General features: G+C 43.0%; 2 protein-coding genes and 1 long non-coding RNA gene across 7 annotated transcripts; 2 read left to right on the forward strand and 1 right to left on the reverse strand.

The window, feature by feature from the left end:
• The first annotated feature begins 4,691 nt into the window (after positions 1-4,691).
• Cyfip1 (cytoplasmic FMR1 interacting protein 1) lies at positions 4,692-89,436 on the forward strand. 3 transcript variants are annotated; one of them, XM_004661941.2, is made up of 31 exons: positions 4,692-4,808; positions 29,646-29,768; positions 29,845-29,934; positions 31,093-31,170; positions 31,317-31,418; positions 32,439-32,620; positions 36,810-36,906; positions 36,996-37,124; positions 38,781-38,885; positions 44,822-44,913; positions 46,831-46,948; positions 49,679-49,801; positions 50,534-50,659; positions 53,631-53,797; positions 56,082-56,229; positions 57,308-57,455; positions 59,597-59,753; positions 61,135-61,231; positions 63,887-63,963; positions 64,070-64,178; positions 67,632-67,751; positions 70,624-70,823; positions 75,597-75,684; positions 76,604-76,747; positions 79,405-79,495; positions 81,729-81,859; positions 83,523-83,595; positions 84,348-84,442; positions 85,290-85,528; positions 85,995-86,142; positions 88,800-89,436. In XM_004661941.2, exons 2-31 carry the CDS (start codon positions 29,652-29,654, stop codon positions 88,962-88,964), a joined length of 3,756 nt encoding a protein of 1,251 aa, XP_004661998.1. In that variant the 5' UTR covers positions 4,692-4,808; positions 29,646-29,651; the 3' UTR covers positions 88,965-89,436. The 3 variants fall into 3 exon arrangements, with proteins under 3 accessions (XP_004661998.1, XP_004661997.1, XP_045000931.1); XM_004661940.3 differs by lacking the exon at positions 57,308-57,455 and adding an exon at positions 57,722-57,875; XM_045144996.1 differs by lacking the exons at positions 4,692-4,808; positions 29,646-29,768; positions 29,845-29,934; ... (10 more) ...; positions 53,631-53,797; positions 56,082-56,229 and adding an exon at positions 57,722-57,875 and having other exon boundaries at positions 57,338-57,455.
• Positions 89,437-89,993: 557 nt separating this feature from the next.
• Positions 89,994-115,635, reverse strand: Nipa2 (NIPA magnesium transporter 2). 3 transcript variants are annotated; one of them, XM_045144997.1, is made up of 7 exons: positions 115,406-115,635; positions 114,681-114,800; positions 104,523-104,754; positions 103,020-103,076; positions 98,115-98,205; positions 95,488-95,648; positions 89,994-92,279 (listed from the first exon to the last, which is right to left on the reverse strand). In XM_045144997.1, exons 3-7 carry the CDS (start codon positions 104,659-104,661, stop codon positions 91,645-91,647), a joined length of 1,083 nt encoding a protein of 360 aa, XP_045000932.1. In that variant the 5' UTR covers positions 104,662-104,754; positions 114,681-114,800; positions 115,406-115,635; the 3' UTR covers positions 89,994-91,644. The 3 variants fall into 3 exon arrangements, with proteins under 3 accessions (XP_045000932.1, XP_045000933.1, XP_045000934.1); XM_045144998.1 differs by lacking the exon at positions 115,406-115,635 and adding an exon at positions 115,168-115,298; XM_045144999.1 differs by lacking the exons at positions 114,681-114,800; positions 115,406-115,635 and adding an exon at positions 113,550-113,621.
• A 151-nt stretch (positions 115,636-115,786) lies between these two features.
• Positions 115,787-116,542, forward strand: LOC123459508. Its single transcript, XR_006636297.1, has 2 exons — positions 115,787-115,888; positions 115,983-116,542. It is a non-coding gene; the product is annotated as an uncharacterized LOC123459508 (long non-coding RNA).
• The last annotated feature ends 8,423 nt before the right edge of the window (positions 116,543-124,965 follow it).

The following is a 124,965-nucleotide window of genomic DNA, read 5'->3' on the forward strand; positions in this document are numbered from 1 at the left end:
TGTGATAGAGATGTCTCATTTACTGCTGAACATGCAACTGTCAATTCTAAGTACTTTGAATTTTTTTTTTTGCAGGTTTTTTTTTTTTTTATGAGGGAGAGAACTGGTGTGTCAGGGCCTCCAGCCACTGTGATTGAACTAGAGATGTGTTTTCCACCTTGTGTGTCTGGCTTATGTGGGATCTGGAGAGTGGAACATGGGTTCTTAGGCTTCACAGGCAAGTGCCTTAACCACTAAGTCATCTCTCCAGCCATACTCTGATGAATTTTGAGTGTCCTCAGTAGTCAGTACCATCTGAACAAAGGGACTTCTCTAACCCAAACTGAGAGCAGCTCCAATATTTGTGCATAGACATAAATATTTAGAGGGCAACTTGGTGGGCATAACATATCCATTTAGTCAAACAACAGTTGTAGCTTTCCCCATAGGGCTTATGACCTTCCTAGTCATAGGCTCTTGACTAGGTTTCCAGTATGAGGCATGAATTCCCTCCCATGGAACAGACATCAGATCCAATCAGAGAGCAGTTTGTTACCCCTATAACCGACATGCCACTATTGCACTAGTGGACACATCTTGCCTGGCTGGCCAGTGGTATAGTTTTCAGGGTATACTATTGGTTAAACCAGTGATGACTTTTTCCCCCCCTGCATAGCAGCCTGTGTAGCACTTTCCAGCACTATGACAGCTAGTCAGCAGGAAAGAGGCTTCTAGCTCAGCTTCAGCTTGAGTTCTCAATTTCCTTACAACCATATCATATGGTGTCTTCAGCTGTAGGGTTGAGGTGGTTTGATTCAGTTGTCCCCCATAAACTTAAGTGTTCTGAATGCTAGGTTCCCAGCTGATAGAGATTTGGGAACCAAAGCCTCCTGGAGGTAGTGTATTTGGGGGGGGGGGGCACTAATGGGTATTAGCCAGTTTCCCCTTGCCAGTGTTGGGCACACTCTTCTGTTGCTATTGTCCACCTTATGTTGGTCAGGGGGTGATGTCCACCCTCTGCTCATGCCATCATTTCCGTTATCATTGAGATTCTCCTCGAGTCTATAAGCCAAAATAAATCCTTTTTTTCCCCAAAAGCTGCTCTTAGGCAGGTGATTTCTGCCAGCAATGTGAACTTGACTGCAACAAGGTTTCCTACTATTTAGTTCTGGTGGGCAGCCAAGAGCATTGGCAATAGGGGCCTCCCTGACCAACATCTCAGTGTAAAGTATCCTATCCCTTGACATGGTGATCTTCCTTATAACAATCTATGGCTTCTAGCTACAGCATTATCCAACCCCACAGGGTATTTTTTTAAATTTATTTATTTATTTGAGAGCGACAGACACAGAGAGAAAGACAGATAGAGGGAGAGGGAGAGAATGGGTGCGCCAGGGCTTCCAGCCTCTGCAAACAAACTCCAGACACGTGCACCCCCTTGTGCATCTGGCTAACATGGGACCTGGGGAACCGAGCCTCAAACCGGGGTCCTTAGGCTTCACAGGCAAGCTCTTAACCGCTAAGCCATCTCTCCAGCCTGGTATTTTATTATATTTTATTTTATTTATAGATTTGCAAGCAGAGACAGAGACTGGGCTATACCAGGGCCCCCAGCCACTGCAAGCAAACTCCAGATGCATGCACCACTTTGCTCATCTGGCTTTATGTGGGTACTGGGGAATCAAACCCAGGTTATTAGGCTTTACAAGCCAGCACCATAACTGCTGACCCATCTCTCCAGCCCTCCCCATCCCTCACACAGTATTTATGCCTAAACTCTCCCTATTTATTTGAAAGCAGAGAAAGAGAATGAGGATGGGGGTGTTGGGCATATCAGGGGGCTCTTGTCACTGCAAACTCCAGGTGCATATGCCACTTTGTGCATCTGGCTTTACATTGAGTACTGGGGAAGCAAACACAGGCCATCAGGCTTTGCAAGCAAGTGCCTTTAACCATTAAGCCATCTCTCCAGTCACCCTTTAACACTTTTTTAAAATTTTCACTTATTTGAGAGAGAAAGGAAGAGAATGGGCGCACCAGGGCCTCTAGCCCCGAAACAAACTCCAGACACATTCACCACCTTGTGCATCTGGCTTATGTGGGTCCTGGGGAATTGAACCGAGGTCCTTTGGCTTTGCAGGCAAATGTCTGATCTGCTAAGCCATCTCTCCAGCCTTTAAAAATATTTTTTTATTATTTGAGGGATACAGTGAGGCAGAGCTAGAGAGAGAATGGCCATGCCAGGGCCTCCTGCCACTGCACATGAACCCCAGATGCATGCACGACTTTGTGCATCTGGCTTTGCGTGGGTACTGGAGAACTGAACCCAGATCATCAAGCTTTGTAAGCAAGTGCTTTTAACCACTGAGCCTTCTCTCCAGCTCTCCCCTGCCTTAAAAAAAATTATATTTATAGTGTGTGTGTATGTGAGTGTGTTTTCAAGGTAGGATCTCACTCTAGTTCAGGCTGACCTGGAACTCACTGTGTACTTCCAGGCTGGCCTCAAACTCACAGCGATGCTCTTACCTCTCTCTTCCTTCCTGGAGGAGAGTCAGCCAAAGATGACCACCAAGCGTTCCACAAGCTGGAGGCAGTTTGAGGGCTGAAGAGGTGGCTTAGTGGTTAAGGTGCTTGTCTGCAAAGCCTAAGGACCCAGGTTCAATTCCCAGTGCCCATATAAACCAGATGCTCATGGTGACACATGCATCTGGAGTTCGTTTGCAGTGGCTAGAGGTCCTGGCATCCCTGTTCTCTTTCTCTTGCTCAAATAACAAACCAGGAATGCTGAATCTGCTAGAGGGAGGCATGGGAAATACAGTGCAAGATACAGGCATAGGTGAGAACTTTCTGAAAAGGACTCCAATAGCACAGCAAGTTGCCCCAAGAATTAACAAATGGGACTACATGAAATTATAAAGTGTCTGTACAGCATAGCAAGCTACCAGCAAAGCAAACAGACAGAACAGACAGCCTACAGAATGGGAGAAACTGAAAACAAATGCTGGTAAGGTTGTGGGAAAAAAAAAGGAACCTTTAGGGCTGGAGAGATGGCTTAGCGGTTAAGCGCTTGCCTGTGAAGCCTAAGGACCCCAGTTCGAGGCTCGGTTCCCCAGGTCCCACGTTAGCCAGATGCACAAGGGGGCGCATGCGTCTGGAGTTCGTTTGCAGAGGCTGGAAGCCCTGGCGCGCCCATTCTCTCTCTCGCCCTCTATCTCTTTCTCTCTGTCTGTTGCTCTCAAATAAATAAATAAATAATTAAAAAAAAAAAAGGAACCTTTATTCTCTGCTGGTGGGAGTGTGAACCAGTAAAGGCATTACTGAATCAGAATGGAGGGTTCTCAAAATCTTAGAACTACCTATATGACCCAGCAATACCATTATCCTACAACAGAGATACTTGTACACCCATGTTTACTCACAGCAGCAAAAAAATGGAGACATCCTACATGCCCATCACCTGGTGAACTGATAATGAAAATGTGGTATAATAGAATATATAGAAACAATTGTAAAGACATATGAATTTATGAAATTTTCAAGAAAATGGATGGATCTGGTTATATTAAACAAGGTGATTCAAGTTCAGAAAGACAAAAAATTGTCTTCTATGTGGATCCTACACATATGGGAATAATGTTGGCAAAGCTAAGCAACTAGAAAGGAGACCGAAGGTAAGAGGAGGTGCTGGGAGAGGAAGGCAAAAGGACACCTGACAAGAAAGCTAACAGGGTACTGCGGGGAGGGTGGAAAATGGTGGAGAATGGGTTGGAGATGAAGGAGCGAGGACCACCTAAAACGAATTCTCTTTGAAAAATATGTTTAATATTGCTGTACATGCTAATTAAAGTTTTTTTAGATAAACGGATAAAGGATGGTCAAAGACCTTTCGAATATCTTAAAGTTCAGCCCTGAGCAGAGAAAAACAGAAATCTCCTTATTGAAATGTTCAGGAATTTCACATTAATCTTTATTTTTCCCAAAGGTCAGCAGGTGGGTAATTGATACTGTTGTGGCTTTTGTAAAATTACTGCTCCTTTGAGAGTGGGAGTCGAAGCTGTCAAAGCTGGCACGTGCTAAAAGCCTTTCTGAGGTGGACGTTAGATCAAGCCCAACCTCAGCTACACAGCGAGTTCCAGGCTTGCCTGGGGTACATAAGACCCCGTCTTCAAAACAAAAATAAGAAAGGAACCTAGGTGGGGGAGAAGAGACTCAAGAATAGGAGGAGGTGGGCTGGGAAATCGGAGCAAGCTTCCGCTAAGCAAGCCTGGGACGAAGTTGGTGGCGTCCCGCGTGACCACATGCCACTTCAGCCGCCCCTCGCTCTCAGAAGTTAAGTCAGGTTTTCTTTTGTCCCGCAAGTCGGATCGTGCGCTCGCCGAGGCTCAGAGCGAGGAGGGCCCGGTGCGGACGCGGTGCCTTCAGGCCCGGCTGGGTGCGCGGGTAGGTGCCGGAGACCCCGGCCTCCCGCCCGCAGCGCAGGGGCGCGGCTCCTTGGTTCCCCGCCGAAGCCGGGACGCTCCGAGGGAGCGCGGGGCGCACGCTCCGGCCCCTGGCCGCCGGGGGTCTCCGGGGAGACCGGTCCCGCCGGCAGCGCTCGGGCGGCTCCGGGACGGCGGGGGACGCTGCAGCCACCCACCGCCCGGCCGCGGCCCGGCGCCGGGGGAGGAGCGCCAGGAGGAAGGGGCCGAGCCGGGAGAGCACCCGCCCCGGAGGAAGGGGAGGAGGCCGGGGTTTCCTGCGCATTCCCGGCCCGCCCAAGTGACTCACGGGCGCAGGAAAACTCCCAGGGCCCGCCCGGGACCACCGAGCCGCCGCCGCCGCGGACGCAGGTAAGGGGCGCTGCGCCGCCGCCCGCGCGCCGCCTCGGCGGGGTCCGGGCCGCTCCTCCGCGGCCGGCCGGGGTGGGGGCGCGTCCCGCCGAGCTGCGGCCTGCCCCGCCCGCGCGGCCTCCGGGATGGCCCTCCGCGCCCCGGCCCCGCACGCCCGCCCGGGCCGCGCCGACCCCCCGCGGCTCCGCCGGCCTCCCCGGGACCCCCGTCCCGCCCGCGCTTTCCGCACGAGGCCGGGCCCCGCGGGGGGCTCCGCTGCTGCTCGGCGGGTTATTGTTGGAAAGTAACGCGCCCGGAGCCCGCGTCGCCGCGTGCTGCCCCCTAAGGAAAGGACGGAGGTCGCGGCCGAGCCTGCCCGGTCCCCGGTTCTCGGAGAGGCGGATTTGGGGCTTTGTTAAGGCGCGGGATTGTTAGGTGAGCCGCGCCGCGCATCCACACCGAATTGCAGCTTCTAAGCCTGGCGTGCTTGTGGGTGTGAGAAGAGCTGGAGCGTGGTAAGTCGGCACGGTAGAGACAGTCACAGCCGAGTAAAATCTCCTGGAGTACTGAGACTTTGGCGTGTGTATTTTCTACTAACAGGAGCACTTGCTGCCGGGCACAGCCACAGTGCCTTGCTGTGTGGGCAGCCCAGCGGTATGTCTTGGTTGTCTTTTAACATATTGGCTGAGATGATTTGTGATCGAAACAGCAGTGATGCCCGGTACTCCAGCGGGCACTGACTTGTCTCTCCGTACTGCACGCGCCAACTTAGGGATTTTGCTAAGTCCCGGCCACGTTCATTAGCTGGAACAGCTCATAAAATACCAAGTGGCCGGTGTGCAGGAACAACCTGCCACCCTTCATCCCTGATGGTTTTCCATGTAAAACCTAGACCTATCTTTTTGTGTGTGTGTGTGTGTGTGTGTGCCACTACATATGCATTGGGTGAATTCAGTGGGAGCGTTGTGGGATTCTCTGTCATCTTCCCCTAACAGCATCCTCACTATCAGAGGCAAAATGCTGCAGTTATGAAAACATTTCTTCTATCAATATATTTATGCGTTTGTGTGCTGGCAAGTCATTCAAAGGAAATATAATGTAAGTGTTTGTGTGTGTGTTTAAAGGAATGTATGTTTCTTTTTAACTTTACATATAGCAGTTCTGTTCCCCTCACCGTGCTCTTGTAGTCAGGCTCTTCCTATCCTGAACTCCTGGCATTCACTGATGTGTTCAGAGAGCACTGTTTTGATTTTTCCAGAAGATCAGTTGCAGTCCTTGGGACAGTTGGTTAAAGAGCTTGGTATATGCAGTATATTAGAGAGTCCCCTTGTTCTTTTTATTGAGAGTATAATGTAATCATGTGCCAGTTAACTACAGTGATTTTTGAACTAAATGTGTAGCTTGGTAATTTCCTCACTGTGCGTCACAGAGTGCTCACACAAGCTCACACGGGTATGCACATTATTAGGTGATGCAGTGCTAGAAGACCATGGTCACTGAGTGAGACATTGTTCTACAGTACATGTCTGTATTCAGAGTATGATTGTGTTGTGATTTATGTAATCGGCCTCCCATTGACCTTATTGGTTTTATTTATTTATTTGTGAGAGAGAGAGAAAAAGAGAAAGATGCATCAGGACTTCTTGCTGCTACAAACAAACTGCAGACTCATGTGCTGCTACTCTTTGTGCATCTGGCTTTATGTGGGTATGGGGGAATCGAACCTGGCTGTGAGGCTTTGCAAGCAAGTGTCTTTAACTGCTGAGCCATGTCTGCGGCCCGACATTATTGTTTTATATATTTATTTAGTTTAGCATTTTTAAATTTTTATTTATTTATTTATTTGAGAGCGACAGACAGATTAAGAGGCAGAGAGAGAGAGATTGAGAATCGGTGCACCAGGGCTTCCAGCCACTGCAAACGAACTCCAGACACGTGCTCCCTCTTGTGCATCTGGCTAACGTGGGTCCTGGAGAATCGAGCCTCGAACCAGTGTCCTTAGGCTTTATAGGCAAGTGCTTAACCACTAAGCCATCTCTCCAGCCCTAGTTTAACATTTTTCACTATTCTAGTCAGTGCCAGCCAAGAATGGCAGCAACATGGTAGATACACTCACCAGCAAGGGCAGCTAGGCAAAAGGTCTACTTTTTCCTGGAACTTCTTTGTATGTAGGCTACCACTACAAAGGTAGTCTTTCACCCCCAGTTAACCCATCTGGAAATCTATATATATCTTTGTGCATGGGCTCAGATTTATCATTCTAAAGGTAAATTTTTGGCTCACTTCCTTGATGACTTCATATGTTCCAGGCATCATTCTAAGCTAGGGTTCCTTTTCCTATGCAGTCCAGATCATGAATATTTAAGGACTGTGTGGCAGCATCAGAGCAGCATGGACAGCATGTAGAGAGTGGGTGTGGCTGCGTGCCGGAAATTCTTTATAAAGTGAAGGTGTCCTGTAGCTTGCTGTCTCCTGTTCTCAGTAGCTTACCGACTCCTTATTCTCACAAGTAGATGCAGTTCTTATTTCCACCTTATGGATGAAGAGCTGACAGTGGTGAAGGAGTCCCAGGTTACATGCAAAGCCTGACTTTGAGTTCAGTCATCAGCTTCTCATATTCCAAAACAAACATCAGCAAAACAAACAGTGTGAAATACCGATCCCAAAATGTTAAGACCTTCAAGCTCCTATGGAATCACTCATCTGTGGTGCCTGCAAAGCAATGTGCTTGCTCAGGAAGCACTCAGGGCTGATTGTCCAGCCGTCCTCTTAGCAGCCCTCACTGGGTACCCTTCTCAATTGCAGTACACAATAGGAGCCACATAGTCCCACAGCGGCTGTCTCTGTGCTGGAGAGGCAGACCTGGTAGCTGCTCAGTCCACAAAGCCAGATGCCTTTGCAGTCCCATTGTGGTACCAGAGGCCTAGAAGATTCCTGGAAAGTCACTAGTCTTCAGCTCATGTTGAAAGGCCAGAGAAGCTGGAGTGTGATGTCCTTGGAGGATAGTGATAGACACACTAGCTCAGGAAGAAGTAAAGACAGGTTGGCAACCCCACTTTTTCCTTAGACCTCTTTGTATCTGGCTGGTCCAGTGAAAGGTGCTGGCTACTCTGGAAAGGCCCTCACAGATGCATCCAGAATGATCCCTTCTAGGTGACTTTGTATCCTCCTTAAATTGACAGGATTGCAACTCGACCAGGTCTGGGGTACTCAGTGAGGCTGTGGGAGTAAGGAGGGAGAATTCTTTAACAAAGGAGATCAAGTTGGGTCATGATTTCTGAATTGTTTGGCCTCACTACAATTTATTTTCCTTCAGTGATACTGAGCTTACTAGATGGCTGTGAAGATGAAATGAGATATTACAAGAAAGATATAAGGGATGGTGACTGTTCACACTGCTTTCTAAAGCTTTCCTATTTAAAAACATATTTTAGGGCTGGAGAAATGGCTTAGCAGTTAAGCGCTTGCTTGTGAGGTGTAAGGACCCTGGTTCACAACTCAATTCCCCAGGACCCATGTTAGCCAGATGCACAAGGGGGGCGCATGCATCTGGAGTTCCTTTGTAGTGGCTGGAAGCCCTGGCACACCCACTCTCCCCCCCCCCCACCTTGTGCTTCTTTCTCTCTGTGTCTGTTGCTCTCAAATAAATAAATAAAAATAAACAAAAAATTTTAAAAGCATATTTTAGAGCCAGGTATGGTGGCGCATGCCTTTATTCCCAGCACTTGGGAGGCAGGGGCAGGAGGGTCACTGTGAGTTTGTGGCTACCCTGAGACTACATAGTGAATTCCAGGTCAGCCTGGGCTAGAGTGAAACCCTGAAAAGACAAAACAAAAATAAATAAATAAAAACATCTTTTATAGTGTCTTTTCACTAACATGACCCAGCTACTTTCTCTCATTGCTTTTTTTTTTTTCTTTTTTTTTTTTTTTTTTTTTTTTGGTTTTTCGAGGTAGGATTTCACTCTAGCCCAGGCTGACCTGGAATTCACTATGTAGTCTCAGGGTAACCACAAACTCATGGCACTGCCTCTGCCTCCCAAGTCCTGGGATTAAAGGCATGTGCCACCATGCCTGGCTCTCTCTCACTGCTTTTGCTAACAAAATTTAGCCAATCTTTAGAGGCCACAGGTAAAGGGTGAGTCAGTTCTGTTGATTTAAATACCTTATTTTAGTGGAAAAGGAAAGAAAGAAAATGCCAGGCATGTGGAGCATATCTTTTACCCCAGCACTTGGGAGACAGACAAAAGTATCACTATGAGTTCTAGACCAGACTGGGACTACAGAATGAGTTTCAGGTCAGCCTGGGATAGACAGATTTAGACCCTACCTTGAAACAAACAAACAAACAAAAAACATTAAATGAATGCTTGGAGAGAGTGGAAAGACTAGCACCTTTCCATGGGTTGGCATCTTGGCCTTAGGCAAAAGGAGAAAAAGCTAGATAAGCACAGGCATTCATTCATTACTCTCTGCTTCCAGACCATGCTTGAATGTGACTAGCTGCCACCATGGCCCAGCCCCCCAAGAACAGCATCCTCTCTAGTTGTAAGCTGAAGTAAACACTTCTCCTGAAGCTGCTTCCTACCAGGCATTCTGTCCCAACAACAAGGAAAGTAACTAATACGTCTCTTCATAATTCCACCAACAGTGTGCGGGAGAGTCCAATTTCCCTGTTACACTTACAAGCACTTGTTACTTTTTCTCTTCCTTTTCCTCTCCCATCCTCCCCTCCCCTCCTCTTCATCTCTTCTTTTTCTCCTCCTCTTTTTCTCTTTCCCAGATAATTGCTCTCCCAATGAGTTTGAAATGATTCCTAATTTTGATCTTGATTTTTTTCCGTGAAGCTTCTAACTTCCTGATCTGTACAAACACTCCAAATTACAAGCAACAGATCTGACAGTTGAAGCTACGATCCACATATGAGAAAGAACATGCAGCATTTGTCTCTGAGCCTAGGTTACTGTACTCAGTATTCTGTTTTCCAGTTCTATCTATTTTTCCTAACAGCTACATAATTTCACTTATCTTTACAGCTGAAAACAATATGTACCACATTCTTATTATCTGTTTATTAGTTGAGTGACATCCAGCCTGTTCCATGCTGTAACTGTTGTGAATAGAGCAGCAATAAACCAGATGAGAAAGTATCTCTATAGAAAGTTACAGTCTTTTGGGTAGTATAGCTTGGTCATATGGTAGTGCTATTTTTAGCTTTTTGTTGTTTTGTTTTGTTTTTCAAGTTATGGTCTCCCTCTAACCCAGGCTGACCTGGAATTCTCTATGTAGTCTCAGGGTGGCCTTGAACTCTCAGCATTCCTCCTACTTCTGCCTCCCAAGTGCTGGGATTGAAGGCGTGCACCACCACACCCAGCCCATTTTAGCTTTTTGAGGAGCCTCCACACTGATTTCCATAGTGGCTGTACAAGTTAGTAAATAGAGTTCCTCTTTCCCCATATCTTGGCTAGCATTTGTGGTTTTTTTGTTTTGCTTTGATTTTGTTTGTTTGTTTGTTTACTTGATATCCATTCTGACTGGGGTAAGATAGACTCTCAAAGTATTTCATTTGTATTTATTTCTCTGTTTATTAACCTTTTGTATTTTGAGACCTCTTCAGTTCCATAACCCACTTTTTGATTGGGCTGTTTCTTTCCTTGATGTTTAGCTTTTTGAGTTCTATGGGTATTCAGAGTAGCTGGCAGAGTTTCTCCCATTCTGAAGGCTGCCTCTTCCCTCGAGGGACAGTTTGCTGCACAGAAGCTTTTTCATTCCTGAGCTGCCTTTGGTTGATTGCCATATTTCCTATTCAGAAAGTTCTTGATCTATGCCTTGTATTCTGGAGTGTGTTCCCCACTTTGTCCCCTAGCTATTTCAGAATTTCAGGTTTTATGTTACGTGCTAGACACATTTGCAGTTGATTTTTGAGGCAGGATCTATTGTAGTTCTTGTACATTTCCCTGGCACCATTTGTTAAAGATACTGTCTTTTCCCCAGTGTGTATTTTTGGTGTGTTTGTCAAAAAATTAGGTTTGCTTACTTTTTTTCTTTTTACTTAAAAAAATATTTTATTTATTTATGTATATATGTATGTGAGAGAGAGAAAGAGGCAGATAGAGAAAGAGAATGGATGTGCCAAGGCCTCTAGACACTGCAAATGAACTCAGATATGTGCCACCTTGTGCATCTGGTTTACGTGGGTACTGGGGAATTGAACTTGGGTACTTTAGCTTTGCAGGCAAGTGCCTTAATCACTGAGCCATCTCTCTAGTCTACTTAAAAAAATTTTTTTTTAAACTTTATTTGAGAGAGAAAGAGGCAGACAGATAGGCCAGGGCTTCCTGCCACTGCAAATGAACTCCAGACACAGGGGCCATCAGGCTTTGTAAGGAAGCTCCTTTAACCACTGAGCAATCTCTAGCCTTTTGTCTACTTTTTCTTTTTTGTTTGTTTGCTTGCTTGCTTTGTTTTTTTGTTTTTTTGAGGTAGGGTCTCACTCTAGCTCAGGCTGACCTGGAATTTACTATGTAGTCTCAGGGTAACCTCAACTCACAGTGATCCTCCTACCTCTGCCTCCCCAAGTGCTGGGATTAAAGGCATGCACCACCACACCTGGCTTTTTTTCTTTTTCTTTAAAAAAAAAAAAAATATTTTATTTGTTAGAGGGAGGGAGGGAGACAGAGAGGGAATGGGCACAGCAGGGTCTTTAGCCATTACAAATGAACTCTGGATGCATTTGCCACCTTGTGCATCTGGTTTACATGGGTCTTAGAGAATCAAACCTGGGTTATTTGGCTTTGTAGACAAATACCTTAACCACTAAGGCATCTCCAGCCCCCTTTTTCTTTTTTAAAAAGTATTTCTGTATTTATTTGTTTCAGAGAGGGCCTTGCTATGTACCTCATTGTAGACTAAAGCTCATGATTCTCTTACCTTGGTCTTCTCAGTGCTCAGATGACAGATGTGGGCCACTATGCCTGGTGTATGCTTTTACATATTCTAGATGTCAGATAGATAGATGGTCAGAAAATATTTTGCCCATTCTAAGAGTTGTCTGTTCACTTATTCACACTCTTGGTTGTTGTTATTAGTTTTGGTTTTTTGAGGTAGGGTCTCAGTGTAGCACAGGCTGACCTGGAATTCACTGTAGTTTCAGGGTGGCCTTGAACTCATGGCAATCCTCCTACCTCTGCTCTGGAGTACTGGGATTAAAGGTATGCACCACCACGCCTAGCCTGGAACACCCATTCTATCTCTGTCTATCTCTCTGTCTCTTTGTGCTGCAAATGGATTAATAAAAAAATTTTTTTTTAAAGAATAAGGCTTAAAGACTGGGTTCCTTGTCACTTAAGCCTACTCACAGCTGTTGTTGGACTGTCCAACTTGTCTTCTGTAGACTATAAACTGGTCCAACAAATCCCATTTATACATTTTTTTAAAAAAGAATGAAACTTAAGTCACAAACATAGGACTATATGGAAATATTTTGCATTCAAACCACTACAATGTGTATGGGTCTGTAGAGAGAAAGAGAGTGTGAATTTCACTTTAAGGAGTTACTTTATACAGTTGTGGAGCTAGCAAATCCAAGTTTTACAGAGTAAGACAATGGGCTAGGGCCTCAGGGAAAAGTTGGTATTGTCATCTGAGGTCAAAGGACATATGGAAGCAAAATTTCCTCTTTCTTGGGGGATATCCCAGTTTTTTGTTTTTTTTTTTAATTTTATTTTTACTTATTTGAGAGAGAGATTGGGTGCTGCAAATGAATTCCAGAGGCATGCACCATCTTGTGCATCTGGCTTACATGGATCCTGAGGAACTGAACCTGGGTCCTTAGGCTTTGCAGGCAAGCGCCTTAACTGCTAAGCCACCTCTCCAGCCCCTGTATTTTATTATTTTTTAATTTTATTTTTATTTTTTGGTTTTTCAAGGTAGGGTCTTATTCTAGCCCAGGCTGACCTGCAATTCACTGTGTAGTCTCAGAGTGGCCTTGAACTCATGGTGATCCTCCTACCTCTGCCTCCCAAGTGCTGGGATTAAAGGCCTACACCACCACGCCCAGCTCCTTGTATTTTTTTTAAGACCTTCAATTCATTAGATGAGATGCACTATAATTGGGATAATCTGCTTTCCTTAAAGTTTACTGATTTAAATATTTCTCTCATTTAAAAAAATATTGGCAGTTATATCTAGACAGCACCAAAAAAGAGAAAGTATAACAAGGCACTGCAACCTTCTTAGCTTAACACATCGTTACTGAAGGAGTTACCAGATTTCAGGAATTCAACATACCACTGCTGGACACCTAGCAGTCTGTCCAGAGACTGTTGGGTACTGGGCTGGCTATCTTGGAAGAAAAGAGTTCAAAGAAGTTCACTTTCTTTACACTTGCTGATCCTTTTCCCTCCTCTTCCCTGCCAGCAGGACCCCAACCTTCTGATATAAACCCCCTTGCCAAATGCTACCCTGGTACCTTGTATTTCTAGAGTTCTGACTACTGATGTGTGATTTGTCCTTCTATGACCCACCTCCAATAAAGTTTAATCTCTTTGTCCTAGAGATTTCTACTTGCCTCTTAACTTTTCTAACAGTTATCACAGGGTTAATTGTTATTGTGTAGTTCAGTAATTTGTAGAATTTGCCATCTACTGCAGTGATTGGATGATTGCTAATTGTATGGGGGTACAGAAAGTTGAAGGTGGGGGTTGTTGGCCTCTGGATGTAGCTGAGGAGAACTCACACTGTCCTCTGTCATAAGCTATGAGATGCTATCAACCCTCACATTGTCCACACCCAGCCACACATCCACCAGAGGTGAACAGCCTGGATGGCTACCCTTGAGGGTATTTCTGCCATGTGGCCAAGTTCTGTGCATGTGACTTTTTGCCCCACACATCTGTGCCACCCTGGACAGAGCCTGCTGTGGTCTACCCCATGGGCAGTGTAGAATTGGTGAAAAGCTTCTGAGCTCTTGATTACCCTGATTCTGCCCCAAGTCCAGGCAGGAGGGAAGATATGAAGCATTATGACCCCTTGGGTCGAGGCTCAACTTGTGGACCTTGGGAGGTGTGTACAAAGACGAAGCCCACAGGCTGGTGTGTGTCTTCCCTGCATTCTGTGTGTAAATGGATCAGGTGCATGCTTACACCCTGTGTGTTAGAAAGTGTGCCTTGTGGAAAGACACTGCTGCAAAACAAAAAAACTGTGTGTGTGTATGTGTGTGATCTGTGCAGTTTTTACAAGAGAAAGAAGGGGATAGATGTGGTACAGGACAGGGATGGACTTACTGTTGATCATAAGCAGGAGTCCAGCTTTTGGTGTGGTTTATGTATCTTTGACATTACTAAGCATAAATAATGAAATTGAGGGCATATCAGAGTCTAAGAATTATGCTTCTGGGGCTAGGTATGACTGCCATGAGTCAGGGTGTCTACCTTGGAACTCTTCATCTTGACTTGGTTTTCCATGTATTTTTTGGTTTGTAAATTTGTAGAATTAAATCCTATTTTCCTTCTGGAAGGAAAAACTTTTCAGAGGTGTCTAACTAGCCCTGTGAGGAAGGGTGGGTGTCTTCAGGTGCACGCGTACACACACACACACTCACTCACTCACACTCACATGCATGCACACTTCTATGCCAGGGACCCTCCCAGCTGCAAATGAATGCCCATTCTACTTTACGTGGGTGGCTGGGAATTGAGCCTGGGCCAGCAGGCTTTGCAAGTAAGTGCCTTTAATGCTGAGCTTTCTTCTCAGCCCTAGTTTATTGAATTTTTAATGGCTCTAAATGCTACTTTTACATTATTTTTGTTGTCTCACACTACTTCCCTCATGGCTAATTCTTTAACCTGTGGAAGTGGCGTGGCGACAGCAATTTGCTGAAGCAGAGGCTATGACTAGTAACCACTTCCTTCTCAGGGCCTGAGCTGGTACTGCTTGGTAAATTTAGAATTGAAAGGGGAAATTCCAGAGGGAAAAGCTGAGGTTTGCCATGATAAAAAGCTAAGCCTTGCAATAGCCCTGGGGTACAAGTTCCAAAAAGAAAAAAAAAAAAAAAATTAGGTTAAAGAATGAAGGCAAAGTAAAATGAAAGAGCAACCAGCTTGCCTCAGTTAAAGTCTTGCAGACCCTTCCAGAGTTTTAATGTCATTATTACCATCATCGGGTAGTGAATGCATATGTAAGTTGGCGATTTAAGGCAAAGAAGCAGAAACTAAACTGAAAAGTCATAAAAGAAGAATAAACTAGTTGCTGTGTATGAATTTTCTCAACATGGTGACAACAGGAGAAATGCAAATTGGAAGGACAGTTTTTGTGAACAGTGATACAGTAAACATGGAATTTCAGATGTCTCTGGTTTCATTTTTTAATATTTTATTTATTTATTTGAAAGAGAAAGAGGGAGAGAGAAAGAGAAAGAATGGGCACAGCAGGGGCTCCAGCCACTGCAAATGAACTCCAGACGCATGCGCCCCCTTGTGCATATGGCTAAGGTGGGTCCTGGGGAATCGAACCTGGTTCCTTCGGCTTTGTAGGCAAACGCCTTAACTGCTAAGCCATCCCTCCAGCCCTCTGGTTTCATTTTTTTAAATTAATTATTTATTTATTTGAGAGCAACAGACACAGAGAGAAAGACAGATAGAGGGAGAGAGAGAGAATGGGCACGCCAGGGCTTCCAGACTCTGCAAACGAACTCCAGACGCGTGCACCCCCTTGTGCATCTGGCTAATGTGGGACCTGGGGAACTGAGCCTCGAACCGGGGTCCTTAGGCTTCACAGGCAAGCGCTTAACCGCTAAGCCATCTCTCCAGCCCAGGTTTCATTTTTTTAAAGATATATTTTTTTAATTATTTATTTATTTGAGAGCAACAGACACAGAGAGAAGGACAGAGGGAGAGAGAGAATGGGCGCGCCAGGGCTTCCGGCCTCTGCAAACGAACTCCAGACGCGTGCGCCCCCTGGTGCATCTGGCTAACATGGGACCTGGGGAACCAAGCCTTGAACTGGGGTCCTTAGGCTTCACAGGCAAGCGCTTAACCGCTAAGCCATCTCTCCAGCCCAAAAGATATTTTTATTTGTTTGCAAGCAGAGGGAGAGACAGAGACAGATAGAGAATGGGTGTGCCAGTGTCCTGCTACTGCAGTGAGCTGCAAATGCATGCGTCACAGTGTGCATCTGGCTTTACTTGGGTAATGGAAAATTCAACCTGGGCCAGCATGTTTTGCAAGCAAACACCTTTAACAACTGAACATAGCACCTGGTTTCGTTTTCTTTGGATAAATACCCAGTAGTAAAATTGTTGGGTCCTTTGGTAGCCATAGTTTTAATGTTTTGTGTGTATGTATGTGTGTGTGCGCGTGCATGTTTATGGTGTATGCCTGCATGTGCGTCCCATATGCATGTGTGCAGAGGCCACAGTAGAATATCAGGTGTTGCTCTTCCTCATTGTTTCCTTGAAACCAAGTCTCTCAGTAAACCTGAAGCTGTCATTTTCTGTCAGACTGGCTGACCAGTTCTGTCTCCACCCCTTTCAGAACTGGAGCTACAGGCATGTGTAGCTTCTTAACCAGGGCTGGAGATTGAATTTAGGTCCTCAGGCATTTACGGCAAGTCCTTTTATCTGCTGAGGCATCCCCTCAGTCCCCTACTTTTTTTTTTTTTTTTTTTGCTTTTTTTGGTTTTGTAAGGTAGGGTCTCACTCTAGCTCAGGCTGACCTGGAATTCACTATGGAGTCTCAGGGTGGCCTTGAACTCATGGCAATCCTCTACCTCTACCTCTGCCTTCCGAGTGCTGGGATTAAAGGCGTGCAACACCACACCCAGGTCAGTCCCATACTTTTAATTTTTGAGGAACCTCCACACTTCCATAATAACTGTACCAACTTACATTTGCATTAATTGCATATAAAGGTTCCTATTTCTCTGCATCTTGACCAGCATTTCTCTTTCCTTTCTGATAACAGTCTTTCCCATGGTGGGGAGGTGTTACTGCATGGTGTTGATTACATTTTCCTGGTGATTAGTGATGCCACTGGTATAGCCTTTGAGAAATGTCTGTCTAAGGCCTTTGCTAATTTTTTTCTCAAATTTTATTTATTTGTGTTGCATGTATGCATGCATGCGTAAGTGCCAGACACATATGCTGTTCTTTGCGTTTGGCCTTACAGAGATGCTTGGGAATTGAATCTAGGCCAGCAGTCTTTGCAGGCCCAGTGCCTTTAACCACTGAGCCATTTCCCCAGCCCCTCCTTGTCTTATTTTTATTTATTTTTTCCTTGGCTTATTTTTAAATCACATTATTTGCTTTTCTTCTCTTCAGTTGCTTGAGTCCCTTTTGTATTCTGGATATTAATCTTTAATCAGACATCTAGTTTGCAGTATTTTCTTTCACTTGTAAACATTAAAGTGATTCCTGAGTACTGTGGAAAGTGACGTACTGGTGGTAGACTGCCTTGGCTCCTGGTCTGGTGTGAGCAAGCCTGGCCTGGGCCCATCTTGGCTTTTTTTTTTTTTTTAATTTTTATTTATTTATTTGAGAGCGACGGACATAGAGAGAAAGACAGATAGAGGGAGAGAGAGAATGGGCGCGCCAGGGCTTCCAGCCTCTGCAAACGAACTCCAGACGCATGCGCCCCCTTGTGCATCTGGCTAACGTGGGACCTGGAGAACCGAGCCTCGAACCGGGGTCCTTAGGCTTCACAGGCAAGCGCTTAACCGCTAAGCCATCTCTCCAGCCCCCATCTTGGCTTTAAATGTGACCTTAGACTCTTTCCTGGGATGCTGTACCAGGAAAGTGACTTGGAAACAGGGCACATGTCTGTGGCTTTTCGGTAGTGCAGCCCTCATCTAGGGTTATTCCCTTTTTAGCGTTCTGTACATGGTGCAGGCATTTCTGTGGTGGGGAAGAAGGTTTGCATAAAGGTTTCTTTCTGTGAAAGAAGCTCACTGTGTTGGTCTTGTTGATGGATGGATAAATGACCTGGACTTGTGAAAGCCAGCAGTTGGCTAGCTGTGGATCAGGATTATGGTTTACAGGTGAGAAAGGTGCACTTTGGCATTTGCAGAGTTAGTGTCTCTGTGGGACAGTGTTTTTTGAGCTCCCAGAGATACCTGAGGATACTGGCCTCCCTGCTTGTGAAAACTGGAGTTTCTTAGTTTTAGCCCAGTTAGCTTGTGGGCGTGATCATTGGTAGAGATTGGGGAATAGGGTATAGAGTAGGTGGGAGTTGTCAAGGTCACTGACTCATGTTTAGGCCATTGATTGGCTCAGGATATGTGTGGAAGCTGACCCAGGATCATGGAGTTCTGAAGCTCTTTGTGATCATGCTGGGGAGGGAAGAGCCTGGCCAAGGCTGGTCAAAGGTGGGGCTGCATCAGACCCTAGCAGATATAAAGCTGGGTCCTTACTGGGCAAGAGGAAGGATAAGGATTCAAGAAAGGGCACCTCTGGGTGGTATATGTACCTGATGAAGATAGATCCAATAATTGCTATATAGCCTTTGACCATCATCTTGCAGTTTCTCCTGCTCTGGGAGAACTGTGAGGGTAGCAGGGGAGAAGTGAGCACTATGGAGCCTGATCATAAGCCCTGGCACTCAGCAGTGTACTGTTGGATCTAGCAGCTAAACAGTCTGTTAATGGACAATCTGAAAAAGAAGGTAACAGCCAGCTCCTTCTCTTTTGAGCCTTAAGAATTGGAGAAGACGAAGAACCCCCAGCCATGATGAAAAGCAGTGGGGGTACTTGGCTAAGCTCATGATGTGGTGCTTGGCACATGAATATATGCCTGGTTTCCTGAGTGGAGCAGTTGGACTGCTCAGGCTGACACAGGCTATGCCACTGAGCCATGGTTATGGAGGAATGTTGGGTCTGTAGATGAAGGGAGCCTGGGGAAACCTGAATTGGCTCTGGAAAGACACACAAAATGGCTTGGTTCAGCTTGTGTCTAATCTAAAGGTTAGTAGCCACTAACTGATGTGCGAGGGGTGACTGCCCTTCTCTCCTTCTCTATCTTTCTCTTTGTGTTTGCAAATAAATAAGTAAATAATTTAAAATATATTTTATTCATTTATTTGAAAGAGAGAGGATGGGCACACCATGGCCTCTAGCTACTACAAATGAACTCCAGACTTATGCACCACCTTGTGCATCTGGCTTATGTGGGTACTGGGCAATTGAACCTGGGTACTTAGGCTTTGCAGGCAAACAGATGAACTGCTAAGCCATCTCCCAGCACAAATGATTTTTTTTAAAGGATAGTATACCTGAGTATGACACCCAAGGTTGTCCTATGGCTTCTACCTACACATGCACCCACCCAAATACACATGCACCTGCACACCCACACATACATAACGTGTTTTAAAAAAATAAAGTGATGGGCAAGAGGTTAAAGATGCTTGTCTGCAAAACTTCATAGCCCTGGTTCTATTGCCTGGCACCTACATGAAAACCAGATGCAAGCCGGGCATGATGGCGCACGCCTTTAATCCCAGCAGTCGGGAGGCAAAGGTAGGAGGATCGCCATGAGTTCAAGGCCACCCTGAGACTACATAGAGAATTCTAGGTCAGCCTGAGCTAGAGTGAGACCCTATCCTGAACAAACAAACAAACAAACAAACAAACAAACAAAAAGCCAGATGCACAAAGTGGTGCATGTGTCTGGACTCTATTTGCAGCAGCAAGAGGCCCTGGTGTGCCCATGTGCACTATCACCTTCCTTCTTGCTGTCTTTATCTCAAATAATAAATAAATGAAATGTTTTTAAAAATAAATAATGTGAGCTGGAAATACTGAGCAATTTTTACTTTCTTGTTGTTGGATAAGATACCTGGCCAGAAACAGCTTATGGAAAGAAAGGACTTATTTCAGCTTACAGTTTCAAGGGAGTTTCATTGCAGGAAAAGCAGGACAAGAGCAAACAGTCAGGTGAGCATCACAAGTCCATATCAGCAGAAAGTAATCTCAGACTGGGCTGGATGTTGATTATATTACTCCAAAGCCCACCAAAGAGACACACTTCTTAAGTCAAGGTTCCACCTCCCAAAAGCCCCACAACTTTCCAATTGCCAGAGACCAAGTATGTAAAACACTTGAGCAATGAACATTTTATTCAAACCACCATATTTCTTCCCTAACTTCATAGACTTCTGACCATCTCGTAATGCAAAATGCATCCAGTTCAACCTCAAGAGTTCCCATAGTCTCCATCAGTCCAAACACTGTTTGAAAGACCAAAGTCTCATGTGAGACCAAGACAGTCTGTTAACTGTGAGCCCTGTAAAACACAAGTTACTTACATACAACACATTATGTCACAGAGTAAATATTCCCGTTTTCAAAAGGAGAAAAGAGCCGGGCATGGTGGCACACACCCTAATCCCAGCACTCACTTGAGAGGCAGAGATAGGAGGATCGCTGTGAGTGAGAGGCCAGCCTGGGACTAATAGTGAATTCCAGGTTAGTCTGGATTAGAGTGAGACCCTACCTCAAAAAGGGTGGGGGTGGGGGAGAATGTGAGCCTATCAAAGAAAGATTGTACCAATGCAAGATAGAACCAGAATGGCAGACTTCAACTCCTGCAACTCCATGTCCAGCACCTGAGAGTCAGGTTGACATTTTCTGGACTCCAAACGGCTTGAAGAACTCTGCACCTCCAGCTGTGCTGCTTCAGGGGCAAAATGTATCCCAAGTCAGCAGATTTTTGGAGCGGCCATCCCATAGTCCCGGTGTCTCCAACATCCCAGGGTCTCTTCTTAAGGTTCATCTTCACAGCTCCATACCAGAAGCTTCAGAAGGCTTCCTTGCAGGGATTAGCTTTTTCTGTGGAATGCTGGGCCTTTCCCCTGTCCTTTATTTTTTATTTATTTGAGACAGAGAGAGAGAGAGAGGGGGTATGCATGTTGTGTGTGTGAATACACCAGGACCTCTTGCCACTGTTCCAGATGCATGTGCCACTTTGTGTGTCTGGCTTTATGTGGTACGGGGGAATAAAACCAGGACCATCACTCTTTGCAAGCAAGTGCCTGTAACTACTGTGCTATCTCCCCAGCCCTATTTTTTTTAAGCAGAGTTGATTTTTTTTTTTTTTTTTTTTTTTTGAGGTAAGGTCTCACTCTAGCCCAGGCTGACCTGGAATTCACTATGGAGTCTCAGGGTGGCCTCGAACTCACGGCGATCCTCCTACCTCTGCCTCCCGAGTGCTGGGATTAAAGGCGTGCGCCACCATGCCCGGCTTTTAGAGTTGATATTTTATTAGTGATATTTTAATACAGGCATCAGGGTTAAGAGAGAAAGAGAGGTGCTCAGATAGAAAGTAAGACACACCCGAGAATGTGGGTGTGGGCTTCTCTGAGAGAGAGTCACCCAAGAGCATGGGTGTGGTGAGACAGTCACCCGAGCACATGGGTGTGGGCTTCTCTAAGAGTATGTTTTTATCTTTTATTAATTTATTTGCATTCTATTTTTGGAGACAGTCTCATGTACCCCAAGCTGGCCACATCTGAGGATGATCTTGAACTTCTGGTGATATTCCTGCCCCCACCTCCCAAATGCTGAGAATGCACCACCACACCCGATTTATATAGTGCTAAGGATCTGAGTCCAGGACCATTTACATGCTAGATAAGCATTGTGCCAAGCAGACTTCATCCACAGCCTTTTTAAAAGAATACTTTTTTGTTCAAATCTTTGGAAGTAGTCCCAGCATACCAAATAGACAAAAGCTGATCTTCATTTGCATGCCCAGATGAGGCAGTCCAAGGTTACTTGAACATCGACTGGACAATAGCTATGGGCCGAGAAAGCCACTGAAGGTGCAGGTAGGAGAGTGACGGCGGTTACTCGTGCATTACAGTGAAAGGAGAGTGGCTGCTGTGAGTGGGTTCTGGAAGGGTCCAGACGATTAGCAGCAGTCAGGCCACTTGGGACAGTGGCAGGGGACCTCAGGAGACAAAGAGATCACTCTGTCATTGGAGACCTTGATCCTGACATTGGGGTCTGCAGACTGAGGATGAAGGCCAATTTTGTGTGGTTTGTGGACATGAATTCCGAAAGACTCAAAATTCCTTAGACTTCAATGCCTCATTGTTGTAATGTTTCAGTTTCATGACAACGTTTTTGTTGTTGTTGTTTTTCTCAAGATAGGGTCTTACCCTAGCCCAGGGTAACCTGGCACTCACTTTGGCTGGCCTCGATCTCAATGATCTTTTTACCTCTGCCTCCTGAGTACTGGGATTAAAGGCATACGCCATCGTGCCAGGCTCTGCTTCTTATTTTTTGACTTTCTATTGTTTAGTATGTTTTTGAACTGGTTTTGAAAATGGAATTTGGAATTTTTGTGTACTAAAAATTATATTGCTTCAGTGAGAGCTAGGCTAGAAGATGCCGTTCTGGTTTTTGATTATCAACATCTTGCCCAGCTGGTCACAACCACCATCTCCACATGGCAGCTGGCAGCCCACTTTGCTCTCTTGGTTCCATGCTTGGTTATATTAACATGTGGGAGAGAGAGAGGAGCAGTTCTACAACCCGAGATGATTTCTTATTCCTGTGAACAAGCTGCACAAAACACCAGAAGATTCTGCTTTTCTGAGAAGGGCTGTTATTTGCGCATGGAAGAGGAAGAAAATCAGCTGGTGCCTTGCACATGTTAGCAGAAACATCTTAGTTAATTTTCTCTTGATTATGCCCTATAGTTAGGCAAGCAAACTACCTTCCAGCTGTAAAGTTAAAAGTAACTAGTTTGGAAATTCTAGGAAGACTTTTTGTAGCAAAAATAACTCCTTTCAGCATAAAGCACAAGGGAAACTAACTGCTGCACACACAGACACCTGAACTAGGCATGCCCGCTGTCTGTTCCGCATTTTCCCGACTATGACTTCATCTTCTGCAGGGTTTTGCAACCTTGGTGTTGAGCTGATGTTGCAGATTCTATTTTAACAAATACAAAGATTATGCCTTTCAGTTCCCATGAAGAGCTATGGCTGTCTCTGGAGTTTTGTTGGATACTCAGCCCATTCTCAGACATCATACCACCTGTGTCATTTGGCACGTGCTACGGTTGCAGCCTCCTGCTGTCCCCATCCTGTTCATTTGAAGTAAGCCAGAATGCCCCAAATCCCTACTTGCCACACCTTTGTCCCTAGTTCCTTGCTTTGTGTTGGCATCTTTGTGTCTTGACCTTCCTCAGCACTGGTGCCTCTGGGACTGCCTACCCCTTGAGGACCTGGTGTCAATCTGTAACTTCATTATGGGCCAAGGTGGCTGTCACCTCCTCTCACTCACATCTTTTTGTCTCCCATCTGGCTCCTGGCCCTTGGAATCTTAATACTTATTAATAGGCACATACCTAGTATGTTAGTTGCTTAATAGGAACACATTCTAAGAGCTGAGTTGCTAGGTGATTTCATCCTTGAGTGAACAACACAGTGTGCTTACAAAAACCTAAATGGCACAGGCCAGTCATCCATGTGGCTCTTGATACAATTAAGGGATTAATGTGGTAAACAGATATATAAGGCTTTTGTCTTTTGGTTTGGGGTTTGTTTCTTTTTGAGATAAGAATCTAGCCATATAGTAGACCAGGCTGGCCTCAGATTCACAAGACTCCTGTCCACAGTGCTAGAAGTTTTTTAAGAATTTACTTATGTGTATGTGTGTGTATGGGCATAGCAGTGCATCTTGCTGCTGACAGACAAAACTCCACTGTCATACCACATTTTGTGTCCAGTTTCTGTGGGTGGCTTGGGATTAAACCTGGCCAGCAGGCTTTACAAGCAAACACCTTTAATTGCAAAGCCATCTTACAAGCCCTCTGTTTTGCTTTAGCAGGGTTTCATTACAGCATAGTCTGGCCAGGAAGAATTTATAGCCTAGGCTTGCTATAGCATTTCTTCTACCTCGGTGTCCTGGGATTAAAGGTGTGAACTACCACATTGAGCCATGTGCCTGGTTTTCTGATGGGAACCTGCATTCTTTCAAGGGTGCTTTCTGAAGAGCAAGCTCCCACTCATGCAGTTTCTCCATCTGCCTTTCAGTCTCCCAGCACACCCTTGCAGCACCTTGCAGCACTCCCCTCTCCCCCGCTTTTGTTGTTATTTTTGGTTTTTTAAGGTTCTGAGACAGTCTTGCTGGGGGACCTTAGTCTGGTCTTGAGCTTACTCTGTAACTCAGGCAGGCTTTCAATTTGCAATACTCCTGCCTTAGTAGCTAGGATTATAGGCCTGAACCACCAGGCAAGGTTCCAGAAGTTCATTCCCTCCCTCCCATGTGTGTGTGTGGGTGGGGATGGGGGGCTGTCATGGACATGCCATGACACACATGTGGTCAGAAGACAGCTTTTTGGGTTAGTCCTTGATTTTTTGCCTCAGTCGATGAGAAATTCTCCTGTCTCTGCTTCCCCTCTTGCTCTTAACTGCTGGGATTATATGCAGTCACTGTAGTTTTTGACTTTTTCACATGGGGTCTGCAGATTGAATTTGGGTACCTGGGCTTAAGCAGTGAGCACTTTATCCACTGAGCCATATTCCCAGCCCCAAGAGTTCTTTTTTTTTTTTCTTCTTCTTCTGTAAGAACAGATGGTCTGAAAGTGACAGCTTCTGTCTTCCTAGCCATCTGCCTCCTGCTGTGAAGGAACAGAGAAAATGATCAAGTCATATTCATTTTGTAAAAACAACAAAAAAAAAAGGTTCAGGCTGGAGAGATGACTTAGTGGTTAAGGCGTTTGCCTGTGAAGCCTAAGGACCCAGGTTCAATTCCCCAGTACCCATGTAAGCCAGATGCATAAGGTGGTGCATTTGTCTGGAGTTCATTAGCAGGGGCTATAGGCCCTGGTGCACCTATCTGACTCCACCCCACCCCATAAATTAAAAAAAAAATTAAAAGAACAGAACCAAGTTTATCACTTACTGTTCTGTTTCAAGGCACATGGGACGGTCAGGTTCTACAGATTCCTCTTCCCCTGTCTCTACCACCCCAGCCTCTCTGTTTGCAGCTTCAGGGCTGTGCTGCCTCTCTTCTGCCTATAGGCCTGGGTCAGGATTTGTCTACCAGCTCTGGCCTTGACCCAACATGGCCAGTTGCCCAGCTGTAGGTCAGGGAAAGCTCTTATTCCTGCCTTGTGCCTAGCGGTCCTCTGAGCCTTGCTGTGCTCGCTCTGTCAGTGTTTGGGTAAACTTTGCTATGGGGTGGCTGTGAGGATGGCTTATTGAGGACCTGAAGCTAGAATCAGACATCTGGTAAGAACTGGACCCTGCATGGATGATTCTACTCACTGTTCTAGCTCCATGTTAATTTGTGAGGGCTGCCTGTGGTGGTCTGAATGAGGTGTCCCTCATAGCCTCGTGTGTTTTAGTTAGTCCCCAGCTGGCAGCAGTGTGGGAAGTGGAGCTTGCTGGAGGAGGTGTGTTACTGGGGCAGACCTTGAGGTAGCTGAGCTCAGTCTTGCTGCTATCTACCACGTGCTGTGGCAAGATAGGCTACGCAGCCTCTTCCTGCCAGGATGGGGCTTCCCCTCCAGACTGTAAGCCCTAAAGTAAACCCTTCTTTCCCTTTAGCTGCTTTTGGCTGAGTGTTTTGCCCCAACAATGCAGAGGTAACTATAATATTGTCAAGACAAAACTTGACAAACTAGGCGGGTGTGATGGTGCACGCCTTTAATCCTACCACTCGGGAGAAGTAGGAGGATCGATCACCGTGAGTTCAAGGCCACCCTGAGACTACATAGTGAATTCCAGGTCAGCTTGGGCTAGAATGAGACCTAAAAACCAAAAAGAAAAACCAAAACTTGACAGACTAGATAGAAACTTATTTCCTCAAAGTTCTAGAGGTTGGAAATCTAAGGTTGAGGTGGCAGGAGTGCTGGCTTCTCTTGAGCTCCCTCTCACTAACTTATAGATGGCCATCTTCATGCTGTGTCCTCACCTGGCCTCTCCTCCTCTGTCTGTTCTCATTCTTTTCTACTTCAGCCAGGCCTACGGTGGACATCTACATATGTGTCATATAAGCTGATCGGTGGGGACAGAAACACAGCCATGTCATTAATTAAACTGTGATCTACTCTTTGGTAACACCAGCAGGCAAAGGGTCATTCCAGATCTGTAATTGATGTTTTGCTGTGGGACATTTGCACTGTAGTATCCTGCTATGAAGGCTGGTCAGTCAGAGGCTCTTGTCCTGGGCTGCAGACTACTGGCTTTGAGGTGGCCAGACCAGACATGATGCTTTGCTGGGGACACGTAATTTGTGATGAACTCAGTCTTATGAGCAGTGAACAAGGAAGGAGATGGGAGGCCATCCTCATGGTTTATGTGGCATCATGGGGGAAGTGGCGATGCTGAGATCTCAGGACCAGAGTGTAGTTTGGCACCATGAGGATAAACTCTTCCTGTAGGAAGCAAAAGAGAAAAAGGGTCTCTGTGGACACTGTGTAGGAGGTCATGTGGGGTCTCTGGGTACCTGGCCTGACCAGTTCTTTCAGCTCTGTGCATCTTTCCTACCAGTCTGAGTTCAGATGACTTGAAGGATATAGTGTAGAACCTTCAGCTCGATCCTCAGGATGTCAGGGAAGTCTAAGTGTGTCCTGGGGTAGCCTGGACACACCTGTCCTCAGCGCTGAGGACAGGATGGTGACCCTGGGTCCAACATGGCCAGGTTTGCTTTGTACTCTTGCTGTCTGTCCCATACTTTCATGCCCAAGTGGAATAGGAAGTTGTGATGACAGAAAGAAAAAAAGTCCACTTCCTCATTTTGAAGTTTCTGCTACATTTAATTTTAAAGTTAAAAACATATTGCTATTAGAAATATCCTCCAACAAAGTCTAGTGAGGAACAGTACTATTAAATTCTTCTGCGGGGGGGGGGGGGGGGTTCTTGTTGATTTCCCAAAGAGAATTGCTGGTGGACTTTGTTACCAGAGATGACAGAGTCCCCTTTGCAGGTTCTTAATCTTAGATTAAAATATATATATATAGTGTAGGGCTGGAGAGGTGCTTATAAGTTAAGGCACTTGCCTGCAAGGCCTAAGGATCCAGGTTTCACATAAGCCAGATGCACAAGGTAGGGTATGCTCTGAAGTTCGTTTGCAGTGGCTAGAGACCCTGGCACCCATTCACTCTCTCTCTCTTTCTCTCTCTGTCTAAAATAAAAAATTTTAAGAAAGAGTTTAATAGCTGGGCGTAGTGGTGCATGCCTTTATTCCCAGTACTTAGGAGGCTAAGGTAGGAGGATCACCATGAGTTCAAGGCCACCCTAAGACTACAAAGTAAATTCTAGGTCAGCCTGGGATAGAGCAAGACCATACCTTGAAAAACAAACAAAAAAGTTTAAAAATGTACTTAGAAGGAAATTTGAAGGGCCAGCAAGTTGGAGATACCAGCAGCTGATGGAAGGAGGGAGGGACATAAGAAGAGAGAAAGTTAAGCTTTTTGAGTTCAAATGCAGGCTAAGAATGGAGGCTTGAAAACCAGTACATGGGAAGGGGGCAGGCAGTCTTCAAGAGAAAGGGTGAGAATGTCCACAGTGCCAAGACAAACTAAGATGTCTGCCTGGTGTCTAAAATAGAGAAATGAACAGTTATCTTTCTGAGCTAGACCTCACAAAGCAGGCAGTGAGGCTCTGTAAGCATTGAGGGAGGGGTTTCCAAGGTGGATCAATACATACCTCATTAAGGAACCAGTTTTTCCAGCCATCTTCTTTAAATTTTTTTTTAAATTTATTTGAGAAAGGGAAATAGACAGTGAGTGAATATGGGTGCCCTAGAGCCTCCTGCTGCTACAAACAAACTCCAGAAGCATATGCCATTTTTTGTGCATCTGGCTTCAGGTGAATACTGGAAATCAAATCCTGGCTGTCAGGCTTTGCAAACAAGCACCTTTAACTCCCAGTCCCCTTCCTTCTTCGTAACATGTCTTTAGGGAGTATGCTTTTTCTGTACAGGTGATTGATAGGACCATTTGCACTGACTCTTAAGGTGTGTGGGCCGCGGGGCCGTGAGGGAGGGGGGACAAGAGCATGATCTTTTTTTTTTCTTTTTCTTTTTTTCCCAAGGTAGAATCACACTCTAGCTCAGGCTGACCTGGAATTCATCTCAGAGTGGCCTAGAACTCATGGTGATCCTCCTACCTCTGCCTCCCACCTCCCAAGTGCTGGGATTAAAGGTGTGCCACCATGCCCAGCTTTGGTATTTTTATTTTAATAGGTAAATGGTCTGGTTAGTTTTAGGCTGCCTTCTCCTGGTTTTGGCTCATTGTCAGTTCCATTTTGTCAGCTTTTGCAGTGTTACTTGAATGTGTTCCCCTCTGTGTGCCATTCAGGGCTGACTGAGAACTTGGTTTGTTCTCCGAGGTATGATGAATACAGATCCATACCTGTGCTGCTTGAGGACAGCCAGGAAGTTCAAGCACAGTTTTGTGGGCGCTCTCTTCCTCACCACACTGGCCCTGGCAGTTTCCCGGTGTCTGGGGCTTCCCTTTTCAGTGCTCTAACTTGGTATACAGCTGTGACCCCAGAAGGGACACAAGGACAGCCCACTCAAGGTTTATTACTCACTCAGGCTCTTAACTTGCTCACTGTCCTTACATTCGGGGACTTCTGCTCAGTGTCTCTACTGGCCCACCCACTACTCTTTCCTTTTTGGAACACAAGCTAACTTTAGTCCGTGGCTCTGCCTAGGGACAGAGTTCACATGTATCCCCTGCACAGTAATGGGCTCACAGCAGATTCAATAGGAAGCAGAGTGAGTGTGCTAACTTGCCTTCTGTAACTGGTGCAGAAGATGTAAGCTGATGGTGTCTGCCTGCCCCTCTACATGAGCTCTGGTATCGGAACCTTCTCTCTCCCACTAAAGCCTTCTTCCCATTTCCCTTGCACACTTCACTTCAGTGTTGGTCCCTGCACTGACCTGTTCTCTGTGCTTCTAGCCTGTCTGTGTAGCTGTACATCAGCCAGGGGCATTGCGACATGCTATCCTCCGGCCATGTTCCTCCAGCCATGTGAGGGATTGTGTCCAACCCTCTACAGAACCCTCTGCACTGGCCACAGGCTGAGACCCCAGTATGGATGGGAAGGGTGGCAGGAAGTTTGTTCTCTGCAGATGGTATTTTGGAGGTCAGGAGAGCCAGTCCCTGGTAAATGTGGAGGAAGGAAATGCCTCACAGGCATGCCTACTCCTGGGAAAGACAGCAGAGTCTAATCACTGGATATTGTTGTGCTTGCTTTTCCTGGGGAAATGTGAAATCTTTTTTTCACCCCAGATAAGGGCACCAGTGACTGACCAAAGTAATAATCCAGCAAAGTCCAGCCTGGTGAACTAAAGAGTTCATTAGACTTACAGGTCATAGGTGAGGGGCTATTTACAGAAGTGTGAGTGACCCCCAAACAGTGGCATCACCCCAACGTCCCACACCATGGTGGATGATGACCTTATGGAAACTGCACTATGGCATCCATGTTCAGGTAACCATCTACTCCTTATATACTCCAGCATCTCACAAGATCACTGGCTGGCAGCTAGGGAAGCAGGGGTATAAGGTAATAATAGAATCCTAGATGATGGTCTTGTGATCCCCCTTGTTCCACACTAGTTAGTATCACTAACTCCATTACTATAGACCTGGCTATCCCCTGTTGTTCTGCTTAATTAGTTGCCATGGTTACTGGACCAAAGTTATCTCACTTCAAAATTGATGATGGGCCGATTATGTTATGCTCAGAGGAATGCTACAACCCACGGTCACATGAGTCAGTCCCCATGCCTCTAGGAGAGGGAAAGGGACAGCAGGCCTATGCAACCCACCTCAGAAGGCCTGTTGACGCCCTCACACCTCACCTTTCCTCAGAAAACAGGCGGTTTTTATCTGTTGCAGTTCAGCATGGCTGCGCAGGTGACACTGGAGGACGCCCTGTCCAACGTGGACCTCCTAGAGGAGCTCCCGCTCCCTGACCAGCAGCCCTGCATCGAGCCCCCGCCGTCCTCGCTGCTCTACCAGGTGGGTGCCCAAGCACGTGCGCGACAGGCGGCTGGTGCCTCTGGCTTCAATGTGATGGTTTTTCTCTTCCTTTCAGCCAAATTTCAACACTAACTTTGAAGACAGAAATGCATTTGTCACTGGCATTGCAAGATACATTGAACAAGCTACCGTCCATTCTAGCATGGTAATTCTGTCCTGTGTCTGTTTCTTTCTGCTGAGTGGCAAACACACTGTGTATCATCTTGATCATTGATGTAGTGAGAAAAAAGAGAAGAAAATGAATGAAATGCCTTTTGATTTTAAGACAGTCTTTGCTTTTCTTATGGCTGGCTAGAGACCATCTTGTCCAATGTGCCCAGGGTGCCTCTGCTTGTCTTGTTCATTCTCCCTATGTGCTTGCACTTACCTATGCCAGGTGTGTACACTCAACTTGGATTTTCTAAATGGATTCCAGTGTTGTAAGTATGTACTTAATTGATTTTCTGTCATAAAAATATGCTAGAGAAAGTTAATTTAATGGGTACATTGCCCGTCTTTTGAGTGTCCACAGTGAACCATTTTGCAACATTTATTTTGTTTCCCCTTTTGTGTAATAAGAATGCTGTGATGAACATCTTTCTAAATATTGTCGGATTGGTAGAAGTGAAATTATAAAACAAACACTGGTATATTTTAAAGCATCTAAAAATGGTTGCAGATTTCAGTTAAAGAACGTAGGTTTTTTTTTCTTTTTTTTAAATCATATTTACCAAAGGCAATGATATAGAATAATAAAGAATGGAACACCAAAGCAATTTCTAGAGGTAATGACAGACCTCTTTCCACGGATGCTGACCGTGTGGGAAGCTTTCTATCTTTTCCTCTCTCACACCGTGGGCTGGCAGCCCTCGCTGTGGTCCTCCCTGTGAACCAGGAGGTGGTTCAGTGTGACCTGGGAAATAAACCCTGTGTGCTCTCACATCTAGTGAATATGGTATCTTCTCTGAGCTTGGTGCCCTTGGCTTTAGGTTGGTGTTGCCTGCTCGTATTTAGGACTGAGTGTGGCCGAAGTGTGGCACCTGTGGTGGTTGGCTGGCCGGAGTTGGTGGCTCTGCTCAGAGGTGTCCACATTGTTATTCATACTCCTCTTCAGCCTGCAGAAGCTGTGTGGTTGTCTGGGGTGGTGGTTGTGGCTCTCCCACAGGATTGCCAGCTCTTAGCAGATGACTTGTCAGGCTAAAACCCTCCCCCGCAAAGGGACAGAAATCAGGAGAGTTTGTGGCACTGCCTGGGTATCAGCAGCTGGCATCTCTTTGCTGTGTTTGCCCCCACTTGCATGCACCTTACCCTGTGGATTTTGCAGAATGAGATGCTAGAGGAAGGCCAAGAGTATGCTGTCATGCTGTACACCTGGAGGAGCTGCTCCCGCGCCATCCCGCAGGTATTTTAGGCTGCTACTCCAGCCCAGCCCTGAAGCCACACCTTCCTGCCTCCTGCTGTCCCCTACCCAGACTAACTGGAAAGACCTGTGTCTGCAGATAACTAGATAGAAACCACCTTATCTCATGCTTGTTTCTTTATTCCCAGGTGAAGTGTAATGAGCAGCCTAATAGAGTGGAAATTTACGAGAAAACTGTGGAAGTCCTTGAGCCTGAAGTCACAAAATTGATGAGTTTTATGTACTTCCAGGTAAAACAACAAGATCATTGGAGGGAGTTAATGCTGAGAAAAGGGACAGCTCATATGAAGCCACCAGTTAAGACAAAAGGAACTAAAGCTTTGCTAGTCCATAGTTACCCACCGCAGAGCGAATGCCTCTTGTGTTTCACTTCTGTTTTCTATTTGAGAGTGAATTCATATTTTCTGCATAGCAGTTTGCTTTCCATCAGTTCCAAGTACAGCTCAGATCTAGTTTTTCAGGTTTGAGTGGTTTTGATTTTCTTTTTCCTCTTAGCCTTACTGTACTATCATGATAATTCCTGTTCTGGCCTTGGCCTCTTTGACTAAGCAGAATGTCCTTTGGGATCATCTAAAAGAGTTTATACTTTTAATAAAGGGAGAATATTGAACTGATTAGGAAATAGATTTTTGTTTTATCTTAAAAGTTACCAAAATGAAAAATTTCCTACCTTTTCACCTCAGAAAGTCACAATATCTGTATTATAGATGTTTTATTGGGGCAGCTTGTGCAGTACTTTTGCTGGAATAATCAGCAAAATATTTTACTTCAGAGACATAGATGATAAAGTGCAAAATAAACAGTGGGGCTGGAGGGATGGCTTAGCAGTTAAGGCATTTGCCTGCAAAGCCAAAGGACCCAGGTTTGATTCTCCAGGTCCCACATTAGCCAGATGCACAAGGGGGCGCACATGTCTGGAGTTAATTTGCTGTAGCTGGAGGCCCTGGTGTGCCCATCCATTCTCTCCCTTTCTCTTTGTCTCTCCCTCCCCCTCTCTTTCCCTGTCAAATAAATAAATAAATAAAAATAATGGTTGTTACAGAGTAAAGACATGGAAATTGCTTTATAGATAGGAGTCTGTAAGATGAAGGTGGTCCTGGAGCCTCAGTGTCTACAGTGTGTGTTGGTTTGGGGTAGGGGGTGGAGTTTATCAGTGAGTAACACTGAATGAGGAACTGTACTTGAGCCCAGGATATGGATTTGACAAGCCTCTGACCAGGTCTCTTCTATCTTTCCCTTCTTGTGCTCAGAGAAATGCCATTGAGCGTTTCTGTGGGGAAGTGAGACGCTTGTGCCATGCTGAGAGGAGAAAGGACTTCGTGTCGGAAGCCTACCTGATCACATTGGGCAAATTCATCAACATGTTCGCAGTGCTGGATGAGCTGAAGAACATGAAGTGTAGTGTGAAGAATGACCACTCTGCATACAAGAGGTGAGCGCCTACCCAACACAGTGTGGGCCACCCAGAGAGGGCCCATCACAGCCTGGAAGGTGGCCAGTGCATACCTCCTGTGTGCTAAAGTCATAATTCCTGGAACCAAATACATGCTGTCAGGAATAAGGTGCAAAAGCATCTGGCAGATTGGGTAGTTTTATACAGCTGTGCTCTGCCACTCCCAGCATAGCTCTTGCTGTTGTTTTTTTTTTTTTTTTTAAGTAAGTATGTGCTTGATGCAGTTGAAGATACATTTGGCCAAGGTGCTAAATTGTTTTTTGTCCCCTTCTTTATATATTTATTTGAGAGAAAAAAAAAGGGAGGTAGATAGAAAGAGAGAGAGAATGGGCCAACCAGGGCCTCAGCCATTGCAAACGAACGCCAGATGCATGTGCTACTTTCTGCATCTGGCTTTACAGTACTGGGGAATAGAACTGGGGTCCTTAGGCTTTGCAGGCAAGTGCCGTAATCATTGAGCCATCTCTCCAGCCCCTTTCTTTAACTTTTATTCATATATGCCATGTACCCTGGTCATCTGGTCATGAACCCTCCCTCAACTCTCCTTTGTTCCCCTTCCCCTAGTTCTCCTCCTCAGAACCATATCTTTGCAACTAGTTCCTCTTCTATTGATGTCATCACCTCATCATTTCTTTGCTTTGTGTTTTGTGCCCTCCTGTTATACAGATCTCATGCAGGCCATGACAGCCACTGTGAGGTCATGAATACAATTGCCTCTTAGTATCTGGAAAACAGTACTCTAAGGCATGAGGTGCTAGTTTCTGATTCTTTGCTGAGCAAGGAATGTTAGCTCTCATATTGAAGTGGAAGCAATTTTACTTTGCATCAGAATGTGCTGTACTCATGTTGTATCTAGGGCCACGGAACTTTTGCTGTGTCTTATTTTATCTTATATATTTGAGAGAAAGATAAAGAAGCAGAGGGGGGCGGAGAGAATGGGTGTGCTAAGCTCTGTAGCCACTACAAATGAACTCTGGACACATGCACCACCTTGTGCATCTGGCTAATGTGGGTACTGAGGAATTAAAGCGGGGTCCTTAGGCTTTGTAGGCAAGCACCTCAACCACTAAACCTCTCTCCAGTCCTGCTATGTCTTTATAATAAGACCAACTTGGGACAAGGACTAGACCAAGGCTTGAGGAGGAAGTTACAGTGGGAGTTAAGCTTGATTACCTAGAAATTAATGCAGTGTTCTACTTAACACCCTAAATCAGTTTGCATGTACATCTAGAACTTCCAAACTAGGAAAAGATCTCTGGAGTTGACCTGTTAACCCCTACTGGTAGCAGAGTCTGATGTTGTCCCTGTTTGAAAACATAATTTGTGACTTGTCCCTGGAGAGGAGAGAGAAGGGACTCTGGGAAGGTAACTCCTGCTCCCTGTGATCATAAGCAGCTTCTTTATTTTGTCAGGAAAATAGGGAAGCTAGAAAATGTTTGTAATTTTCCATGTTTAAAAGTTCTTCCCCTCCACAACCTCAACAGCAATACCTTATTCCAAAGTCCAGTCTATAAGCAATTTAAAGAGGAAGCTGTGGAGATAGGGCCAGGTGCCCTCACAGCAGTTCCCATTTTTCACACTTGAGTATCAAGGGGTATGCCTGGGGCATCATTATGGCTCCTTCAGTTGTCTCTTCTTTTATTATTTTTTTTTTATATTTAATTTACTTACTTATTTGAGAGAGAAAGGCAGATAGAGGAAAAGAGAGAATGGGCCTTTAGCCACTGTAAATGAACTCCAGACGCATGTGCCCCTTTGTGCATCTGGCTTATGGGGGTCCTGGGGAATCGAACCAGGATCCTTAGACTTCACAGGCAAACACCTTAACCACTAAGCCATTTAGCCAGCCCTCTTCTTTTTATTTTACTATTTTTTTACTGTTGTTTTTGTTGTTGTTGTTTGTTTGTTTGTTTTCTGTTTTTTAAAGCAGGCTGACCTGATCTGGAATACATTCTGTAGCCCAGGCCAACCTCAAATTTATATCGATTCTTCTTTTGTAGCCTGGCAAATGCGGGGATAACAGACGTGAACCACTGTGCTGGTTCCAGCTATCTCTTCTTGTGCAGTTTGGAAACCTCATGGATTCACCTTTCCAAGCAATAACTTCCCCCCTCTCTTACTTTTCACACACACATACAGACATCACTTTTTAAAAATATTTTACTTTTATTTGGGCTGGAGAGATGACTTAGTGGTTAAGTGCTTGCCTGTGAAGCCTAAGGACCCCGGTTCAATACTCAATTCCCCAGGACCCATGTTAGCCAGATGCACAAGGGGGCGCACGCGTCTGGAGTTTGTTTGCAGTGGCTGGAGGCCCTGGCGTGCCCATTCTCTCTCTGCCCTTTTTCCTCTCTGTCTGTCGCTCTCAAATAAACAAAAATAAACAAAATTTTTAAAATGTTTTAAAAATATTTTACTTTTATTTATTTATTTGAGAGAGAGGAGAATAGAGGGCTAGAACAACAAGGCCTGTAGCCAATACCAATGAACACTGGACACATGTCTGTCACCTTGTGCATCTGGCTTATGTGGGTTCTGGAAAGTTGAACCTGAGTCCTTAGGCTTTGCAGGCAAGTACCTTAACTGCTAAGCCATCTCTCCAGCCCCCCTTTTTTTTTTCATCCACGTGATAGCTGTCATTATGACATTTTCTAAGTGTAAAATGCCAAGATTACCCGCTTGATTGTGAGTCTCCAGGGGAATCAAAAACTGTCCTTAATTGTTTCTTTAGTTACCACTCTTCCTACCCCAGCAACTACTCAACTAAAGTGAGCATAATTGAAAAAGCCAAAGGTAGCTGGGTGTGGTGGCGCACGCCTTTAATCTCAGTACTCAGGAGGCAGTGTAGGAGGATCACCGTGAGTTCAAGGCCACCCTGAGACAGCATAGTGAATTACATGTCAGCCTGGGCTAGAGTGCAACCCTACGTTGAAACCCCTTCCCCCAAAAAAGCAAAGAGTATTACTGTATCAGTTGTTATTAGATATTATTTTATATTCATGGCATATACCACTTTGTCCATTTGGCTTTACCTCAGTACTGAAGAATCGAACCCAGGCCATCAGGCTTTGCAGGCAAATGCCTTTAACCACTTTAACCATCTCTCCAGCCCCATATTTTAATTTTTTAAAACCCATAGAAGCTGTGTGTCGTCATACACACCTGCTATCCCAGCTCTTGGGCAGCTGAGGCAGGAGGGTCTGGCCATAATTGGTTTACTTAGGAAGAAACACATTGTTGTTTCTTTGAAAATTTCAGCTTGGAGCTGGGCGTGGTAGAGCACGCCTTTAATCTCAGTACTCAGGAAGCAGAGGTCAGAGTATCACCATTGAATTCCAGGTCAGGCTGAGCTAGAGTGAGACCTTACCTAACAACAACAAAAAACCCAGAAAATTTTAGCTTGTTCATCAGGAAGAAACAAAGGAATGTGTATGTATGTTATCTTCCACTAAGGAAACTTCTCTTTAATTAAATCCCCAAGGTTCTAGGTTGCAGAGACCTATCCTCTGGGAAGTTCCTACTACACTTGGAAGGCAACCCTAGACATGTGACTCCTCACTGCTTTCTCCACATAGTTGTGCTAGACCCCTCAGACTGCAGGGTTTTGGATCTCACTGGAGAAGTCCTTTTGTATGCATCCAATTTTGTGGAGCTGCATGTAGGTAGCAGAGCTAAACTTGTCTGGGAAGTTTGAGTACCAGTTAGCCTCTGAAACAGCATGACCAGAGAGAGGTTGGCAGTTGTTGGGAGCCCAGAGGGTTCTGGCAAAGAGCCTCAATAATGCTGGTCCACATGTACTGCAGGGCCTCTGGGAATCAGACTTTACACTGGCCCTTTTCTGACACTGGGGACTGGGAGCTCCTTGCTCCGTGGATGACGTGGCATCTACCAGTGTTTAGGAGAGACTAGTATACAGTTAGCTCTTGAGGAAGTCCATTGGCTATGGACAGCAGAGTACTACAGCTGTCTGGACCTATGTAAGACACAGGCAACCCCTAAAAATCAGGGCCAGCGATACTCCAAGAGGGTAAAATCATAATCAGTTTTCCAATACACATTTCTATAGACAATTGCAGATAGGGAGAGGGAGTTTGATTTCTCCAAGCTTTTTTTCTTCTTATAATTACTATGTTGATACATTTGGGATTAACTCTTTGGTTCTTTCTAGGGCTGCTCAGTTTTTACGTAAGATGGCAGATCCACAGTCCATCCAGGAATCACAGAATCTGTCCATGTTCCTGGCCAACCACAACAAGATCACACAAGTAAGGCTGTGTACTCAGGGTGCCCTTGATGGCTGTGTTGCCCAGAGACTGAGAGCAGGCAGCCACACATATACATCTCTGTGTTTCAGTCTCTGCAGCAGCAGCTCGAGGTAATTTCTGGCTATGAAGAGCTCCTGGCAGACATCGTGAATCTGTGTGTGGATTACTATGAGAACAGAATGTACTTGACGCCCAGTGAAAAACACATGCTTCTCAAAGTACGTGTGTGTGTGTGTGTGCGTGCGTGCTGGGGTGCTTTGGGGGACTAGGGGGGCATTTCGAGGAGGAAGCACAGTTGTACAAAAAGGCTGAAGTGAGTCTAGAATCCTTTGCCCACCTTTTCTTATTCTTGTGCTGTTGGTATGTGACTGCACACAGCCTGTTCCCTTTGCTCTGCACACAGTAGCCCCAGGAGACCATCTTCCAGGTGTCCTGCTGCCCCAGCCTTTGGCCACCTATCTGCCAGGAGAGCACTGTGCAGTGGTAGACACGGTTAGTAGCACTGGTACTGTCCATGGGGTGCTCTCTTGACAGCAAAGGTAGCCTGGGCTGGATAATGCAGGAGCCTTGGCCATGGTCTCCATGGAGCATTGGAAATGGGCATGGGACAGAGGCAAGTTAAAATTGGTTAGTTTGGAGTTGGAGAGGTAGATTAGCTGTCAAGGCACTTGCCTACAAAGCCTAAGGACCCACAATTCCCCAGTACCCATGTAAGCCAGATGCACAAGGTGGCACATGCATCTGGAGTTTGTTTGTAGTGGCTGGAGGCCTTGGCATGCCCATTCTCTCTATATATCTGCCTCTTCACCTTTCTCTCTCAAATAAATAAAATATAAAAAATCATTTTTAAATTGGTAGTTTATGTGTACTGAAAGTAACATAGTTACATGTGCCTATATATTGGATATAAAAAATACAGTTCTTGAATAGCCCAGTTGCTCAAGCAAGTTAGGTTCGTTGATTTGCCTGTTTGTATTTAGGCAAGTAGCCTGAAACCAAACTGGTTACAAACCATTGTAACTTGATTTCATTGAGAGAAGAAAAAAAAAAGCATCAAAGCACCAAACACCCATAAAAAATATATCACTGTAGGAGCTGTCTGGGGATAGAGGGTATTAAATCACAACAAAGCCTTAAATACAATTTAGAGGTGGATAGGGGAGGGAAAAAAAATACATTTGAACAACATACACAGCTGCCACACTTTCCTTGTGAGCTGGATACTGTCTGTTGACTTGTGACGTTGAGTCATTAAATGCTCTAAACTATTTGTGCATTTGCCTGTACGTGGTAATAATACTTCAGAGACAGTGCTTTTTATGAACCTAGCACCCGAATTTAGCAGGCGTGAAGTTAATCCTCAAAGAATAGAACTGATGACAGCATTGAGAGTCTTTTTGAAATTCTCAAATGTAATTACACATATCAACTATGGTTCCAAGCTCAGCTCAGCCTGCACTGGCACTGGAGTGTGGGTCATGGGAAGAAGCTAGTCGTCCAAAAAATGTCCATCTGAAGGGTAGCCCTTAATTTCCTAGCAGCTTTTCATTTTGTTTTTCAAGGTAAGGTCTCACTTTAGCCCAGTCTGACCTGGAATTTACTATGTAGTCTGTAGTCTCAGGGTGGTCTTAAACTCAAGGCAGTCCTTCTACCTCTGCTTTCCAAGTGCTGGGAATAAAGGTGTGCGCCACCACGCCCAGCCCTAGCAGCTTTGAAAAGAAAAGTGACTTGTTATTCCAAGCAAGTGCCTTTAACCACTGAGCCATCTTCTATCCCTGACATGTTATTTCAGTGTCACCAGTGATGGCTGTGCAAGTCCGTATTGTGAATTCACAGGTCTCATTGCTATGTTGTACTATTTTGTGGTTTTTCAGGTCATGGGATTTGGTCTGTATTTGATGGATGGGAGTGTCAGTAACATCTATAAACTAGATGCCAAGAAAAGAATAAATTTATCCAAAATAGATAAATATTTCAAGGTAAGTTATTATATATATATGTATATGTACATAAACACATATATAACACATTAATACATGTACACAGACCTAAATATATACACTCATGTATGTATGTGTATACATACACACATACCTGCATGCATACATATATAAAAAGATATATGTTTGGTCTTTTTGTGGGGAGACGGGGTTTCAAGGCAGGGTCTCACTCTAGTCCAGGCTGACCTGGAATTCACTGTAATCTCAGGGTAGCCTCGAACTCACAGCAATCCTCCTATCTCTGCCTCCCGAGTGCTGGCATTAAAGGCATGTGCCACCACACCCAGCAAAAGACATATTTTTGTCACACGTTTTTGTTTAGCTCCAGCACTGAAAAAAAAAATTTTTTTTTTCAGTGCTGGTGGGGGGGTAGATGGCTCAGCCATTAAAGGTACTTGCTTATAAGACCTGCTGGCCCAGGTTCAGTTCCTCAACCACGTATGTAAAGCTGGACTCAAAAAATAGTGCAAACATCTGGCATTCATTTGCAGCAGCAAGAGATTCTGACATACACACACATACACACACACACACGTGTGAGCAAGTAACTAAGTAAAATTTTTAAAAATGGTTTTTCTGGCATATGCAGTTTGAATTTTTGCCAAGTGAGCACTTGTGTGATTGTGATGCGTATCGGGAAACAGTGAGGCAAGAAGATGTGTTGGGGGCAAAGGTGGCTGCTGTCTCTTCCCTGCGACCTTACATTGTTTTTGCCTGGTTGAATGTGGTATAAATGGAATTACAGTATTTGTATTCTGGTATTGAGCTGCCTATGCCCAACCTTCTTTTATTGCTATCTTTAGTTAATCATTCTTAGATTTCCGTTCCCTCCCTTCTGTAGCTCCTTCCTTCCCTCCTCCCTTTCTCCTCTGCCAGAACCATTTGAATATAGTTATAACTATCTGCAAAATTCAGGAAAAAAAGGTTTATGCATATCTGATTTCTGGTTAATACCTGCAGACATAACCTACAGTGATCTCAGGGTCTGAGCAACTGACTCTGATCTCTTTCCTACTGAATTTACTAATAGTAAGTTACAGATGAATTAGTGTTCTTTGCCTCTCTTCTTTTACTCTCCTTGTCAGAGACATTTTATCATCAAGTGCCAGGGAAGCTCATCTCCAGCCAAAGGTAATCAGTCTTTCTAGACCATTACTTCACAGCAGAAGCCCTGCAGAGGTACAGTTTAGGGTGCAAACAATAGCAGGAGGTCACTGTGTTGAAGTGTAACACAGATTATAAACCACAGGTGTACCATTCATATATAAGATACACAGAGAGTGTTGTAAACTACATATTGGCTCTTTATGAACATGACTGTTTTGTTTAATTCTATTCACAGCTTCCATAATTATAGACCATGAGAGTCCCCTCCACTTCTCCCCTCACAAATCCACCTGTTATCATATTCCCTCCTCTTTTATTTTGTCTTTTATTTTGATGTCATCATCTTTTCCTCCTATTATATATTATGTATTATATTGTATAGGTAGTGCCAGGTACCATTTAACTTTTTTTATTGTTGTCAGGTTTTTTTTTAATTTTTTCTTTATTTTTATTTGTTTATGAGCAACAGAGAAAGAGAGAGAGAGAGGCAGATAGAGAACAGGCGAGCCAGGGCCTCCAGCCACTGCAAAAGAATTCCAGACACATGCCTCCCCTTGTGCATCTGGCTTACATGGGTCCTGCAGTATCAAGCCTTGAACCGAGGTCCTTAGGCTTCATAGGCAAGTGCTTAACCACAAAGCCACCTCTCCAGGCCTTTTTATTTAAATGAGAGAGAGAGAATGGAAGTGCCAGGGCTGCTAGTCACTGCAAGCAAACTCCAGATGCATGCACCACTATGTGCATCTGGCTTACATAGGTTCTGGGGAATTGAACTTGGGTCCTTAGGTTTTGCAGGCAAGTGCCTTAACCACTAAGCCATCTCTCCAGTCCCTATTGTACTTTTATATTTATATATTTTTATAGTTAAGTATATGTTAGGTGATGAGCATATCTCCCATATACTTATTCTCCCTTTTCTCACTATGAACGTATTTTAAATAAAGTAGTGCATCTGGACAGTCAGTTGCAAATCCAAACAGCCCTGAATAGTTTTTCAGACCCAGCTACCAGTTAGTCATGAAATGTGACTGAGCTTGAGACCTTGTTCATTCCTAAAATTTTGCCAAGATTGACTAAATACTGAGTCACCTCTGCTTATGAAGTCCATACTACCTTCCCTCTCCCCTCACCACTGAGCTTTGATTTTTAGTGTTAGTGGATTCTGATTACACATGGTTAGAATATGTTTGATCAATCAAGAAAAGTAATCTAAAACTATGTATGATAGGATTTTTTTTGCATATGTATGTGCATTTTCACATGGGGGGGTCGTCACTCCTTAGCAATGCCACTTACCTTTTTGTTTGAGAGAGTCTCTAATAGGCCAGAAGCTTACCTGTTAGGCAAGACTGTCTGGCTGGGCAGCCCCGGGAATCAGTCAGATTTCACCTCCCCAGCACTGGGATTACAAGTGTGCAACACCACACCTGCCATTTTTTGTTTAAATATTTTATTTGTTTTATTTAAGAGAGAAGCAGATAGAGAGAATGGGCACACCAGGGCCTCTAGCTACTGCAAACAAACTCCAGACACATGTGTCCCATGTGCATCTGGCTTACATGGATACTGGGGAATTGAACCCAGGTCCTTAGGCTTCACAGACAAGTGCCTTAACTGCTATGCCATCTCTCTAGCCCCAGAACTGGCATTTTTAAGTGGGTTCTGGAGATCCAACTCAGGTTCTTATACTTACAAGTCAAGCATTTTACCATTAAGTAGATTAATTTGTCCATTTCAGGTGCTCTTGGTAGGCCCCTGTGAAGCCCTCATGCTTGCTTGCCTTTTTTTTTTTTTTTTTTTTTTTTTTTTTGGTTTTTCAAGGTTGGGTCTCACTCTGGTCCTGGCTGATCTGGAATTAACTATGTAGTCTCAGGGTGGCCTCAAACTCAGGGCAATCCTCCTACCTCTGCCTCCTGAGTGCTGGGATTAAAGGCGTGTGCCTCCATGCCCGGCTTCCATCTAACTCTTATTTATTTATATATTTATTTTTATTTGAGAGCAACAGCCAGAGAGAGAGAAGGAGAGAGAGAGAGAATGGGCGCTTCATGGCCTCTAGCCACTACAAACAAACTCCAGATGCGTGCGCCCCCTCGTGCATCTGGCTAATGTGGGTCCTGGGGAATCAAGCATTGAACTGGGATCCTTAGGCGTCACAGGCAAGCGCTTAACCACTAAGCCATTTCTCCAGCCCCATCGAACTTTTTTTAAAATTATTTTTGGGCTGGAGAGATGGTTTAGCTGTTAAGCGCTTGCCTGTGACACCTAAGGACCCAAGTTCGATTCTCCAGGACCCATGTTAGCCAGATGCCCAAAGGGTCGCACGCATCTGGAGTTTGTCTACAGTGGCTGGAGGCCCTGGTGCACCCATTTTCTATCTATCTGCCTCTTTCTCTATCTGTCGCTCTCAAATAAATAAAAACAAAAATTATTTTTTAGCGACAGAGAGAGGGAGAGAGTAAGTGAGTGAGTGAGGATGGGCACACCAATGTCTCTGACCACTGCAAACAAACTCCAGATGCATGTACCACCATCTGGCTCTGGCTTACGTGGGACCTGGAGAATAGAACCTGGGTCCTTAGCAGTTAAGGCGCATGCCTGTGAAGCCTAAGCTATCTCTCCAGCTCAATCCTATCTAACTCTTAGCCAGTGACTAGTTAAAACTGCAATGTCTTGCCCCCCCCACCCAAAAAAAAACACCCACAAAAGAGGTTTTATGGGACTTCATAAAACCTGGAATTGCCAAGAAGATTTCTGGTCTTTATAGTCCATGCTGTTTGGTCCTTATAACCTAAGCAACAGACCCAAGCTTGATGCTTCAGATCTCTTGGGTGGAATGAGAAGCTGAGGACTGGCTGAGATTACATTTGTACCCATGGGACTGAGCTTGACCCTGGTTCAGGAAGCTGGTGATGCCAAGGAGTCAAATAAGATCCACAGTACATGTTCCCAGGTAACTTGCAGCTTGAGTTCAGGTCACAGGTAGGCTCTGTATGCAGGAGGAAGAGGTAGACAAGGGGCCTGACAGTAGGGAGAAGGAAGCTGGGTTCAGACAGACACAGTGGAACTCAGTTCCCATGCTCGAGATGTCTTTTTGGCAGGTCTCATTTTTGTGTTTCCTTCTGTTGCTGCTAGTGGTGGTAACACTGAGTTCTTTAGTGACTGTTGCAGTTAGGATCATATTGCTGGTAGAAATCACCTAACCAAGAGCAGCTGTGGGGGGGAAAAAAGGAAAAGAGAGGTTTATTTTGGCTTACAGGCTTGACGGGGATGCTCCACGATGGCAGGGAAAATGATGACACCCCCTGGCCCACATAGGTGGGCAACAGGAGAGTGTGCCAAACACTGGCATGGGGAAACTGGCTATAACACCCATAAGCCCGCCCCCAACAACACACTGCCTCCAGGAGGAGTTAATTCCCAAATCTCCATTAGCTGGGGAGCTAGCATCCAGAACACCTAAGTTTATGGGGGACACCTGACTCAAACCTCCACAGGCCTAAACTGTGCCTGCAGCTGGACTGGCAGGTTGTGTTTCAGTGACATTTCCTCCTCCATGAAGATATCTAGGCATCAGACCTTAGTAGACAGTCTTCTTGCAAACGTAGCTGTGCCTAAGTGAATGTGGTCCTCTACCCTTGCTGTTCCCAGAAGATGGCCAAGTAGCCCATTGAGGGTACAGCAAGTCCATATCTGAAGTGGTCAGACTGAGCCTATTGACTATATAAGGAGGTTGCATAAAATAAAACGTCATGGTTATTTGTAAATGCAAAATAGATCCAAAATTATTCTTCTGACTTCCCAATAGCCAGCTGTCAATGCAGATGTGGTGACTGAGGTCTGTTCATGCTCTGCCCACTGAGCTAGCTGGGCAGCTGATTTTTATTTTACTGACTGGAAGTTGACTTGAAGCTGACTTGGTTTCATTCTTAGATTGATTTTCAGTTCTTGGGTTTTCACTGGTATAGTATTCCATTCTATGAATCTACTGTAGCATAGGTAACTTTCCTAGTATTGATAGGCAGTGAGTTGTGTCTGGGTTTTGGCTGGTGCAAGCACTGATGCTCTCTCTAATATTGTGCTTTCCTATTGGGTTCATCATTAGAAGAGCGTGCTGGTCCTGGAGTAAATCCATGTTCAGTGACAATGGTTACAGCCTAACTGATTCCCAGTGGCAAATGAGTCAACCTTCTGATACCCCATATCCTCCCAAGTATAAAGAGGCAGGTGTACATCATTGTATTGTTATTGGCTAGTGTTTCTTGGTAGCTTAGTTGGTGTGACCCTAGTTCTTTTGTATTATTAGCCTTTGTGAGTCCATTTTGGTTAACACTTTTTCATGATCTTGGGTTTTGATCTCTAGCACTAAATAAATAAATAATAAATATAATAAAATATTGAACCTTCTACTGTATGAACATGATATGTTGCTCAGTTTCTTGGGAACTTTCTTTAGAATTTGAGGTATTATAAATCTTTTGTTAATGCATATTGTTAATGCTTTGATCTATTATATGTCACTTATAGAAATTGTCATTTGTTGTTAGTATGCAGAAATGCAGCTTTTTAAAAATGACTAGAGATATAGCAATAAGGTAGGTTAATTCTAACATTTGGAGACTTTTTCTGTATGTTAGTTCTTAAAGTATATATTATGGTTTTAAAAGTAAATACAGAATCTCTTTTTGTACTAACTGAGTTGCAGAACTAACATTCAACTCATGTAGCATTAGTCATTTTCTTGTTTTTATGTGTTTAGTGAGTAACTCCATAATGACCTTCTCTTTTGTTTGCTTGTTCTATGAATACAGCAGCTGCAGGTGGTTCCACTCTTCGGGGACATGCAAATAGAACTGGCACGATACATCAAGACTAGCGCCCACTATGAGGAGAATAAATCACGGTAGGAGGAAAACAGAGCTGTCTGGTACAGCTTCCTGCAGTGCCCTTCTCGGACAGTTCCATAGCACCTACTTTCTAATCTAAACACTTCTGTCATTTTCACCAATCTGAACTAAATGTCCAGTGTGGTAGTCCTTGTCAAGTGTGACTATTTACATTTAAATTCATTGATAAATACATTCAAATTTTTATTTCCTTATTACAGCAAGTCACATTCCAAATATTCAGTAGTCAGCGACTACCACATTAGATAGCACAGTCTTAGAATATTTTATTATTCCAGGGACTTCTACTAGATAATACTGGTTGAGAATACAGAAATGTGAAAGAATTTTCAGGCCCATTGGTATGCTGATACATGCTCACCATCCAACCTGGAGAGGAATAAGTACTGTACATGTAAATTAATAGAGGTCACAAAACTGAGGTCCAAACCAGCAGGGTCTGTTTTTTCAGTATCCCTAGAGCTGAGAATGCTATTTTCAAAGGATGTTTTTAGAATAATAATAAAAAAAGATAATTATTATGGGCATGGTGGTGTACGCCTGTAATCCTAGCCCTTGGGAGTCATAGGTAGGAGGATCACCGTGAGTTCAAGTCCACCCTGAGACTACACAATAAATTCTAGGTCAGCCTGGTCTAAAGTGAGACCCTACCTCAAAAAAAAAAAAAAAAAAATATATATATATATATATATATATATATATATATTATTTTTTGTTTGTTTTGCTTGTATGTAATGTGTGTGTAGTGTTTGCACATGCAGTGTCCCTGGGCTCACACATGTGGTGGGATATGCTTACATATGGTGGCCAGAGCTGACCATCTAGTGTGTGTCCCCTTTCATCACTCTTCTGTCCTTTCTTTTTGGGCCAGAGTCTCTGATGGATCTCTGATCCTGCCATTTTTCTTTCTTTCATATATATATTATTGACTTGAGAGAGAGAAAGGAGAGAACGTGGCAGACAGACAATGGGCACATCATGGTCTCTAGACCCTGCAAATGAACTCCAGATGCATGTGCCACCTGTGTATCCAGCTTTACGTGGGTACTGGGGAATTGAATTTGGGTCCTTTGGCTTTGCAAGCAAGCACCTTAACTGCTGAACCATCTCTCCAGCCCATCTTTCTTGACCTCTAGTGATTCCAAGCCTCTGCCTCCCTTGTGGGACTAGGGTTAGAGACACGTGTGGTCATGCCCAGCTGTTTAATGTGGGTTCTGGAGATTCAAACTCAGGTACTCACTGGCCTGTAGGCTCTCCTGGTTGCACAGGAAATGCACTTAACCACCGAGCTATCTCTTCAGTCCAACTGTTCTTTATTGCACATTTCATGTAGCCCATTGAATCTCACAGTGTATTTTTTTTAATTATTTATTTATTTATTTGAGAGCGACAGACACAGAGAGAAAGACTGGTAGAGGGAGAGAGAGAGAATGGGCGCGCCAGGGCTTCCAGCCACTGCAAACGAACTCCAGACGTGTGCGCCCCCTTGTGCATCTGGCTAACGTGGGACCTGGGGAACTGAGCCTCGAACCGGGGTCCTTAGGCTTCACAGGCAAGCGCTTAACCGCTAAGCCATCTCTCCAGCCCTCACAGTGTATTTTTACTGACTTTTAAGTGCTTATACCTATAGCCAACTTGTAGTTGCAATTTAGCTATAGAAGTTACATCTCATTCTTAGGGTCAGTGTCCTCCTCTGAAGGCTAGATAGTAGTGCATCCTGAGGCTTTATGGGCCTCAGGTGTTTCCTGTCAAATATGCTTCTTTGTTTTGTTAATTTAAGGAGCATTTGAAAAAGATGTAAGACCCATTGTGTAGTCCTACCATGCCACTGAGTCCTCAGCTGAATCAGCTGTTGCCACATGTAGATCCTCTGCTGGTGCCTCAGGTAACATAGGCTTTCCCTCCATACCCAGATGGACCTGCACATCCTCCAGCAGCAGCCCACAGTACAACATCTGTGAGCAGATGATCCAGATCCGTGAGGACCACATGCGCTTCATCTCTGAGCTGGCACGCTACAGCAACAGCGAGGTACACACTGACCACCCCACTCATTGCCCCAGAGACAATGGACACTCTGCTCTTGCTTGTATTTGTTTGCACCCAAATTTTAACTTTGCTATTTTTTTGAATATTTTATTTATTTATTTTACTTATGTGAGACAGGGAGTGAGAGAGAGAAAATGGGTGCTCCAGGGCCTCCCGCCACTGCAAACGAACTCTAGATGCATGAGCTCCCTTGTGCATCTGGCTTATGTGGGTCCTGGAGAACTGAACCTGGGTCCTTAGGCTTCACAGGCAAGCACTTAACCGCTAAGCTATGTCTCCAGCCCCTAAATCACATTTTTTAAAAAGCAAAGTTAGGGCTGGAGAGATGGCTTAGCGGTTAAGCGCTTACCTGTGAAGCCTAAGGACCCAGGTTCGAGGCTCGATTCCCCAGGACCCACGTTAGCCAGATGCACAAGGGGGCACATGCATCTGGAGTTCGTTTACAGTGGCTAGAGGCCCTGGAGCACCTCTCTCTTTCCCTCTCCCTCCTCCCCCCCCCCCCGCCTCTTTCTCTCGCTGTCTGTTGCTGTCAAATAAATAAAAATACCAAAAAAAAAAAATGTGATTTTGTACCAAAACTAAATACTTTAAAAAAAAAAAATCCATTGGCCACATGGTGATGCATGCCTTTAATCCCAGCACTCAGGAGGCAGAGGTAGGTGACTGCTATGAGTTCGAGGCCACCCTGAGACTACACAGTGAATTCCAGGTCAGCCTGGGCTAAAGTGAGACCGTACCTTGAAAAAAAAAAATTGTAATTGATGAAGCAGTGAAGATACCATTGTCTGTGATCATTTGTGCAAGGTACAGGTTTCCTTTAGGAAAACATATGGGGTGGGCTGGAGTTTAATTCACTGGTAGAACACTTGGCTAGCAAATATGTGGCCTTTGATTTGAGCCCCAGCAGCACCATGACAGAAGAACAAAAGAAGGAAGAAAAGGAGCGAGGAAGGGAGGGACAGCCCTGGTTGGGATTTCAGAAGAAAAACTGAAAGGCCACCATTAATATTGTCACATTTCATAGTACCCTGGTTTCAACACATAAAAGTTGGTGAAAAGGGCAAAAGAACAGATTTCTGATCTGCAGGCCCCTTTGTGTCTAGAAGGAAGTATAACCCAAGGCCAGAGGTAACAGCTTGCGTGGCTGGGACTATCTGTAGGCGGTGGAATTAGGAAGAAGCACTTTTCTTCTTAGCAGTGAGTCCTTTGTAATTTCTTCCAGCTCTGCTGCCAGGTTGCCATGCTTTCCTTTGGGTACTCACATTCTTCTGCCCAGCATGGCTGCCTGCCCTGTGGGGTAGGTAGGACAGTGATAACCTTAGGGAGGGGGTGACCAAGAGGAGCAATGGAATGTCACTTCTCACATCTTATTGGGCAGGCAGTGAATTCAGGTCAGGGAGCGGTACGTGTGGTATGTCGAGAACAATCAAGAGGGACTCAGGTTTTACTCTAGTGTTTTGGAACTGGTTGGCTCCTCCCGGTTCACAGATGAAAACAGCTCTTCACTTTAGTGTAGAACAGACAGCTTGTCTGGCCCTTCCCTGAATACTGGTCATAGAACCAAAATGACCAAGGAAGCTTGTTTCTCCCAATGATTCACAGCATGTGCTGTCTCCAGGATAGCCTGCAGATAGGACCTGAGACAGTTTCCCAGTGAGGATGGCCTACTTCACCCCATTCTTGCATCTAACACAGCCTACAGGGTAGAAATGAGGATGCTGGTGCTTCCCCACATGTCTTCCACACGTGACTGTAAACTAAGTTTCAAAGGAAACTAAACAGTATGGACAGCTGGACTGTATATCGTCAAACAAATGTGTTTTATAGTATGCCTTTTCTGTCCATACTGTAGATAATTGAGTGTCTGCCTAGTATATATGAGGTCCAGGATTCTATCTTCACTGAGGTTCAATTAAAAAAAGATAAAAATAACAAAAAGCAAGCTGGATGTGGTGGTGCACACCTGTAATCCAGCACTGGAGACATGGAGACAGGAAAATAGTGAGTTTAAGATCAATGTGGGCCTTGTAGAAAGACTATCTCCGGGCGGGGGCGGGGGCATTGTGTGGGGTGGAGGGGTTTAGATCCTGTGTTCATTTTTTGTTTTTGAGGTAGGGTCTCACTCTAGCCTAGGCTAACCTGGAATTCACTTATGTAGTCTCAGGCTGGCCTCAAACTCACAGCAATCCTCCTACCTCTGTTTCCCAAGTGCTGGATTTAAAGGCATGCGCCACCACGCCCAGCACGTTTTACATGTATAACTTACAGGTAGATTTCTGGACCAAATATCTCTTCACCTGATAGGGTAGCTAGCAATGAGAACCCAAAAGGAATGGTTGATTCCACCTGTGCAGCTAGCAATGACGAAACAAATTCCACCCAAGTGTAGTTTGCATGAAGCAGTGAATTTAATTAAGAGTTACTTACAGAAGCACAGGCAGCCACTGAAGGAAAGCTTCAACAGCTGTGAGCCACTTACATAGTCCTCTCTCACAGTCCTCTCTCCCAGCAGCACTTTATACATCCAGGTGGCGCAGGGTTTCCTAGTCCCTTCCCCATGGTGGTGTTTGGTCTCCTAGGGGTAATCACAGTTGCTGAGAATTCAGTAGAGCAAGAGCCTTGTCACACCAGAGGACAGCATTTCACAACAGTGGGTTAGAGGGTAAAATTGCCTATGGCTTTTCTCCTCATTCCTGTGCCTATGTATCCTAGGTGGTCACAGGGTCTGGTCGGCAGGAGGCACAGAAGACAGATGCTGAGTACCGGAAGCTCTTTGACCTGGCTCTGCAGGGCCTACAGCTGCTGTCGCAGTGGAGTGCGCATGTCATGGAAGTGGTAGGCACAACACTCCCTCATGGTGTGTTTGCAAACTCAGGCAACTAAATATGCAACTACCCCTGGCTGGTTACAAGTGCTTTCCTTCCAAAACTTGTCAAGAAATTGGCTAAGTAGTGTTTTTCCTGCATTAACTTTGGTCATTCAATCTAAAAGGAATCATTCAGCTTTTTTTTATCTTTAATCCTGGAAATTAGACTGTGTACTCCACAGAAATACTTTTAAAATGAGCCGGGTTACATTGCATTTATGTGTGATATAAAGAAAGGGCCTCATCTTTTAAGATATTGATGTAAATCTAAAATTTTGCCATTATGACAATTTACTCATTTTTTTAGCCAACATTTTATTCTATGGAGTACCAATCATTGGTATGTTTTCATAACTGTAAATTATGCAGTTCTTCCCCTTTTTGAGCTTATTTTGAGCAAATAAAAATTATGTAATTGGAAGAGCACCTGATCTCATTTTAAATCCTAACAAAATGCCTACCGTTTTAGTTATTCAACATATAATATTCTGGCCATTTTGCCAACTTTAGTTCTTAAGCCCAGCTTATATGCCATTTTGTGGTCATGAACAGGGGTGAGTGTGTGTGTATGTTTGATTTTCAGAACATAGAACATATTTATAGGCTCACCTTTTGGTGGCCTTGACCATGGTCATGTTAGACTGGAAGTTAGGTGCTTTGTTTTCAGTGTGGAATGTCTCTCCTCTTTTTGACTGCACCAGTATTCATGGAAACTTGTACACCCCACCGACAAGTACTCCAACAAGGACTGCCCTGACAATGCTGAGGAGTATGAGCGTGCCACACGCTACAACTACACCAGTGAGGAGAAGTTTGCCCTGGTGGAGGTGAGGACATGGTGTGGTGATGGTCTTGCTGCCTTCCCTTTCAGAAGCGCAGGCAACAACATGAACAAACTTTCCATTTCATGTCATTGCTTACGTGGAGGCAGCACACTGCATCTGTCAGAGAGAGCAAGTGGTTGTTGGTTTCTGGGTCTGTGGTGGGAGCCCCTGTATACCTATGGCCAATTCCTTCCACAAGGTGCTTGTGTGAGGAGAGCAGTGTCTTGGGTTTGGAAAAACAAGATGAATGAATGGGATGCTGCCTCTGTCACCAGAGAAGAGAGCCATGTGGTGGGCTCTAAGTGCTGCCTGTCTATGCTGGCGATTAGTTCTTTGTTTTCACTTATCTGTGGCTGAGCTCTCTTGAGCCTTTTCATGGACAGAAGTTCTTCATCCCATTGTCTTTTATTGTTTTACTTTGTCTGAGTTAAGAACTCTTTGTATGCCCAAAGGTCATGGAAACCTCTGGTTCATCTTAGGGAGAATTAATGAACTTGTAATTTATTATTTTACAGTCTTTTTCCTATGTTATGCCTCTTCATTTATTTGGATTCTCTTTAATTTATAGTCTGAGGAAATTTTGAATGTTTGCATGTATGTATGTGTGCAGTATGTATGTCTGTATGCATGTTTGTGGGCATATGGGCATGTTTGTGTGTGCTCTCGCATGTGGAGGCCAGAGGTCAAAGATGGGTATCTTCCTCAATAACCCTCCTTTTTACTTTTTATTTTTAAAAATATTTATTTACTTGAGAGAGAGAGAGATAGAGACATAGAGAGAGAGAATGGGTGGGCTAGGGCCTCCAGCTATTGCAAACAACTCTAGATGCATGTATCACCTTGTGTATCTGACTTACATGGGTCCTAGAGAATTGAACCTGGATCCTTAGGCTTCACAGGCAAGAGCCTTAACAGCTAATCTATCTCTCCAGCCCATCCACTTTATTATTATTATTATTATTATTATTTTAGTTTAGAGGGGCATAGGAGAGAGACAGAGTGAAGGGAGAATTGCCAGGGCCTCAACCACTACAATCAAACTCCAGACTCTTGCACCATCTAGTGGGCATGGGCGACCTTGCACTTGCCTCGCCTTTCTGTGTCTTGCTTACATAGGATTTGGAGAGTGGAACATGGGTCCTTAGGCTTCACAGGCAGGCTTCTTAACCACTAAGCCATCTCTCCAGCCCTCCTCTGTTCTTTGAGACGAGGTGTCTTACTGAACCTGGAGCTCAGTGACCAGGCCAGTAAGCTAGTCAAGAAGTCCAGGGCTCCCATCTCTTGCCTTTCCAGTGCTGAGATTACAGGTGTGTATTCATTCATGTGAGTGATGGGGATCTGAACTCAGGTCCTCTAACTTGCAAGCACTTTACCAACTGAACCACCTCCCCAGTCTCAAAATTTTGGGTTTTTTGTTAGCTTTATTTCTAGGTGTTGACCCTTATAGATGGTATAATTTCAGTGTTTCTAAATATCACTTTAAAATGTAAATTTTTCAATATTTTCTCATATCTACCAACTTGTCTAATCTTATTAGTTGTAATAAGGTATGCATTGATTCTTGTGATCTTGTGACAGCTTTATTTCTCCCATATTCTTACTGTTTAAATCACATTTGGTTCAATTGTGTATTCATTAGACAGAAGGGAGGCATGAGACATCCTTGCTTTGCTTTTATTTCAAAGGGAAAGCGTTCAACATTTCACTGCAAGATGTGTTTACTGTAGGTTTAGCACCCTTTTTTCAGCAGTTATGGAAGGTACAGTCTATTCTTAGTTTAAGAGACTTCATTTGGGTTTGGCAGTGTTGCTCATTTATCTGGTATGATCAAGGACCTGACTTTGAAAAGGAGATAATATCATTGTTTTCATTCATTGAAGTACTCATAGCTTTTCTTTTTATTATTCCATGAACATAGTGAATTTATGCTGATTGAGTTTTTGGTTTTTTTTTTAACCAAGATTGTAAAAGAAAGTGTCAAATCATGAAGCTTGGAGACCATCTACAGTTGTAGGTTTTTGTTGCTACTGTTAGTGGTGGTGGTTTTTGTTTGTGTGATTGGTTGGATTTTTTTTTTTTAGGTAGGGTCTGTCTCTAACCTACGCTGATTTGGAACTCTTGTAGTCTCAGGCTAGCCTAGAACTCACAGCGATCCTCTTACTCCTGCCTCTTGAGTGCTGGGATTAAAGGCGTGTGCCACCCAGTCTGGCTGATTGATTTGTTTTTGAGGATCTGACTGTGTAGCCTAGCCTAGCCTGGAACTTGATCCTCTTGCCCCTGCCTCCCATGTTCTGGGATTATAGGTAAATGCCACCATTCCGGACTGATTTATTTTTTTCCCTAACAACTAGTGATATTGAGCATCTCTTACGTTTATTGGCCATTTGTGTATACACTTTGGAGAAAAGTTTCTTTACATTTTTTACTCATTTTGTAAACTAACCTTTTTTATTGATTTGTAAGAGTTCTTTGTATAGTCTACATACAAATGCCTAATAAATATGATTGTTAAGATATCCTTACTTTCTGGCAATCAGCTCATCTTGATCATGATATAATGATTAATGATAATGGTTAAAGGCACTTGTTTGCAAAGCCTGACTCTATGGGTTTGATTCCCTAGTACCCATGGAAAGCCAGATACACAAAGTGGTACATGCATCTGTAGTTCATTTACAGTGACAAGAGGTCCTGGTACACCCCTTCTGTCAATCAATCATTGTCTCCCCCAGCCCTTTCCTTACAAGTGAAGAAATAAAATATTTTTTAAAAGCATATTCTGGGCTGGAGAGATGGCAGATGGCATGTTTGTGGTGATATGAGGTCAACTTCAGGCAGGCGGTGCTTAGCATGCTGGGGTGCTGACAGGCCAGGGAAGCTGTCCAGGGGGAAGGAGGGAGGCCACGGGGAGGGCTGTAGGTGAAGAGGGGGCTTCCTCTTGCCCTTCAGCCACCTGAGAGCTGTGTCCTTGCAGGTGATTGCCATGATCAAAGGCCTGCAGGTGCTGATGGGCAGGATGGAAAGTGTGTTCAATCACGCCATCCGGCACACCGTCTATGCTGCGCTACAGGACTTCTCCCAGGTGACCCTCAGGGAGCCACTGCGGCAGGCCATCAAGAAGAAGAAAAATGTCATCCAGAGGTCAGCGTCCCACACTCATCTCTGGGGTCTGCCCCAAACCCATGGGAGGAACTTGGGTTCAGAGAGCTGGATTGTCAGATTTTCATAAATAGGCTCAGCTCAATGTTTTTCCCTTCCTGTACTTCCAGCCACATTTTTGGTAAATTACATGTACATATAATGTTGTGGGTCCAATAACAATAAGTCAGTTATGTAATATTAAGGAATATTAAGGAATTTGGAGACCAAGAAACAAGAGTATTTGGGGATATGAGGGGCTCCATATTCTATTCTCCCTCCCAAAGATGTCATCTTCAGCAAATCTGCTTTTATTTCTTTTAGACTGCTCTGTAAGTTTGCCAAAAATGACATGGGTGTTGGAGAACTCAGTAGTGATTTGAGGTGTTTTTTCTTTCTTTCTTTTTTTTTTTTTAAATTTTTTATTTATTTATTTGAGAGCGACAGACACAGAGAGAAAGACTGATAAAGGGAGAGAGAGAGAATGGGCGCGCCAGGGCTTCCAGCCTCTGCAAACGAACTCCAGACGCGTGCGCCCCCTTGTGCATCTGGCTAACGTGGGACCTGGGGAACTGAGCCTCGAACCAGGGTCCTTAGGCTTCACAGGCAAGCGCTTAACCGCTAAGCCATCTCTCCAGCCCAGTTTTTTCTTTCTTAATGTGAGTCTTTTATATTAAGATATCTTTCAAGGACATCTGAAATGACAAACAAGGTGTTTTGCTTTTGGTTTTAATTTTATTTTTATTGACAACTTCCATGATTGTAAACAATATCCCATAGTAATTCCCTCCTCCCACCCCCCACTTTCCCCTTTGAAACTCTACTCTCCATCATATCCCCTCCCCCTCTCAACCAGTCTCTCTTTTATTTTAATATCATCATCTTTTCCTCTTCTTATGATGGTCTTGTGTAGGTAGTGTCAGGCACTGTGAGGTCATGGATATCCAGGCCACTTTGTGTCTGGAGGGAGCACATTGTAAGAAGTCCTACCCTTCCTTTGGCTCTTAAATTTTTTCTGCCCCCTCTTCTGCAATGGACCCTGAGCCTTGTGATAGAGGTATTTCAGTGCTAAGCACTAAATGAGGTATTTTTGATTTTGATTTGCTTTACAGGTGATGTTTTTCACCCAGTATGATACAGTTTTTTGCATTCACAAATTTTTATACAGGTTGAGCATTCTAACTGACATTCTGAAATCAGAGATGTTCTAAAGTCTGAAGTGTGTGTGTGTGTGTGTGTGTGTGTGTGTGTGTGTGTGTGTGTGTTGTTGGGGATCATATATGGGACTTGTCATGCTAGACAAGTACTCTACCACTGCATGACCCCAAATCTAAAACTTGTTGAGTTGGTGACATGATGCCACAGTTGGAAATTCCATCCTATAATTACAGAATTTTAAGATGCAAAATTATTTAAAATACTGTGTAAAGTTACCTCATGGCTCTGTGTATAATTTGCACAGACTTGGGTCTCATCCCCAAGAAGAGTTACACATATTCAAATATTCCAAAATCCAAACCAGTTGTAAGCCCAGCATTTCAGTTAAGAGACACTTCCTGTCACCCTGAAGATGTAAGTGAGGTCTTCATTTCTTCAGTCTTGTCTTGCCCTGCTTGCACATGCCTGTCCTCTCTGGAAGGTCACTCTGCTTCGTGCAGTCTGCGGATACACCTTGGAGTGTGGTCTTCACAAATAGGGTTTGCTTGAGGTGCACCAGATGTACAAGAAAGTGCTTGCACTAATCAAGAACAGTCCTGTAGCCATATAGATCATGGAATGTGTAGTGTAACCTAAGAATCACTTGGGTTTTATCTGGAACTTTCCCCATGAAGTAACCACAGCCAGCACAAGGTTGTGATTGTGGGCTGCTCTTGGGAGTTCCTGGAGCTTCAGTGGAGCCCTACTGACAATGGTGTCACATTTCCAACTAGTTTAGATACTTGTCCATACTCATGGGCTATGCGGGTAACTGCACACTCCTGTCGGAACACAGGGACAGCTGGCCATTGCTATCCGGCTGGATGTTTGAGGGTTCCCTTCTTCCTGCCCTGAGCATGCCTGGGCCACCTGGCTAATGTTCAGGAAATGAAACCTGCTTACTTGATAAAAACTGTAGTTGTGTTAAGTCTTTGGGAAATAGTAATATTTCAAAGAATGTAATCAGTTTTTTTTTAAATCTTATATGTGCCTTAATTTGCGCATTGGCTGTTTTGAGAGCCCACCTGCTAGGTAGGGAAATGTTATGGTGATAGAAGTTATTCTCTGATAACTTCATGGGGCTGTTCAGTGTTCTGCAGGCCATCAGGAAGACTGTCTGTGACTGGGAGACCGGGCATGAGCCCTTCAACGACCCAGCTCTGCGGGGCGAGAAGGACCCCAAGAGTGGCTTTGACATCAAAGTGCCACGCCGTGCCGTAGGACCCTCCAGCACACAGGTTCTCATCCTCCCTACCCTGGAACTGGGCTAAAGGTGTGGGGGAGGAGGGTGATGAGACAGGACTGAAATGATGGTGCCATTGCCTGCTTGGGCGAATCCTGTTCTGCCTGAGTCTTTGATGCTCCTACCTGACATCTTGCCCACATGAATCTGAAACATTAAGTGAGACATCCCTGTGAGTCTCTGGTCATTCAACTGAAGTGAATTGACACCATTTCCTGTCTGCAAAATATGGGCGGGTGCCTATATTCACATGTTTATGCAGTGTTTCTTTTTTGTTGCTGTGTTGCTGTTGGGAAAGGGTCTCTTGTAGCCCAGGCCAGCCTTGAACTTGCTATGTGGCCCAGGCTGGCCTTGAATTCCTTTTCTTAGTGTCTTCACGTCCCCAGCGCTAGGGTTCCAGTCATGCATTACCATACTCAGCCCTGCCTTGGAGTGTTTTTAAAACAGGGTCTTACTCTGTAACTTTATCTGACCTGTTATGCACTAGGTAACCTCTAATAGGTTGGCCTCTAATAGCAATCCTCCTCTCTCAGCCTCCTAGGATTACAGGCGTATACCACCATGCCTGCCTATACTGTGTGTGTGCTTTTTAATTAGTGTTTTAACGTATGATCGTAATTTTTATGTTGAGTCTACCAATGAGTGTTCAAGGATGAAACATTGCTTTCACATGTCGTGGTCCTAAGTCACCTTTGCTGCTCTCTCCCCCATTGTGAATAGGCCTTTCTTGAGGTGCCTCCTACTGACTCACACTTGGTTTCATGTGTTCCTCTGCTGTTTCTGGGACCTAGTGCTTATTAGTGCTCTCTGTGTTGGAGGCTTTATAGTCTATCAGTCTTCTCAAGAGTTGCCAACAAAGCCCGTGGGTGACTCTGTCTGGAGCCTCTTGAACATCAGGAGGAAGGCACTTGGCCATCCTTTGGGGATATGACCCTTCAGGGTCTGTGTAAGGCTCATCACCGCCCTCCACTCCTTCATGCTGTGAGCCTGTCCCTGCGTCCCCTACCTGGGCATGTGCATTATGTGACTAACGGCTTTCTCCCGCTTCTCCCTCCCTGTCTGTCTGTGTCTAGCTCTACCTGGTGCGCACCATGGCCGAGTCCTTGAGCTCAGCTGAGCTGCTCAGGCAGCTCAAGTCTCTGGGCATGGAAAGGCTCTTGCATGTGGTAAACGCGTTTCTGAGGCAGTCGTACACCTATCCACCTCTTTTAACCTTTGGTGGTAAGACATTGTTTGTTTTCCTTGTTGATGTTGATGGCTCGGAGGTAAACTGCTCTGCCACAATTGTTCTTTACCCCAAGAAGCAGCAACCTGGCCAAGGGTGCCCGGGCATCCTGGAAGAGCCTGCCCCGGGCAGGCAGAGCCCTCAGGTGTGAGGCTTGCTCAGGGCATAGTGGAGCATCCTTCCCCTGTGGTTTTTCCAGTTTGGTGTAACTAATGTACAATGTGTATTTTCTTCCCCACAAATATTTCCTTGGATAATACAGCTTTACATGGTGAGAACCATGCTAGAGTCCCTCATTGCAGACAAAAGTGGTTCCAAGAAAACCTTGAGAAGTAGCCTTGAGGGGCCCACCATATTGGACATAGAAAAATTTCATCGAGAATCATTCTTCTACACTCACTTGATAAATTTCAGTGGTAAGAGACAGTGCTGACCAGAATCCGGCCCGGCATGCTCTAACACTGCTAACACCACCTAGGACGCTTCTGCCTGCCTGACCATTCCCTGCCCGTCCCTTCATGCACCCACACGGTGCCACGTCCTAACCTCTCTGGTGGTGGCCAGATATCCTGCAAGTCCCCCAGTTCCCTTACCATTCTTGGCCTCTGACATGGCCTCTGTGGGACCTGGCTCTTAAAAGGATAAGGACAAGCCGGGCGTGGTGGCGCATGCCTTTAATCCCAGCGCTCGGGAGGCAGAGGTAGGAGCATCACCGTGAGTTCGAGGCCACCTTGAGACTACATAGTGAATTCCAGGTCGGCCTGGGCTACAGTGAGACCCTACCTTGAAAAACCAAAAAAAAAAAAAAAAAAAGGACAAGGACAGTGAGGGCTGTGGAGGATGGCCCTGCAACATGGATACAAAGTCTTTCAAATCATATGGGTTGGGAACACAGGCAAACATGACCTGGATCAAGACCCAAGCATTGATAAAATAGCAGAAATGCCCCCTCTGGCGGTGATATGCCGAGGTGGCGAAGTGCCCTGAGCCAGGTGAGTCACTGTTTTGGTGACACCCAGCCACTTTGACCTGGCACTGGTGGGTGCTACTACCCCCCTGTCTGTCTGCCTGAGCTTTCTCAGGCTGTTGGCATCCTCTGCTTAGAACAGGAAGCCTCTGTGTCTTGCCTGGGGTGCTCCAGGAATTGGAGGAAATAGTAATGTTTGTGCAGTTAGCTCTGTTAAAGAAGAAAGATATCAAAACTCATTTTAAATCTAGCTCTAGTTTTGCATTACCTAACTGTCCTGAGTGTGCATGGAATTTTGCATCCTGAACATCTGTGTCTATCCTAAGTAGAAGTGAAGCACAGGTTGAATATCCTTTATCTGAAATGCTAGGGACCTGAAATGCTTCAGATTATGCTTCTTTAAAAAAAATTGGAATATATGCATATTAAAAATGACAGAGTTAGGGAATTAGACTCATCTAAACATGAAATTCTTTTGTTTCATAGACACTGTATACACATAATGTAAAGGTACTTTTGTACAGCCATTCACTGCTTAGCCACATATCAGTCAACCTCAGATCACATACCTATGGACTTCTAAGTTGATGCTTCTACTGATGTTGTGATCTTCTTAGTTTGTGTCAATGTGAAAGTACACTCCGACATTGTCACCTAGCAGAGCATTTCTTAGTGCAACCCTGTCACTGAGCCGTACAAGACTCTACTGCATTCTTTCTGTGTCTGCAAATGAACTTAAGTCCATCTCATGAGATCAAGGAGACGTGGAATATTCCTTTGTGACATCGTGTTGGCACCTGAGAATTTTCAGATTTTGGAGCATTTAGGATTTCTGATTTTCAGATTAGAGATGTTCAACCTGTTGTCCTCTTCTCCTTTTGAAAAGGATCTTGTCCCCTTATCCTACCAAGGAGGGTTGCTGAGGTCTCTGCTGGTGGGAGAACACTGGTTGCTCAGAATGTGTAGGGTGCAGGCATGGACTTGCAACAGCCACCCCATGCTGGTCTTGTCCTTCCTGTGAGGTGACGCCTTCCTGCTCACATCCATGCTGCATGGCTGGGACCTAAGTGAAGAGGGGCCAGCACCCCACAAGCAGCACCTCTTGTATCATCTGTGCTGAGTCATTTTGTGCTTGCAGAAGGTAACATGTTGTTGTTTGAATCCTTTAAGAAACACTGCAGCAGTGCTGTGACCTTTCACAGCTGTGGTTCAGAGAGTTCTTCCTGGAGCTGACCATGGGCAGGCGGATCCAGTTCCCCATTGAGATGTCCATGCCCTGGATCCTGACTGACCACATCCTGGAGACCAAGGAGGCATCAATGATGGAGTGAGTGTCCTATGGGCCTGCTTCTGTGGGGACCCAGGGTTCTCAAGCACATAGGAGCTAGGGGTAAGGAGGAGACTTTGACTGTAACATGTCATTGCAAATCACATTCCCTGAGCAAAGTGTCAGATTTCTTGGCCTCAGTTTTTTTTTGTCCCTCCCCCGCCCGAGATTGGGTCTCAATCTTGCCCAGGCTGGCCTTCAACTCACAATGGTCCCTCTACCTTGTCCTCTTGAATGCCAAGATTAGAGGCATGTGCCACCATACCCAGCCTTGGCTTCAGATTTTAATCACAATCTCAGGCAGCAGAACTTGTCCAGTTGTTAGTTTATATGTGTACTGGGTTAGAATGTGGGATGCAGCCGAGATCTGGCTTTACATGGGCCTCAGGGAATCAAACCCAGGTCCTTCGGCTTTACAGGCAAGTGCCTTAACCACTGAGCCATCTCTCCAGCCCTCTCTTGGATTTTTCTCTTTTACAAGAAAAGATGTTTATATATTTATTTGAGGAAGAAAGCGGCAAAGCAAGAGAGAGAGTGGACATGCCACCATGTACATCTGGCTTATGTGGGTCCTGGGGAGTCGAACCTGGGTCATTTGGCTTTGCAGGCAAGCATCTTAACTGCTAAGCCATCTCTCCAACCCTCTCAGATTTTTCTAAACCCTCTGGTCACTACTTTTTGTTCAGACTCATCAGGGAGATGGGCTTTCAGCCATGGGCCCAGCACTGGACATGTTCATAATCAGCTGTGGGATTAAGGAACTTCATTTCCTTTTAAGTTAGTTCCTTCTTCAAATAAGAAAATCCTGTTTTACTTTAAAATTGTTACGTAATCCTATATAATGGAATATGATATGCTACTTTAACATTGTATATATTATACAGTGATCAGACCAGGGTAACTAGCACATCTGTAACACAAAAATGTTATCATTTCTTTCTGCAATGATCATTAGAAATCTCCTTTAAGCTACTTTGAAATATTATTAATTACTGTTACTTAATTGTGGTCCACCTGCAATGAATTGCATAATGGCTCCTATGAACTCACATTCACTGTTAAAAACAGCACACACTTGTAGCAAAAATATTTTAAAGTACAACAATGGAGAAGATACAGGTAGCTGTTTGTCCAGGGGCCTTCATGAGCTTTTCCCTCACATGGGACCTGCTATCTCGCTGTCTCCAGGCTTTCCCTGGCCTGGTGACATGGTGCAATCATAGAAGGCACATCTGCAGGAAAATCATTTGCCACATGGCGTAACAAATTCTTTTTTTTTTTTTTCTCATGAGATTTAATTTTTTCCAAGAGTAGGCAACTGTGAGGCCTACAGGTTAGCGACTTGGGAGGCTAGGGGGTGACCACTGCCCATCTTCTGCAGGTACGTCCTCTACTCCCTGGACCTGTACAACGACAGTGCCCACTACGCGCTCACCAGGTTCAACAAGCAGTTTCTCTATGACGAAATTGAGGCAGAGGTGAGGGTTCAGCACCTGGACTCCTTTGAGTTTCCTTTTTATAGATGTCCTTCTTACAGTTTCCTCCTCCTCAATATTAAAGGGATTAAACTTTCCTTAAAATGCAAGGAAGTTTAAACAGCGCAGTTACCCTTTTCTTAGGAGTCCTCTCTGCAACCCCCCAATCTTTAAGCAAAACAATGGTAGGACATGCTTTTCCACCAGTCAGTCAGCAGTTCTGTAATCCCTTCTGTTTCCTGTTTACACTGAACCAACTCCTATTTTATTTCTTTGGGTTTTTTCTTATTTGGATGTGTTATAAATAGTGCTTTGCTAAGGTTCTTGGCTCATAGTTTTTTTGGGGGGGGTTGCATTGGATTCTTTCTTTTTTTTTCCTATGGCTCAGGCTAACCTGGAACTCTGTAAGCCAAGGTGTTTACAAAATCGTGGCAGGCTTCCTTCAACCTTGTAAATGCTGGGATTAAAAGTGTGCACCACACTGGCTGTATTGGATGATTTCTTAAGAGCAAATTCCCACAAGTGGAGTTTTCAGGCCAGCATACATACAGCTGGAGACACATCTTAGTCCTTAACCTAAGCTATGAGAAAGCATAGCCTTAACAGGTTGTTTCATGAATCAGAGTTTCCTCTACCTCAACTGGCAGTCTTTCTTCAGGAATGATGTCATGGGTCCCGGGTAATACAGGATACATAAAAGGCATACATCTCTCCTGGCACTGTCTGCCAGGCTTTTTGGTCCTGGGTCCGCCTGCCTTTCAGCTCACATGTCCTCCTTCAGTGGTTGGTACTAATTCCATCTGCAAATGAGGGTACAAATTTAGCAGTGTTCTTGCCAGCCTTGTGCCCAGTGCAGCCATTTCTGCTCCAAGGGAAGCCTGGGAGGTACCCTCATCCAATGGCTTCTAGAAGTATAGCTGGAGGCAGGTGCTGCCCCACATGTGGGCCCTAGACACAATGTATATGAACTTCCCATGAACACATGGTGAAGAGACTTTTTCATATTTGCTTGCATTTGAGAGAACTGGGATGTTATATCCCTCAGTAAGGTTCTTTGTTGGTTTTGTTGCTGTTGGGTTAATTTTTTTATTGATGGCCCCCACATGTGTACACATTGTACCCTGATCTTAACCCTCCTACCACTCTCTTGTCTCCCCTTTCCTGTCCTCCTTCCACTGATCCCTTGCTTCTGTCCAGCTAGTCCCTCTTCTATTTTGTTGCCTTTTTTTTTTTCATATTATACAAGTCTTGTCCAGGTAGCAGCAGCCACTGTGAAGTCATAAATGTGTTGTCATTTTTTTTTTATATTTTCTGGTTTTGTTGTCATTTTTGAGTCAAGGTCTTCCGTAACACAGGCTAGCCTGAAACTTGCTGTGTAGTCTAGCCTAACCTTGATCTCCTGAAACTTCTGCTTCACTCAGCTTTCCAAGTGCTGGGATGATAGGAGCACACCCCTGTGCCTGGGTTTTCCTCAGTGTGGCTCTAATTCACTTACTATGCATGTATGAAAGCCACCCAGGACACATCACACTTTGTTCAATGTGTTATGTTGGATAGAAAGATCATTTTTACTTTCTCTTTTCTAATAAGAACCTCAGACTGGAGAGATGTCTCAGTGGTTAAGGCACTTACCTTTAAGCTGTAAGGACCCCAGTTTGATTCCCCAATGTCCACATAAAGCCAGATGCTCAAGGTGATGCATATGTCTGGAGTTGTTCATTGTAGTAGCTAGAGGCCCTGACATGTGTGCGCTTACTCGCTCGCGCTCTTTCTCTCTCTCTCTCTCCCTCTCTGCCTCATTCTCTCTCTCAAATAAATAATTTTTTTAAACCCTCAATTTTCTACCGTGAAAATATATTTTGAGGGCTGGGCATGGTGGTGCACTCCTTTGATCATAGCATTTGGGAGGCTGAGGTAGGAGTATCACAGTGAGTTTGAGGCCAGCCTGGAGCTACAGAGCTAGTTCCAAGTCAACCTGGGCTATGGTGAAATCCTACCTCAGAAATGACCAAAATATCTGCATAATTGAAAGACGTGTGTGTATATATATACATATATTCATGTGTGTTATTTACTTATTTGAGAGACACAGGGAGATAGACAGAGAATAGGTGCACTAGGTCCTCTAGCCACTGCAAATGAACTGTAGATGCATGCACTACCTTGTGTATCTAGTTTTACGTGGGTACTGAGGAATCAAACCAAGGTCCTTAGGCTTTGCAGGCAAGCACCTTAACCACTGAGACACCTCTACTAGACAAATATTTGGAAAGCCAGGTATGGTGGTGCATGATGTCTATAATCCCAGTTGTCATGAAGCTGAGGCTACAGGATTATGAGTTTGAGGTCAGCCTGGGCTACATACTGACACCTTGTCTCAAAAATAAAAAGCAAAACAAAAATATTGTGCTGTTAGGTTGTATCATTATTATTTATTGTTGTTATTGTTTTTGTTTTTCGAGGTAGGGTCTCACTCTAGCCCAGGCTGACCTGGAATTCACTATGGAGTCTCAGGGTGGCCTTGAACTCACGGCGATCCTCCTACCTGTGCCTCTCAGTGCTGGGATTAAAGCCATGCGCCACCACACCCAGCTTAGGTTGTATTATTTGATCTTGGTTTCAGGAGATGAAATCTAATGTTTCCTTTGTTTTCATCAGGTGAATCTGTGTTTTGACCAATTTGTTTATAAGCTGGCAGACCAGATATTTGCATATTATAAGGTTATGGCAGGAAGGTAAGTATGTGGTCTGTGAGTCTTACACAGAATATTGGACGATTTGACCTGATATTTCCACTAAATGCAGTGTGTGAAAGATATCCTATTCTCCCTTCTAAACCAGTTTGCTTCTTGATAAACGGTTACGATCTGAATGCAAGAATCAAGGAGCCACGATCCACCTACCGCCATCCAACCGTTATGAGACACTGCTAAAACAGAGGCACGTGCAGGTGAGTTAAGCCTCTGCTAAAGAGTGTATTGGAAATGTCAGGGTATTTTCATAGCTCACTAGGTTCTTATAGGTACCAGCATGTTATGTGACATGTGAATATCCTAATAAAGTATTTTTTCTTCCTCACTCTCTCCCTTGCTTTCTCCTATTCTTCCTTCCTCCTAAGAGGGTCTCAGTATGTTTCCCAGGCTAGTCTTAAATCCTGGACTTGATTTTCCCACCTCAGCTTCCTAAGTGGCTGAGACTATATGTGAATACTGCCAAGCCCTGTTTTAAAATGTTGAACTTTTTTTTTCTGCAAGTGTATGTGTGTGTGGTGTGCATTTATGTATTGTATTCATATGTGTGTGGGATCATGTGTGTATGGGTACACATGCATGTGTATGCATGTTTATGTGTGGAGGCCAGAAATCAACTTCAGGTGTCTTTCTCAATCACTCTGTACCTTATATTTGTTTTTTCATTTATTTAATCTATTTTTTTTTTTTTTAGACAGGGCTTTACTTTGTAGCTCAGGCTATCCTGAACTCACTATGTAGTAGACTAGATTGGCCTTGAACTTGTGGTGATTTGCCTATCTCAGCCTCCCAAGTGCTGGGATTCTAGGTATGAGAGACCACATCTGGCTTTTTCCCTTTTTTTTTTTTTTTTTTTTTTTAATTTTGATGAGATCCTCTCACTAAACCTGGGGTTTGCTATTTTGGCTAGACTAACTAGCCATCAGGTTCTGGGAATCCACCCATCTCTGCTTCCTAGGCACTGCGATTACAGCATCACCATGTCAAGAATGTCACATGGGTGCTGGTATCTGAACACAGGTCCTCATGCTCATGGAAAAGCACTTTACCACCGACCAAGCCATCTCCGCAGCCCAGAAGAGTCAGCCCTTCTCCAAGAGCCCAAAAGCTAGACTTAAGAAAGAATGAAGAGGAAGCTTGAAATATACTAGAGGGAACCCAAGTCAGCACACCATGGAGATACTTGCACGTACATGATTGTGCAGCTCTAGCCACAATTATCAGGAGATAGAACCAGCCCAGGTAGCTATCAGCTGAAGACTGGGTGATAATGCAATTTTATTCAACTGTAGAAGAGTGAAATTATTGCTTTCATAGGAAGATGGATGGAACTGGAGATAATCATGTAAAGCTAAATGAGCCAGACTCAGACAAATATTGCATGTATTCTCACATACATATTCTAGATTTAAGTGTATTTAAATATATACATGATATGAAAGCAGAAGAGGGAAAATTTTGAGAAGAAACAAAACCAGTATGAGAAGGATAAGAGGGTAGAGGCAGGGGCTGACGATGAGCAAAGTATAATGATATATCTGTATGGAAATGTTACAATGAAATTCAAGCCAAAGCCAGGCATGGTGGCACACATCTTTAATCCCGCACTCAGGAGGCAGAGGTAGGAGGATCACCATGTGTTCAAGGCTACCCTGAGACTATAGAGTGATTTTCAGGTCAGCCTGAGCTACACTGAGACCCTACCTCAAAAAACCAGAAATTCAAGCCAGGCGTGGTGTTACATGCCTTTAATTCCAACACTTGGGAGGCAGAGAGAGATAGGAGGACTGCCATGAGTTCAAGGCCAGCCCAAGACTACAGTGTGAGTTCCAGATCAGCCTAGGCTAGACTGAGACCCTACCTCATAAGATCCAAAATAATAATAATGAAGAATTTCATTATTTTGTGATAAAATTAACTAAAATTAAAGAATATAAATAGATAAATAGACTTCATCTAAAAAGCACCTGTCTGCTTACAATATCAAAGATGAATTTTCTCTTGGCCTAAACAAAGAATTTCAAATAGACAGTGCTTGTATTCTGTTGTTAGTTACAAACACCATAGGATGTATAGGGATGTAGCCCAGTGGGTAGAAGAACTTGCTATATACCCATGCAGACCTGGGTTCAGTCTGCAGCATGCACATTTAAAAAAAAAAAAAAAAAAAAAAAACACCAAAATATACCATAGGAGCTAGGGATGTCTCTTGGTAGAATGCTGGCCTAGGACACATAAAGTCCTGGGTCTGATCCCTAACAATATAGAAACCAGGTGCACTGGGGAGATGGAAGGCAGAGGTAGGAGGATTGCCGTGAGTAGTTCGAGGTCACCCTAAGACTACATAGTAAATTCCAGATCAGCCTGAGCTAGAATAAGACTCTACCTTAAAAACAAAAACAGTGATTTACTCATGTTTGGGTCCATTTTAGACTGTATATGCCAATAGTAATCCTGATAAGACTGCATCACCTGGCTTGCTGATCTAGCTCTGTGGCAGAATGCTTGCCCAGCATTTGTATGGCTCTGGGTTCCATCCCCAGCATTATACCACAAAAAAAATTCACCTAGTGATGTCATAGCTGTCTTAGTTAATGTAAGTGTGCTTTGATGTTCTTATAATGATACAGTTCATACTGTTAAGTAATTTATAGGTGTATACATAAAATATATAATATAAATATTTATATATATAATATAAGCTATAACATAAACATATGTTATATATAAATATAATAAAATATATTTACATATATTTATGTGTATGTGTTTGTATATGTATGTGTGTATACAGACATACATATATACACTACTGCCACCCCAAAATAGGAAAATATGGACAATAGTCGAGAAAACTTCCACTTAACCTAGTGCCTGTCTTTCTGCAGGTAACCAGCATGTTCATATTGGGACTTTTCTCACCAAAACTTTGCTGGCTTTTTATGTTTTTCAAGTGACATTGAAAGATGAGCTCTTTGGCCCCTAAAATGCAGATGGAAGAATTTTCTCTTACTTATCATCATAACACATATGAAATGATAGACTACACAGGCTACTTTGTGTGATGGGAGATGGGTCTTGAATACCTTTATATGTGTGTCATAATTGACATACCCAGATGTACCAAGGTTTCCTGAAAAGACTCAGGATTTCTACACATAATTTAAGTGTGCGTTTAGTTTAGAGAAGGCTATAAAAATCTTTCAAGGCTTTGATTTGAAGAATTTCAGCACCAGGAAAGTAGGGTATTTATTTACAACACCTGCATACATAGTTTTGTCAAAAATGTTTAGTGATATTCTTTGAAATTCTTCAACAATAAATTTTTGTCATCGTCTTTGACATGGATTTCTGGAAGTATGGTTTGCTGTTACTTGTTTGCTATTTGAAATTCACAACTTTTAAAAAAATTTATTTCTTTGAGAGAGAGAGGCAGATAAAGAGAGAATGGGCACATCAGGGCCTCCGTGCATTGCAAATGAACTCCAGATGCATGTGCCACCTTGTGCATCTGGCTTATGTAGATGCTGTGGAATTGAACCTGGGTCCTTTTGCTCTGTAGGCAAGCACCTTAACTGCTAAGCTATCTCTCCAGCCCTTCACATGGTTTTTATCTTTACTCTTTACCTTGACATTTTCACTTCTTCTTCCAGCTCCTTGGAAGGTCAATTGACCTCAATCGTCTGATTACACAGCGTGTTTCAGCAGCCATGTATAAATCTCTAGAACTGGCAATTGGACGATTTGAAAGTGAAGATTTGACATCAATAGTTGTAAGTACTAGAACTAGCTTTGTTTTCATCCCCATTGATAAACTGAACTAATACGTATATTCGGTTCTTAGATAGGTAATGAGATTGACACTAATTGAGCATGACATATACAAGTATCTTCTTAGTATCTAGGTTTTTGCAACTCAACTGCAAAGAGTAGATAATGCTTACATTGAATAAATTATCTCTCAAACAATTTGCAGGTGAGTTTAGGCCCAAAGATTTCATTTTTTCTGTGCCATATCCTCTGCTCACACCAGTTCATTTCTACGCAAAGCAACCCTGCACAACTTCTGAGGACTCAGGCATAAAAACAAGCTTTTCATACAAACAGCTAGCTCAGTAGCTCCATAGTTTTTATGGCATTTAAGCCTTTCAACTCTGATCAGAGTAGTCCATCAAGCTGTACTTAGAGCAATGCAAGGCATCTCTTAGGCCAAATTTTCAAATCCTTCCACATTCCTCTTGAAAATCAGCTCCAAGAGGCCAAAGCCACACAGTCAGGTGTCTAGCAGCAACCCCACTCTCAGTACCACATTGTTGGTAGAAATCACCCAACCAAGAGCAGCTTGTGGGAAAAAGTTTATTTTGGCTTACAGGCTTGAGGGGAAGCTCCACGATGGCAGGGGGAAACGATGACATGAGCAGAAGGTGGACATTACCCCCTGGCCAACATAATTTGGACAGTAGCAACAGGAGAGTGTGCCAAATACTGGCAAGGGGAAACTGCCTATAACACCCATAAGCCTGCCCCCAACAATACACTCCCTCCAGGAGGCGTTAATTCCCAATTATCCATCAGCTGGGAACCTAGCATTCAGAACACCTGAGTTTATGGAGAACACCTAAATCAAACCACCACACTTAGGCCAGAGCAATACCCTACCTCAAAAAAAAAAAAAAGAGAGAGAGAGAGAGAAAGAAAGAAAGAAAGAAAGAAAGAAAGAAAGAAAGAAAGAAAGAAAGAAAGAAAAATATTCCAGTGAAAACACTGTACTTTAAGGAGAAGAAAAACTTCTTTGTGCTTAAGGAGAGGGGCAGGGAGTAAATCTGTTCTCAGACCTTTGCCAGCAGCCAAGAAAAGCAAGGATAAATGAAGAATTTTTTTTTTAACCAAGCCAAATTCATCTTCCAAGAATAAATGTCATAGCAGATGGAAATGAACATGAAAAAACTTAGGGAAGATTGTCCAGGACTGGAGGATAAGCTTCGGTCAGAGCAGTGAGACAGGCGCTGGCAGGAGGCGGCTGGCTGGTGAGCGCCCGCGCAGCCTACGCCCCCATGAGCCGGTGGAGGGTGAGCACAGCCCTTCCGGTTCTCGTTCAGGGACCACTACAGCCTCTTCTTTACAACTAGGCTATTGTACTACAACTGACATTAGCTGTATATGATTTTGATTAAAATTGTTCAAGGCTTTGACCCAGACAATCAATTCAATAGAAATTAATTCAATTCATATTTGTAGTTTTCAGTTACAATAGAAAGGAAAAATTAATAGATGAAATAGTTTCTTATTATTTTATTTAGCTAAAATAGAGTTTAATTTATAAACTAGGCACAGGAAGATATGAATAGCAACAATAAAATAGAACAATTATAACAATATACTTTAATATAAGTTCTTGAAAATTGGGAAGTTTTTTTGGTTTTTTTGTTTGTTTGTTTGTTTGTTTTTGAGGTAGGGTCTCATTCTGGTCCAGGCTGACCCGGAATTAACTCATGTTAGAGTGGCCTTGAACTCATGGCAATCCTCCTACCTCCCGAGTGCTGGAATTAAAGGTGTGCATCACCACGCCTGCCTTTGGAAGTTTTTTGTTTTTTTTTTAATTTTTAAATTTTTTAAAATTTATTTATTTGAGAACGACAGAGAAAGAGGCAGAAAGAGGGAATGGATGCACCAGGGTCCTCTAGTCACTGCAAACGAACTCCAGATGCATGCACCACCTTGTGCATCTGGCTTACGTGGGTACTGGGAAATCGAGCCTCAAACCAGGCTCCTTAGGCTTCATAGGCAAGCACTTAACCACTAAGCCATCTCTCCAGCCCAAGTTTTTTTTTTTTTTTTTTTTTTTTTAAGAGAAGGTCTTTTATAGGCCAAGCTGGCCTCCCAACTCACTGTAGCTGAGGCTAACCTTGAACTCCTGATCCTCTTTCTTCCCTCTCCCAAGTACTGAGATTATACATCCACACCCAGCTTAAAACTTATGAATTATTTATTTCTGGCATTTTTTTCTTGTAATATTTTTGAATTGTGACTGACTGTGTAACTGACCTAGGAAGAGAAGATGCAGATAAGAGAGCCTACAAGGCATGCCAGCTTTGCCCCTTTTTCTCTTCTTGCATTACTAGAAATTGAGTCCAGGGCCTCATGCATGTTAGACATTCACTCTACCACTGAACTATACCCTAGCTTAGTGCACGCTTCTGAATAATCATGGATATTTTAGCAAGAGCTGAGTCAATCCCCATACATGGGAATGAACAGCCAACCGGATTGTGCTGCAGCTGGTAGAGAGGGGGCTCGGGGCTTAGATGCTGCATTACAGGGCAGTAGTGGAAAGAAATGATGAGCTCAAGTGGACTCTGCCCTCCTTGGAGGGTAGCTGGAGGGCAGCAGTGGGTTATGTGGAGATGACCACATCAGAAAAAGGCTATAGGAAGAATGAGAGTCGAGTTCTGCTCACCCGCACAGCCCTGCTACTTACGTTCTTGGTCCGTATGCTGGCAGCCATGGCAGTACAACCCCTCACGTTTCGCCCCCTATGCTGGCCTCCCAGAGACCACATGGCCCTCTTGGGGATTGCAGACAGCAGGTTGATGCCTCTTTCCTGTTAGGCCCGTTTTTGTTCTCACACCATCTCTGGTCCTATAGGAGCTGGATGGCCTCCTAGAAATAAACCGCATGACACACAAGCTGCTGAGCAGGTACCTGACTCTAGACAGTTTTGATGCCATGTTCCGAGAAGCCAACCACAATGTGTCAGCGCCCTACGGGAGAATCACCCTTCATGTCTTCTGGGAGCTTAACTATGACTTCCTGCCCAACTACTGTTATAACGGCTCCACCAACCGGTAAGTATGAGATGGGCGTCACAGATGCATCTGCACACCCCTGCCCACTGGTGGTTTCAGAGAATGGCTGCCCATAAATGTCCCTCCTCCTCTCCTTCCCCGTGAGTTCTCATGTCCTGGGCCCTCAGCCTTCCCTGCTTATTCTCTTCACAAGTAGAGCCCTGGACCAGCATTTGCACCAATGTGGCGATTGCACTTGGGGTTGGAAGGATTTGGCCAAGGCTGGAGCCTGGGCCAGGGGTGGGTGGGGGGAGATGCTACGGTTCTGTGCAGGGCTCTTGGCTGTGTCTCTAGATGAAGTCTTGTTGTACATAGGAAATGGCTGCTGGGGATGTGTTTCCCTATTTTAAGCCTCCCTGATGTTGCAATGTGGCAGATGACTCTACTTATGTTTCCATCTGGAATGAATGTGAGAGAATTGGTCACTTAGCATTCTTTTAATAGTTAAGAGACTTTATCCTAATAGCAGTAATTATAGTGCTTGTCAAGATGAAAGCTGAAAACAAGTATACAGAATCCTTGATTACTAAGTGTGTATTGAAAGCAGTAAGAGGTTCCACGGCGCCAAATAAACCAGTTTTGAGGTTTCCCCAAGATAGATTTAACAGCTCAGCTTCTTCAGTGTTTATCAAACTACAAAAGTTAAAAAAACAGGGTTGGAGAAATGGCTTAGCAGTTAAGGCACTTGCCTACATAGCCACAGGACCCAGGTTTAGGACCTACATAAGCCAGATGCACAAGGGGGCACACACATCTGGAGTTCAGTTGCAGTGGCTGGAGGCCCTGGTGTGCCCATTCTCTCTCTCTGACTCTTTCTCTCTTTCTAGCACTCTCTCTAAAATAAATAAATAAAATTTAAAATTAAAAAAAAAGTTAAAAACAAAGGTCATCTTTTTCAATGACAAATCAGACCTGGGCAGAGTGAGGGAGGAAGCTGCTTCCCATGTGGAGGTGCTGCAGCTCTGAAATGTGGCCTGCAGTGAGGTGATTCTCCCCGCTCATTCGCGCTCTTCCTGGTGAGACCCTGACCTCCCTCCAGCACATCCAAGCAGAACCAAGAGCAAACTGGGAATGTGGGCTGCCACCAGCCTGGCCACACACCAACCACAGATGAGACAGATGGGACAATGTTCACCCCACCGTGGTCCCCTAGTCTGCCATGGTAGTTTGTTGTTACTGTCTCCTGTTCCCACAAGGGGACAGCTGGCCCGATGGAACTAGCAGAAGTCTCCCTTCTGTGTGCTCAAGTATTCTTGTATACTTAATTTTTAAAAAATTATTTATTTGAAAGAGAGAAAGAGGCAGAGAGAGAGAATGGGCACACCAGGTCCTTCAGCTGACACACACAAATTCCAGATACTGTGAACAAACTGAAGATGCTTGCGCCCCCTTGTGCACACGTGTGACATTGTGTGCTTGCATTACTGCGTGTCTGGCTTACATGGGACCTGGAGATTCAAACATGAGTTCTTAGGTTTCGTGGGCAAGCACCTTAAACCTCTAAGCCATCTCTCCAGCCCTGCTTAATTGTTTGTTTTTTTAAATGCACTGAGTTCTGGTTAACAATCACCCACCAAATACATCCTGACACTAGACCACAGCCCAGTGGCTCTGGAAGCCCAGTTGCTTCTCAGCACTGATAATGAGTTGATTCTCTTTACAGTAAGAAAACTAAGTAATGTTGCAAAGGAGTACCAGAAACTATTTTAGTAAAACAGAAACAATTTCATTAAGTAAAAACTGTCTGCAGGCTGTACATGCACACGTACATGCAGTGCAGTGCCCATTGGCCAGTGCTTGGAGACTGCTCTGACATTCAGGACCACAGAGGTACATGTTCTCCACAGGAGAGGAAAGTGGAGGGAGAAGAGGAGGAAGCACGGGGAGGAAGAGGTCTGGTCCACTTCTGATTCAGCAGCTGATTGGACAGCCAGTCCAGTTCCTCGCAGAGACCAGCCCTGCTGTGGCACAAGTGGCGTGAATGTATGAGTTCTTAGGGCTTAGAAAGTACAGTTCCACCTTGTCTGTGATGTTGCTGCATTCATGGTGTTGGGGAGGGCCTGCTTGTTGGCAAATGCCAGGAGAACATTCTGGAGTCCTGGAGCCAACCTCTACCAGCATCTTCATGAGTTCCTCATGGGCCTGCTTCACACACTCTGTCATTGCTGTCACCACCAAGACCATTCACATGCTGTGTCATTACTGTTCACCATGAAGATCATTCACACGCGCTGTCTTTGTTGCCCACCATAAAGATCAAGCCTTGCTGATCATTACAATGATCATCACACACCGGCACAACCATACACATGCATACATTCTTACACACACAACACACACATAAAATGCCAAAACCAAAGCATTAAAGGGTCTTGCTGGCACATGAACGCTTAGCTGCCAGTTGCCCAAGAAATCAACACTATAAAGGATAACAAAACCCAGACAATAAAACATCACAATACCCACCACCTAGTCCAGAATGCCAGGTATGCCAAGTAGCAAGAAAATGTAACCTTGAAACCAAGGGAAAGGATCTATCAGTAAGACACAAACATGCAAATTACAGGGCTGTAGGAATTCAGAGATGAGAATGTTAGCACTTATAAATATACTCTAAGTTGAATCTTTTATGTGTGTGTGGGGGGGTGGCTGAGGTAGGGTCTAGGCCAGGCTGACCTGGAACAGTCTGTAGTCCCAGGCTGGCCTCAAACTCACAATGATCCTCCTACCTCTGCCTCTTGAGTGCTGGAATTAGAGACATGTGTCATCATGGTTGCTTGGCTGTTAAATCTTTAAATAGAAAATTAGACATAATGTAGAGACAAATGAGAGATATAGAAAAGAATAAAATGAACTAAAGCTGTAAATACAGTATGTGAAATGAAAATATCCATTTGTTTGGCCAATTATTAGTCTTTATTTTTTAGAAATTTGGTGAATTTTAAACTGTAACAGTGGAAAATACCAAAAGGGATGATCCCTACTGGCCCATTGTGTCTTGGGGTGGGGATAAGGTAAAGGCTAGACTCCACTTTGGGAATAAGTGTGGAGTATGGCTGTGGGATTGGTGGTGAACCTTCATATCACTGCTAGGGAACTGGAACATGCTTGCCAAACTCCAGTATTGAAGCCCTCACGAGATGGCTTTTACTTCGGTGCCAGCCACTGGTTGGGATCTCCTGGGCTACCACCCTCCCTGCTTGCTGACCAGCTGGCTGCTTTCAGAACACCTCTCCCACTCCCTCCGTCAGAAGAGAAGATTTTCAAGAGACACATGATAATGTCTAGCAGGGTTCCACGTACAAAGCTGTTCGCATCTCAGGGATGTGTCTCCCTTCCGGTGATGAAGCATGTGTGATGATATTGGAAGATTGCTACCAACCAGGGAGCTCACTCAATCTGCTGCTGCCTTCCCGTCCGAGCAGGTCCATGGACACCACCTGGCTCATATCTTCAGACTCTGGTCACATAGTCACATAATTTGTCTTTCTGGCATATTCTGACCCTGAAGTTCCTCCTTGGCATAAACTCAGGTGTGATCCAAGAAGCCCCATGAATAACAAAAATCATTCTTGGTACTTAGAAATTCCATGGGGGTGCTCCTCAGGACCCAAGAATAGCCAAATTTTCTACCTATGAATCAGTCAGTATCTAAATTTGATAAATCAAGAAGAGTTGTAGAATTATACTATTTAGAAATATAGATTAATATCAGTATTACATCATATATTATATACCTATATTTTGATTGTTTTTGTTTATATACTTAACCTTTAGATAACACTTGTAAAATTACATTACTTTGACCATTATTATAGCCAAGCTACATAGCAGACAAAACCCTACTTTCAAAATCTGACCAGGATTTTAAACATTTGGGTGAACAAATCAACCTGTAAGTAGACGTAGAAAAAAAACAATTGGAGCCAGACGTGATGGTGTGCACCTTTAATCCCAGCACTCAGAAGGCAGAGGTAGGAGGATTATTGTGATTTCAAGGCCACCCTGAATTCCTGGTCAGCCTGGGCAAGAACAAGATCCTATCTCAAAAAACAAACAAACCAAAAAAAAAGTCATCTGTAACCAAAGGTGTGTGTTTCATTCTGGGTCTGGGCTCCCTTCAGCAGTACAGGCTCGGACTATCATCTGCTGTCTATGTCCTCAGTCTTTAACACCACACTGGAGGCAAAGCCCAGGACCCTTTGAAAAAGGCTGTCCTCATGCTCAGCGCTCAGACATCGGTGCCTCCTAATGTGATCATCCTGGAACAAGTGTGTGGCTTCTGGTGTATGCACACACACTGGTCATACACATATATGTGTGTATATGCACGAATATGCAGGCATGCATATTCATATACACAGAGGCAGACAGATGAAGTCAGGTGGACACATGTAGACATACTTACCAGTCAAGTTTTGTGAAACACCAGAGATATTAACATGCTGCCAGTACCATGATAAAGATCCTTTTCGAAAATGACACAAAAAGAGTGATGTGATGACAACAGGCCAAACTCTCTTTTGAACTTGGAGACTGTGTTTTTGGGTTGTAAGAACACCGGATGTTCTTGATCTGGCTCCTAAGCTATGGATTTCCCTTATCTACTGTATTTTAGAGTATTTATATATTTTTTATGCTGTGGTTTTTGATTTACTTGAATTTTTCTATTTGTGATTATATCACTTAACTGGAAGAGCTAAAAGAGAGGTAATTGAAAATTTTGAAGCTAAAGACTTACTATTAATTTTTTTTTAACCTTTTCCTGTTTAGGTTTGTTCGGACAGTATTACCATTTTCTCAGGAATTTCAGAGAGATAAACAACCTAATGCACAACCCCAATATTTGCATGGGTCCAAGGTAGGTTTTTTTAATGTACAGTGAAAGACAAATGATTATGTTTAATTTCCTACATTTTTCATTCTGCCTGCTGATTAAACAGTAAACCCCTTGGTAGTAATGGCCTCATTTTACAGATCTCTCCAAAAACTAATGCTAGCCACCATGTGGTTCCTGACCCTGGGGCAGAGCAGCTGAGATGTGCTTAGGATGTGTTTGTAAGCTTGCTCCACAAGGGATGTATTCCCTCTCTGTTTCCCCATCTGGACTCCATATTCTGCTGCTAAGTGAATGGTGTAGTTCTCCACAGCACCCCACTTTTCCAGACATAATCTTTCCCAGGCCATAGCCATTATGACAAAGTTGCAGTCTAGGCATTGCTGATTACACCATGTGATTATAAAAATGAAAGCATAACATTTTATTAGGTCATTATGAGCCACTTATGGCTTATAATCATCATATATAAAAGAAGAAATACAAACACAAGGAACATTAAGGTTCATTCATTATATTTCAGTTGTAATTATTTCTTCATCTAACCTTACTTCACTTACTTTGTAAAAATAATCTTTTACTTTCTTAGAGAGGAAAGTTTGCAGCACTAAATGTTTTCATTAGGGTTCTCTGAGCTCTCCTGGACCTGGACCTTCCGTGGGCTTAGAGGTGCCCTCCTGCTCTCAGGGGCTGCTCTCCTCAGCTTCAGAGAATCTGCCTGTGAGGGCAGCTTCCATTGTCCTTTCACCATCTGTTCTTGAACTCCTCTGCTGTAGCAAGTTTGCTCTACATAATAGGTTGAAAACCTATCAATAAGGACAGTATACTTAATAAAGCCAGTTACTGGTTCTTTTCATTGAAAGGTGGTGTATTAAATAGCAGTGTGTTGAATACCTCTTCATATATCACCTGCATGTTGAAAAGTCTGTCCCCTGTTCTGCAGGCTTTGAACCTGGCCTACTCTAGCATTTATGGCAGCTACCGGAACTTTGTGGGACCTCCTCACTTTCAAGTCATCTGCCGGCTGCTCGGCTACCAGGGCATTGCAGTGGTCATGGAGGAGCTGCTGAAGGTTGTCAAGAGCCTGGTGAGTCTCCCTGGAAGGAGCTTCCTTCACGTGGCATGACCTCACTGGATAGAGAACTAGCCAGATGGTCTTCTCTTTTGTCTGGGCCATGAATCTTCTAGCAGAGGAATGGCTCTGCCTGGCTTCATGTGCTTCCTTTGCTTGCCACCTCTTCACTGAGAGCTGTGGTGCATGCCTGTATCACTCTCAGGAGGCTGGGCCAGGAGCAGGGCTGGAGCTCAGGAGTTTGAAGCCAGCCTGGGTAACCTAGAAAGACACTGTCTCTTAGAAAGGAACCAAACAGCCGAAGAGCCAACTAAGTTACTTTTGCTGATTCAAAGAAGTTTCTGTTCTTTCTTTTTTGAGTTAGGGATCCAAAACACCTATGTGTTACTCAGGCTAGCCTCAAACTCATGGCAGTTGTCCTGCTTCAGCCTTGAGTGCTGTGACTCCAGCCATATGCCACTGTGCCCAGCTACAGAAGTTTCCAATAACTAAAGTATTGCCTTCAATATAAGAATATTGCTTCTTACATGCCTTCTGTCCTTGGCTTGTGGGAGATGGAAGACAACACAGACAGCAGGAGGCCTTAACAGAAAGATGGTTGCTTAACCTGCTTTCTTTATTTCTTTGTGTTTCTGTTGCTGATTGTCTGGGGAGGGGGTGTTCTCCAAAGACTTCTGTTTCCATTTGTGAAATACTGGTTTTCACTAAAACACTGGTTTCAAAGAAACATTTATGTTGGAGTAAATAGAATAGAGCATATTGACCACAAGGAGCTACAAATCTGCTCAGACCCATAGGTGGTGGACAAGGGCAGCAACTCTGAGGGAGTGTGAGCTGTGAAGCCGTGGTTCTCAGGTACCACAGTGGAAAGGCTCCAGGAGCTAGGTAGAGCTCATTTAAGAATGAGGTGAATAGCTTGTACCTTTTTCTGGATGACAAGAGACTATAACTTGAATAGAGGACTCAGATCCACATGTCTAACCTCCTACTGAGGTCAGAGATTATCTCTGTGTCACTGTCTGCATAGAAGCCATATAATTGCCAAGTCTTTGAAAGGGAAGAGGATACAGTGAGTTTTGTTTTTTTTAATTCATGATTTATTTCTATCATTCACTGAAAAACTTCAGTCTTTTCTCAGTTACTCTTTTGTGATGCTGGGGGTTGAACCCAGGGTCTCATGTGTACACTTTGTCTCTGAGCTCTTGCCACCCTCCCTTCCTTATATAATAATCTTTCTGTGACTGAGCACATTCCTTCAGGTGTCTTTACTGCTGAGTATAGATTCTCCTGTTTCCTGTGATCTGCCTACTAGCAGCCACCTGATTACAGCAGCAACCCATGAAAGATATGATGCAGTCTTAAATGTAACTCAAAGCCAAGGCTGACAGAAGTCTGAGAAGCTGATAAATTTATAACCTACAGATAACAATTTAAAATTAATAAGGATGTAAAAGAGTTTGGTCATTTGCATAGCTGTGACCCTGGAATCTACTTAAAATGGGCCAAGACCCCCAACTAGAAATTTTTATTTATTTATTTATTATTTATTTTTGTTGTTTTTTCGAGGTAGGGTCTCACTCTAGCCCAGGCTGACCTGTAATTCACTATGTAGTCTCAGGGTAGCCTTGAACACACAGCGATCCACCTACCTCTGCCTCCCAAATGCTAGGATTAAAGGCGTAGCCACCACACCCAGCTTAGAAATCCTATTCTTAAAAACTTGGTAAGTTGGAGAGTTTTAAAATTACTTACCTTCCTATGGCTGAGGGCTTCTGCTCCCCGAGACTGCTGGTACTCTTGGTGGTGGTGATGTGTATACATGGGAGACAAATAGGGATCTAAGCTCTTCTGCCATCCTCTGCCACACAAGTGTGGACCACTTGTGTCCTGTAATGGGAGTTGTATTTAAAATATTTTTAAAATTTATTTATTTGAGCCAGGCATGATAGTGCATGATTTTAATCCCAGCACTCGGGAGGCAGAGGTAGGAGGATGGCTGTGAGTTCAAAGCCAGCCTGAGACTTCAGAGTGAATTCCAGGTCAGCCTGGGCTAGAGTGAGACACTACCTTAAAAAAAAAAAAAATTATATTTTATATTTGAGAGAGAGTGCACAACAGGGCCTCCTTCTGCTGCAAATGAACCCTAGACGCATGTTCCACTTTGTGCATTTGGCTTTATGTGGGTACTAGGGAATTGAACCAGGCCATCAGACTTAGAGAGTAAATGCCTTTAACTGATGAGCCATCTCTCCAACCTAATGGAGTTATAGTTTAATTTTTAATATTTTTATTTATTTGCAAGCAGAGAGAGAAACTGGGCATGCCAGGGCCTCCAGCCACTGCAAATGAACTCCAGATATATGCACCTCTTTGTGCATCTGGTTTTACATGGGTACTGAGGAATTGAACCCAGGTCTTTAGACTTTGTAGGCAAATATCCTTACCACTGAGCCATCTCTCCAGCCCAAGGAATTATATTTTAGACAGAATTTAGTCACTTGTGTAAAGATACTTGGTGGAGGTTGCTCTTTCCATAGTTTATTCTCCAGCCAGATGGTTTTGTAGTCTTGGTCATAACTGTATCTTGCTACCAGACTCATTTTCAGAGCAAACGCTGGCTGCAGCCTTCAAGAGTGGAGGCTGCTGGCTAACACTACCTGTGTCCCTTACAGCTGCAAGGCACAGTCCTACAGTACGTGAAGACACTGACGGAGGTGATGCCCAAGATCTGCCGCCTGCCCCGCCATGAGTACGGCTCTCCTGGTGAGTGAGGGTACCTGGAGTGGCCCTTTGGGACACTGGCACTAAGAGAGCATCCTTGGAGAGGAGGGGGAAGGCCAGGTCTTAAGACCATAGTACAGATTGGAAATTGCTGAGAAGAATTAGATTTGCATTCTGCTGGAAACAACAGGAGATAAGAACGCCCAAACCAGAGCCTGCTTGTTTAGGGTAGAATAAGAAAGTACACCTTACAACCAGGAAGCAGGTCAGTGTGCAAGAAGTTGCTTTAAAATCAGTGTTGGAAGCTGAGGGGGTCCCCTTGTTAGCCAGCAAGGATCAGGTACCAAGGGCTGATGAGATCTTTGAACACTATATTGTTGCATGTCCCCTGCAGAAGATTATCCATTCAACAAGGGAAGCAGAGGTGTGGCTAATAGTTTCTAAGGCTGTCTTGGGCTTAATGGAGAGAAACCTTCAAGGCAGTCACAATGAAGGGTTCCTTTCCCTCCCTCTGTTATTTCCTCCTGTTCTCTTACCCTCTAGACAGTCCTGTCAATTTAGATGACTTTCTACCCCAGCTTGAGCTTGTTCTGCTCACAAGCTGCAGGGACTTCACCTGAAGTCCTTGCATGTGTTCTCCAGAGCCAGCCCACGTGGCTTACTGCAGGCTGGTCTTGACCTATCCAAGTAAATATCCATGATGATCTCAAACAATGTAGCTTCATGATTAACGATTAACCTGGGCTGTAGGAGACTTTGTCACTTAAAACTGCCTTTTATCTCTGATAATAGGCTCTTGAGAGCTGGCAGATTTGCTACTTTTGCATCATGTGCCCCAGTACCTGAGCAAAGCGATTTCAGGAAGTTCAGGTCATGGCTTCAGACTGCTCAGTCCGTTGCCACGGGGCTGTTGTTTTGAAGCTGTTGTGTGGTGGGATCATGTGGAAAAGGTGGCTGTTCATTGGTGGCAGAGGCAGCCCAGAAAAGGAATAAAGGATGGGTCCAGGGCAAGATGGAACACATGCCCCAGTGACTTTAGTTCCTCCAGCTAGGCCCCATCACTTACTTTTCACCACCTCCCAATAATTTTGTCCATTATATTATGAATACATTTATCCAGTCATCTTAGTCTAATTATCTTTGAAAATATTATTCAGATACCCACAAAGGTTTGCTTTCTACTAGTCCCCATGGACATTTTTCAATCCAGTCAAATTGATAATCAAAGTGAACCACCATAGCTGGACAACTAAAGGCCAATCTTGCTAAATGACTTGCAGACCATCTGCTCCAAGCATGGGCTCTTATTGGCACATGGAGGGACCACTCTGCCATCATAAATGAAAACCATCAGTATGGCTCTTGCATAAGAGTCCAGTTTCAGTTCATCATTAGGAAACAGATGAATAGTGTTGAGGAAATAACTAGAGATGGGAATTTAAATGTTAAAGAGGAAGCTAGATTGAGTCCAGGGAAAGCATGTGCACTGGCCAGCGGCTCACAGCACCCTAAAAATAATGCTTATTGAGGGATGACCCAGGTGGGGTTTCCAGCCCATTAAGCCCATTAGACAATAACACTGACAAGTGGGTGATGGTGACTGAGTAAGACCATAGACCCTAGTGAGGAAGGGCTAGGTCTCAGGTGGGCAGGAAGGTTGTTCTTGCAGGGCTGACCTATAGGGTGAGTTATCGGAAGTGTGTTAAGTCCAGACTTGTTCTGAGGGTGGTTTGGGCTCTTCTAGGTCTTCCACACATCCATGGATACTTTGGAGTTGGTTTGTCAACTGACTGGGTGGCACTGGGTATAAGGGTCAAATCAGGAAGTACTGGTTTGCATTTTCTTGTGCCATGTTACACTGTGCAGGCATTGGCAAAGATGTCTGGTGTGCTGTGGATCTTAGAAGTATGCAGAGTTTTTGTAATGTTAGCTGAAGGTTCTGGAAATGCTTTTAGATAAGATACATTCCTTTATGCTTGTAGAGATTCATCAACCACTAGAGATGTTGCTGTGGCCTCTCTCCATTATTTTTGTGAACTGGTGAGATTTTCTGTCATTGTAGCCTTCTCTGAACATACAGAATTGACTGAGAAAGGTGTCAGATCTAAGGCACAGGGAAGGACATTCCCAGGTGGTAAATAGCTCGATGTTGTGGGAAAGATGTTGGAACACAGTGGTAGTGTCAAATGACAGCACTCCCTGCTGGTTGCCCAAGGTGCTAGGGGCTCTTTTTCACTCCCACCTCCCTGAAGCTAAACACTCATTTCTGCCTCAGGCATCCTGGAGTTCTTCCACCACCAGCTGAAGGACATAGTGGAGTATGCAGAGCTGAAAACAGTGTGCTTCCAGAACCTGCGGGAGGTGGGAAATGCTGTCCTCTTCTGCTTGCTCATTGAGCAAAGCCTGGTGAGTACAACAGGCCAGCCCAGGCTAATGGGAGCCAAGCAGGCTTCTTTCTTAGGGTGCAAAGCAAAGCAAAGTGGAGAACAAGGTGAATTGTGTTTGTTGTAAGGCACCCTTCTTTTTAGGGCTGTTTATTTGAAATTTCTTCCTACAGGTAGAAAACTAGAATATAATGAGTTTCGTTGCTCTATGGGCTAGATAGATTGCTCATTAAGGCACTTGCCTTTTTAAAAAGCCTAACCCAAGTTTGATTCCCCAGTATCCATGTAAAGCCCAATGCACAAAGTGGCACATGCATCTGGAGTACATTTGCAGTGGCTAGAGGCCCTGAGATGTCCATTCTCTCTCCCTGCAAATAAATAAAATGTTTTTCTATGGGCCAGAGAGATGGCTTAGTGGTTAAGGTCTGCAAAGCCTAAGGACCCAGGTTCGATTTTCCAGTACCCATGTAAGCCATATGTATAAAGTAGCATGTGTGACTGGAGTTTATTTGCAGTGGCTGAAGGCCCTGGCATGCCCATTCTCTATCTGCCTCTTCCTCTCTCCAACAAATAAGTAAATAAAATAAATATATAAAATAATGTTTTAATGTTCTTTTCTAGTGGGCCAGGGATGTAACTCAGTGATAAGAGTACTTATTTAGCATGTAAAAGCTGTAGGTTTGATCCCCAGAACCTCAAAATAACACTTTGCTATTTGAGCATCATACAGATGTTTTACTTTTTGGTACTGAAGGAGGCCAAGGAGCAAGATAGCTTTCTTACAGACAGTTAGCCAGGGCCAAAGGGCCACAGAGATGTCATCTTGCCTGCCCTGGCAGAACTAGAACCCACATCTGATCCAGTCAGCTGCAGTTTTGTCTGTCATGTTTTTATACCTTATTCCTTTTCCTGAGAATGCTGAATCTTTGTGGCTCTTTGCTGTTCCTTGTAAGTTTCAGAGCTGGTTTGCAGAATGTTTTGGAAAAGCACTTTGGCATCTTAATGGAAATAGTATTACATTTCTAGACCTGTCCAGGGAGACTTTCACTATATTGCTTTTTAAAATAAATTTTATTTATTTATAAAAGAGAAAGAGGTAGAGAGAGAGAATGGGGCAGGCCAGGGCCTCCAGCCACTGCAAAGGAACTCCAGATGCATGTGCCCCTTATCCATCTGGCTAATGTGGGTCCTGGAGAAATGAACAGGGATCCTTTGGCTTTGCAGGCATATGCCTTAACCACTAAGCCATCTCTCCAGCCCTATATTGCTTTTTAAAGCAGTGTCTTGACTTCAACATTTTTTTTGGATTTGTAGGAGCAATTCTCATTTTAGGACAGGGTGCCCTAAACTCACCTAAACCTGCCAGGCTTGTGTCCAGGTTTAGGTATGACACTAGGTGGCAACCTCCAAGAGAACCTGTTATCTTTTGACTCCTCTTTTCCTCAGTAGACACCTTCCATGTCGTGGGAAGGCGTGACATTGTGCTCACCACCCTTGGGCTCAGTCAGTACCTCAAGTGAGCAGTTCCCACAGCCTACTCTTGCCATCGTCCCAAAGAATTCTATGAATAGGCTTATTTTATACTAGGTAGCAAAGGTTACTTGATTTCCATACCAGACGTCTTGTGTTCATCTTTGCTGTGAGGTAGGTATATACTTACTGATGTGACCTATTCTCTGCTTTAGTCTTTGGAAGAAGTATGTGACCTGTTGCATGCAGCCCCTTTCCAGAACATCTTGCCACGAGTTCATGTGAAAGGTGAGACTTTGTATCCCTGAACTAGAGTTCAGATTTACTTCCCCTTACACAGACACTTAACTCTGGGTTGGTGCCTGTCCAGTGATAATCAGGGATCATGGAGGTATGTGCATCTAACCTAGTTAGTATGCAGGAACTGAAGTGTTTATGACTAGAATAATATCTAGAATTTGCTTCAAAGTATCCTGGGAACACAAAGGTGGGGCATACAAGACTGACCATTCAGTTGACGACTGTCTCAGAGAATTATTATTCTTTTAGGTCATATTTAGAGCTTTTAGTAAGTTAGTAAAAGATGTACATTGAAGAGTACAGGAGAAGGGTAACAAGAAAATTTTACATTTTTGAAAATTGTCAATAAAAATTATACTATGAAAAATGGACATTGGGGGCTGGAGAGATGGCTTAGCAGTTAAGCACTTGCGCACCCATTCTCTCTTTCTGTCGCTCTCAAAATTTTTTTTTTTAATGGACATTGGACAAATAGTTTCCATGTTCTATTTGATGTGATATTTGGGCTGTTTTTGTTGTTTTGACTGGTGATGGAGTCACACTAATCCAAATTAAGACTTCAAATGATTACATCACACAAACACATCTTTCAGCTTAAAATATTGAATGCACTAGTTCTGTTACACACTTTTTCCAAAGGAGCCAATTTTATTTCCATGGAGTAAACTTTAACAAAATAATTTTGTAATTGTTTCATCTTACAAAAGAGCACAATTGTAATAAACTGTTTTCTACCACAGAGGGGGAGAGACTTGATGCCAAAATGAAAAGACTGGAGTCCAAGTATGCCCCATTGCATCTTGTCCCGCTGATTGAAAGGCTGGGGACCCCGCAGGTAAAGTGCTGTGGCTGCTAGTGAAGGGATTGGGAGTGGCTAGAAATTATGTCAGGTCAAGGCTGCTTGAATCTCCATCCACATTACATGATTATACCACAGGGGTCCACTACATGACCAACCACTCCATGGCATGGTTGTGAGGCTTATATGTGATGATATGTAAAGGGCCTAGCACCTCACTTGATAACAAGGATGTCACCTGTCGTTAATTGTCCACTGCTTGATGATTAAAGCTTTTTTAATGGGTTTTCCTCTTGAAGGAAACTGGGACAAGAGGCAAGGTTATATCAACTTACACTAGATTTGGCTTACTCAGCCTTGGATCTATCGCTATTTTTGACCAGAAAATTGTGTTGCAGGCTCTTGTGAATTGTGAGATGGGTAGTAGCATTGCTGGTCTGTCCCCCCTAGATACCAGTAGACCTACTTCATGTTGGCAATCAGAAATGCATCTGGACATTGCCATGACAGCAAAGTTGCTTCCATTTATGGATGGCTATACTCTTGGCTGTAAAGCATATTTAATAGTTTTTAAAAATAATTTCATTAGAGAGAGAGAAAATGGGCATGCCAGGGCCTCTAGCCACTGCAAACGAACTCCAGATGCATGTGCCCCCTTGTGCATCTGGCTTACTTGGGTCCTGGAGAGTTGAACAGGGATCTTTTGGCTTTGCAGACAAATGTCTTAACTGCTAAGCCATTTCTCCAGTCCCAAGTATATTTAATCTTGGCACACATAGGTTGCTGACCTACTCTTCTGCCACCCTAGCATTTTGTTGAGTACTTCAGTTTCAACCTTCAATGTCCTGGTTTGGTCTGTAACACCCCATTTTGTTTTCTGTAGCAAATTGCAATTGCAAGAGAGGGGGACTTGCTGACCAAGGAGAGGCTCTGCTGTGGCTTGTCTATGTTTGAAGTCATCCTAACACGGATCCGGACCTTTCTGGATGACCCTATCTGGCGTGGGCCTCTACCCAGCAATGGGGTCATGCATGTGGATGAGTGTGTGGAGTTTCATAGGCTGTGGAGTGCCATGCAGTTTGTCTACTGCATTCCTGTGGGGACCCATGAGTTTACCGTGGAGTAAGTGTGTGTGTACTCAGTGTGACACTTTACTAGAACAGGAAAGTTCTAAGGGAAGTAGAAGAATCGGTGGGGGCAATAGATGGGGACAACACCCTTACATGCAAACCTGGTACAAAAGGTCAAGCCTTTCTGGAAATGGACCAAACGCTGAGCTGCTTTAATGCACTAAAGTGGGGTTTCTTGCTTGATACTGGAGAGGAATCAGGATGAGGATTCAATCTCTGAACCCTTAGCAACTAAATGCAAACTGGGTGTTCACGTTTCTTGGATGGCCAGGCCAAAGACGTGTGACCTACTTATGATCAGGAAACAGCATGCAGAACAATCCCAAATGGCATTTATGCAAAGTAGGGATATCACTTGCTGCTCAGTCTTCTGAGGAAGTGTGGGGGGCACTGACAGTAACTAGACTGATGGCTTGGCCCACCTTTGGAGACAGTTTATTAATGCTTTGTGCTTCCAGGCAGTGTTTTGGAGACGGGCTCCACTGGGCTGGCTGCATGATCATCGTGCTGCTCGGGCAGCAGCGGCGCTTTGCTGTGCTTGATTTCTGCTACCATCTACTCAAAGTCCAGAAACACGATGGCAAAGATGAGATTATCAAAAATGTGGTAGGTAGACCAAATCTTTGACTCTATGTAGACATATTTCAAAACCAAATTTTCTTTTGGGAAGTATTTTTTTTTTAATCCCAATATATAAAATTCCAGCAACTGAAACTTTCCATTCCAAAAGTGAATCTAAATATAATGGGCAAATAAAGCAGTCAGGAGTGGGGTAGGGGAAGAAGTCTTAATTGTCACGCTTGCTTTAGATCTCTTTCATATTTTACTGTTTGATCATTGGCATAGTGCTGTTCTGGCTTCCAAGTCAGTGCTTTTCAGTCTGCTTATTTTCAATTGTCCATTTTCTCCTCATACTTTATCATCTCCCATTCTCTTGGGATGTAGTCTATTATTTTAGACCTTATTCTCTTCCTCCATATGGCTTAACCTATTATATTACTTTTCTTTTGCTCCCAAAACCAAATACCACACACAGGTTTAATGACAGAAATGCAATCACTGACTATCTCACACTTTTCTAGGTCTATATAGTTCAGCTGTGTCCCCAAGGTGGTGTCTCACAAAGCCAAAATCAATGTTAGTCAAGTCATATTTTCCTTGGAGGGAGGACCTGAAGGATGCATCTGCTTTCACACTCAAATGATTGGGCTGAAATCAGTTCTTCATATTTGTACACATGTGGTCCTGTTTCCTGCTGTCACCCCACATTTCCTCTCATGATTTCCACATTGGACTTTCTAGCAACAGTAGGCCAAGCCCTTCTAATATTCCAACATCCTATTCTGCCACATCTTGTATTTCTAACTAGTAAGACAGCTCAGATGTTACCCTTTATCTCAAAGCCCTCGATGTTAAAGTCACCCAAATAAAGCCAAGATATACCTAGCTACAGAGAAAGCTCCCAGCAACCAAGGGACTTGAAGGTGGGTTGCAAATTTATTACAGGGAGCCTGAGTTTCACTGGGAAAGGAATTTAACTTAGAGAGAGAAAATGAGCAAGGATTCAGAATGAAGCGTCTCTATAAACTCAGCAGCTACAGGGAGGAGAAATAAAAAGAGCAGAACAGCAAGTCATGCCTCTATTAGAGTTAAGGTCGGCAGTGGAACTCAAGTCACTGTAAATAAATAGGGGACCTTAGAGAAAACAGTATCAAGGTAAACATGCTTAAGATTTGGACTCGTACCCAGAGTCAGAAAGGGAGAAAATAAAGGTTGCATCTTTTGAATAAGAACTCAGAAAAAGCCCTCGGGTTTAGCAGAGAAAACCTATAAGCAACTGTGTAAACTTAAAAGTAACATATCCATAGATGCGAGGGGCTGGGTGTGGACATCTCTAATGGGTTATTCTGGCTCCCAGCACTTCCATTTCCTTCATTCTGTGCTACATCCAGAATATGCACTTCAGATACATTTGTCGGATCACTAATTCACTTCAACTAAATCTGCTGAATTTTATTTTTAAAAAGTCATAAACTTATTTCCAAGTTGTTACTTCAGGTCTTGGTGGTAAAAACTTTTGTTGAAACTAAAGTTATTTGATTTTGGGAGGAAAGGTCTCGCTCTTGCCTAGGCTGACCTGGAATACTCACTACAGGCCGGCCTCAAACTCCTATCAATCCTCCTACCTCTTCTTCCGGAGTGCTAGGATTAAAGATGTGCACCCCCACATCCAGCTTCCATCTTATTATTTTAGTTAGTATCTATCAATTCTATTTATCTGAAGGCCTTGGAATTGAGTGTTGAAGGCTCTTCATACCTTATGTTGGATTCTTTGTTTCAAGCTTAACCTTGAGTGAGTTTCCACCCAAGATTTACATTTGCTTCTGCCCACAACCAAGTTAGCCTGAGAATTTGCCTAATTAAAAGGACCCCAGCTTTTGGTGAGGTCTCCAGTTCTATTCTAACTTGCTCACAGCCTAGGAAAACTCCTTATTCCAGTGTTATTGTTCACATCTGTTCCAGGTGGCCTCTGCGTAGCTCTTGTGTGGGCAGAACCAACAGTGCTTTGAAGTTTGGTTTTGTTGAAGCAAGCCCAACAGACTGGCTTTAAAAAAAAATGCACACACGTGCATGAGAGAGAACTGGTGTGCCAGAGCCTCTAGCCACTGCACTTGAACTCCGTGCACACGTGCAGTACTGCACTGTGTGTGTCTGGCTTATGTGGGACCTGGACAGTTGAACATGAGTTCTTAGGCTTCACAGTTAAGTGCCTTAAACACTAAGCCCTCTCTCCAGCCCTGCTTTGAAGCTTTGGCCCCTTACTCTTTATCCAGTCGGTCAAAGCAGTGCTGTCCACAGTACTGTCATGCTAGAAGCCTGGGACGTGTATTTCATCAGTTTACTGATTTCCCTGTACTAAACATACTGTCTTCATCTTTATAATTCCATATTTTGGATTTTGGTACACAGGAAGTTCTTTGTTTTGATTTTTGGAGACAGGGTCTCACTTTGTACCCCAACCTGATCTGAAACTGGCTTTGAACTCCTAGCAATAGTGCCCTAAAACTTTAAAAATCTACAGTTAATATCAAAATTGCAGCAAAGTGAATTTAAAGTGAAAATATATTGACTGTTCCAAATTATTTCTTTTTAAATGTAACTTGTAGGTCAATATTTGCTGTCATTTTTTTAGGAAATATGAAAAGCCTGACATTTTGAAACATGAAAAATTTCTAATAATAAAACTGATCTAATTGTTTTAGCCACTGAAGAAGATGGTGGAGAGGATTCGCAAGTTCCAGATCCTTAACGATGAGATCATCACTATCCTGGACAAATACTTGAAGTCGGGTGATGGGGAGAGCACACCTGTGGAGCACGTACGCTGCTTCCAGCCACCCATCCACCAGTCTCTGGCCAGCAGCTGAGGGCTGAGCCCATAGCATGCAGTAACTCTGGTGGCATGTTTGTCTTGACATAAACTGTTTAGTGAGATTATCTGTACCTACTCAAGGAGGTGCTTTTTGATCAAAAAGCCTAATTTTATAAAATTGACTTATTTTTCTAGACTAAAATTGTATATGCTTTTGGTAAATAGGAAGCCTGTATTGGCTGCTGATTGTTGCCATTCTGTTCTTAACAAATTATTTCCAGTTTTCATATGAAATGTTCCTGTAAGAAGCATAATATCAGCTAATTACATTAAAAATTCTCTACCAATTGCCATTAAACTTAATGACTAGCTTTGTTCAGGAATTTTTTTGATGGTCTTTTATGAATAGTTTTTTGTCCCATCTCTGTGTTAAGATAGTGAACTTGATTGATTCCTCTGCTTTATCTAGATTCAAGTTGTAACAAAATCTAATTGTGAGGTTAGAGAAATAAAACTACCAAAGCCCATTTGTGTTCATTCATTGGCTTGAGCATATTGTTTCTTTCCATCTTCCCAGAATGGGTTTAAATCAAACTACAAGACAAGACAAGGTCATGGCATCTTGAAAACACTACTCTAGTCACCTGAGCACATACTGCACGTTACATTGAAGTTTTGGCAGCGATGAAATGAAACAGACCATGGAAGACAACAGCTGTGCTGCCTGCTCAGTCAAGTCTATGAAAGAGGGACACTATGCCCTGCTATGTTTGCTTCCTTTCCTGGAGGCAACAGTTTGATCTGCTGCAGCAAATACTGCACAAGAAGAAGAGTCCTGTCCCTAGTGGCCCTCAGCTAAGCACCCCAACTGCTGGACTTGGCTCATATGACCTATTAAATGAAATGTATCTGATCAATTTGGAATTTTGAAAAGCAATAGACACTGAGAGCCAAGTACAAGAAGAAACACATCCCTGCTATTTGGGAAGCTAACGAAGGAGCCTAGGAGTGCATAATCAGTACAGGCAACAGAACAAAGCTCCTGTCCAAAAAAAAAAAATTATTGGGACAGGAACACCCCAAGAACCGGTGGATTCAAGTTTTATTTTATACAGAAAGTAATAAAGTACACGTACTATTCTGCTGTACTAACCTGAGTTACACCTATAAATAGGACATTACATTAAAAACAGTATTTTTGGTCATATGAATAATCCTGGGACTATTAACTCTGCTACAAATGAAGAATGCTACTTGTACTCTGAGGTGCAGAATAAAAAGATGACCGTATATCAAACTTTCACAAGGTATGGTGATAAGCCTCTATCGTTTTGTATATTCTCAAGAAGGGCATGTCTTCCCCAAGAGGATGAAAACTGATTTTTTTTAATGTGCAAAGTATAGTTACGTATGCAAGATATCTGCCAAAAATGAAATTATATCTGTGGAACTTACAAGAAAGACTGGAAATGTACCTCAGTGGTAGAAAGCATGATCCTACGTTTAATCCTCAGTACAACAAAAAAAAGTTACATGGGAAATGGCGGTCACAAGAAAAGGGTTCTCTTCATAGAACTGATGAGGCTAATTAATGAAGACCACATGGAATGAAACCACAGGCAAGAACAAGAGAGTGCGGCAAACCTAAGTCTGAGCTCTCCTGCCACAGAGGCTGGGGTGGGGGGGGATAGCCTTGTCAATGGCTATGAAGTGGATATACTTGAAGCTGTAAAGTGTGAACTAGCCTATCTTTTTTGAGATTTTCCATAAACATTTCTCATAAGTATTTTCTAAAATACCAAAATGTACAATGGTTCAAACCCTTAAGCAAAATAACCTACTTGGTACAAACAGAGCATATTTTACACATTTTAAGCATTTGGACTTAGAAAAAAAACTTTGTTCAAACTTTTTATTCTAGGATGAACTACCAAATTTAAGAAATTATCCCACTCTTCTAATTTTCCTCCCCAAGGGTTAAACGATCCCTGGGAGATATAATCTACCATGAGAACATCCTGAGCAGTGTAGGAGCTGATGTAAAATGGCAATCTAAGTTCCAGGTATTATGCACCAAAGAACAGACCCATGAAGACTGCAGAGCCAAGAGCCCAAAGGATGCAGGATTCACTGACTTAACAGGAACTTGTCTTCTGCAAGGTAGCCATCAAATATGCACAGGAAATCAGATGCTTAGGGACAAGCCACAGATGTTTTCTTGGCAATCTCTTTTCTGTGTTTTGAGAGAGTTTCATTCATTTGGTGACTTGGGAATTCCTTAAACATTTTGAAATTACTCATCAAACAGGAGTGAAATCTTTCAGATAAGATAAATCTGAAGATAATGTATTGAAACAATCAAAAGCCCTTTTATGGCCAGGGACTGATGAGATCAGGGTGACAAACATTTTAGACTTTCATCACCAATGAAAAAATAACATCTTTATAGACTTAAAATTGTCATTAGTGCATTTAGATTTTGAAGAAAGAACCAAAATGTAAAATACCTTTACAATTCAATGTTAATGGAAATCAGCCATTGTATTGAGGTCACTTTAGTGAGCTACCATTGCTTAAATATAAGAAAAGTAATTTCTTGATCCAAATTAGTGAAAGCTTAAAAAAGATTGTCTTTAGAGAACATTATTTGAGGACCATGTTTTTTTCCAAATACATTCTGATACTCTAAATCATTTTCTAACAGAAATACAGATTAGCCTTCCAACATATCCTTCTTAAAAAGCTGTCAGATTTCCATTCCTACGGGAGATATTTTCACCAGTGTGCTGTTCAATTCCACATGGTAAGCTTTCTTCATTATTATTAAGAACTTCATACATACTAGAAAGATTGCCATTCATTGTTTTGTCATCTTTTCGAAAAGACACAGGCAAACTGGCTAGACTAAAGCTGACGTCTTTAAAGGCATGCAACAAAAATATCCCCACAATGATTGTGAAGAAGCCACTCAGAGTCCCAATGACATCATCAACAGGCATATCTTGCCACTCCTTAAAAAGAATAGCTGAACAAGTTAAAACTGAAGTTGTAAAGAACACATAATATATTGGAGTCACAATGGAAGTGTTGAATATATCCAGAGCTCGGTTTAGGTAATTAATTTGTGTGCTCACGCAGACCACGAGGCTCAGCAGCAGAAGCCAAGCCAGGGGATGCTTCAGCACAGGCTTTCCAACCAACAGCTCTTTGATGGCGATGCCCAAGCCCTTCACACAGGAGACTGAAAATGCTCCAATCACAGAGCAGATTGTTATGTATACAAGAATGTTCGTCTGTCCATGGCGAGGTCCCACCACAAAGATTAATATTAAGGATACAATGACCACAAGTGTTGCAAAGACCACAAAACCTGAAAAAGGCAAAGAAAGAAAAGTTTTATTCATACAAAACAACCAAAGGAAGTAGAAGAAAAGGTATATGGCCCTTATGGTGGTTTGATTCAGGTGTCCCCCCATGAACTTAAGTGTTCTGAATGCTAGTTGCCCAGCTGGTGGCAGTCTGGGAACTGGAGCTTCCTTGAGATAGTGTGTTGTTGGGGGTGGACTTATGGGTATTATAGACAGCTTCCCCTTGCCAGTGTCTGGTACACTCTCCTGCTGCTGTTGTCCACCTGATGTTGGCCAGGAGGTGATGTCCACCCTCTGCTGATGTCATGCTTTCCCCTGCCATCGTGGAGTGTCCCCTCAAGTCTATAAGCCAAAATAAACCCTTTCCTCCCACAAGCTGCTCTTGATCAAGTGTTTTCTGCCAGCAACGCTAAGCTGAGTGCAACAGACCCCCAAAAAGAGTGCACAGTGAAAGACTGAAGATGCAGCTCAGTGAGCAGGTGCAGTCCAACATGTGCACACCCTCAGTTCAATCTCTAGTGCCAATAAAAAACAAAGTATACACAGGAAAATTAAAGAATCCTTCATATTCAACACACTGTTATACCAACATTTCTTAAGTATCCTCTTATGCTTACCTAAATGGGGACAGGAGTAATCAGAACATGGACAGAAGCTAGTGGAAGAGAAACCATGAGGTGCTATTGAGTGCTCAACAATTTCTATGTGTAAACAACAGGAGTTAAGAATCAAGTTTTTGCTGGGCATGGTGGCATGCACCAATAATCCCTGCACTCAGGAAGCCAAGGTAAAAGGATTGCTGAGCTCGAGGTTAGCCTAAGCCTACATAATGAATTCCAGGTCAAGTCACCCTAAGCTAAGCTAAATCAAGACCCTACCTTGAAAAAACCAACAACAAAAAGTTTTCCCTCAAAGACATAGAATCAAGTGCTAGAAAAAAACAAGTCATAACGAGAACTTGAAAATTGCTGGGGTCCTGGCTGAATATGAAGAACAGAAGCCTGAACACTGGCCAGTCACTGTTCTCAGCAATTTGTACTCCAGTGCACACAGTACAGAAAGGACCACTTGTATTTTAACATGGGAAAAAAAAGTCCTAGGTGTAGTGGTAAGTAACTGTAACCCTAGCACTCTGAAGATGGGACAATCAAGAATCCAAGGCCTTAGCCGGGCGTGGTGGCGCACGCCTTTAATTCCAGCACTCGGGAGGCAGAGGTAGGAGGATCTCCCAGAGTTCGAGGCCACCCTGAGACCACATAGTGAATTCCAGGTTAGCCTGAGCCAGAGTGAGACCCTACCTCGAAAAACCAAAAAAAAAAAAAAAAAAAAAAAAAAGAATCCAAGGCCTTCACTACATATAAACTTCAAGGCCAGTGTGGGACGAGACTCTGTTTAAAGAAAGAATGAAAGGAAGGGCAGGAGAAATAAGGGGAAAAAGAAAGGGAGAGGGGGGAATGAAAGCAAAGAGATGTCCCTTCAAATTTCTAAAATACACAAACAAGAAAGAAAGTGATGGCAATAGTGTCTTATCAGAATTAACTATTTCTGGGTTAGGAAAATGATTCAGTCAATAAAGTGCTTGCCACACAAGCACACAGACACAATTTCAAATCCCCAGCACCCAAATAAAAGCTCAAACCCTTGGGCTTGCTGGCTAGATAATTAGCTTAATTGGTAAGTTCTATATTCTGTGAGACCCTGTCTCTAAAAATAAGGTTAAAGGCAACTGAAGTAAGCACCTGATGTCAACCTCTGGCATCCACAAACATATGAACACACACCCAGACACCAAAAATAAGTCTTTGGCAGGCTGAACAGATGGCTTAGTGGTTAAGGTTCCTATTTGAATCTCCAGGTCCCACACAGCCAGCCACAGTGATAGATGAGCACACAATGTTGCACAGGCGCACAGGGGGCACGGGCATCTGAAGTTCATTCACAGCAGCTAAGCCCTGGTGTGTCCATTCTTTCTCAAAAATAAATCAAAAAAATATCTTTGTCAGTATGATCAGAAAGCACAGGATAATTCATGGTACAGCAAATCCAAGAAAACAATCCTACACCATCTGGCAGCAGATCCCAGGTAACTCAGTAGCACAGAACACTGAAAAGGTATCCCTGTGAAGCGGAAGAGGCAAGACTGACCAGGGGCCTGGCTGAAAGCTGAAAGTCCATCCAAGGCTACCTGATGTATTTGAAACTACTCAGTAGAACCAGAGAACCAAGGGTTTTAAGAGAATAAATAAATAAATAAAGTTGACAGTGCACTCAGACTTCAGCAGACAGACTTCAGGACAGTCTGGGCTAAAAGAATGAGATCCTGTCTCAAAAAAATGAAACAACAAGCCGGGCATGGTAGCACACACCTTTAATCCCAGCGCTCGGGAGGCAGGGGTAGGAGGATCGCTGTGAGTTTGAGACCACCCTGAGACTACAGAGTGAATTTCAGGTCAGCATGAGCTAGAGTGAGACCCTACTTCAAAAAAGCAAAACATAAAAAACCAAAAAACAAACAAACAAAAAAAAGGGACAGATAGATTCGTGGAAAACTAAGCAAGTAAGATAACTTGGCACATGTTACGCAACACTCAGAGGCAGAGGTAGGAGCATCACTGTGAGTTCGAGGCCACCCTGAGACTACATAGCAAATTCCAAGTCAGCCTGAGCTAGAGTGTGATCCTACCTTGAAAAACCAATACACACACACACACACACACACACACACACGACATAATGAAGTAAAAACAAACCAGATGTAGTGGCACACACCTATAATTCTGGCACTTGAGAGGCTAAGGCAGGAGGATGGAGTTGGAGGCCTGTTTGAGATATGCAGTGGGATCCTGTGGAAATAAAAGAGAAAGGGAGTGAGGGAGGGCATAAGGGAGAGAAGGACAAATAGATGGATGGAGGGGCATAATTAATATGGCTGAGATTGTCATGTAGAGATGATAATGTAAGCAAACATATTAAACAAGCCTGCACAGGTTGGCACAATAGGCAACAGATAATGACAAAAAGCCAAGGAAGCCGCTTGACATAAGCATGTTGTATGGAAATAAAGAAAGAAAGAACAAGAGAGAAGAGACTGGGGGTACATGACTACATACTATCTCATAACCTGTGTGGAACAATCTGAATAAAAAGTCTTGATCAAAATACAAACTAAGTTAAAGTAAAGTAAAGTAAGACTAATAAAGCCTTCCTTACCTGGATCACCTAACTTATGTGACATTTCATTTAGGGTCTCAATTTCTTCCTCCTTTGGAGCATGGATGACCATAACTGTAGATCCTAGAATACTTAGCAAACACCCAATTTTTCCATGAAGATTAAGCCTTTCATTTAGAAAGTATGAAGAAAGAATGGCACTAAAATTGGAGGAATAAAAAGATGAGAATTTAAATTAGCAACTTTTCTCATTTTTTAAGTATTAACAGTCTTGTGATTTACCTAAAGCCAGCCTTCAGAGGCATGGAGCCTCATCCTGGGAGACATTCTGTAGTTAAACATTATTGAGGTCATGCTAAAACACTAAGTTTATAAAGATTCTCACTTTCGACCAAAGAAAATATATATTCAAAATTATACCAAAGACTTAGAGGTAGCTTTTGCTCAAAGCATTGACATCTCGAATCTATAAACGAATGTTCAATGGGTTACTAAAAAGGATTTAAAAAAGAATTTCTGCCTCTACTTTTCATCTGTCTTCTTTTTACTGAGTCATTTTCTCCTGGATTCTAGGGAAAAGTTTGGTCAATAAACATTTCATGATATATCAAAACTACCTCCCATGCAACAGCAATTCAGTGACAAAAGCCCCTTTTAACCAATCAGCTAGACCACCAGTTACCAAGACTACTTGACTATATACTCAGCCTCCTTTTCCCTATATAATCTGAAAGCTAAAGACAGGGCTGAGGATGCTGGTCCGTCTTCTTCTGGTATAGCTGTACTGATTAAACAGTTCCTTTCCTGTCACCTCCATTGCTCCTCTATTACTGGCATCTTAGAATGGAGGGTAGAATCTAGTCTGGGACCACCAAGAGCTTTATACTACAACTCCTGTACTAAAATGAATCCCCTTCATCACCTACACTAAGCCTGTATACCGAGCCATTAATCCACTCTGAGAAGTCCAAAGGAAATCTATAATGTAAAGAGTTATAGCTGGTATAACTTATGTCCTAAGAATCTATAGCTAAACACACACTTGAAATTTACTTAACTTTTTCTAATGTTTAATGCATCCCACTAATGTTTTCATTGGTGAATAATTTGGCTATAATTATCCAATGTTACTTACAAATGAACAGTCAAGAACAAAATAAGGACTGGAGAGATAGCTTAGTGGTTAAGGTACTTGCCTGAAAAGCTAAAGAACAAGCTTCAATTCCCTAGGACCCATGTAAGCCAGATGCAGAAGGTGGCACATGTGTCTGGAGGCCCTGGTGCACCTATATTTTCTCTCTCTCCCTGCCTCCCTCCCTCTTTCTCTTTCAAATAAATAAAAATGAAATATTTAGGGGCTGGAGAGATGGCTTAGCACTTGAGACATTTGCCTGCAAAGCCAAAGGACCCAGGTTTGATTCCCCAGGACCCACATAAGCCACATGCACAAGGTGGTACATATGTCTGGAGTTCATTTGCAAGAGCTGGAGGCCCTGGCGTGCCCATTCATTCTCATTCTCTCTATCTCCTTCCCACCCTCTCTCTCTCAAATAAAATAAAATATATTATGAAATAATAGAATATTTTTTAAAAGAACAAAATAAGCTAGAAGCTGGAAATATTTATTAACTTGCTTATAAATTAAAGTGTTCAAAAAGCTTACCTGGTTTTATCTACCACCCCCTACAAATATAGTATAAACCAACAAACAAAATAGTGGTAAGGAAAGTTAAAAATAAAGACATAAAATAATCCTATTTTATATATATTCTATTGGAAGAAAAAAAAAATCAACTTTCAGAATGATGACCAACATCCAGAGTTCAAAATAGGCTTATTTGGACTAATCACTAACAGAAACATGTCAGCATGGTCAGGTTTTCTACTGGTCTGGCAAAACAAGCACCGCAGGCCAGTCTTCACAGGCATGTAACCTCCTCCTGGGAGACATTCTGTAGTAGGCAGTAGGTATATACTGAAAGCTATTCTCCCCCAACAATGACTTACCAAAGCCTATGTGTACTGACTGATAAATGCTGCACAAGTATAACTTGGGATTTTCAAAACCTGAAATCATTAAAGCTAAACACAAGACAAAGCATAATTTGACTGTACCTCAAATTAATCTTACCTATGCACAGAGAATAAATGGCAAAGCAAATTACTATACAGTATTTAAAAAAAGACCTCAAGTGAGTCTGGAGAGATAGCACTTAAAGCACTTGCTTGCAAAGCCTGACAGCTCAAGTTCAATTCCTCAGTACCCATGTAAAGACAGATACACAAAGTGACACATGTGTCTAGAGTTCATTTACAGTGACTGGAGGCCCTGGTGTGCTCATTCACATTTTCTCTCTTTCAAATAAATAAATAGGGCTGGAGAGATGGCTTAGCGGTTAAGCGCTTGCCTGTGAAGCCTAAGGACCCCAGTTCGAGGCTCGGTTCCCCAGGTCCCACGTTAGCCAGATGCGTAAGGGGGCACACGCGTCTGGAGTTCGTTTGCAGAGGCTGGAAGCCCTGGCGCGCCCATTCTCTCTCTTCCTCTATCTGTCTTTCTCTCTGTGTCTGTTGCTCTCAAATAAATAAATAAATAAATAAAAATATTCTTAAAAGTCCTTGAAGTAGTTGAAATGTACTGTTTCTATATAAGAAATGTAGTATCTTACCTTACAAGGACACTGAGAGCCCCTAGTGGAGTCACTAGCGTGGCTGGTGCAAATGCATATGCAGCAAAGTTGGCCACCTCACCAGCTCCCACTAAAGAGATGAAAAACAAACACCTCTCAGGAATATACCCAAATTGTGAATGCAATACCTACATATTTCAGTTTATTTCAGTAACTTTCACATCTTCTCTCATTTGTTTATGAGCCCCATCAGTTACAAATAAATCTACAGTTTTAACTGAAAAATAGTTTATGCTTATGTCAAGGTAATAAAGAAATTTTGAAATTTATGGCCCAGGACAAATACTAACCAATTAAGACATTAAAGTCAGAAATTCATGGCTTCCAGAAAATTAGAATCTTTCATTCCTAAGAAATAATTGTATATTATATATTGTATATAGTCTTTATTGCTCTGAGAAGTGTTTTGTCAATATCACTAACAGTGGCTCATTCTTCTGTTTCAGCCATTCTGTATCTTTGTATTTGTATTTATATCACAGAAAAAACATGCAACTGGTTTCTGTTAGTTTTAAATATTGTGGTCTGAGCTAGGCTTAATTCTAGCCATTGAGATGCTGAGATAGGAGGATCGCTGTGAGTTCAAGGCCAGCCTGAGACTACATAGTGAATTCCAGGTTGGCCTGGGCTAGAGTGAGACCCTACCCCCAAAAAATTAGAGCCAGGTGTGGTGGCGCATGCCTTTAATCCTAGCACTTGGGAGACAGAGGTAGGAGGATTGCCGAGAGTTCAGGGCCACCCTGAGATAACATAATGAATTCCAGGTCAGCCTGAGCTAGAATGAGACCCTACCCTGGAAAACCAAAAAAAAAAAGCTAGTCTGATAATCTTTGCTTCTGAATCAGCACATTTAATAAGGGGCATTTATTGATATGCACAAATATATACATACATATGTAGCTTTAAGTATATCTGAATAAAATGTTTTACTGGTTTTTGTTTTTGTTTTACAAGGTAGGGTCTCACTCTAGCTCAGGCTGACCTGGAATTCATTATGTAGTCTTAGGGTGGCCTCAAACTCTCAGCAATCTTCCTTATCTCTGCCTCCCAAATGCTGGGATTAAAGGCATGCACCACCACACCTGGCTTTTATTCTTAAATACTAATGAAATATTACAAATAATAAAAGACTTAACATTTTCTCAAATGTAGTTCCAATCTTTTCCTTTCAAACATTTTCAACATATTCTATTTGCTAATATTTTTTTTTAATTTTTTTTTTTAATTTATTTGAGAGCGACAGACACAGAGAGAAGGACAGATAGAGGGAGAGAGAGAGAATGGGCGCGCCAGGGCTTCCAGCCTCTGCAAACGAACTCCAGACGAGTGCGCCCCCTTGTGCATCTGGCTAACGTGGGACCTGGGGAACCGAGCCTCGAACCGGGGTCCTTAGGCTTCACAGGCAAGCGCTTAACCGCTAAGCCATCTCTCCAGCCCTATTTGCTAATATTTTTAACAATCTACAGGCACATAGCATCTCTTCATGACTTCATGAAAATATACTCTACACACAAACCACACTTTACAAAAATAGAAATAAAGCTAAAATATCATCTAACAAACAATTCATATTTAATTTTCCCCTTTAATTCTTAAACTGTCTTTAGAGACTGTTTGTTCCTATTATAATTCAATTATGGAATTTGGTTGCAATGTCTTCTGTATCATTTGATGTACAATAGTCTTCATTCCTATTTTTATATGAGATATTGATTTCTTTAGAGAAAACCTTACCTTCCAGATTTTGCATGATGATTTCTATTTTCTTATATTCCATCTGTTCTGCCTCATCTTTCTACTTTTCTTGCCTTAATTAATTTGGAGGTTTTACATTTATTGTATTGGTTTTAACTGAATACTCTGGAAATTCTATGTATCTTATATTGTCAAATTAAATGTTTAGTTTTAATCTTCTTACATAAAAAGCCTAAAACAGAAACTTTTAATCCATTTTCTCCCTTTTTAATTTCATGTTTTTTTGTTTTTGAGGTACAGTCTCACCTTAGCCCAGGCTGACATGGAAATCACTATGTAGTCTCAAGATGGTCGAACTCATGGCAATCCTCCTACCTCTGCCTCCCAAGTGCTTGGATTAAAAGTGTGCATCACCATGTCCAGCTTAAATTTTGTATATTTTTTATTATTTTTATTCATCATCATACACTTGAGATATGCAGTCACCATTTTCCCTGTATCTCCAAACTTCCATATGGATCAGTCTTTCTGCATATTCTTTCAGATCATCTATTTTCAGTTTGTTCAAAATGTCTGTTTTATTTTTTGAAGGCTATTTTCACTAAGAGAATCCTAGTAGTTTTACTCTGCACTCTGAAGCTCTATTTTTTTTTAATTTTTTTGTTCATTTTTATTTATTAACTTGAGAGTAACAGACAGAGAAAGAGGCAGAGAGAGAGAGAGAGAGAAAGAGAATGGGCGCATTGGGCCTCCAGCCACTGCAAACAAACTCCAGACGTGTGCGCCCCCTTGTACATCTGGCTAATGAGGGTCCTGGGGAATTTAGCCTTGAGCCAGCGTCCCTAGGCTTCACAGGCAAGTGCTTAACCACTAAGCCATCTCTCCAGCCCTTATTTTTGTGAGGTAGGTCTTGATCTAGTCCAGGCTGACCTGGAATTCACTCTGTATTCTCAGGGTGGCCTCGAACTCATGGCAATCCTCCTACCTCTGCCTCCCAAGTGCTAGAATTAAAGACACATGGCACCACACCCAGCCTAAAAACAGGACTTTTTTTTTTTTTTTTTTGGAGTGAAGTTAGTGAATTTATTAAGTAAAGTAAGGGATAGCACACATTTTAGATTTAAGCATAGCTGTTAGAGAGTTGAAGAAAAGGCTGGGCATGTAGTACGTGACTTTAATGCTAGCACTTTGGAAGCAGAGGTAGGAGGATTGCTGTGAGTTCAAGGTCAGTCTGAGACTACATAGTGAATTCCAGGTCAGCCTGGGGTAGAGCAAGGACCTATCTCAAAAAATAAAAAGCGCTGGGGAGATGGCTTAGCTGTTAAGGTGCTTGCTTGCAAAGCCTACTGACTGGGATTTGGTTCCCCAGTACTCACATAAAGCTGAATGCACGAAGTGACACATGCATCTGGAGTCTGTCTGCGGCAGCTAAGGCCCTGGAATACCCATTCTGAAAAACAGGACTTTTTAAATGGAAGTTTTATATCAAAGCTGTAACTCGGGCTGGAAAGATAGCTTAGCAGCTATTACACTTGCCTACAAAGCCTAAGACCCAGCTTTGATTCCCCAGAACCCATGTAAGACAGATGAATGTGGTGATACATGCATCTTGAGTTCATTTGTAGTGGGCCCTTCTGTGCCCCCCTCATAAACAAATAAAGTATTTAAAACTGTAACTCAAGATCAGCAAGGATTTGCATCCTGCTAAACCCAATAGTTACTTTTCAGTCCTATTTGTAACAGTACCATCTGGTACAGGCCAAAACTCTCAGCTCCCTCAACCTCTTTTCACTTGGCTCTCGGGTCACCACACCAATCTCACTTAGTCTCTGCCCTTGTGGAACCCTTCATGTATCTGTTCCACTCTCAGAGCCTATAACCAGTTTCTTGTATCATCCAGTCTTGTGTCTCTGAGTACCCTCTCCCTCATTAAAAAAATTTTATATATATATATACACACACACACACACACACACACACACACACACACACGTGTGTGTGTGTGCATGTGTATGTGCATAAAATTTGGAATGAAAATAGAAGAGAAACAATAAAAAATCAGATTTCTCTATAAACTTTCATAATTACATTTTTATTTATGAGAGAGGATGAATGGGCATGGCAGGGCCTCAAGCCACTGCAAACAAACTCCAGAAGAAAGCACTACCTTATGCATCTGCCTTACATAGATCCTGGGGTACTGAACCTGGGTCTTCAGGTTTCCGAGGCAAGCGCCTTAACTGCAAAGCCATTTCTCCAGCCCTTCTTTCTTCATTTTTTTTCTTTTCATTTTTTAATTTTTATTTATTTGAGAGCGTCAGACACAGAGAGGAAGACAGATAGAGGGAGAGAGAGAGAATGGGCGCGCCAGGGCTTCCAGCCTCTGCAAACGAACTCCAGACGTGTGCGGCCCCTTGTGCATCTGGCTAACGTGGGACCTGGGGAACCAAGCCTCAAACCGGGGTTCTTAGGCTTCACAGGCAAGTGCTTAACCGCTAAACCACCTCTCCAGCCCTTTTTTTGTTTTTTGAGATAGTGTCTTGCTCTAATCCAGGCTGATCTGGTATTCACTATGTAGTCTCAGGGTGGCTTTGAACCCACAGCAATCCTCCTACCTCTTCCTTCCCAGTTCTGGGATTAAAGGTGTGAGCCACCATGCCCAGCTCTACTTTTTTTCTTAATTGTAGCACTGGTGAACCAAATCCAGGGTGTTGCACATGCTAGGCAAGCACTCTACTGCTGAGCTACTCCCTCAACACTAAATTAACTTAAATTGAGCAAAACTGCTTAAATGCACAGGAATATCAAAAATGTTTTAATCAGACTGGGCTTTTCATTCTAAATAAATAATAAAATAATAAATAAGCTATTAAGCTGCTGAGTTACTTTTATAGGTTGAAATTATACTTATGAAAATAAGATTAAAGCCAGGCTTGGTGGCACAGACCTTTAATCCCAGCACTCTGGAGGCAGATGTATGAGAATTGCTGTGAGTTCAATGCCACCCTAAGACTACATAGTTAATTCCAAGTCAGCCTGGGCCAGAGTGAGACCCTACCTCGAAAAAAAACAAAACCAAAAATAATAATAAGATTAAAGTTTTAAAATTTGTTAATATGAGTTTAAAAGCATAAGCAAATATTTTAACATTAAGCTATAACATTTTCTCAAAATGTTCTCTATACATACTTGACAGCAATCCAGCCCACCACAACCATTCTTTAAGATATGCATGGCCACCTTGACCTGTGGATGAAGAAATATTTTACTTCTTTGGAAAATTATTAGTCCTTGTTACATACTATGGCAACTATTAGTAATCATACATTTTACTTTTACTTTTTTAAATACTTTTTATTTAGTTGCAAACAGAGAGACAGAATGAGCATGCCAGGGCCTCTGGCTGCTACAAACGAACTCCATATACATGTGCCACTTTGTGCATCTGGCTTTATGTGGGAACTGGGGAATCAAACCTGGGTCGTTAGGCTTGCAGGCAAGTACCTTAACCTTGCCAAACCATCTCTCTAACCCAGTAATTGTGTATTTTAGATGTCTAACTATTTAAAGCTTTCTGCATGATTATGTGTTAAGATTTCTTCGATTTTTCTGATTACCTCAGAAAAGACAATTTTAAAGATTCTCATGACTTGATATGTATGTGAGAACTTAATCAGCCCTTATATTCAGCTTCTGTTTGTTTAAAACAAATTTATCTTAAATAATAAAAATAAACCTGTGAAGTAACTGGCTAGGGTGGTACATACTTGTAATCTCAGTATTTATGAGGCTCAAACAGGAGTGTCACAAGTGTGAGGCCAGCCTAGGTTCCGTAGTGAGTCCCAGGGCAGCCTGAGACTAAAGTAACACTTGGCATCAAAGAAAAGTAGCTCAACCTCAACTGAACTACTCTTCACAGGGTAAGTCATTTAGATGAATGTAGCCCCACTAAGAACACTGTTATCTTACAAAGACTGAGAACTGCTTATAACCTAGGCTGTCTTGATACACAGCCTACTTTATCTTTGGCTTTCCTCTTCACAGAAATCCATCAGTATGTAAGATATGTCCATAAATACAAACCTTTACAGACAGTAAGTCATGCATTAAGATCAAGGAGGAACTGGAGAAAAGCAGAGACATTAGTATTTTCTTATCTGTCTACTAAATTCCCAAAAGGCCACTTTTTTTTTCTATTAACTTGCTGAATTAGTTAGATCTAATATAAAAAAGAAAAAGTGAGCCGGGCGTGGTGGCGCACGCCTCTAATCCCAGCACTCAGGAGGCAGAAGTAGGAAGATTGCCATGAGTTCAAGGCCACCCTGAGATGACAGAGTTAATTCCAGGTCAGCCTGGACCAGAGTGAGACCCTACCTCGAAAAACCAAAAAATAAGATCCACTTTCCTCTTCTAGAGACAATGCAATTTAAAGTCTGGAGACTAACTTGGTCATCATCCCCATTCCTACTTTAAATCAACTTCAGAAGGAAGTGGTTAATTATGTCTAATAACTTTTAATTTTTCTCATTACAAAATTGGTATCTGATTCTCTATAAACATCAAGACCTCTTGAACAGTTTGAATGTCCAGACACTGACAAGGAATGAGGACATGCTCTTCTACAGTCAAAGAACCTAATTACATAAGTATATACTGGTATAATTTCAAATCTACATAAAGGACATAACTTACCTGCTCTCATGGAGCCTTTTCTAGCAAGTCTTAGAAGGCCTTTTTTTTTCAAAATGAAACTCCCTCCAATGAAAATGCTGGAGGTCATAGCCAACCCGAGACCAATATAAAAATCATATTTTCCACGACCCAGGATCATTTCGTTTGTTCCTGAAGTTGTTCCTGTGAATCACATTGATTACAGAACAGAGAAACTGCTTGTACTGGAGGCAGGATGGTGCAATCTTCAAATCTAAGCAATACAAAATGAATGAAATTTTCACAAAATTATCACGATAACTTACATAAAATCCATATTTTACTTCACTTCTCATCTCATAAAAATAAAATAAAATAAACTGGGTGTGGCGGTATATGTCTTTAATTCCAGCACTCAGGAGGCTGAGGTAGGAGGATCACTGTGAGTTCAAGGCTAGCCTGAGACTATACAGTGAGTTCCAGGTCAGCAGGGCTAGAGCAAGACCCTATCGCAAAAAAAAAAAAGAAAGGAAAAAGAAGTTTTTATCACTACTATTAATAATATATACTAAAATTTAGTACTGATTGTTTTTCCCAATTATAGCAAAAGGTTTGATTGTAATATAATATGTATTATAAACCAAGCATAAATTTTATAAATTCTGATTTTATATTTAAAAAAGTGTTTCTAGCCTTAGCTGGTAGTCCTCGGTAACAGAACTTTGCCTGTAAGAAAAAAAGAAATTTGTGCTGGGGAGATAGCTTATTGGTTAAGGTGCTTGCCTATGAAGCCTAAGGACCTAGGTTTGACTCCCCAGGATCCACATAAGCAAGATGCACATGATGGCACAGGCGTCTGGAGTTCATATGCAATGGCTCGAGGCTATGTCATGCCCATTCTCTCTCCCTCTCCAACCCAGTCATAAATAAATAAAAAAAAATATTTTAAGTAAAATAAAAAATAAATTTAAAGGATAAAAACAAACAAAAATTTCAGTCATAAAAATAGACAAATCCAGCTGTATCAACTTCAAATATATGTCCTTACTGAATAACCTTAGACATGCCCTTTTTAGAACTATACATGCAGACAAGTAGAGTGACATACACCTGTAATCCTAACACACAGGAGGTAGAAGCAGGAAGACCTCAAGTCTGAGGTCAGGTTAGACAAAATGGCAAGGTTCTATTGGAGGGGAGGTGGGGAAGGAAGAAAAAGCTATGTGGTTATAATGGTAATTTATTTTGTCAATCTGGCAATATGGTGAGAGAAGACAGTTTTCATATTTTGTTAGCAATTCTCGCAAAGATGTTTCCTGAGGGTACTGTTGGTCTTTAAAGAACACGAAGTCTGTGGCATCAGAAGGTGCAGTCCATAAGATCTAACAGTAAGCACAGCTTTAACATAGACACATTTTGCATCAAATGGCCTACTTATGAACTCCACTGGAATAAGAACCAAGGTGTGAAAGGCAGAGAAAAGTCCTATTTAGTAACAATGTCTACCTTTCAAGTATATCTTTTGGAATTTTACTCACACAATTTACTTAATTCCAGAAATAATTTGACATTTAGTTAGGACCCTCACTAAGCAAGATTTTCCATCAATCAAGTTATAAACAGGAGTTCGCCATAGCCCAAGCTAGCTTTGAACTCATTATCTTCCTGCTTCAGCCTCCTAAGTACTAGAGTTGCAGATGTGTCCTCATATCCAGCCCCATAATTCCTCTGTTAAAACAGTAGTTACTAAATTGTATATGGTATGTGCTAAGTCTTATGCTAATCACTCTGGATAAAATGACAACAGCTTTTTTTGGCTGAAGATGTAGCTCAACAGTACAGCACACACCTAGTGCATACAAGACCCTAGGTTTGATCACCAGTAACACAAACAAGTGATAACTTTTCATTTTCAATCAGGAGGCAGAAAAGAGACAGCTCGCCGGGTGTGGTGGTGCATGCCTTTAATCCCAGCACTAGGGAGGCAGAGGTAGGAGGATCACTGTGAGTTCGAGGACACCCTGAGACTACAAAGTGAATACCAGGTTAGCCTTGGCTATAAATGAGACCCTACCTCAACCCCCCCAAAAAAAAAATCCAAGAAAAGAGACAGCTCATAAGACACAATAATGATAATCAGCACTATCACACTGAGTTGGTATTGCTCCAAACAAAGGGAAAAGGCCAGTGTTCTGATTTGCCTGTGGCAGTTAACTATGATTCCTTATACTTCAATGAGGATAGATTTCCTCACCACACTGACTTGCAGCTTGGCTACCAGGTCTGCTCTGATCGAAGTTTAAATGGCAGAGTGCCAGCTTTACTCCTCACACTTCGGCATGCTCTTTTGTACCCTGCCATCTATCGACATGTGAACAGTATACCACAAAGGGCTCAACTAAACACAAAGGAAATGATCATAAATGTTTATTCCTGTATGCCACAGAGATGACTAACTTCTATAAATCAACAGGCTTCCTATAGTAAAGATAAATTTCCATCATGGAAATTGAGTTTAATAGTAGAGCACTTGCCTAACAGATACAAGGGAAAAGTTCCATCAATGATGGAGGAACATGCCTCCATACATAAATCCAAGCACAGAACCACCACCAAACAGCCAGCACCACAAGCAAGCAAGAAGGGACCATTGTAAGCAGGAACCGGAACCCATTCCCCCAATTCAGACTGCTCTGCCTACCTTTAGGCTGGAATTCCAATCCAAAAATACCTCAAAAGAAAACATCACCAATAAGTTAGACCAGGTAAAAGAAAGACGATTAAGGACTGAGGACTTGCAAACACCTTTAATCCCAGTACTCTGGAGGCAGAAGTAGGAGGACAGCTGTGAGTTCAAGGCCACCCTGAGGCTACAGAGTGAATTCCAGATCGGTCTGGACTACAGCAAGACCCTACCTCAAACAATCAAAAAAAATGATTGAAGCACTGAGAAATTTCTCATTCAGTTAAGAGGGAGAAAAAAGTAATCATAACTACAGCATCCAACACAATTAAGAGACAAAATTCTGCAAATCCACGATGTAGAAGAAACCAAGATAGAGATTAAGAGCAAAAAAAAAAAGTGTCAATGTTTTGGACAATGGAGCACTCAGAAGCTATAGATTGTTTACTAGAAAATTTTCAGTGCCAGGGATGGGATACCTTCCAATGAGTTGTTAGCCAGGGAGGACCCTGATACCCCCAAAACATTACGGGCCATTGCTGAGGCCCTTGGTTTCCTACCATGAATAGATGGTTAGACCCTATTGCTAAAAACTCCACATTCTTGGACTGACAGAAAGCTGGTAAAAGCTACACTGTATGCAGTTCACTGGGAAAGAGAGAAATCACCAGTGAAGATATTCAGCAGTGAATACTGCATGCCTTAAATTTGGCTAACCAGGCCAAATGAGCCAATGGGTGCAATAGTGGCATGTATGTTATGGGGGAAATCAACTGCTCTCTAATTGTACTAGAGGCCTGTTCCATGGGAAGGAACACATCCCTGATACTAAAAACCCACAACAGTTGTAGTCATGAGCCCTAGAGGTGTAACACCTGCTGGTGTCTGGCTAAATGTATATACTACACTCACCAAACTGCCTGGTAAGCACTTCTTTTAATGTTCATGCCCATATATTAATGCTACTCTCACTTTTGGTAGAGAACATTCTCTTTTCAGATGGCAGTAACCTTGAGATGACTCAGAAGGCATCATGGTGCTGAAAAGAAGTGACAGGAGTGCTCAGCAATGAAGTATCTCTATCACACCTTCCAAAGCTCAGGGTCCGCTGTGGAAGAGGTGGTAGAAAGAATGTAAGACCCAAAGGAATGGTAGGACTCCTTACAACATGCTCCTCCAGACACAAAATGGTCTGGATATCTATGACCTCACAGTATCTGACACTACCTACATAAGACATCAAAATAGGAAGAAAAGATCATGACATCAAAATAAGAAAGAGACTGAGTTAGAGGGGGAGGTAATATGATGAAGAGTGGAGTTTCAAAGGGGAAAGTGAAGGGAGGGAGGGAATTAACATGAGATATTGTTTACAATTATGGAAGCTGTCAAGAAAAAAATTAAATTTTTTAAAGTGTTCAATGAAATTATAGCAGAACATTTCCCATATCTAAGTTAAAAAAAAAAATCCAAGTACACAAAATATTTGGGATCTCAAAAAGACCTGACTAGAAAGGATAGTCTCTGTACAACATTATAGTTAAAAATTACAGAAATAGGAACAAAGAAGGCAGGTGTGATGGTGCATGCCTTTTAATCACAAACATTACAGGCCATTGCTGAGGCCCTTGGTTTCCCACCAGGAAGAGATGGTAAGACTCTATTGCTGAAGACTCCACATACTTGGGCTATAAGCTCACTGAGAAATCTTGCTGGAACTAAGCTGAAAACTTCCTCCATGTAGACCACCAGCTGACAGACAGCTGGAAAAAAACCACAGTGCATGCAGCTCAATGGGACAGAGAGAAATCACCAGTGAAGATACTCAACAGTGGATACTGCAAGCCTTTAAATTTGGCCAGCCAAGCCAAATGAGTCAATGGGTGCAATAGTGGCATGCCTGTTATGGGGAAAACCAATGGCCCATTCCATGGGAGGGAATACATCTCTGATACTGAAACCCTACAACTGGGTATTCATGACCCCTAGGGACATAACATCTGCTGGTGTCTGGCTAAATGTGTATACTATGGTCACCAAACTGCCTGGTAAGCACTTCTCTTAATGTTCATGCCCACATATTAATGCTACTCTCACTTTTGATTAGAGAAGCTTCTCTTCTCAGATGGCAGTGACTTTGAGATGACTCAGAAGGCAACATGGTGCTGAGAAGAAATGACAAGAGGAGTGCTCAGCACTGAAATATCTCTATCACACCTTGCAAGGCTCAGGGTCCATTGTGGAAGAGGTGGTGGAAAGAATATAAGAGCCAAAGGAAGGGTAGGACTCCTTACAATGTGCTCCTCCAGACACAAAATGGCCTAGATATCTATATCTCACTGTGCCTAACACTACCTACACAAGACCATCATAATAGGAGGGAAAGATTATGACATCAAAATAAAAGAGAGACTGATTGAGAAGGGAGGGGTTATGATGGAGAGTGGAGTTTCAAAGGGGAAACTGGGGGGCGGTAGGGAATTACCATGGGATATTGTTTACAATTATGGAAGTTGTCAATAAAAAAATTAAAATTAACAACAGAAAAAGTATCACTGGGGCTTAGAATAGCAAGCTCCAGGGCTGGAGAGATGACTTAGCAGTTAAGGCGCTTGCCTGCAACACCAAAGAAAGCTGGTTCAGTTCCTCAGGACCCACGTAGGTAAGCCAGATGCACAAGGTGGCACTTGCGTCTGGTGTTCATTTGCAGTGGCTGGAGGCCCTGGCATGCCCATTCTGTCCCTCTGTCTCTCTCTGTCTCTATCTCTCAAATAAAATAAAAATATTTAAAAAAAAAATAAGCTCCAATTCAGTAAGGCACTCCATCTTAAGGAAAAAAGGGAGGTGAGGTTTTAAGGCCCAGTATCTTCCTCTGGCCTCTATAGGTGCATGCATCAGTGTACACATGCACATACATGTATATTACTTACATGCAAAGTGAAGGAAAGATGACTACAAACATATGTGTATTAAGCCATTGTACATTCAGTTTCATAACACTAAAAAAAAATTAAACATCCTAAGGACTAATAATTCAAATAGTAAATGGGCAAATGAATTAACAATTCTCAAAAGAAGTACAAGTGGCCAATAAACACAGAAAAATGTTCAATAACATTAGTCTTCGGGAAATTGGAAATAAAAACTGCAGAAATTCAATCTCATCTGAGTCAGAGTGGCTATCATCAAGAAAACAATAACATTGGACAAAATGTAAACCTTTACACACTGAAATTTGGATGGAGGTTCCTCAAAAAAAAAAAAAAAACAAAAAAAAAAACCCTAAAAGCAGAAGTAGTGTATGACCTCATTATATTACTTGTGTTATACTACTTATATCCAAGAGCCTGCCAGCAACAATATCTGCATATTTTTGGACTGAAGATATAGTCCAGCAATTAGGTGCACTTCAGGTGCAAGCATGAGGGCCTGAGATGAATAGAGTTCCAATCTCTAGAGCCCATGTGAAAACAGTTGGGCATGATGCATAGGTAATCCCACCTCTGGTGGGGGAGTGAATACTGGAGAACCGCTGAGACTCACCAACTACAAGCTAAAGAATCAGTAAGAAACTCTGACACAAGGAAAACAGGCAGATGAGTGACAGAAAAGGACACTTCATGTTTTCCTTCAGCCACATCCAGGCCCAAGGGTTTTTTTTTTTTAATTTAATTTTTATTTATTTGACAGAGAAAGAGGGAGAGATTGAGAGGATGGGCGCACCAGGGCCTCCAGCCACTGCAAACAAACTCCAGACGCGTGTGCCCTTGTGCATCTGGCTAACGTGGGTCCTGGGGAATCAAACCTAGGTCCTTTGGCTTTGCAGGCAAATGCCTAAACCGCTTAGCCATCCCTCCAGCCCAAAGTTTTTCTTTTTGACATATAAAAGGGCTGGAGAGATGGCTTAGCGGTTAAGCGCTTGCCTGTGAAGCCTAAGGACCCCGGTTCGAGGCTCACTTCCCCAGGTCCCACGTTAGCCAGATGCACAAGGGGGCGCACGCGTCTGGAGTTCGTTTGCAGAGGCTGGAAGCCCTGGCGCGCCCATTCTCTCTCTCTCCCTCTATCTGTCTTTCTCTCTGTGTCTGTCGCTCTCAAATAAATAAATAAATAAAAATTAAAAAAAGACATATAAAAAATTTAAATGTAAAATTTTATATAAAATGGCATTATTCTGGGACTTTAAAATGTTTTGTTTTGTTTTTTTTCTCTCTCTTTCTCTTTTCTTTCTTTCTTTTTTTTTTTTTTTTTTTGGTTGTTTAAGGTAGGGTCTCACTCTAGCTAAAGCTGACCTGGAATTTACTAAGTAGACTCAGGATGCCTTTGAACTCACACAGACCCTCCTACCTTTGTCTCCCAAGTGCTGGGATTAAAGAAGTGTGCTACAACATCTAACTTGAAATCTACATTTTAGAAATTTTAAAATACAGATATATGACATAAAAGTAGAAAGAAAGGAAAGTGGAGATTAAAGCATCTGAATTTTGTAACACAGAAACTAAGACCCTTCACCATTTGCTCTATACATGGCTTTTAAATCTTATTTTCTAATACTACATTCTCCATGCCCGTGTTCTTTGCAACATTAGTACTGCCACTCAAGCCTACTCCTACTTTTCCTTATTTATTTATCCTCACACGTTCACTATGAAAGGACCAGTTCAAGGCACTCCTGAGCTGGGCATGGTGGCGCACACTTTTAATCCCAGCAGTTGGGAGGCAGACGTTGGAGGATCACCATGAGTTTGAGGCCACCCTGAGACTACATAGTGAATTCCAGGTCAGCCTGAGCTAGAGCAAGACCCTACCTCAAACAAAAAAAAACAAAAACATTTTTAAAAATTTAAAAAAACAAAACAAACAAACAAACAAAAAGAGAGAGCACTCCTGAGAGCCAGGCTAGAGCGAAACCCAACCTGGAAAAACAAAACAACAACAACAACAAAAAACTTCTGGCAAACAAGCCCTGCTACAATTCCAGAAGCCAAAATATTCTCTCTGAATTTTCTTGTCTTTAGTCTGTACTTCTCTGGAAATTTGTTTTCTAACTTGTGTTATGGTTACTCTATGTATGCACCACACCACCTTCACTCTGGCTCCCATGAAGAACTGGTCTGTCTATCTCACTCAAACCAACAAAGATGCACTGAAAGTATACTATATAGAGAAATGGGATATAGTCAAGTTACTCATCACAGGCCAAAACCTCATTTTCATGGACCTTAACTTCTGTGGGAGGTGATGTTAAACAATAAACAAAATAAATAAGGAAAATGTGCAGTGATAAATGTTATGGTGAGAAGGGGTATAAGGAGTTAAGGCCTTGCTGAGATGTGAGCAGATGTGAGAGATGGGAGAAAATAAAGAAAGCAGCAAGAGAAGTGCCAAGGCTCTGAAACATAGGCAAGTGTGCAGTTTTCTGGGAAGAACAAAGGAGTAAGCAAAGCTATGTGGAAGAACATAACAGAGTAAGGTCAATGTCAGATCATGTGGGAACCCCCTACAGGCAATAGACATTCCAAAAGACATGGAAGAGAGCTACAGTCTATTTTGTCAAGGTGTAACATATTTTCACTTATAGTCATCACAGAATTTTACACAGGCATTCTAGTTCAAACTTATTTGCATAGAACAGTATAATTACATATGTACAAAACATTAAGGCTGAGCATGTTCTATTCTGAGATTTGTTCTTGGTCTTTGCTACAGAGATGGAAAACTCTAGCTTTTTGAGCAGGGGCTTCTTAAATAAACTGTCAGCTGGGCATGGTGGTGTACCTCTTTAATCTCAGCACTTGAGAGGCCAAAGTAGGGAGATTACTGTGCATTTGAGAACACCCTGAGACTACATAGCAAGTTTCAGGTCAGCCTGGGCTACAGCAAGACCCTACCTCAAAAACTCAAAATAAATAAGTAAATAAATTTATTTTATTGGTATATTTGAAGTTTATAATGTTATGGGATATATGAAATAGTCATTAGAGTCAAGCAAACTAACATTTCACCTCAGTTACTTTCAACAAAAAAAACTAAAATTTACTCTGATATTAACTGTTGTCCTCATGTTACACATGAAATCCCTATATTTGTTCCACATATCTACTTTATGTCCTTTCCTACATATCCCTTTCCCTATCACCATCAGCATTTTATTCTCAACAAAGAAGTCCTCATGTAAATCACAATACTTACCAATAAATAATCAATCAGAATTAGAAAAACACAGCTTATGGGAAGATAATGTAGTATTTAAAGTTATATGTTTTGAAGTGTAATTTCTTATAGTAGTTACATCCTCAATAAGATGAAATTGGGGCTGGGAAGATGGCTGGATGAGTAAAGTACTTGTGTGCAAGCATAAGGACTCAAGTTCAATGCCCAGTACTCACTGAAAAATTCCAGGAACAGCGGTGTAAAATCAGCTGTAATCAGGATCCTTGAAGCTCCCTGGCCAGCCAGTCTAGCCTAAAACTGGTAAGCTAAAACCAATGAGAGACCCTGTCTCAAATACAGGTGGACAACATTCCTGAGGTATAACACCAGAGGTTGCCCTCTGACTTTAATAAACATGAATGCACACAACAACACCCACACAGATGACACATGCGCAAAAATAACTTAGTTGTTTATCCTTACTTCTCTCTAATAACAAGGATTACCAATTACTTTTTTAAAATATTTTTATTTATTTGAGAGAGAGCAAATGAAAGGGACAGACAGAGTATGGGCCCACTGGGGCCTCCTGCCACTGCAAATGAATTCCAGACACAAGCACCAGTTTGTGCATCTGGCTTTACATAGATACTAGGGAGTCAAACCCAGGCCATCAGGCTTTGCAAGCCAAGTGCCTTGAACTACTGAGCCCTCTCCCCAGTCTCACCATTACTTTAATCACTATTTTACACAATAATCAGAGAAGATTTCTATTTTACACCTAAAGAAATGAAATCTCAGGGCCATGCATGGTAGTGCACACCTTTAATCCCAGCACTCCAGAGGCACAGAGGCAGGAGGATTACCATGAGTTCAAGGCCACCCTCAGACGACTACACAGTAAAGGCCAGAACAGTGTGGATTAGAATGAAACCCTACCTCAATTAAAAAAAAAAAAGGAGGTCAAATCTCACAAAGTTAAAAATCACACCAGAGGTTCCCACAGAAAGTGGGAGTTTATTCTACCTCTAAGTGCCCTATCATCTTAAAATTCTAGTGTTTACTTCTTTTGGCAGGGGAGGGGGGAGTGAAGAGCAGCAGGGTCTCCCTAGGTAATTTAGGCGGGTCTTGAACTTGCAGTACTCCCCTTTAGCTTTCGGAGTGCTGGAATTACAAGCTTGTGCCACACTTGACGCTAAGAGGTTCTTAGTATTCTGCATGGTTTTCCTCTGCTGTGTAAAAACTACTTTTGGTTTTCTCAACCTCACATTCTGTAAATTATTTTTAAATCACACTTGCAAATACTACAGCGTCTAATCTCCAAAAATGACTTAACAATGTTAGTTATAATTAAAATTTTAACTTACATGTAAGCTTAATATGGTTTCTCTTTTGAAAAAGAGAGATGATTTATTCATTCTCATTTTCTTAGAAATGCTACCCCTTTCTCCCATTTAAAAATTAAACCCTGGCAGAGTAGCTTCACCCTAGAAAGAAAAAAATATAGAAGTACATAAAAGGTCTGAAAGTTACTAACGACTTTTAAAATATGGTTACTAGTCTCCATACTCTTCACTTAACAGAACACATGAAAACTATTCAAGTCAAGTTTCAAGGGTGAGGTTACTGGAATGAAAGATGTCAGCTCTCAGAGTTCCTCTTACTACTTAAAAACAAAAGTTGTACACAGAATTTCTAGAGACAGAACTTAAGATGTAATCCCGCATTAAATACACTGACATTTCAGTAAAGAAATTAAAGAGCCATAAACACTAAACATACTGAGCTTTGTGCAACTGCAGGAAGGAGATTAAGACTCGGTGACTTTATAAAAGCTAGGGAATTAATACCGACGTGCTGAAAACGTTACAAGAAGCTGACACCATCTTCTTAAAAAGCTAGGCAAAAGCTGATGCGAAGACTTTCTGGAGCCCGCGCACGCGCCCGAGCAGGCCAAGGAGCCAGACCACCAGTGGATGGGAGCGGCGATGCGGCTCCCGCCGGACTTCCTCACGGCGAGTGACTGGGGGCGCGCGGGGGAGAGCCAGGGGCCCCGCTGCTCCGGCGCCGGCTGCAAGGAAGAAGGAACTACCTCAGTCGGCGAGCGGCTTCCTCCCCGCCGGGGACCGTCCGAGGCTCCGCGCTCTGCTCAGCTAGCTCACACCCCGGCACAGGCCGCGGCCCCCCGCGCCCGCGCGGCCACCGCCTTCGTCGCCGTCCACTGGGAAGCTCGTGCATCCGGGACCGCGGCCGTGAGTGCCGCCTCCTCCATGGGAGCGCCGACAGCTGCCTACCTCCGACGCCCTCCGGCCCGGCCGCCGCCAGCACCCCGGGACTGCCGCGAAGGAGAAGCTGGGCGCGACCGAGTGACGCAAGAGGCTGCGCGTGCGCACTTCTGCGCAACCAGCCCCGGGGCCCCCCGCCCCCGCCCCGGCGCCACACATGCGCGGTCGAGGTTTTATTCCCCCCACCCCCCCACCAAGCCCTGTCCGGCTACGCGTGGGCCCCTTGGCCCGGGGACCAGGATGCTAGGCAGTGTTATGTTTCGTGTTGGTTGGTTGGTTGGTTTTTCGAGGTAGGGACTCGCTCTATCCCAGGCTGACCTAGAATTCATTCTGTAGTCTCAGGGTGACTTCGAACTCACAGCGATCCTCCCACCTCTGCCTCAGTGTTTTGTTTTTGAGGTGGGATTTGCCCAGCAAGTAAGTCACCAAAATCCCAGTCCTGCGCGGCTCGTATTTAAGATACGATCTGCTGCGGGAGGTCGGCGTGCGAGGGTGCTTGTGAAGCGGAGTCCGGGGCGATGCAGACGCCGATGCCGATGCCGGGGCGTGCCGGGGATGGAAGAAGACGAGGGGCGCCAGGAGGCCAGGGCGGCTTTACTCTGGAACAGGCCGGATCCAGGAATAAAGGCAGGTTCTTGACTGGTAAGGTTTGTGGTCTTGGACAAGTTTGGTAAAATCCCGTCTTTCTACACTTGGAGCAAGAGTTAATATTCACAAGACGCACGGGAAACCCACTGCTGGCCCTTCTGCATCGGCTTCTGCAAGATTGGAGACATTATCTGAGGCCTGCTGAAGATAGTGATTCTTTGGCTGCAGATGTAAACGTCTCTTGCCTGTGTTGTGAATACACACAAAAACATAATGTATGTATCTTAACTTATCTGGGATGCAAACCTCTGTCCATTGAATTATTGAAACAGAAAGCAATAAACGTAGTTTCACCATTTAAGCTTCTAATGTTTGGGGGCTGTTGCGTCCTAAGCACAGCTCCTACAGCTTTGGTTATAAGTTGCTATGCACCTTCTCATTTAAAAACTTAATAGGCAGTGAATTCGACAACCAGACAACTGTGCATCTTAAAACTGGCCCTGAAGACCTATGTTGCTTAAGTTTTTGGTTTCAGCCAATACCTAGATGATGTATCAGGGAATTATGTCATTTGCAAGACGATTAACAGATTGCACTTGGATGATGTAATAAAATAATAAAGAATGGCTCTGAGGGAATTACCATGGGATTTTTTTTATAATCATGGAAAATGTTAATAAAAATTTAAAAATTAAAAAAAAAAAAAAGAATGGCTCTGGTTTTCTCTACTTATCCATATGCCCACACATTTTACAATGACTGTTGCAGTTACCTTCATGTTGCTGAAAGAAAGCACCTGACCAAAAGCATCTAGTGGGAAAAAAGTATTTATTTTGGCTAACAGACTGGAGGGGAAACTCCATGATGGCAGGATAAAGTGTGTCAGAAAAACAGGCTGAACATACACCTGGGTCAATATCAGGTGGACAACAGCAGCAGGAAAGTGTACCAAACACTGTCAAAGGGAAGAGGGCTATAAAATCCATAAGGACCCTGCCCACCAACAACACACCTTTAGCAAGGCTCCAGTTTCCAAATTGTCATCAGCAAGGATGCAAGAGGGATGTCTAATTCAAACCAACACAATGACTTTGCAGCTTTACTCCCCCTGAATTAGCTTTGGGACTGGTGTTGTCCAAGGAAATAAGGCATTTATCAGCCTGAACTATGAGAAGACACTTTGATTGGCCTGCTGCAAGAAGTCACATGGAACAGGGTCAATAATCAAAATTCAGGCCTTGAAGAAATTGCATTGACCCATAGGCATAGGAGAAATAAGTGATTTGGGTTTGAATTGATAAGGAGCAGTAGCTCATTGATAAAGGTGCCAACAGACACCTCCAGGTGTATCATGTTGCTGCATCAAACATGTCAAGCTGCTTAAGAAAGGAAAGGGTTTAATTTGGCTTACAGTTCAAAGGGTATAGTTCATGGGAGAACCTGGACAGAGGAGCAGAAAGTCAGTTGGTCTTATTACATTGACAGTCAAGAAGCAGAGGACAAAAAGGAAGTGGGGCCAGGCTATGAAAATTCAAGGCCTAGCTGGGTGTAGTAGCTAGTCCCAGCACTTGGGAGGCAGAGGTAGGAGGATTGTGAGTTCGAGGCCACCCTGAGAATATATAGTCAATTCCAGGACAGCCTGAGCTAGAGTGAAACCCTACTTCGAAAAAACAAAAATAAATAAATAAAAATGCAAGGCCCAATCCCATTGACTCACTTCCTCCAGCAAAGAACCACCTCCTAAAGCTAACATAACCCTCACAAACACTGCTACCCACTGGGGTCCACATGTTCAAATGCATAATATGAAGGGCATTTTACATTCAAACCACAAGACACACCGTAATGAAAATAGTGCTTTATTCATATGCATAGGAATGTAAATTAACCAAAGTAAATAATTGATGTGTAACTCTTTTTTGCCAGTGTAATCTTCCCAGGTAGAACCCTGCTTCATCTAATCTGCTTTCATCATTATAGTCTTTAGACTCCTCTCATTAATCATCTAGACCTCCCAAATGACATTGTCATGCTGCACAGTGGGCTATATGTGTGTATCCACTACCTAGTATGATGAAAGCTCCTTAAATCCTCAGATCATTTTTCCAGCACATAACGTTATGTTCAAACAGTGATCCTGATACAGTTTTAAAAGTTTTAAAACTGTAAATTTTCCTAGTTCGTAGGAGGCTGAGGCAAGCAGACTGCCATAAGTTTGAGGCCACATGTCTTCACTTTAAAACATGCAGTTTTCATACACAGACAACCTAGTGACCATTCCTCTAGCCTCTCATCCATCATTTTAGTTATTTATTTATTCATTTACTTATTGGATTTTTGAGGTAGTGTCCCACTCTAGCCCAGCATTTTAATTATTATTTTTTTTAATTTTTATTTATTTATTTGAGAGCGACAGACACAGAGAGAAAGACAGATAGAGGAAGAGAGAGAATGGGCGCACCAGGGCTTCCAGCCTCTGCAAACTAACTCCAGACGTGTGCGCCCCCTTGTGCATCTGGCTAACATGGGACCTGGGGAACCGAGCCTCGAACCAGGGTCCTTAGGCTTCACAGGCAAGCGCTTAACCGCTAAGCCATCTCTCCAGCCCATTTTAATTATTTTTAAACTGATTGATTGTTGCTCAGTTGGCACATCACCCAGCCAACATTTTCCTTTTTTTAATTTTTTATCTTTTCACAATTTTTATTAACATTTTCCATGATTATAAAAATTATCCCATGGTAATACCCTCCCCCCCTCGCACTTTCCCCTTTGAAATTCCATTCTCCATCATATTACCTCCCCATCTCAATCATTCTACTTACATATATACAATATCAACCTATTAAGTACCCTCCTCCCTTCCTTTCTCTTCCCTTTATATCTCCTTTTTAACTTACTGGCCTCTGCTACTAAGTATTTTCCTTCTCAGGCAGAAGCCCAATCGTCTGTAGCTAGGATCCACATACAAGGGAGAACATGTGGTGCTTGGTTTTTTGGGCCTGGTGTACCTCACTTAGTATAATCCTTTCCAGATCCATCCATTTTTCTGCAAATTTCATAACTTCATTTTTCTTTACTGCTGAGTAGAACTACATTGTATAAATGTGCCACGTCTTCCTTATCCACTCATCAGTTGAGGGACATCTAGGCTGGATCCATTTCCCAGCTATTATAAATTGAGCAGCAGTAAACATGGTTGAGCACGTACTTCTAAGGAAATGAGATGAGTCCTTTGGATATATGCCTAGGAGTGCTATAGCTGGGTCATATGGTAGATCAATCTTTAGCTGTTTTAGGAACCTCCACACTGATTTCCACAATCGCTGGACCAGATTGCATTCCCACCAGCAGAGCAGAAGGGGTCCTCTTTTTCCACAACCCCACCAACATTTATGGTCATTTGTTTCATGATGGTGGCCAATCTGACAGGAGTGAGATGGAACCTCAATGTAGTTTTAGTCTGAATTTCCCTGATGACTAGTGATGTAGAACATTTTTTAGATGCTTATATGCCATTTGTATTTCTTCCTTTGAGAATGCTCTATTTAGCTCCATAGCCCATTTTTTGATTGGCTTGTTTGATTCCTTATTATTTAACTTTTTGAGTTCTTTGTATATCCTAGATATTAATCCTCTATCAGATATATAGCTGGCGAAGATTTTTTCCCATTCTGTAGGTTGCCTCTTTGCTTTATTCACTGTGTCCTTTGCAGTGCAACATGTCTTTGGAATTTTGATGGGAATTGCATTAAATGTGTAGATTGCTTTTGGTAAGATTGCCATTTTCACAATATTGATTCTTCCAATCCAGGAACAAGGGATGTTTCTCCACTTTCTAGTGTCTTCTGCAATTTCTTGCTTGAGATTTTTAAAGTTCTCATTGTAGAGATTCTTTACTTCCTTGGTTAGGTTTATTCCAAGGTGCTTTATTATTTTTCTTGATGCAATTGTGAATGGGAGTGACTCTCTGATTTCATCCTGTGTGTTTGTTGTTAGCATATATGAAGGCTACTGATTTCTGTGTATTTATTTTGTATCCTGCTACATGGCTGTAGGTTTTTATCAGCTCTAACAGTTTGCTAGTAGAGTCTTTAGGGTCCTTTATGTATAGAAACATGTCATCTGCAAATAATGATAACTTGATCTCTTCCTTTCCAATCTGTATCCCTTTTATGTGTGTCTCTTGCCTTATTGCTATGGCTAAGACTTCCAGAACTATATTAAATAAAAGTGGGGACAGTGGACACCCATGTCTTGTTCCTGATTTTAGTGGAAAAGCTTCCAGTTTTTCCCCATTTAGTAATATGTTGCCAGCCAACATTTTCTATCCAGACCAGGTTTATGTTGTTGGCTAAAATTAATCCCTCTCCTCTGGAATGCTTATACTTTTGTAATTGTTTTTCTCCAACTAAAAACATTTTGGGGCTGGAGGGATGGCTTAGCAGTTAAGGCTTTTGCCTGCAAAGCCAAAGGACTGAGATTCAATTCCGTAGGACCCAATGTTAACCAGATGCACAAGGGGGCGCACACATCGGGAGTTTGCTTGCAGTGGCTGGAGGCCCTGGCACACCTATTCTCTCTCTCTCTTCCTCTCTCCTTTCTCTGTCAAATAAATAAATAAAAACAAAATATTTTTAATAATTTTAATAGGGTCTCACTCTGGTCCAGGCTGACCTGGAATTAACTATGTAGTCTCAGGGTGGCCTTGAACTCATGGTGATCCTCCTTTCTCTGCCTCCCAAGTGCTGGGATTAAAGGCGTGCACCACCACACCTGGCTTAAAAACATTTTTGAAACCACCATTCAAGGTTCCAAAATCAAAAATAGGCTGAGGGTGTAACTCAGTGGTAGAATGCTTGTCTACCAAGTGCAAAGCCCTGTGTTCAATTACAGGCACCACAAAAAAACCTTTAATAGTGGTGTAGAAGTAAGTATGATTATAGTGGACAATGTCTTCAAGATTCTGGCCAGCCAGTGACTCCCATCTTGAAGCAAGATACCACACACCTATTCTTTATGCCAGACTGCAGTAAAACAGAACATCCTTCCACACTGTTGCCAAGACTAGCAGAATCCCTGTTCCAAAGCAAGGGGAAGTATACATAAACATAACTTTCTCAGAGTCTGGTTTTGTTTATGCCTTAGGTCACACAGCCTGTAGACACCTCTACTTCTTTAACACTAGGTAGCACTGTGAGCCCAGGTTTGTCTTCATTCTGCTATAGGCGTAGAGCCATATAAAATAGGAACTTGAAGTATGAAGAACTGAGTTCAATCAACCCACATAAAATAAAAAGCCAGGCATGGTAGCATGTACTTTTTTTTTAATTTTTATTAACATTTTCCATGATTATAAAATATATCCCATGGTAATTCCCTCCCTCCCCACCCCCACACTTTCCCATTTGAAATTCCATTCTCCATCATATTGGTAGCATGTACTTTTAATCCCAGTGTTGGGGGGGAACAAATCCTGTGGGCTCACTGGCCAGCCAGTTGACTACTTTGCAAGTTCTAGGTCAAAGAGACCCCTGTCTCAAAAAAGGTGGACATGGGCTCAGCAGTTAAGAGTGCTTGTGGCTTAAGCATGAGGGCCTCTCAGGCTGGAGACCCCGGAGTTTGACTACCCATAACCCATGTAAAACTCCAGGTGTGACCCACACATTTATAACTCCAGTCATGTAAGGCAGACACCAGAGAATCACCTGGGCTCACTGACCAATGGCACTCCTGGTTGAGGGAGAAACCTTGTATCAAGGAAATATATGGTTGAGGCCTAGAGAACAGCACCTAAATTTCTCTGGCATCTGCAAATATATGTGCATAAACACACACACACACACACACACACACACACACACACACACACACACACACAGACACACACAAAGGTGAATAGCATTCCTGAAGGACACCTGAGGTTATCCTGACCTCCACACAGGAGTACACTAAATAAGGATTTGAAATAGGAGCTTGGCAGGCAAATGTTGGGACTTTTTGATGGTGGAGCTGCCTTCCTGAATCACTCATGTTTCTGTAAGTCTAACAAACTCATTTGTCAAACCCAACTGCTGTAATCTGGAATCTAGTTTTGGTCTGCCTACATCCTCCTTATTTGGGGGTAAATAGATGATTATTTTTCTCATTAAGTGTAACTGGCGGTATTAACACACTTGGTAGAATTCATGCTTAGAATGCACAAGATGTTCAATCCTCAGCAAAAAAGGAAAACTTATTGGACACTGAGAATTATTAACAAGGTTTCTTAAAATGTTACAGTTCTTTAATTTTCTTTGGGTTTAAAGTACAAACTGTATAACATACAAATATATATAAAGGGTATAAGCATATCAGCTGGTTTTTTGTAATACCATCATTCCCTGGATCAAGAGCTAGCCACAGATGGTGAATTTCTTCACAAAGCAAGTAGTTGCCCGCTAAGACAGATGTAATAGGAAAAATGTAAGGAACTGGGGCGATTTAGAGCCCAAGACTACATAAGAATCCCAAGCAATGGGGAAAATCAACACATGCTCAGCTAGAAATGTTATTTTATTTTAAAACACATACAGATTAATAATAAATATTATTGGAAAACTTAATAGCCATTTTATTTACATAAGGCAATTACAACATGCTACGACTACTTTTATAAAGCAAAATATAAGCAAGTCTTAGCCACTCATCAATACATATGTGTGCTAACTGGAAGTTCCTCTGATACATTTATATGAAAAAACTTTTATGCAACCCATTAACATTTGACTTTTTAAATCCATGCTTCTTCCTATTATATTAATTTCACAAGGAAATAATCCTTTTAAAAGGCAAAAACACTGAGGAAAATGCAACTGGAACCAAAACCTTTTTAAAGTTTTACAAAGTGCAAGAACACTGATGGAATGGGGGGCAAGTTGTTCTGAAAAACAGAAGTATTCTGAATTTTGAAGGAGATTCTTTGGCACTAGTGGTTCAGGTGCTCCTGACATCAGATAGTTCACATTATGGCTGAGGTGCTTGGAAGCAGGAAATTTGGCATTTTTCATGACACCTCTAGTGCAACAGAATCGATGGGTCACATAGATTGTTATGGCTGAAGCACAATGCCTAAGTAGAACATCAAAGGAGCTCATCACACCATCACAATGTGATCTTTCAGTGCAATTTTTTAAGACCCTGTTTAATTTCCACAGTTTACAGTAGACTATACAAACCCTTTTAAAACAAAATTAAAGCCTTATGGAATCATGCACACTTTACATTCAACATTTCTTTTGGCATGCTTGGTGCTCAGAGCTGCACCCTCGCTCTGCAGCACAGTCCTGAGCAGACCCCAGGGCCAGGGTAATCCAAGCCACGTCACATCCATTTCAGAGCAGTACTGAATATGGTGCTGTCACCTGAGGCCGCTGTGACACTGCTAAATGTGCCAGCATTTCAGAAGCAATCAACTTGGAGAACGATCCCACCCCTTTAGAGGTAGAAAAACTGAGGCACAGAAAGGTTAAACAACTCACCTTTAATTATACAAGTCAAGGGGAAATAGAGAAAAGAAAAAAAAAATCTCTGTGTCTGGACCTTTGATTCTGCTTTTTAAATGCTTTAAGTACATTTAAAATAAATGCCTATTTACATGATCATTTTTTTCTACTGAATACCAATTTTTACTAGGTGGCTTGATGCAACAAATGTTAGAATTTCTTAAATTATTATTTTCTTGCATTTACTAGCTAGCTTATGAGTGATAGGTATGAAAACAAATGAGTAGTGGTTTTGGGTCAAATTCTCATTACTGCTCAACAATTTTAATCTTCTCAAGTATACAATGGAGACATAGGCTCTGGCCAGATCAGAAAAATCACTTATAAGCTAAATGATTGATCCTTAAAATTCACCAGTAGCAACTGTGAAGTGAAAGTGAGGAATACAAAAAAATGAGTTTATACAATCAGCTGGCTTGTACTGTGACTGGTAGGCCAGCTGATCTTTTGCTAACTCTAAAAGAATCTAGCAATCAACTTGAGTAAAACAAAAATGAATGTGGACATGTCCTTGGAAGGTCAGTGCTAATGGTACATCTGTGATCCCTGAGAAGGTCTAACATCAATGTTCACTCTGATCCTGCTTAATGCATAAACAAGCTCCCTGGTGTCAGATACACTGAGAAGGACACTTCTTCAGACCATAGAAAGTAACTCATAGAGTCATGACGTCTTTATAAAGTGTCCTACTACTATGTCTCAGGAAGACTAATCAAGATCCAGTAAGCATAAAACAGGAGCTCAGTTCTGGTTTAATGGATCAGCTTGGGAAAGAGGTATCATCTCCCAACAAAAATGACCAGCAGGAGGCCCAGTGTGGTGGCACATGCCTGTAACTTCAGCACTGGGGAGATGGATGGAGGAGGACTGCAAATCCAAGGCCAGCCTGGGATACATAATAAGATCCTTTGTGGGGGGGGGGGGAGGGAGAGGTTATGCAGCAGGACAGTGGCCTATGCTCACCAAAATCTGTCTTCATGGACCAAGTGATTTTCTTTCCACACCCAAGAAACTGCATCTGAGGACAGCCTAGAAAACAGCCCCTCAAAGTTCAGCACAGTATCTACCAGCACGTGAGCCATCGCCACAGAAGGTAGATGATCAGTGTCTACACATGTGAACTGTGTTCCAGCAGAAAGGAGACCTGAGTGAGCTAAGGACAGAGCTTAGAAATAAAGCACTTGCCTGCCTGCATAATGCCCAGGGTTCAATTCCTACTAGCAAAAAATACATAA

The sequence above is a fragment of the Jaculus jaculus genome, chromosome 3 (assembly GCF_020740685.1).
Source record: "Jaculus jaculus isolate mJacJac1 chromosome 3, mJacJac1.mat.Y.cur, whole genome shotgun sequence".
NCBI classification, from domain to species: domain Eukaryota; kingdom Metazoa; phylum Chordata; class Mammalia; order Rodentia; family Dipodidae; genus Jaculus; species Jaculus jaculus.

What these genes read in the sequence shown, in the direction of transcription:
- Cyfip1 (XM_004661940.3), top strand. Translation starts at nt 29,652, where the DNA reads ATGGCTGCGCAGGTGACACTGGAGGACGCCCTGTCCAACGTGGACCTC. An exon ending in TGAGTTTTATGTACTTCCAG is followed by an intron (nt 31,419 to 32,438) that starts GTAAAACAACAA and finishes TCTTGTGCTCAG; the next exon opens with AGAAATGCCATTGAGCGTTT. An exon ending in TATAAGGTTATGGCAGGAAG is followed by an intron (nt 63,964 to 64,069) that starts GTAAGTATGTGG and finishes CTTCTAAACCAG; the next exon opens with TTTGCTTCTTGATAAACGGT.
- Nipa2 (XM_045144997.1), bottom strand. Translation starts at nt 104,661, where the DNA reads ATGATCCTGGGTCGTGGAAAATATGATTTTTATATTGGTCTCGGGTTG. An exon ending in AAAAGGCTCCATGAGAGCAG is followed by an intron (nt 103,077 to 104,522) that starts GTAAGTTATGTC and finishes CTTCATCCACAG; the next exon opens with GTCAAGGTGGCCATGCATAT. An exon ending in GCTCTCAGTGTCCTTGTAAG is followed by an intron (nt 95,649 to 98,114) that starts GTAAGATACTAC and finishes CTCCAATTTTAG; the next exon opens with TGCCATTCTTTCTTCATACT.